The 144,179-nt window shown below is 38.8% G+C and overlaps 1 protein-coding gene across 8 annotated transcripts; it reads left to right on the top strand.

Annotated features, from left to right (window-relative positions):
* The first annotated feature begins 80,241 nt into the window (after positions 1-80,241).
* Far1 (fatty acyl-CoA reductase 1) lies at positions 80,242-138,432 on the top strand. Of its 8 annotated transcripts, none has more exons than XM_028875874.2 (14): positions 80,242-80,349; positions 92,618-92,669; positions 103,478-103,573; positions 105,896-106,089; positions 109,745-109,920; positions 116,062-116,241; positions 118,614-118,791; positions 119,689-119,733; positions 119,850-119,968; positions 120,502-120,569; positions 122,196-122,367; positions 129,869-129,998; positions 133,813-133,940; positions 135,604-138,432. In XM_028875874.2, exons 4-14 carry the CDS (start codon positions 105,901-105,903, stop codon positions 135,764-135,766), a joined length of 1,548 nt encoding a protein of 515 aa, XP_028731707.1. In that variant the 5' UTR covers positions 80,242-80,349; positions 92,618-92,669; positions 103,478-103,573; positions 105,896-105,900; the 3' UTR covers positions 135,767-138,432. The 8 variants fall into 8 exon arrangements, with proteins under 8 accessions (XP_028731707.1, XP_037067266.1, XP_028731706.1 ...); XM_037211358.1 differs by lacking the exon at positions 103,478-103,573 and adding an exon at positions 82,349-82,415 and having other exon boundaries at positions 80,246-80,349; XM_037211371.1 differs by lacking the exons at positions 103,478-103,573; positions 122,196-122,367 and adding an exon at positions 122,672-122,843.
* Positions 138,433-144,179: the final 5,747 nt, after the last annotated feature.

Raw genomic sequence — 144,179 nt, 5'->3', positions numbered from 1 at the left:
ATCCTGATTTGCAGGTAAAGAGTAACATTGGGCCTACTGTGGGCTTTTGAAAAACCTCAAAGCCAGCGACACACTTCCTCTAACAAGGCCACTCCTCCTAATCCTTCTCAATAGTGCCACACCCTGATAACTAAGCATTCAAATACTTGGGCCTATGGGGGCCATCCTTAAGAAAGCCACCATAACCACTAAGCTGTCTTTCCAGCCCTGCAACCCAAGACATTCTTGACCCTGAATTGCTTATCCTTCAGCCCATGTTGTAACATAAAATGTTATATTTCTTTTTCCACTTCAAAATTTTATTTTAAAAAGGGAAACCATTTTCACATTAAACTTTTAATTTGTTTCTTCTGTTTGATGTTAGAAACTGTAGCATCACTAGAAACATTTTCAAAATTTGTTTTATGCTGTGACTTGTAGATGAAATTCTAAACGGTCTTTTTAAATTAGAAACAAAGAGCCAAATGCGGAATTAAAAGCTCAGAGATCAAGCAGTAGCCAAGAGTTGAGACCACCTTCTTACCACTCGATGCTGTCCTTTTCCTGAGAGACCTTCTTCCTGTGTCCTGTCTTTTTATTGCCTTTCTGTTCTGCCTTCTCATTGGTTCTAAACCCAACCACATGATTTCCTCATCACTGCCTGTCTATACAGACCTCCAGGTCTCTATGGTTCATACTGAGATTAAAGGTTAGGGTTACTGCTTGGCTGTGTCCTTGAACACACAGAGACTCTACGTGCCATGTGATCGGATTAAGGGTGTGAGCCACCACTGCTGGACTTCTGTTAAATGGCTTGCTTTAGCTCTGATCCCCAGGCAACTTTATTTATTGACATACAAATAAAATCACATTTCAGCACAAATAAAATATCACCATAGTGTCTTTTTGTATACTAATGTAATATCAAACACATCAAATCAGTGTCTTCCTTTACAAATGTAACAGAGATCTTCATATTTCAGTCATAGAATGTAAGAGGATTTTTTTTTTAGTTTACCTCAATGTGTACATATTATTTTATTGGTAAAATTATTAAGGTCACTCCACGTAGTTAAAAGGGAGGTTTATTAGTGGCGTAACTTACAAATGAAGGGATAGGTAGGTTGCAGGGTCTGGGGAAGATATAGCGCAGTCCGATGGTGTTCTCTGGAGAACTCTGCTTGGTCTACCTCTATCGTCCAGGGTCCAGGAACCAAGAGAGGGCGGTGCATCCAGATCTTCAGGGCCCTCTCTTGTAGATGTAGCAGTTACCTAAGCCTCAGTGGGGGTTGGAACTTCCAGATCAAAGCTGGAATGGCTAGCCACTACATTATTTCTTTAAAATTTTCTTTTTTCATTTTTTTTTGAGTCAGGGTCTTGCTATGTAGCCTTGATTGGCTTGAAACTTAACTGCCTAGATCAAGAGACTGGCCTCAAATTTGTGTGCAATCCTCCTACCTTAGCCTCTCCAGTGATTGGATTATAGGCATGTGTTACCAGAGCTGGCCTATGTGTTGTTTCTATAGATTGGTTTCAGAAGTAAGTTTTGATATCATGGTCAGAGTGAATACTTTGGCTTATCTATAAGTTATAAATAATTGTTCATTTCTAACAGGCACCAACTCAAACAAATTAAACCAACTTTGGATCAGTAGTGTCAACTAGTTTCTGTCTTGGAACACTTAATTTATGTAAGGTCCAATTAATACAGGAGAAATATTTATAGTTACATTTAAGAAGATGGACAAGTATTCTTCATGTTCTGTTTATTTTGTAGAAAGGATGACTAAATTTTTCTTTGGAACTTCCTGGAAGCTCTTTGGTGGTCTTTGAATTAATAATAATCTTTTATCACTAAACAAGTATTATTCTTATTTCATAATGAAACTAGTGATTCAAGTATTCAGCCATAATAAGCATATACAAGATATTTTGTGACTCTGATTCCTTCTTGCTATAACAGGGGCATAGAAAATTATGCATTTGTATTTATAGTATTTATTAGGCAATGTATGTGTCTACAAAAGAAACTAATCTGCAAAATGTCATAGGCAACTGTAAACTCAGTTTTAGGCACTCAGTTTAAAGATTTTGTTGAAATCTTTAAACCAGCAGATGTTGTAAATTTATTTTTACATTGTTAGATTTATGTGTATGGTTGTTGCAGATTGAACCTAGGACCTTATATATGCTAAACAAGCACTCTACCATAGAGGTATGCATCTAGTCTTGTTGAATGTAGGTTTGTTTTTGTTTTATTGTTTTGAGACAGGCCTCAGGTAGCCCAGGCTGGCCTCAAATTCATTAGATATCCAAGGATAACTTCGAGCTCCTGATCTTCCTGTTTCTACCTCCCAGGTGTTGGGGTTATGGGCCTGATGCTTAAATTTGTGTGTGTGTGTGTGTGTGTGTGTGTGTGTGTGTGTGTGTGTGTGTGTGTGTAACATGAATCCTAAGTTTAAAAAAGCACACACAAGAGACAGAGAGAGAGAGAGAGAGAGAGAGAGAGAGAGAGAGAGAGAGAGAGAGAGAGAGAGAGAGAGAGAGGTGGAGGTCATAGGACAACTCTTGGGAGTCAATTCTCTCCTTCCACTGTGGGATCCAGGGATCAAAATCAAACCCTCAGGTTTGTGCAGAAAGCACTCTTACCTACTGACCCACCTCACAGGCCTTGCTAAACATTTTTAAAGAGGTTTTCATTTAATTGATTGTGTCTTTATTGGAGTAGTAGCTGAAAAGACGTTTAGTTGTGTTTGTATAAAACTCACCTGGTTACAAAGCCAATAGAAAACAACAGAATAAGCAATGAAGTTTATAGAAGACAGAGATCTCCAAGGGTCAGGAGTTCAAGAACAGCTTGGGCTGCACAGCAAGACCCTGTTTCAAATAAACAAAACAACAGCAGTGACAAATAGTAAGGCAATGTCATAGACAAAATTAAAGTATAGAAAGAAGAGAACAATGTAACTCAGGAAACATTAAGTTTGATTATGGGATTTATTTTATGAGGAGAGTCGGAGGGTGGCTCAGTGGCTCACTAGACTATACAAGAGCATTTAGATTGAGAAACATGAGTGTTAGGTCTTCAGACATCTGGGAGACTCCAACAATAAACCCATCTGGGACTGGATTCCTTTTAACTGGGAGATTTTTTTTTTTTTTTTGCAGCTTCAATCTCATTGCTTGTTATAGATCTGTTTAAATTACTTATCTTATATGCATGTAGAAAGTCATCTATTTCTTTTAGATTTTTCAATTTAATAGAACATGAATGTGTCCTAATGATTTTCTGAATTTCCTTGGTATTCACTGTAATGCCTCTTTTTCAGCTCTAATTTTATTAATTTGGGTCCTCTCTCTTTCTTTTGCTTAGTTTGGCTAAGGCTTTGCTGTTCTTATTAATCTTTTCAAAGAACCAACTCTTTGATTCTTTGTATTGTTTGTGGTTTTTAATTTCCACTCTATTAACTTCTGCCCTGATCTTAATAATTCTTTTCCATGGATGGTTTTGGATTTGACTTGTTTTTCTAAGACCCCAAGGCACATCAGTAAGTGAGTTATTTGAGAGCACCCTGACTTCTTAAATGCAGGCGCCTGTGGCTCTACACTTTCCTCTGAAGACTGCTTTCTTGGTACGCCATAGGTTTTAGAATGTTGTACTTTAATTTTCATTTAATTCTAAGGATATTTTTATTTCCTTGTTGACTTCTTCAATGATCCATTTGTCATTCAGTGGTGTATTATTCAGTCTCCCATAGTTCACATGTTCTGTAGTGTCTCTTGCTGTTGATTTCTACAGTTGGTGTTGGCTGTTAAATAAAGGAGAAGTGGATGTTAATGGGGAAAAGGGTAGGAGCAGAGTCTGACGACAGTCTCACTTACTTGCTGATATCAGTCTCGGCTCTCTTTGATTTTTCTTCCCCGGCTTCCAGATTCCTGTCACATCCCTGGGTGACCTTTTGCAGTCAGTGGGCAGTCTTTCAAGAGGTGACCTTGAATGCTGGCCCCACCCCAACTTTGTAAAGTTGGATCTCAGATACTGGTCCTGTTTTCATGAGTCAGGTTGCCAAAGCTGGCCTCAACTTTCCTGATGCCCTGTGCACCACTTAGAACATGAGTCTATTTTCCTCTAAAGCCTGGCTCTGACCAGATTTTTGCGTTATTGAATACTGTGCAGTTCCAAATCAAAGTTTCTCCCCCATAGCCCAGAGCTATTCTTCTGGCCAAGCTTCAGTGTATAATCTAATGATTCTCATGAGTGTGGTTCGTGGGAGTCTGTGGCTACTCACTCAGCAGAGATCTTCAAAACTTCACCTTGCTGCTGCTCCAGTCTCAGATGGACCAGTGTGCCTTTTTGAGCCAGTTCCAGGAAACTCCTTCTTTGCTGGAATGTGCTAGAATCAGCTCTCAGGCTCTTCACAGGATTTGAGAAGGTACAATCTATTTCGGCAGAGAAGGCGTGTGGTGTGGGGTGTGCAGCTGCGTCTCCTCACAACTCCCTTTCATTCTGCCCCTTTGTTCCCATCCCTGCTGTGTCTGGTTGAACAGTCTCACAAGTGATCACTGATTCCACTGTGGCTTCTTCATCAGCTCTTGAGTTACCTTCTTAAAATGTCGCTCTGTTTCTTTTGCAATCAATGGAACAGAAAGATTAACAACTCAAATTCCCCGCATGACTCAGAGGTCCTCTGCAACCTAATTCTACCTCTGTCTCGCAGGTTCAACCCTATGACTTGCCATCATATACCCGATGCCTTGTCACTGCAGTTTCACCTTTCTCTCGTCATCTTACTCTTATCCACTCCATATATTTGTATCAGATACAGCAAGCAGTGAGGTGGCAGGAACAAGAGGCCCTTCCTCAAAAAAAAAAAAAAAAAAAATTATAAGACGGGTGTGATGTTTAGTTTTGACACGGCCTAAAATTACCTGGTGTATTAGTTACCTTTTTTGTTGCTGTGATGAAATACCACAACCGAAACTGACTTATAGAAGATCGAGTTTATGTTGGCTCATGCTTCCAGAGGGAGAGTCCATAATGGCAGAGAAGTTATGATAGCAGGAGGCTGGAGCAGGAAGCTGGCTGATCATATCGACATCACACACAGAAAGCCAAGAGAGCAATCAGAAAAGTGAGGCAATGCTATAAATCCTCTAAGCCTGTTTTCAGTGATGTACTTCCTCCAGCGAGTTTCTACCTCCTAAATATTCCATAACTCCCAAACAGCACTACCAACTGGCTACCAAGTTCAGACACATGAGCCTGTGGGAGACAGTTCTCATTTCAACACACCTGTGAAAAGTCTCAATGAGTGATTGTCTAGGTCAGGTTATCTTAATTGTCTTACTGACGTGAAAGCAGGCAGCAGCACTCCTGGTTTGGGGGACCTGGACTATATAAGAGTAGAGAATGTTAGCTGAGTACTACGCATGCACACATTCATTTATCTCTGCTCTTGAATGTGATGTGACTAGATGCTTCAAGCTCCTGCCCTGACTTCCCTATAATGATGGACTGTAACCTGAAATTGTGAGCTAAAATAAACCCTTTCTTGATTTTTGTGAGCTAAAATAAACCATCACTTTTTGTCTGGGTATTCTATCACAGCAACAGAAAGGAACCCAGGGTAGCTGGTAAGATCAGGGGATAAAGGCACTTGCTGCATCAGCCCAATGGCCGGAGTTCAGTTCTTAGATACTATATAAGGTGGAAAGAAAGAATCAGCTCCACAGAGTTGTTCTCTGGCCATGGCCCATGTGTGCCCACTCAGTGTCCATGAACACACATATCACACACACAATAACAACAAATAAAATAAACATTCAATATATTTAAAAGAAACAAAAAACAATGTGGATAGCAAGAACTGACTCTTCAAAGTTGTCCTCTGACCTTCACACACCCTCTGTGGCATGTATATAACCACACTCACATGCAAAGTAAAAATGTTAAATATTTTATAAACCTGATGCTTGCTTATGGCTGAGCTTATCCTTTAGAAATAATGTCTTGTGAACCAGTATTACAACTTCTAAACTCTGGGGCTCCTGAGAGATATCCCTGGCAAAAAACACGTGTGGAATATTAGTTTAAGATGTGTCACATTTGTTTATGCTGTGGAATGTTTGTTTAATGATGCAAAGATGTGTTGCATTCTTTTATGTTGCATTTGTTTAACTCTGTGTTACTTTGCCTGCCTAAAACACCTGATTGGTCTACTAAAGAGCTGAATTGGTCAATAGCTAGGTAGAAGTATACAGGGCTGGAATGCAGAGAGAACAAGAGGAGAAATCTAGGGAAGAGAAGAGGAGGGAACAAGAAAGGGAGGAGAGGAATATACCAGGGCCAGCCACACAGCCAGCCATGGAATAAGAAGGAAAGCAAGATATATAGAATAAAGAAAGGTTAAAAAGTCCAGAGGCAAAATGTAGTTAAAGAGAAATGGGATAATTTGAGTTAGAAAAGCTGGCTAGAAACAAGCCAAACTAAGTCCGGGTATTCATAAGTAAGAATAAGTCTCCATGTATTTATTTGGTAGCTGGGTGGCAGGTTCCCCCAAAAGAAAGAAACAAACAAACAAACTACAATTGATCTCATTTCTTTCCTTTTAAAAATATGGCTACTAGGAAAAGTTAAACTACATACACAGCTTATATTATATCTCTACTAGACAGCACTGCTTTTCAATGTATGGGCCCATAGCTTTAGGGCTTACCTGAACTAAGACTCCAAGATAGGACAAGTCCGGTTCAAGGGTCTGCTACATGGTATTTGTGGATCCCACAGTTCCCTGCTTGGCACATTCTAAACACAAGAAAGTATGAGGGAGAAGGAGGGAGTGGAAGAGTAAGAGACTTGCGTAGTAGTGGTGGTGGTGGTGGTAGTAGTGGTGGTGGTGGTAGTAGTAGTTATGGGAGCAGCAGTAGGAGCAGCAGTAGGAACACCAGTGACAGCAGTCATAGCAGTAGCAGTAGGTGATGCTGTTGATATTACTCATCTCCATGAAGCCCTGAGTGAATTAAAGCCATTGCCATTCTGCTGACCTCACAGGTTGCAATATGGTTTGAGGGAAGTAAAATCTCCTTAAACTGTAAAAATCACTGCATATGTAGTGGCTGTCGTGGTCCTAATACTCATGATGACAGCTATCATATTTTGGCAGGCAATGCTGTAACTGGTTAACATAGCTACTCTGGTGGCCTGGCCCTAGGCTCCGCAGCCATTTTTATTGCATCAAAACTTAACACAGGGTCAGACACTAGGTGGCAGTAGAAGCCGCACTCCGTTCTGCCTTGGTCCCAGCTGCACAGTTGGCCCTGCACTGGAAAATGTGCAATGTCCCTGAGGGACACCCCTGATCCCCCCAGGACTCCTTGGGTTAAGAGCCTTTTGCACCTCAAGTTTGCTGCTAGGCACTGTGAAGAACACAGAAAGCTTCTAGGACACAGAACAGCTCTTCAGAGCTTTAGTGTGTTAAGCAACAATTACAGGAGGCCACTGTTTGGAACTGACTCTCACATCAGGCCCCAGCAGACCAGACTAAAGCAAAATGGAGTCATTACAGCTCAATACCACATACACAGAAAATGTAAGTAAATCAACCCTAAAACAGAATAGCTTCCTGGAAACAGATTCCAGTCTACCTAAGCTAATAAAAGGAAGTCCATTCTGCTTAACCCTTTCCTCCAAAGACGTAACTTCATATTAACCCATCAGTTTACTTTGCCCCTCCAGTTTTCTTGTCTCCATCTTGCAAAGTCCACTCTTTTAACATTGTCCAGTGAGCTTTTGTTCCATTTTGTAGAATTGAGGCAGCCCTGATTCACCATCCTTGAAGAAGTCATTCATATTATGATTAAATTTGCTGTAATTTTGTCATTTGGTGAATCTAAGAAAGGAGACTGGCTCTCAAAAAACAATCTAGAGAGGAAATCCCTGCTATGTTGGAGAGAGGGGTGGCAACTGTGGGCATTCTGAGAGGCCTACAGGGAAAAGAACAAGAGCTTCCTGTGACATGTGACATCTGAGCTGGATTTTCAGGAAGGAGGCCTTCTCTTGGAGAAAGCAGAAGACGTTCCTGGAAGAGGAGTGAGCAAGTGCAAAGAACACCCGGGACACCAGTGAAATGGAGGGGACATCTGGAAAGGAATGACAGGGGTGGGCATGGTAGGACAGGCCTGCATGGTGATGACATTCCTCCCTGGAACAGTGGCATCTCTGCTGAGAAACTAACAGTCTAGACAGGGAAGAGTAGATGGAAGTGGGAAGGTGCGGTAGCTAATCCTGGTGGTCAACTTGCTGGAATGAATTAAAACGCAAGCCACCTGGCATTCTCGTGAGGGACTTACCTTGATAAGTGAGGGCAGTGTCTTCTGGTGGCAGCCAGATAAAAGGTCACAGAAGGAGGAAACTGCTTTTATCTTGCCTGCCTTCACTCCTCTAGCAAGTCCATCATCCATCCCGTGGCTGTCACATTCCTTTGGTGATATTAGGAATTGCTTTGAGCTTCTGACATAGACTGAGACCAGCACTCTCCAGGAATCCTGTAGGACCAGATCCAGAGTGCTGAGACATCCAGCCTCATAGACTGAACTAATACAGGATTTCCAGCCTCCCCAGTGTGAGATGGCCATACTCCCAGGACCATATCATGTGATTCAATCTAATAAATTTCCCCTTTAACATATGTTCTCCTTCCTCACCTCTTTTCCCTAGATTTCTCCTCCTATTTATTTTCTCGGCATGCTAGACCTGCCTATTTCTCTCTCCTGCCTAGGTATTGGCTGTTCAGCTCTCTATTAGACCAATCAGGTGTTTTAGGCAGGCAAAGTAACACAGCTTTACAGGGTTAAACAAATGCAACATAAAAGAATATATGCATTTTTGTATCATTAAACAAATATTCCATAGCATAAATGAATGTAATACATCTTAAACTAATATTCTACAACATTTACCCCTTTTGTCTAAATAAAAATGAAAGGTTTTAACATCATAAAACTGTATACAACAAAACAGTTATCAAGTAAGAATTAAATCTAAAATATTCAGCCCATTTGTATTTAGCAAATTCAGAGAAAATATTCAATTATCTATTTTAGTGATTCCACAGTTTTATACCTAATTTACTTTCTATCATAACTAAGGAAACCTATAACTTTAACTAGTCTTTAACTCCATCAAAGATGTAATATTACCTAACAACAAAGACATCTGACTGCCTGGACAGTCATCCAAATTTCCTCTGCAATGTTGGGGCATCCAAATCTTGGGCCTACAGGCCTAGCATTTCTGACAGACTTTTCAGTGAAGCAGGATATTTGAAGGACTATCCCACCTTGTATTGGCAAAGTTCACCAGTCATTTTCCTATATATCCTGCAGAATATCTGGCAGACTCTTCTGTGAAGCAGGAATCTTGAAGGACTGTCCTGCCTTGTCTTGGCAAAGTTCAACAGTCTTTTTCTGGTGTCCTGCTTGTTCAGTCTGTACAGCATACTATCAGCAGTCAAGGCAAGAGCAGTTTCTTGCCCAAATGACTAGCCTTGACACATTGAAAGAAAACTCCATATGGAGTTTCTTCAATGCCCATCATTTTTTTGTGTGAAGTAAATTGGTGCTGCCAGGAGCAGATGTATCTCATTGTCATGAAAAACCTTAGGTTATTAAACATCTTAAATGCCCTATTCTGTATGTCTTCAGTGAGAAAATCTCAATCTGAGTTCATGAATACACACATTGTCATTACAATGAAACTGATACTCTATTGCCTAGCTAAGTTACATTTATTTATTTGTTTATTTAGTGTGGAGGAGCATGTTTACAACAATGTGGAGGTCCGAGGACAACTTTTGAGAGTTGGTTCTGTCCTTCCACAATGTGGGTTCTAGGGAGTGACCTCAGGTGGCCAGGCGTGGCAGTAGGCACCTTTACCTACTGAGCCATTTCACCAGACCCCTTTTTCCTCATTGAAAGTCTGGACTCTATGAGTTTTCAGTGTGTGTGGGTTCTCATAATGGGATGAATTTGACCCATGCAAGCTGAACTGAACCTTTAAATGGAGTAAGACTTAGCTCCACAGGTTGCTAGGCAGCATAATAGATCATTAGGTAAGTGGGCTTAAGAGTCAGACTGTCCCTGTAATCTTTGTTAGACCTCAGAAACTCTGTATGTGACTCCATGTGTGACACACATATATTGTGTTAAAAGATATAAGAAACCAAAAGATGTAGTTCTTTTTCTCAGTTCTGAGATGCATGTTCTTTCCCACAGCTTAGTATTTCTGAAATTGGGATGTTTTCCTCAACCCCATATGCTAAATAAAGTTAAGATGGTGATCTATGTTGTGTGCTTGCTGCTGTGACAAAGCCCCTGAGGGAAGGAACTGAAGGAGGAAGGGGTTTGTTGGAGCTCACAGTTTGAGGGTGCAGCCTGTCATGGTGGGGAAAGGCATGGTGGGGAGAATGGCTCCCTCTAGCTGTGGTGTCCACAGAAAGCAGAGAGTGAATGCCGGATCCAGGTCACTTTCTATGTTGTCCTTTTTATTCACGTGGGGCCCCAGCCCATGGAATGGCACTGGCCACATTCAGAGTAAGCATTTCTTCTTCAGCTAAATCTGTGGAAATACCCTCACAGCATACCCACAGGTGTCTCGTAGTATTGGCAACTCTGTACCTTGTTGTTAAGATTATATGATGACGCTACAGCTGTGGAAAATAGCATGGCAGTTCCTAGACTGGGCATAAGGTGAGAAAAAATTGATTACATCCTGATCCAGTCAAGTTAACAATAATGATTATCCATCACAGATGGAACTTATGTGTTCATTACGTAATAAAATTAATTTTCTATCATTACAGAAAAGAACACTAAACATAAAAAAGAAATGTTAGCATTAGTAAAACTTAAAAACATCTATTAACCAAGAGACCAGAAAGAAAATGGGCAGGTGCATAACACACTGAGAGAAAATATCCATAATATAGTCCCTTGTTATGGGGCTCCCTCCAGATCTGCTCCTGAAATTCTCAGGAATTTGGACTGCTAGAAGCTCAGCAGTTGCGTTTATGTCTACACACTGTTTAGCCAGAGGAAGCTGCTGGGGAATAAATGCCTCAGTTGTAAAGGCTTTGGGAAAATTTAAGTGTAGAGGTCACTGTTATCAACTGAATCTGTAGTTCAGTGTCAAATGCATTTGGAATAAAGCGTTGAAAACCATACATTTATCAAAGTTGTGAAGGAATTCACTATTTAACATTCAGGTAGAGGAGGGAGATGAGGGGAAGGTGAGCAGGAGAGGATAAGGAAAACCTGGTAATCTATGGGTGTGTGCGTAGAAGGGAAACAGGGGTTACAATAAAGTCCAAGAAAGACGTAATCAGATTTAGCAATGCTAAGATCACTGGGCTGTAAGGTAAGAACGATGTGATTGCACAACACGGGCAGAAAGCACATTGTAATCTGCCAACGAAGGGTAAGAGAGGAAGCACAGCAGGTGAAAGAGATGAGAGACATCAAGTGTGAGCAGAAGCACGGTAATGGTCTGCAACTGCTGCCGGGATTGGCAGACAAAATTTTACAAATTTAATGCGATGACTTTTACAAAAAAATTTATTTTATTTTTTAGTTATGTGTAGGTTTGTGTCCAGTGCCCATGGTGGCCAGAAGAGGGTATTAGACCCCCTAAATGGGGTTACAGGCAGTCATGAGCCCCCTGATGTGGATATTGGAAATCCAGCTCTGATCCTCTGCAAACTATTAGGAGCTCTTAATCTTTAAGATGTCTCTAGTCCCAAACTTTAGTTTGAGATAACATCCCACATATTATGGGCTAGCTTGAAACTGGCTGTGTAGCTGAGAATAACATTGAGCGTTGGCTCCTCCTGTCTCTACCCCTTGAGTGTTGGGATTACAGGTGTGAATCACCATACCCTATATATGTGGTGCTAGGAATTGAACCCTGGGGCTTCACAAATGCTAGGCAAGCACTCTATCAACTGAGCTACATCCCACCATTTATTGTTTTCTTTAAATATCTTTAAGCGAATTATTAGTACAAATTGTTTTTTCCTCTCTTACACAAAAGCAGCCTACTGGCCTTTCTTTTTGCCCTTAACTATAGATCCTGCACCTCTGCAGATTAGACCCCTTAGAGGAACACTGTTTCTAGTCCTTTGCTACTGTATAACTGTGCTTCACTGAATCATCTTGTACAGATGAGAACTCATCTAGCATGGTTGCATTTCTAGGGTAAAAAAATCTCACAGCAAATGTTTCTGTTATTCACTGATCTACTTTCCAAGTTTCTTTCTGTGTGTGTGCTTTTTTTTTATCTGTGTCTGAATTTTAATTGACACTGCAGTTGTTGTATAGTTCCATGCTTCTTCTCCTTCCTTATATGGTGCTAGAGATGGAACAAACCCTGAAGTTTGTGCAGGCTGGGGAAACACTCTATCACTGACCAATCCCTCAAGCCCCCTGGAGAAGTGAGTTTTCTGTATAAAGTAGTTTTGATCTTGACAGCCCCTGGCAAACTGCCTTCTATAGGGTCTGTACCACTTCACTCTCCAGTGAGGGTTTGAGGCAGGCGTTTTCACTTTAGCTTCCACGACATAAAATGCTGTAACATCTTGGAACCTTTTGGAGTCTCATAATTGACATGATTTTATTTTGTACTTACCTCATTATGAAAGCTGTTGAACATATTTTAAAAGGATTGAAGGTGATTCATATTTCTTTCATAGTGGAACCTGTGACCCAGAGTTTGGCCATTTCTGTCTTTGTCCATCTTATTACAGTGGTTACCTTCTCAATGTCTTAGAGCCTCTCCCCACCAGGGTTGTTAACTCTTCACTTATGATACTAATTGCAAATATTTTCCCAGGTATTTGTTAATTTTTGATTCTTGTGTATATCAATATTTGTGTGTACATTTATGAGTATGGAGCTAATGTTTATTTTACAATAAAAATAACAAGATGGAGGAAAGAATTAGAGCCCTTGTGGAGCTGTACTTGGCCATCTCCTACAGATAAAGTAAAATCACAATGCATGACAAAATGATGCTTTTTAAGTTGAGAGTTACAAGTATAGTGTGTCAAAATTTCCTAGTTTATTTTAGTATAATTTCAACATACGTGGATTATTTTTTTATTTTAAAAGGTTTATTTAGTTTACTTTTTACATATATGAATGTCTTGCCTGTATGTATATATATGCATGCCTGGTGCCTGCAGAAGTCAGAAGAGGGAGTTCCTGGAACTGGAATTAAACATGGTTGTGAGCTGCCCTATACATGCTGGGACTTGAACCTGGGTCCTCTGCAAGAGCAGCAAGTGCTCTTAACCACTGAGCCATCTCTATAGTCCAGCAAGACAGTTTTTTCAAGACATTTGGTGACTTAAAATTTCTAAGACTACTTGCAAAAAGTAAGTTTTAGTAACATATTTATATCCTTACATAGTCTTACTCAAAAACAAAAATGAACTTTAAAAAAAGGTGAATGGAAGTTCCATTTCCTGTTACAATCTTACTTCAGGTTACTGCTCATCTCCTTCTTTGCCTGCATCCTTTTCTTCCTTATTTTCCATGATCTCTTCTCCACGTTCAACAACTTCATCCCCTTTGTATTTGTAATGTATACATGTTTAACTGCTAACTAATTTATTATTGTTGTTGTTGTTATTAAATTAAAGCTCCAGTGCCACAACATTGAAAGGACCACGATGTTATCCTTTTGCCCAATCAATATGTTATCTACCATTACAAAAGTTTTTTCATGATCTGTTAACTCTCACAAAGCCTGATTAAACTTTGGCTTAGTGATGAGTTTTAAATTCTTCTTCTCCCATATTTGTTCTCCCATTCTTCTCAAGAAGTTGGAGAAAGAGAAGTTGAATAGGATGATGCCCAAGAATGGTCTTTCTCTCCATTTCAGTTGAAGCATCAAGTGTGTGTGTGTGCATATATTGGAAAATCTAATTCTTACTTTGCAAAAGAAGCAGTGGGAAAATATAAAGTGCTAATGTAAGCACTTGGATCCTATTTTGTATGGCATGAAATATACCTAGGTCAGGTAGCTCAACTGGATGCCCGTGAAGTTGAAACTTAAAAAAAAAAAATATTCTGGAAAAAGAATCTGGCTTTCTTCATTTATAGTAAGTATCATTTTTGATGGGTTTGAATTCCTTACAGTCTTCTGAATGTTTTCTAATCTTGATGCATTAAGATTGCCTGCAGTCATTCCCCACACCCTTACTTTTTTTTTGTACAGTGACCAATGTACAAGATTAGTAGAACCACACCTGTGTGTGTGTGTGTGTGTGTGTGTGTGTGTGTGTGTATGAGTATGCACTAGGAGGCCAGAGGTAAACTTTAGATATCTACTTCTATTGCTCTCTACCTTATTTTTTCAGACAGAGACTCTCAATGAATCCAGAACTCACCAATAGGAGTGCCTGGGTGGCCAGTGCATTCCAGGACCTGTCTACTGTACTCTAGATAGTTTTGTGTCAACTTGACACAAGCTAGAGGAAACCTCAATTGAGAGATGCCTGCATAAGATCCAGCTGTAAAACATTGCCTTAGTTAGTGATTGTTGTGAGAGGGCCTAGCCCAGTGTGGGTGATGCCGTCCCTGGACTAGTGGTCCTGGGTTCTATAAGAAAGAAGGCTGAGCAAGCCATGGGAACAAGTCAATAAGTAACACTGTTCCATGACCTCTGCATCAGCTCCCGCCTCTGGGTTCCTACCCTGCTTGAGTTCCTGTCCTGACTCCCTTCAGTGATGGACCACAATATAGAAGTATAAACCAAATAAACTCTTTCCTCCCCTACTTACTTTTGGTCATGGTGTCTCATCATTGCAGTATTAACCCTGACTAAGATACCTACCCTGCCCCATCCCAACACTAGGGTTATAGATGTTCACTACCACACTGGGCTTTTCCATGTGTGCTGGGGATATGAACTAATGTCTGTTGGGAATATTATTTTAAGATGTGTTACTTTTGTTTATGTTGCATTTGTTTAATTCTGTGAAGCTGTGTTGAATGACCAATAGTGAGGCAGGAGAAAAACAGGCAGGCCTGGCAGGCAGACAGAATATATAGAAATCTGGGAGAAGAAGGAATATACAGAGAAGGAGGAGGACATCACGGGGCAAACCCCCAGCTGCACAGTAAGCCACAGAGTGAGAAATAATGAAAGGTATTCAGAAATAGAGAAAAATAAAAGCCCAAAGGAAAAAGCTGGCTAGCAACAAGCCAAGTTAAGGCCGAGCATTTATAATTAAGAATAAGCCTCCGTGTGTGATTTATTTGGGTGCTGGGTAGCAGGCCCCCCAAGAGAGAAATGAGCCCCAAACAAACACCAACAGAGGTCCTCATGCTTGCATATCAAGCACTTTACCCACTGAGCCATCTCTCTAGTCCACAATTAACAACTTGTAACCAACTATCCTAACAATGACAACTATCCATAACCCACTGAATGACCAAAAACCTCTTGGGAATGTGGGTGTTGTGTTCTCATAATTACTTCCTGCTGTCTGGGGGTGAAGGCACCTTTAGGGGAATCCTGAAAAGAAAGATTTTGGGTTAATTGTCAAGTTCTGGGAGAGGTAGCTGTATCAGCAGCCAGTGCTCTTAACCTCTGAGCTATCTCTCCAGCCGCCCCCACCTTCATCTTTTATAATACCCTGTGTTAGTCACTGTTCTATTGTTGTGAAAAGATACTATGAGGCATCAAGGCAGCTCTTACAAGAGAAAGCATTTAATTGTGGGCTTGCTTACAGTTTCAGAGACTTATCATCATGGTGGGGAGCATCACAGAAGGCATGGTAGGCATGGTGCCAGAGAAGTAGTTGAGACCTACATCCTGATCTGCAGGCAGAAAGAGAGGAGAGAGAGAGAGAGAGAGAGAGAGAGAGAGAGAGAGAGAGAGAGAGAGAGAGAGAGAGAGAAACTGTGCTTTGCATGGACTTTTTGAAATCTCAAATCCCACCCCTAGTGATGCACTTCCCCCAAAAAGGCCATAGCTCCTAATCCTTCTCAAACAGTGCCACTCCCTAGTGACTAACCATTCAAATATATGAGCATTTGGGAACCATTCTAATCCAAACCACCACATTCCACTCCCTGGCCCCCATAATCTTGTATCTATATTGTAATGCAAAAATACCTTGAAAGTCCCTATTATCTATCATAGTCTTAATACTGTTTAAAAGTCAAAAGTTCAAAGTTTCTGATACTCATGGCAATCTCCTAACCATAACCCCTCTGTAAAATCAAAACCAAAAAGCAGATCACATGCTTCCAACATACAATGGCACAAAATAGACATTATCATTACAAAAGGGAAGAAAGGGAGCATGGTGAGGAAATCCTGGACCAAAGCAAGACTGAAAACCAACAGGGCAAACTTCAAATTCTGCACCTCCATGCCTGATGTCAAATGTTCTACAGATCTCCAACTCCTTTCAGATTTATTGCTTTCAACATACTTTACTCTCTTGTTCCACATCCTGATATTAGCACTTCTTGGCAGGTACCACATGACTCTAGTACCTCCAACATCTTGGTGTCTTCAATACAATGCAGGTTTCACCTTCTCAGCTTCACACAATGACCTCTCTGGGCCTCCATGCAGGGACTCCCCTGTTACACACAAGGCCTCAGCAGCTTTCCTTAGCTATGAAGAGAGATTATACCACCCCTTTCTTGTATCCTTGACTCCTCTAAAGCCAGAACCATGTGGCCCAATTGGCCGCATTCTGCTGCTTGATAGGGCTGGAACTTCGTCCCTCTTTCAATTACATTTGTATCGGCTTTCTGCCGTTGATGGTTTCCTTCACTGTTTAAACTTTCCTTTAACTCCTTTTCAGAACCTTGGAGCTTTGCTGGATGAGGCCACCACTCCCTTGATTTCATTTAGCATCAGGCTTTTCTTTAAACCCTTTATCCCCTAGAGCACTGGACTTCTCTCTATTACATTTCCAGGTGTTCCTTTCCCCCTCAAACCATACATTTTTTATTTCCCTTTGTCCTACTTTCTCCTTTATAGATCTGCATTAAGAGTGGCCACTAATAACCATGTGACACAATCAATACTAGGCTGTCTTGAAATCTTGTCTGATAACACTATTAATCCAAAACTCTTCAATTTAGCTTCATGCAGATTTTTAACACAAGGGTAAAAAGCAGCCACAAATTGTCATGAAAATGTTGTAAGAATTGTCTCTAAGACCCTTAACTAATAATATTCTTCCCTTCTGAAACTTCTTAAGCTGAGCCCCTACAGTTCACATCACTCTCAGCACTGTTTTCCATCTACTCGCTAAGATGGCTCATTAAGCCTTGCTTAGAAGGTGAAACTGTTTTTCTTATTCAACACCCCACTCTTCCATATCCCTCCAGCAAACAGCATGATCAGACCTACCACAGTTATGCACCATTCCCTCGTCCCAACTTCTGTCTTAGTCACTGTTTTATTGCTGTGAAGAGACACCGTGAGACTCCAAGTTAACTCTTACAAGAAAAAAAAAAAAAACCACATTTAATTGTAGACTTGCTTACAGTTTAAGAGGCTTAGTCCATTATTATCAAGGTTGGAAGCATGGTGGCAGGCATGGTGCTGGAGAAGTAGTTGAGAGCTACATTCTGAACCATGGCGGTGGAGAGAGAGAGACAGAGACAGAGAGAGTTAGAGAGATAGACAGAGACAGAGAAAGAAAGAGGGGGGGGACTAGCCCTCGCATGAGCTTTTTGAAACCTCAAAGCACACTCCCAGTGAAATATTTTCTTCAACAAGGCCACACCTCTGAATCCTTCTCAAATAGTGCCAATCCCTGATGACTAAACATTTAAATTATGAGCCTATGGGGACCATTCTCATTCAAGCCACCACATACCCTCTCTCTATTCCTTCCTCTGTCCCCATAAGGTCACCTCATTCCTACATTTCTTTTGTAATCTCAGTGATAATCTCTACAATAAATAGCACCCCTACTGTAAGATTTTCACATAAGATCTAGAATTGTATCTCTCCTTTCTTGAGTAGAATCTTGATTTTGATTGAGAACTACACTGTGAGTTACACTTTGATCTCGAAGAACTTCATCTAGAGCTGGAACAATACTGCTGCTTCTGACCTCAGTCTTTGTGAAGTATCTTAGTGATGCCTGAGATACTGTAGAAAGTCTTCCAAAGGTCAGGTGGCTTGTGGCTGTAATCTCTGTGCTTGGAAGGCTAAGGCAGGGAGATTCCGTGGGTCTGTGGCCATCCTGGATCACATAGTGAGTTCCAGGCCAGCCAGGTCTGCACAGTAAGACCTCCTCTAAAAATTTGTTTAGAAAGAATTTTCTGAAAAATTAAACTATGAATTCTAATTATTGAAACTTTGAAGCATGATTACTGAGATTTTTAAAAAAGGTTTTAAAAAGTATATATATATATGTGGTGTGTGTGTGTGTGTGTGTGTGTGTGTGTGTGTGTGTGTATGCAAGTACATAAAGGTGCCTACAGAGGCCAAAAGAGGGTATTGGATCCTCTGGAGCTAGAGTTACAGGTAGTTGTGAGCTGTTCAACATGGATGCTAGAAACTGTATTCTTACCTGTTAAAGCGTCTCTCCAGCTCTAAAACACTTCTCCAGTTTTAAACATTTCTTCAGAGGTTGTGGGTGTGCCATGGAATATATGTGGACATCAGAGGATGACTTGTGGGTGTCACTTCTCACCTTTAGCCTTGTGGGCCCTAGGGACTGAACTCAGGTCTTCATTCAGCCTTGGTGGCAAGTTTACCTTCTGGGCCATAGCTCCTATCCTACACCTGTTAGGAATTTTAATAAGGTAGGCTATCATCAGACTTTGTCACTCATTAACAAGAAAGCCCTTCTTCCAATTATTCTAGAAGATCTGGCTTTGAGAATGAGTTTGTAGGAGGCAGGTTCTCAGTGTTAGTACAACTCACAACTCAAGTTTCATCTTAAGTCTTAAGGTCTGTGACACATCAAATGCCCTTTGTCTTTTACATTGAACCATAAATATACATGTGGTTCAAATGTGACTGAGGAAGAATGGAGGAGAAGACAGTGTTTGAGAGTCCTCAGTGAGTGAGGGAGAATGAGAAACTAGGAGTATATAAGGTAATACAAATAGTAACCTTTAAAACAGTGTTCACAAAGCATCAAACCCTATTCTAAGTACTTCTAAAAATGTATTTCACCTTCATGTACATGATATAATGAAGTAAGTTATAATCTAAGCCACTGTATTTACCAAATGAGGAAATAAGGTGGAGAGAGGTGAAGTAACTCTCCCGTTGACAAGTCACCCTAGTTCACACAGTATGCAACAGGATAGAATGGAGGCCACAGGGCAACTTTAGCTCCAGAAGTCATGCTCTTAACCACCCTGCCATCTCACTTCCTACCAAATAGCATCCAGAGCTATGTGGCCCAGAAACTGCTTTGTCATGTCCAGGGCTTCCTGGCCTGCTGTTCCAGAGCCCTCTCACCACCCTGCAAAGGGAATCTAAAGGAGATCACTCCTGGCCTAGGCAAAGAATTGAATTGGAGGGTGGAGGAGCACTAGAACTTGTTTACATCACACAGAAAATAATAGCAAACAAATGGAAACAGGCTTGAGAGGAAGAAGCGCTTGGTATGGTGGGAAAGCTTTCAGGAGGAATCAGAGCAGTGGTTTTCTGGTCTCAGTGATCCTTTGTTCTCTCGCTCTCTTGGCATTGTCTTCAGGAACTCTGTGACAGTTATGATGTGGGAAGAATGTTGTGAGCTGAGTTTTGTGATGTAGCTCTTCAAATCTAGAGTTTTCTCTTTCTTTTTTTTTTAATTAAGATTTTTTTCATTCATTTTACACACCAATCAAAGATCCCCTTCTTCCCTCCTTCTGTCCCCCCAGCCTCCCCCTCCCAACCTACTCCTCACTCCCCCCCCCCACAAGAAGGCAAGGACCTCCCATGGGGAGGCACATCCAGCAGAAGCAAGTTCAAGCCCTTCCCCCTGCCTCAAGGCTGCATGAGGTGTCCCATCATAGGTAGTGGGCTCCCAAAGACCCCCTCATGCACCAGGGATGGATTCTAATCCTACCACCAGGGGTGCCCCCAAGCAGATCAAGCTACACAACTGTCTCACCATGCAGAGGGTCTAGTCCAGTCCCATGCAGGCTCCACGGAGGAGGCTTCATTTACTGATTTCAGAATGGAGCTTAAGAACCTCAGGGCTCACAGTCAGTTCTTTAGAGCCTTTAAAAGAACTCAATCCGGATTACTGAGATGTTTCAAATAACAGCAGGGTCTTTGTAATAAACTTGGTTTAGAGTTTGTTTGTTTGCTTTAAAATTTGTTTTGTTTCAAACCAGTTCTTCAGAACTGCAAGTCACAGAACTGCGTACTGTGTGAAACCTGATCATCACTTCCCCAACAACAACAACAACAAATGTCTGAGGCTTGCTCTGCAGCCTCATGAACATTTTACTTTTAAGTTTGGTCATTTTGATAATATCCATTTTCACTGAGGTGAGGAGGCATCTCCTAATGGTTTTAATTTGTATTTTTCTGATTAAAAGCATTGGCCATTAAAAAAAAAATACATGCACTGATCATTTATGTGTCTTCTTTTGACAAATGTATGTTCAGATTACACTAGCCAAGTTATGAGATCAATCAAGGTGTCCACTGCTGAGTGAATGGATAATGTTATATATTATGTTAAATTGTCATATATTATGTCAAATTGTCATACTGGACCACAAAAATATGCATAGATAAATATTTCCATTTTTATTAAGAGAAACTACTTTAGATGGCACATGTCACGGCAGTAGTTAACTCCAAGGAGCTGTTCTGAGACTTCCTGTATTCACTTTTTGTATTTATTGTTTTCTTGGATTTTGAAAATGAACATGAAAATTTTAAATAAGAAAATTAATTGTAACATCAACAATAGGTAATAAATAAAGCCAGTCTGCAGAATAAAGTTAAAGACACATGAATGTTCTTCCAGAAAATTCTGCCTTGGAGTCTGTTTCCCCTCATTGGATTTCTCTTAGTGTGGGCCCAGTCGGTCAAAGGTGGGAAGATACCTCTGCACTCTCTGTGTGTCTGCTTTCTCTTGTAATAGGCAATCATAGCAGGGTCACATCCATGTGTAACACCCGACTCTCTCTGATCTGTTTCTATATTGGAATCTTCATATTTTTATCATCAACTAGGCCTGGTTTTGGTTCTCCATGCCCAACACCATTAGTTACCCGAGGCAGAGCAAGCATTGGAGCCTGCTGCCCCCTCCACTGTACACTGTTCCATTCTCAGTCACATTTGCAGCTTCCTGCACCAGCATTGCCCCCAGTTCTGCAATTCTGCCATTTCTCTGATGCTCCCCCTCAATCTTCCTGGTCCCAGGTAGTTTACAATAATAAATCCCATTTTCAACTTTTAAAAAGCATGAGGCAGGGGCATATGTGCTCTTTAGTGTGCATGAGGAAGTCAGAGGACAGCCTGGTGTGTGGGTCCTTCGTGGCACCTCTTGTTGTTTTCCCAGTATAGACCAGGATAGCTGGCTCATGCGCTTCTAGGGATCCTCCTGTCTCTACCCCCTCTTGCACAGGAGTGCTGGGATTATACATGTGTGTTACCACATCTGACTTTGTATGGGTGCTGGGATCTGAACCCAGGTCCTCATGCTTGCACAGTAAATGCTTTATCTATGGAGCCATCTCCCCAGCCTCCATTCACATATTTATTTCTCACATCTCAGTAAATAAAGATCCTGAAGCTCCCCCACAGAGGTCCAGCAATTTTCCTTGTCTCTGCCTCAAAAGCAAATGAGTAACCAATTATGGCCCTCGTGGCAAAACATTATTTGCCTAACCTTTCTGCTGGGACTTCACTGCAGCTGCCAGGCCAGCATTATCCATGTGCCTGTGTTCAACTTTTTCTCGTCCTTGACTTAAGTGAGCTGAGGAGCTGGACCAGGCTCAGTTGTCTTTCCTTGGGAATTCTAAATAAGAGCCATCTGGACCCGACCAAGCAGTTGTCTGGAAGGGAAGATGGTTTCTGCTAGGCTGCTTCCCCAGACTTCTCTGAATTCCTAAGCCTATTGAGGTACCATTTACAAACATATTGGGGTTACTTGGTCGGTGCCACTTCATGTCATTTTTCTCCTTCTGAAGAGAAAAAAATTAGACTGTGGATTAATCAAGAAGCCTAGCTAACTAACATTAACTAACAATGCCACTTAAATTGAGATAAGTGAGCCCGTGTGTTATGGAGAATTAAATGGGGCAAGGTATAGAATTAACATGGCTTATCCTTGAGACTCTTTGGTAATTTTCTGAAGACTGAGAGCATCTTATACCCAGAAAATGTTTTTTCTTATGATGCAAAGATTGGGTTCTTACTATATCAAACACCCAGAACCTTTAATACATGGTTGAGACCATTAGGAAAGACAGAATGGGAAAGAAAAATGGGGCTCCAGTTCCACCACTTCTAGGCACAATCTCAAAGACTCTATTTCCTACTATATAGAAACTTGCACATCTGTGCTTATTGCTAATCTATTCACAATAGCTAGGAAATAGAGTTAGCCTAGCTGTCTATCAAGGATAATGAGAATGTGGTACATACACAAGGTAACATCATTTGTCTATAAAGAGAAGTTATTATGAAACTCTGAGGACAATGGGTAGAACTGGGCTGGTGAGATGGCTCCTGCTGCCAAGACTTAAGTTTAGTCTCTGGAACACAGTGGAAAGGGAATCAACACCTGAAAGTTGACCTCTGATCTCCCCCAAAACAAATAAATAAAAATAGAGGGAAAATGAGAAAGTGGTTGGAACTAGAAAAATATTATATTAAATGAGGCAACTCAGATCTGTAAACAAATGCACATGTTCTCTTCTCCTATGTGGATTCTAGCTTTTGATGATTAGATTTGTAGAGATCAGAAAGCTAGAAGAGACTCTGAGACAGGGAGGGGAAGAGGACTTAAGCAGGGAAGGGAATGTTAGAAGTATGGTAGTAGAAGTATGGAAGAAGTGGAGAGCAGGAGTGGGGAGTGTGAAACAGAACTAAGAATGTATGGAAAGCTTTATGGAAACCCACTATTTTGTAAGCTAATTAATTAGCAGGGAATCCATACCTGATACTGTGAACCTGCTCAAAAGCCCATGACTGTGGAGGTCTTAACACCTACGATAAATCTACTGCAGTTGTTTTGCTAAATGGACATGTTGTCCAACTGCCTTCTAAATATTTATATTTACACCCATAGATTAGTGCTGCTCTCAGTCTTGGTCAGAGAATTTTCTTTTTGCAGTAGAGAGCAGTCAGGGCAGGGACTCATATCTGGTCAAAGTGATGAGAATAAGAGCCTGAGGGCTCAGCCTAAATGGAACACATCCATATCCCCCCCTGCCTCCCAGGTCCGGAGACTCAGGGAGCAACATGAGAGATAAGGTGGGAAGAATGGGAGAGCTGGAGGAGGGGGAGGGGCTCTGTGCAACACTGTCTTCTGGACTTGCCACGGCAGCTATACCTTCGAACTCACAGCCACTGTAGTTACCCACACAAGACCCGCACAAGATTGAGCTGTCCACATTCCAGCCCCTAGCTGAGGAATTATTGGCAATTAATGGCTACTCAGAGAAGAGAGTCAGGTTTCTTCAAGAGTGTGAGCACTATTAAGTTGCTCATGATCTAGTAAATAACCCCATGCCCACACACATGCCAGCAACCGTTATTCAACTCAGCGGGTTATAGAAAAACCAAAACATGAAGATAAAGTAGGAGGGAAAGTGTCGGGGAGAAGGGAGTCTGAGGATTGGGAGAGGGAAAAGAGAGGAGACTATGAGTGGTGGTGGTGAATATGACAAAGTACATCATATATGTGCGTGGTCTTGTCGAATGAAAATACAGTTTTTGAAATATGGGAGGAGCAAAAATACAAATCATTGAGGAATCTGAATGGTCAAAAGTCAAGAAGGCCAATGGGAAAGAGGAGATATACTGGTTTAAGTGATAGAAATGAAAACTATCCAATGCAGTGAGTGCAGGGCAGAGTCTTGAGTGTGTGGGTTTGGGTATCTAAGGCAAAGGTTGCCATGACTGATGGGCACAACCAAGTTCTCTCTACAATGAGGTCTAAGGGTATGTGGTCCTACAGCCATTCATATGCTGACAAGGCCGGGTCTGGAGCTTATCCCTAGCAGTGGCCACGACAGACAACTATTTATCCAGGAGCCAATAAGCTCCAGAATCCTGATAGAGAGAGATAAGGAATCTGGGAAGAAAGACTGATAACACACTTATCACTGATCTTGGCATAAGATTTAATTTGACGCAAGAAAAATTAAATACAAATGTCTCATTGCTAGCACCTGCTCTGATAATTGAAATCTGCAGGTATTAATTCACCTGAGGCAACCTGGGTGTATCCTCACTAAAGTGCCTTTAGATAGCTAATGTTTTAACTAGATGAGCATCGACTGCTGGTGAACATTGCACATAGCTTGTGCAAAAGTTAATTTAATTAACTGAGAAGTTGAGGTTGCCTTCTGCCCCTTAAGTTTCCACAAAGCAAAGTCTGAAACAAGGTCTTGGGTGCAGAAGATAATCCTAGGAAACAGCAGTAAGAAAATGGAGTGAAATGAGCTGGTAATGAATATATGATTAAGCTAGACACATCATGGGCAAACATAGTTCAGTCTCTCTTGAGACATTCTAAGGAGCCATGTAAAGTGGGCCTGATAATTGCCCTTCTGAAGACTTCTCACCACCATCCCTGACCCTGACTCCAGGGACAATTCAGGTCATACTAGAGAAGTTAGGTATATATTTCTGTCACCGTTGGGTATGCATTTAGACACTGAATCAATTCCCTATTCTGAGCAGCAATTTTTGGTCTTGCTCTTAGTCCAATTAGCCAGTGTGCCTGGATTCCATGGGAGGTCTTCCGGCTTCTTTGATTACAAAGGAGACCCCTGGAGATTATTCTAGACTGTGGGTTTCTTTGTCTCGATCAGTCACCTATTCTTGTTCACTTCACATGTTCTATTATTTTGTTGAAATCTTTCATGTTCTGAAGAAGTGACTATTTAGATCCTTTGCCTATATTTTAATTGATTTTTTGTCTTTTTATGATTGAGTGGAAAGAATCCTTCATTCATTACAGAGTCTAGTCTCTTATCCAACATAAGTGGAGTTTCAAATTAATTTTTGTGTGTATGTGCATAGTTACCACAGCACCATTTGTTGAAAAGACCACTCTTTTCCAAGCAATTTGGCTTGGTGAAAATATATTCACTGGGAGCCAGAGAGATGGCTCAGCAGTTAAGAGCACTGGCTGCTCTTGCCAAGGATCCAAATTTGGTTTCCAGCACTCACATAGTGGCTTACAGCCTTCAGTAACCCCACTTCCAGGGGATCTAACACACTCTACTCAACTCTGAGGGCACCAGGCACTCATGTGGTGCACATACATATATGCAGGGAAAACATACACATTAAATAAGTCATAAATATTTTTAAGAAAATATATTGACTATCAGATGTGAGGGTTTACTTTTGGACTCTTTATTCCACTCCCCTGACCCATGCTTTCATACAGTGTCAATATTTATGCCACTATCACAAAATCTTTATGACCATAATTTTTAGTAAGTTTTAAAACTGCAAGGTTGGGGTTGGGATACAGCTTAGTGGTAGAGAGCTTGTCTAGCATGTACAAGGCCCCGAGTTCAGTACACAGGACTCAAAAGTTGGCAAGGCTGAGTTCTACAGATTTATTCTGTTAGTGATTGTTTTGAATGTACTATTTTGGATTCCCCACAGTCCCACAGTAAAATTTGGAGCTTAACTTTTCATTATAGCTTAACTTTGTAACTCACTTCATGAAGGCATAGAGCACAACATCTGGACATGAATGTTAGAAATTATACACTTGTTTGGTGTTTTTTTTTTTGGAGACAGGGTTTCTTTGTGTAGTCTGGGCTGTTCTAGAACTCACTCTGTAGATGAGACTGACCTTGAACTCAGAGATCTGCCTGCCTGTGCCTCCCAAATGCTTGGACTAAACCCATGTGCCATCACACTCGGCCATACACCTGTTTATAAATACTGTTAATGTGTATTGTGACACTATGGTGTTGTTATTCAGAGTATGATGCATGAAAACAACAATGGAAATTTCTAAATTTTTGAAACTCAGAAGTTTCAAATAATAACATTCAATAAACTATGTTCCCTAAAATAACTTTGTGGTCCAGGAGTGTGGAGTTCAGAGGACAATTAATCCTTGCCTTTTCACCTTCTTTAAGACAGTCTTCACAGACTCACATGCTTCTGGAGATTCACCTTTCTCCACCTCCATTTCCTGTGGGCAGTACGTGATTACAGATGCTTAAGCTACTATATCTTACTGTTGCATAGGTTCTGGTGACTTGAATTCAAGTCATCAGGCCCGAGTGGGAAGCACTTTTATGTATTAAGTCATCTCACCAACTGGATTTGATGTCCTTTCTCAACTCCTTTGTCAAAGACACTCCTTTGTCAAAGACACTCCTTTGTCAAAGTCCAGCCGAGGAGCTCTTACATGGGGTCTCCCCACACCATAAAAATGCCTGTGTGTTTATCCAATGTTCAATCAAAGTATAACACATATTATGGGAACTCCTTGTATATCCAATTCCTCTTCATTGTGAAACATCTTAAGTATCTGTACTAATCACTTTTATCTAACCCAGATAAAGTATTTCTTAATTGTGGAAAGGTGGCTCCCTTGCGTACTACTCAGGTTGTTTTTGCCAAGGTCATCCAAGTTACCACATTCACTGATCAATTTTCCTTTGCTTCATCTAAGCTCTATACTTCCTTAGACACAGTGATCTACCCACGTTGAGAACTCAGTGTTTGAGCTTCTCTGGGATTCTACTATCCGCATCTCCTACACTTGAGCACCTGACTTGTGATGTGTCCATTACTAGCCTTTCTCCACCACACCCGAAGGTCACACTCTGGGACATCCTTATCTTGCTTCTGGGTTTCACAACCTATAAATTCCTTCTCTAGACCTTTTATCTTAATTGCCCCATATATATATATTAACTTCAATCCAATCAAATTTAATCAAATTTGTGGACATACAACAAAATAATAAAAATATTTCCTCCTGTAAAATTTATAGTGTTACTTGCTACATGTAGACAGATCATCAGTACACTTGGAATTTATTTTATATGCAGTGTAAGTTAGAGATAAAATAATCTACATATTAGATATTGATATTTAATTGATCCATTTTAATTGACCACAGTGTTAGGGTTTCTATTGCTGTGACAAAATGCCATGATTAAAAAGCAAGTTGGGGAAGAAAGGGTTTATATAGCTTACACTTCAGCATTGCTGAACTCAAACAAGGCAGGATCCCAGAGACAGGAGCTGAGCAGAGGTCATGGAGAGGAGCTACTTACTGGCTTGCTTCCCATGGCTTGCTCAGTCCACCTTATAGAACCCAGGGCCAACAGGGATGGTACCACCCACCATGAGCTGGGCCCTCCCCTATTGATCACTAATTGAGAAAATGTCTTACAACTAGATTTCATGGAGGCATTTCCTCAGCTGAGACTCCTTCCTCTCTGATGATTTTAGTTTGTGTCAAGTTAACACACAAAACCAGCCAGTATGCTGCACAGTAAAACATTTTCATGTAAAGTATCCACATTGTGTGTGTGTGTGTGTGTGTGTGTGTGTGTGTGTGTGTGTGTGTCTGCTTGGGTCTTCTGTCCCACTCCTTTCATCTATTAGTCTGTTTTGTGATAGTTCAACACTAGTGTGAATTACTGTAGGCTTATAAAATGCTATGCTACCTTACAGAACAGAATTTTGTTTTCTGTATGTAATTTGTGATTTCACACTATTTTTTTTTATCTAAATTTAAATCATCTTGTCAATTTCTACAAGCATACATATATGTGCTGGCATTTTAATTACAATAGACTTAATTACATTTAGGAGAAAAGTGATACTTTAAAATGTTTATATTGCAATCTGTGCATAATTAGGATTTTTATTTGTTTTTGATGTACTGGGGATTAAATCTGGAACCTTGCACAACTGCTCTATCACTGACCTGTATCCTCAGCCCTGAATAATTGGGCCTTCATTTTAATTAACTTTTCTCAATGCTTTATGGTTTTTGACAGAATGCTCTTGTGTCCTTTTTGCTAGATTTATTCTAAGATATATTGTGGCTCTAATTTTTAAAAAATATGTGACATAAAATTTTGATTTTCTACTTGCTTGTTACTGGTTCATACAAATATTTCTAGATTGGGTATTCTAATATTTTGTTTAGGAGGTTTGCCCATATGTTCATGGATGAGAGTGACCTATAATTTTCTTCAATGTAATATCCTTAATTTTAAGATACTCTTTGATTTATGAATGACTTGAGACATTCCCCCTCTTTCCATATTGTGTAAATATTTGTGCAGGATTAGTATAATTTCTTTCCTTAAATATTTGGAATAATTCACTAGTGAAGTCATTTAGAAAGGTTTTAAACTATAGGTTCGATTTCGTTTATAGATACAACACTTTTCAGATTTCTAGACCTTCTGTTAAATACTTTTTACTATGAATCTGTCATGCTTACCTAAATTTCAAAAAATATTGGCAAGTCTGATAATCTCAGAATTTAGGAGGCTAAGTCAGGAGGATCTTGAGTTTGGGGCTAGCTGGGTCTATATAGCAAGACCCTCTCTGCTCACTTTTACACACACATACACAAATCAAAACTTGGAATACTGATGTTCATACTATCCTCTTAAGATCATTTTATTGTCTGCATTTTTATTCCCTGATATGAGTATTTTGTGCTTTCTTATATTGTTTGAAATCAGGAAAATCTTGGAAAAATTGTCTGAAATATCTGAAAGAAACAACTTTTGCCTTATATGGTTTCTCTGCACTGTAATTCGCATTGTGTTGTTGTTTGTATGTTTGTTTTATGAATTGCTTTTCTTGATGACTGAATTTCATTCATTCTCTGTGATGGTTGCTTAGCTCAGTATATCCAACCTTCCTTTTTCTCCAAAAGATGTATCTAAGACCACACATTTCCATCTAACCACCATTTTTTGGGTGAACATCACAATTTTAACATAAAATATTTCCCCTATCATTTCTTTTTTTAATGAAAATTATTACAAAATATTCAAATATACACAAAGAAATAAAGACTAGCAATAGAGTTTTAGCTCAATGATTATTTTCTTAGTGTGATCAAATTTGTAATTTTGAAAAATAACTATAGCTACAGTATAAAGACAAAAACAATTGTATTTGGTTTTGAGAAAGGATCTTACTGCGGAGACCAGGTTGGCCTTGATCTCAGAAATGTCTTCTACTTGCCTTGGACTTCTGAGTGTTGAGATTAAAGGCATGTGCTACCACTAAGCCCAACAAAAGCATTTATAACACCGTAGTGTATCTAGGTAAATCAGTTAACAAGAATGTGAGACTAAAGAACAGAGTCAGAGCTCAGGGCACCATTTGAGACTGGTGTTATGTTCAGCATTCCTTGGAGAAGCTTCTTATGTAGTGGGCAGTCGTTAATGCAGGAACATAACTGGCCAAAGTGATGAGAATAAGTGAGGCTGGATAAGTGGCCCTAAATGGGACAGCTATATCACGTCCTCCAAGGCTCAGGGAAATCATGGGAGAGGAAGCAGAGAGGATGTGAGAGCCAGAGGTTGGGGAGGTGTCCATACAGCGGAAGGATGTCTTTTGGACGTGACATGACAGACTTTCTGTGTCGGACCGTAAAGGTATTAATCATCTTTCTGCCACTGTGACAAGCTACCTGGCAAAAATCAACATAAAGAACAAGTTTATTCTGGCATGGTTCAGAGGTTTGCATTCATAGTCACCTGCTTTGGTGGCTTTTAGGCCTATGGTGAGACAGTATGTCATGGCAGATGTGTGTGGAGAAAAGTAGCTCACTTCACAGAAGCCAGGAAGCAAATAGAGAAGGATATGACCTACTTCCTCCAACCAGGCCCTATCTCCTCAAGTCATTAACACCTCCAAACAACACAGTAACTTACTAATTCGTAAACAGAATCTTCCACATTGTCCATCTTTCAAGGGCCCTGCCAATGGAGGTGAACCTTAGTTTGGAGGGCAGAGTTCACGTTCAGCTGGTCGGAATGGACCGTAGAGTTTTCCGGTGGACTCAAAGGAAGATAGACACAGAGAAGAAGAAGAAGGAGGAGTTTGGGAAGATTCAAGGGTTTTTGATGTGGGAAACATGGAGAGTAGGGTCCACTGATCATTCTTCTACTGTTCTTTGGATTTATCAGGTTTTTATCTCTATTTCTGACTTTCAAGTTTTTTTTTTAGTAATACTAGAACAATTGAGGTAAACACATTAGCCTAGTGAGAAGAAGTGGGTTCTGGGGGGCACTTTGGGAGTAGACTCCCCTGTTCTCTTGCTTCCTGGTTGTCACAGAGGTGAGCAGCCAACACCTTTCCCTCATGATGTCATGCCACGATATTCTGCCTCATCCTAGTCCCAAAGCTATTGTGGAATAATCTTCTTGTACTCTGTGGAGAAGTGTCCCTCTGACTGGTTTAATAAAAAGCTGAATGGCTAATAGCTAGACAGGATTTCCAGGCACATGGGATGCTGGGAAGAAGCCAAGAAATGCAGAGCAAGCAGGATGGCAATATGAAGATGAGGTAATAATGCCATGAGGCAGAAAGTAAATTAATAGAAATGGGTTAATTTACGTGATAAGAGCTCGTTAGAAATAGGCCTAAGCTATTGGCTGAGCTTTCATAATTAATGTCTCTGTGACATTACTGGGGAGCCAATGGTCCTGATAACGAAGTCCGATTACACAAAGCAATGGAACTGGTCAAGCATAAACTAAATCTCTGAAACCATGGACCTAAATCATTCTTCTCTTAAGTTCTTTGTCATGGGTATTTATCATACTGCCGACAAGCTAACTAGTACAATGGCAAAGGAAAAACACAGTGTAACAGAGAGAGAAACATTGCCCAAAAGGTGAGGAACCTGTAATATACAGTATATTGGTAAGTTGTCATGTGTTGTTTGAGCTTGCTCAGCTGATGTTCAGATCCAAAGGCCTTCCCAAGCATTACCAGCACTGAACCTGATCTTTTAACAGTGTTTTCCCTAGGGATTCAGGCTTGATGTTAATCTACCCATATTTGCCTCCAAGAGATATGGTGCAGTCTATTTGTTTGTTTGTCTTTTCTTTGTATCTGTTTTTACTCGTTTTAACACCTTACAGATCTGGTTTACACATTGGCCTAAGTAATTTGGGTCTGCCAAAGCCTCTTGTACTTTCCAAAGATCATGACCTAACTCAGAACTCACCAAAGCCGCTAAGGCTTCAGTCCAGTCCTGAGGTCCCTGATAAATCTACCTCTTTCTCAATTTCTGAAATAAAAAGAGTCTCATCTGGCCCAGTGAAATGGGCATCAACTATAACTTAAAAAATTATGTAATGCTCGCCATGGGCTCCACATTTTTGAATCTTGTTAAAGGATTGATCTGCATAGGGCTCTTTAGCACAGATTTAACTTTGGTTGAACTTTATTTGACTTTTGTTATTGTATCTCTATTTGTTCTTATATCTTGCTAATTTTGAGAAACAGCCATGCGGAATTTCAGTGTCATCTTCTCGTACACAAGGAAATACCCACTGGACACCCATCTTGGCCTTAGATGCATTTCCTACTATACTTAGTAGTGGCCATGCAAACTCTGTGGCAGCCTGATGCCACTCTCTGGTACCATGAAGGGAAAGGTAGTCATACCAGTATTTCCCATCACAGACTTCCCATCCAGGCTTTCTCCCTGGGTAGAGGACTCAGGTTTGGTTGTATGTCTCAGGGCCTGTTGTAGGGTCTATGGAACTGATGACATAATAAAAATGAACGTTATCTCAGAGAACAGAGGGAAAGATAGCCACATCAGGATCATACACCCCCAGTCCCTCAGATGCTCCACCCTCAGGCTGCTCAGCTTCGGTTTCTTGCTTTGCTACCCATAGTCAGGATTGTGTAGTCACTCTGCCCCAACTCATCTTTAGTTCTCCGTCCATGTTCAGGCACTAGTTACGTTGTGTGACTCTATTCCCGGGGAGACATGAATAAATGTCTACTCACTCCAGATAGGAAACCAACAGACCAAATTGTGGATACAACAAAAACCCAACTTGAGGAACCAATGTGTTTGTTGGGATTGTTTACAGGAATATGGGTAAGAGGCTACCTATAGGAGCAGAAATGACTTTCAGCTTGTATGAGGGTATCTCTCAGAAGTTCTTGCTGCTTATATATGCTTCAGGAGAAATGGATCTAATGAATGTGGTCAGTTTGGGGGACTTAGTGAAGCCTTTAAGTTGATAACTTCCTGTGCTTAATGAGCTTCTCTGCAGGATGGATACTCCCCTTAGAATATCCTGTTGTTTTATATCCTTTAGGAACATCCTATGTCTTAAGGTACTCCAAGATAGATGGTTTTATCTTAGAGTAAACTGCTACACAATATCCCCTCCCTTTGAATACCAACTATTGAAACAATAAATGCTCAAGAAACTGGAATTTCTCCAGGAATCTCACACTGGGAGAATGAAAGGTCTAGTGTCAACCAGTGGGGCAAACTTGTCTGCAGAAAGAAGTCACACACAGTCCTGACAATTGCTAGATCACCTTTCAAGAGAGACTAGAACCAAGAAAGTGAGGATGGGTGGGACCTCACTTTGAAAAGGACTACTTAGTAATTCATATCTTTTGCCTTCTATTTTGAACCTCATGCCAGGACCCTAAGGATGACTTGGGGACATCACTGAATCTCTTTGTTCCTATCCCCAATGTTTTCACCTTGAAGAAATGTGCATTTGTTGATTTTCACTATAAATTTATTTGTTTAATTGGTCTACTGAGGATGGGTGACTGAGACTACCTTGTTGGGGATGCCAGAGTCTACCGTCTGGCCATGGTTACCTGGTACCTCCAACAGGAACCTAAAAGCAATAGGCTCAGCAACTGTGCACAAGAACCTAAACCCATGAGCCAAAATAATGCTCCCCCCTTTACAACTTAATTACTTTTAATACTTCATTATGATGATGGAAAGCTCACAAATTTGCAAGGTCATAGGGCATGTATTAGACTCAACTTTAATAGATAATACTGGATTCTTTTCCAAAACCATTATACCAGTGTTATACTCTGCCCCCTAGCAATAGCATACTCTAACTGAAGAACATTTAACTTGATATTTCTATGATTCTGCTTGTTATTTGGTTTGTAAAAGATGTAACATTCCTATAAAGGAGACCTAGATTGTTTGGAGTCTGTGTGGGTTTAGGAATGCAGACTCTATTATCCAATAGTGCTGTGTGGGTCTTGCCTAAATTATTCAACTTCTCTTTACTTCAGTGTCTTAGTTAGGATTCTATTGCTGTGAGAAGACAATATGACTATGGCAACTCTTATAAGGAAAACATTTAATTGGGGGGCTCACTGATAGTTTCAAGGTTCAGTCCATTATCATCATGGCGGAGAGCATGGTGGCATGCAGGCAGATGTGGTACTGGAGAAATAGCTGAGCGTCCTACATCTCACAGGCAACAGGAAGTCAACTAAGACATTGGGTGGTATCCTGAGCACAGGTAAACCTCAAAGTCCCCTCCCACAGTGCCACATTTCCTCCAACAAGGCCATACCCACTCCAACAAAGAAAAACCTCCTAATAGTGTCACTTCCTATGAGATTATGGGGTTAATTACATGTAAACTACGACACTCAGTTTCCTTACAGTTTTTATGATTACATGAGCTCACATAAAAAAGCACTGTAATTATACCTAGTATATGGTTAATGCTTTACCTAATCATATCTAATAAAGTATGGCTGTGGTTAAGGTCATTATCATCATTTTATGAGAATGTATAATGAGAGATGAGAATGGTAAGACTAGCTCAAGATTTTGCTGACTTGAATATTATACCAAGGCTTCAACTTACCTTGGAGGAAGAATCCAGAATACCTGAACTCACAAATACTGAACTTAGACTGTCTCTGGGTTGAGTGAGAAAGCTGGATGTTTGCTTTCTTTGATGTGTGTATGTGTGTGTGTGTGTGTGTGTGTGTGTGTGTGTGCTTTCTTTGATGTGTGTGTGTGTGTGTGTGTGTGTGTGTGTGTGTGTGTGTGTGTTAGAGGCTAGAGGTCAACCTCAGATGTCATTCCTCAGAAAGCCATCCACCTTGTGTTTTGAATCAGGGTGTCCCATTGGCCTGGTGAGGCTGCCAGATGTGATTACCTAATTTGTTTCAGTATAATAAAAACTCAGGAGTCAGAAATTGAGATAAAGACCTGAAAAATTCAAGGAAAGTGGAGAAATTGGCTGACACTCTCTCCACATTTTTCCAGAATTACCAGCCCGGGAAATTCCCCAGAACTCTTCTCTCTTCTTTTCCTGTCCTCTCTAAATGCCCACCAAAGTCCGCCAAGAACTTTATGGCTAATCCTGGTCAGCCAATTTCTGGCTCATCCTTTGATTCAAAGTTGTTTTGTTGGCAAAACATTGCAACATTTCCCCCTTTTAGTCTAAATAAAGAGGGAAGGTTTTAACTCTCAAGAATGCAAAACAATATACAATAAGAACAATTATCAAGTAAGAAATACATTCACAATGTCCAATCCATCAATATTTGACAAATTCAGAGAAAATACTCTATTATCAATTTTATCTTGGTGAGTTCAAAATTTTGTACATAATTTACTTTTTCTATCAGAACTAAGAAAAACTATAACTAAAACTATTTAATCTTTAACCCCTTCAGAGACCTGAGAAGGATCTACTATTACCTGAGTAAACAGGAAGTGCAGAGCAAGCAACTTCCAAAACTAAGAAATGATAGAGACATATGGCTGCCTGGACAGTCACCCCAAGGTTCCTCTATAATGTTGGAGCATCCAACTTTGGCCTATAGACTTAGAATATGTGACAGACTTTTCTGTGAAACAGGAATTTTGAAGGACTCTCCTACCTTCACTTGGCAAAGTTTGGTGCTATCTTCTTTTGTGTCTTGCTTGTCCAGTTTGGACAGCACACTGTCAGCAGTCAAGACAAAGGCAGTTTCTTGCCCACATGGCTAGCTTTTCCTCATTGAAATCAAACTCCATGTGAAGGTTTTTTGATGCCTGTCATCATTTTTTGAAGTAAATTGGTGTTGCCAGTAGCAGATGTGTCTCACTGCCATGAAAAGTCTTAGATTATTAAAACATTAAAATATCATATTCTGTAGGTCTCTGAAGTGTTTGAAGACCATCTATTTAAAATATGTCTCTGATTGACCTTAAAAATATATAACATGACTATAAGTTTGATTATTATAGATGACTAATTACTAACCTGTATTTCTTTATTATCCTAAATAGTTTTCAAGGACTAGAACTTTAATTACATTTTAAAATGGTGCATAGGTATAAATCCTTAAACAAGAAATACAAATGTATAATACAGTTTAAGGATGCCACACATTCTTAAAGTATACAAGCTAATAGTCTTAAATTTGTATCAATATACAAAAATCCATACCAATGTAAAATATTTGAGACTAGTAGTTGCTTTTTTAGTTCGAAAGTAGCTATAATAATCTACCCTTTATCCTGTCATTTCTATATCTCCCTTTTTCTTTTCTGAATGAGATCCCTGAGTCTAATTTCCTTTGTGTAGTTTCCTCCCTGACTATGACCAGTAACAACTTGTTTATGGAGTAACCAACCCCATAAATGATGACAAACAACCATCAAATGACCAAAATCCACTCATTCTACCTCTTGGGAATGTAGGTCTCATGTTCTTAAAATTACTTCATGTTGTCTGGGGGTGACAGCATCTTTAGGGGACCCTGAAAATGGAGATAAAGATCAAGTTCTGGGAAAGCTAGCTATTGTCCAGTCTTGGTATAATGGGAGAGTACAAGGCTTATCTGAAGTCCTGACTGGAGTAGTTAGTCTATGGGGCTGGACCATCTTAGCTAACTGCTTTGAAGTTTTTTAGAGCAGCTTAGAGCCCAAAGCTGATCTTTGAATGGTGTTTGTCAGCTTAGTGGTGTTACCACAATCCAGGTTGATTCATTGTTGTGGGGATTCAACATCCTTTTGGAGACTACAGGCTCACTGTTAGGAATGGTCATGGTTCACTGTAGGACACTTAAACATTTTAAATGTCATAAGTAGCAGATTTCAGAGAGGATAAAGGACCACAGTCTATTAAATACACCCAGGGTACACAAATTTAGTTTCTAGTTACCTGCTTCAGATTCAAGCCCAAAATCATGTATAGGAAGCTAGATGAAGCCGATTTCTAGAATCAGTTAGTACTTTATATGAACATTAATCTCATGACAGAAAGTATATATATCTTATAAATTTTGAGATAATATTTATACCTTAAGAAAAGTTTTAAAGAATCAAAATAAAACCAAAGAATTATGAGATTAGTGGCAATAGAATAGCCCCTAATTTTGTTTTTTCTTCTGTCCCATACCAGGTGGCTCTTCTGACTTGAGACAGAGATTTGGGGATTTCCTTTAACAAGCATGCTTGGGTATAGATAAGGAGAAAGCCGCACCCCAACTCCAAAGCCAGCTTTGATTTTCAGTTGAATTGGGACTACAAAAAGACCATTTATCTTCTATGTCTGTAGAGAACAGCAGAAACAAACATTTGCAAAGTATTATGAGACTTTATTCTATTGGAAGTGTGTTACACTATTAGGCCAATTTACTCTTTTGCTTGGGGGCATTTTATCTGGATGATTTGTCCTTCTTCAGATGTCTCATTTGTCTAGTAGTCATCAGATTCTTCAGTTGGACGCTTTTATTTTCCTGGAAAGACAAAAATGAAACCCTGTCCCAAACTTAACTTTGGGGAGTTTGTCTTTTTGCCAGGTTGAATTGCCACACTATTTGATGAACTATTGCCTCTCCTAATCAAGAGGTCACTCTTGTTCAAATCTAATCTTCATCAATTTTGATGGTATCCATAGCTTTTCTTCTTCTGTAGAAACAAAAGCAAAGTCTCTTCCCCAACATAACACATATCCTGGTTTCCCTTTTGGTGCCATACATCCTTAAAGTATACAGGCTAATTTACTTTTGTTCATTGGTATTTTTTTCTATTATCCAATATCTCTTCACAGCTGTTGTTCCTTTCTCATTAGCATTTAAAAATTTAAAGTAAATAAAGCATTGTGTAATCTATTTCTAGTTTGATTAGATCTTTCTATAACTGCTTGCCCTGTAGGATTGTGTGATATACTTGCAATATGCTTTATGTTGTAATATGTGAAAACTATTTCATTTTACTAGAGACATATGCTGGAGCATTGTCAGTCTTAATTTGCACAAGTATTCACATAATGGCCATAACTTCTAATAAATGTGTGATTACAGAATCAGCCTTTACAAAACTCAAAGTAGTTGCCCATTGAAATCCTGAATATATATCTAAGGTATGGTACACATACTTTAATTTTCCAAGCTCTGTAAAATGAAACACATACATTTGCCAAATTTCATTTCTTGGAGTAACCTTTAAGCTACTTCCTACAGGTAGTTATTTTGGTTATACAAAGAACAAGTAGGATATTTTCTTATAATTTCTTTGGCTTATTGCCAAGTGATAGAAAAATCCTCCTTCAAACCCTTGCTATTAGCACAGTGTTTTTTATGAACCTCAGAGGCTTTGAGCATATTTTCAACCAACAGCTGATCAATTTCATCATTACCTAGGGCTAGATGGCCTGATAGACCCATATAGCATCTGATATATGCTATATACAAGGAATGATTTCTATTTCTAATTATTTCTTATAATAAAATAAATAACAAAGTTAATTTTGAATCATCTGGAATAAGTTCAGCTGTTTCAATAGGTAAAACAATTCTTTCTGCATATTGAGAGTCAGTAACTATATTAAGAGGGTCTGGAAAACCTAATAATAGCATGGGAATAGCATATAATTCTGACTTTTGAACAGAATCATAAGGGCTTTAAGTCATTTTACTTAAATCTCTTGACTTATAAACTGCCTTTCCTGGTTTATTTGCATCAGTATAGAATATAGGGTTCCAGAAATTGGTGTTCTTCGCACAATGTGAGGAAGAATCCAACTAGTTCTCTTTATAAACTGAAGTCTCTTGCTTTTGAGATATTTGTTGCTAATCTCTCCCAGAAAAATCTCCCTGCAAGCTCTTTGCCAATGTTCATTTTCTGTCCATAATGAACAAATTTCAGCATTGGTAAAAGATCCTGCAATTTCTGCTGAGTCTATTCCTGTTAATTGTCAAAGTCTAAATTTTCCTTTCAGAATCAATTCAAAAACCTTTTCTACTTAGGTCTTTAATTTTTTTCTCTGTTTGTGTGGCAAAATATCCATTCTAAAATATTATCTTCTCTCTGCATAAGAATTCCTGTAGGAGAATGAGTAGAGGGTAGTAATACCAGGATACAATCAAGCTCTGGACCACATGTGCATCCTGTAGTTTCTTTTCTACCAAAGCCAATTCTCTCTCAGACTCAGCTGGTAATTTTCTTGGACTATTTATGTCCTTATCACCTTGTAAGGTTCAAAATAAATTAACTTAGTTCTTGAGTTGTCAATCCAATTGTGGGCTGTAGCCAGTTAGTAGCTCCCAGCTGTTTTTGAAAATCATTAAGAGTTTGTAACCATTCTCTCTTGATTTTTAGCTAGTAAGGTATCATCTATTAGTAGTAAATTATAGATTGTGGAAACTATTTACGAATTATTTCCAATAGATGTTTTATAAAATATTGTCACAGGGTGGGACTGTTTAACATCCCTTATTGAAGAACTTTCAACTGATCCCTTTTAAAAGGCTGGTAATTATAAGTAAGCACTGTGAAGGCAAATTTTTCTTTATTCTGTTGTTGTATAGGTACAGTAAATAAGCAGTCATTTAAATCAATAACTACGATAGAACATCCTTTAGTTAATAGAGAAGGCAAAGAAATTCCAGGCTGCAAAGAGCCCATTGGCTAATTATGGCTCTTAAATCTGTTGACATTCTCCATTTTCCAGATTTCTTTTAAATGACAAGTACTGATTGATTCTTCATTATGTTGAGCATTTAGCTGCTTCTGTACCAGCTGTTCTAATGCCTGTAATTTTTCTGATGTCAAAGGCCATTGTTCCACCCAGATAGGTTTGTCAGGTAACTGTTTTAAAGATAGGGCTGTTGGTACCTTTGAAAGATCATCAGGTGTTGTGCCCTGCTTATGTACAACCTGAACAGTCTGTGGCTGTTCTTGATAATACCTTTTAATATTTCTCTCAGAAGCATTCTTTATTTTATGGTTTGTTTCTGAGATTGGATGAATGTTAATATGTGTTTTCCATTGTTGCAACAAATCACATCCCCATAAATTTATTGCTATGTTAGCTACATATGGTTTTAATGTTTCTATCTGTTCTTCTAGACCTATACAGTTGACCCATCCTGCACTTTGTTTTATTTGAGATAAAGTTCCAGTCCCTAGAAGCTGAACATTTACCACCTGAAGAGGCCAATTTAGATACCCAGATTTTGGTAAATTATTGTTACATCTGCCTCTTTGTCTATCAAACCCTTAGTTTCAATGCCATTTATTTGTATTTTTAGCTTTTGTCTCTGATCATTTATAGCAGTTTAACAAAATACTGGTTTCTGGTCTCCCAAACTTTTTGTTGTATCTATAGAAGTTGTTCTGTCTTTGGTCAAATTCAGAGCAGTGTGGTTTTCAACAACAGGTATTAAATCTTTTAATTGTTCGTTTGATGAGTTTCTCCAAAGCTGACAGGGAATGATTGAGCCAAATTTGCCTTGCCTACAATCCCTTTTTGGATGACCTTGCTTACCACAATTAAAACATCTGACATTCTGATTTTTCTTAAAATTTCTAGAAATTACTTCTACTATTAAAGTAGCATTATAAGCATGAGATCCACTATCAGCTGTATTTCTAATCTGTTCATTTATTGGTACTGATCTTACCTTTAAAAACCTACTCACCCTTTTGGATTCTGAATTAGCATTTTCAAAAGCCAAAGATTAAATTAATATTTGTCTAACTTCTGGATATGATACCATTCTATTTACAGCTGAAGTCAACCTTAGTAAAAATTCAGTGAAGGCTTCTTTTGGGCCTTGTATAATTTTAGTAATTGACTCTGCCCTCTTTCCTGATTCTTAGCATTCAAAGCTGCTATACAAAATAACATCAAAATGTTATCATCAAATCTAGTCTGTCTTTGCACATCAGCATCCTGGCCCTCACTGAGAAGCTGGTCTTTGGAAATTTCTATGATTCTAGCCCTATCTCATTGTTCTATGACCTCAGCTTCCTCTTTCCACCATGTTTTCCATTATAACTGAGGACCAGATTTCAATATTGTTGTAACCAAATCTTTCAAGGCTTATGGAGTAATCCTGTTCCGAGTTGTCCATGAAATTAATATCTGCTTCACAAAGAGTGAATGCATACCATATGAAATGACTGCTTCTTTAAGTTTCTTCAAATATAACATTTCTACAGGATCCCAATTAACTTCTGCATAGCCTGAGGGTTGCCTGTCATCTGGTTATCATTCTTGTATGGTAAATAGATAAATTAAGGTTGGTTTTCTAATAACCTTAGGCCGCTTCTCATCAGTATCATAATGCAATGGTGCGGTAGGTGGTAGGTTCTGCTCTAAATTCTTCTGTGTCTGAATATTTTTCTTATTTTCATTAGTAGGTTTTCTTAAGGCTTGTATCTTATCAGTAATAAGTCTCTCTAAAGCTTGTATTTTATCATTAGTAAATTCTTTCACAGCTATGTTTTATTAGTCAAATTTTTTAATAAGTTTTTCTAAGGCTTGTATCTTATTAGTGAGTAGTAAGTCTTTCTAAAGCTAATATCTTACCAATAGTAAGTTATCTAAGGCTTGTGTCTTACTAATAGTATGTTTTTCTAAGGCTCACATCTTAACAGTCAAATTATTATATTTGGCAATTTATCAAACCACTTTTTAAAGGATAAAATGTGAGTTACCAAACTGATAATAATTATGAGGACATTATGCCAATCCCAGCTAAGTTGTTTATACTCTTGTTTATTTTTTCCTTTTGCAAGCCATTCATAGAAGCACTGAACAGGGTCGTAACTCCCTGCATTGTGATATTCCCGATTTTTAATATGGGAAAGATTCTCTACTCCCCCTTTAAAAAAAAAAAAAAAACTAATTCCCCATTTAAAAATTCCCAAGCATCTTACCACATCTGATGACAATGACAGCATAGGAAGAGATGCACAGGGGTGAGGTGGGGAGCAAGCTGTCACCTGTAGTGGCTACACGGTGTGCATGTGTGGGAAGTGGAGTGCTCAGGCAGCCAGACTAGCTTTATGGGCATTGAGGTCACAGTGGGCTGCTGTTATGCTACATAGGCCTGGCTGAGGGCACCTGCAACTGCTTGCGTGTTGGGTGTGTGGCAGGGTTCCCCAGCTGTGCTAATTGTACACTTGGGCTGGAGGACAATGTGGCTGCTCACCTGCTAGGCAGGGAGGGGCATGAGCTGTCTGAAGAGCTAATGTAAGGAAACCAGTAGGAAAAATCCACGCAGCTGGGATGCAGCATGAGACAGGGCCCCTGTCTGCTAGCAGAGGTGTGATGGCTGACTGGGAGTGTACTCCATTGGCTATTGCTGCATTTCAAGGCTGGGCACAGCCGGGTCCCTGAGTTGTTGGCTGTGGTGGCAGCAGCAATAAGAACCCAAGCCCTGAGCAGGTTTCACGGTGGATGAGCTGAAGTGGATTGGCAGTCTGGGGAGGGAGGCCTACATGGCAGGAAGTCAGCGTATGGCCAGCAGTGGGGTGACTAACCCCAGCAGTGTTTTGTATCCAGGGGTGGGCAGCAGCTGAAGGTTGCTGTAGATAGACTGACTGTAACGGAAAAACCCAGGACACAGAAAAACAGGTGCGGAGGGCTTGTGAAAAAGGAGACAAAGCCAGCCACTGTAGCAGTGGTGGTGGTATGGAGGGTTCACAGCCTTGGCATGGTTTAATAATGCCACATGCTGGGTATCATATGAGGCTGCCAGATGTAATAATCACCTGATTTGTTTCAGTACAATAAAAACTCAAGAGTCAGAAATTGAGATAAAGACCTGAAAAATCCAAGGAAAGTGAAGTGATTGGCTGACCTTCTCCAAAATTTTTCCCAAACCACCAGCCCTGGAAATTCTCTGGAACTTCTCCTTTTTCCCTTCCTGTCCTCTCTAGCCACTATCCTAAGTCCTCCAAGAACTTTATGGCTAATTCTCATCAGTCAATTGCTGACTCTGTCCTTTGATTCAAGGTTGCTTTATTGGCACAGTGGATTGTCTATACAGGCAATTCTTTTACAACAGCCGGGAACTCCTTGATTTGGTGAGGCTAACTAGCCCACAAGCCTCAGGGATCCTCCTGTTTCTGTATCCTGGGATTACAACCATGAGCCACAACACCTGGCTTTTTTACTCGGGTTCTGGGAATTGAACTCAGGTCCTCATGCTTGTTCAGCAATCCCTTTATTGACTAAGCTATCTTCCCAGTCCCTCTTTAAATGAACTAAAGTCTAAATGGTGTGTTCATCCATAAGAGTGGAGGAATAAATTTCTTTCACCTAGATCCAGAAAGGATCCACTTGGCTTCCACTTGACCCAAGTCTTCTTAAAGAGACTAGCAGATTAATAAAGAGGTATTTTTTTGATTGATTGGTGTATGCTAAATGATGTCTTAAAAATTTAGCATTGGTTTTATTTTTTCATTGCATAGCAGTTTTGCATGTGAAGGTCCATTCTCAGTCCATTTTACTGAAATATGGAGAAGTAATTTTCCCAAGGTTACTTACCCATTTTGGTGTGAAGTTTAACCTTAAACCAAGGCCAACTCCTCTCAGAACCTTCATCTTAATTATTCCCTGATAGTGTTTCACTTGCTCCCTGTGGTAGTTTGAATGTAATTGGCCCCCATAGGTTCGTAGAGAATGACACTACTGGCTTAGCTGGAGTGGGTGTGGCCTTGTTGGGGGAAGTGTGTCACTGTGGAGGTGGGCTTTAAGGTCTCATGTATACTCAAGCCATGCCTTGTGGTTCAGTTTACTTCCTGTTGCCTTTGTATCAAGATGTAGAACTCTCAGCTCCAGCACCGTATCTGCCTGCACACTGTCATGTCCCACCATGATAATAATGGACTAAATCTCTGAAACTGTAAGCCACCCCCTGCTGTGGGATGATTTGTATGTCCTGTGGGAGCCCTTCTTGGGTTCCTTGTGGCGTTACCCAGCAGGTCCGTATAGAGGATGATTAGGACCATGGGCCTGAGTGCAGGTGTTTGAGATGGTCTGCACTTGGCTGTGCTGGGGGATGGTCTGTATGTCAAGTTGTTCTGATTGGTTAATAAATAAAACCTGATCGGCCGTGGCTAGGCAGGAAAGATAGGCGGGACTAGCAGAGAGGAGAAATAAAAGGACAAAGGCAGAAAGAGACGCTGCTGCAGCCGCCGCAATGACCAGAGAGGCTGCAGCTGCCGCCATGACCAGCAGTATGTGAAGACGCTGATAAGCCACCAGCCACGTGGCGAGGTATAGATTTGTAGAAATGGATTACTTTAAGATAAAAGGAAATGGTTAATTTAAGATAAAAGAACAGTTAGCAAGAAGCCTGCCACGGCCATACAGTTTGAAAGCAAAATAAGTCTCTGTGTTTACTTGGTTGGGTCTGAGCGGCTGTGGGACTGGCGGGTGGCAGAGATTTGTCCTGACTGTGGGAAAGGCAGAAAAACTCTCCAGCTACAAATGGCGCCCAACGTGGGGCTAAAGAAAAAAAGGGCTAAAGAAAAAAAAGGAAGAAAAAAAAGGGGACTAAAGAAAAAGGACAAATGAACAGGGATAAAGGCCGGTGTTATGAAAAAAAAAAATACTAAAGACAAAGTCCCTTAACCAAGAGGCGCTCCAATAAAGTTGGATTTAAAAAGGTTTAAGGAGGCAATAGTATCTTATGGCATGCATTCCCCATATGTAAAGCAAATGTTAAACTCTTGGTCAACATATAATAGGATAATACCACAGGACTGGCGGGACCTTGCACAAGGTGTTCTGGAACCCAGCCAGAGACTTCAATTTCTGACTTGGTTTAAGGAGGAGGCTAAAAATATAGAAAAACAATGGAGGGATAAAGGAATACAAGTTTGCCAGGATCAGCTTATGGGAGAAGGTCAATATGCTTCAGCACAAACACAATGTTTATATGATGGCCAAACCCTAATTTTATGTCGAACGGCAGCCTTGAATGCATGGGACAGAGTTGAGGAACCAGGAAAAAAATCTGAGTCATTTACAAAGGTGAGGCAAGGCCCAAAAGAGTCTTTTACAGATTTTTTACAAAGACTGGCTTCAGCAGTAAAGAGAATGGTCTCGGATTCAGAAGCTGGTAAGGCAATAATTGAATCTTTGGCCTTTGAGAATGTGAATGCAGCATGCAAAAGAATAATCAGGCCATTAAGGGCAAGATCTGCACCTATGGAAGATTGGATTAGAGAAACAATTAATGTTGAGGTTGATGAGCATGATGATACGTGGGTAGGAGAAGTAATTTCAAAAGGTCTGAGGAATGTTAGATGTTTTGGATGTGGAAAGCAAGGACATTTGAAAAGGGACTGTAGACAGGTCATTCCCAGAAACAATGTTTATTCAAGGAACAAGGGCAACAGAATGCCCCTTCCTTCTGGAGTATGCAGAAGGTGTGGTAAGGGAAAACACTGGACCAACCAATGTAGATCAACAAAGGACAGACAGGGTAATCCTTTGCCACAGTCTTCGGGAAACTCCCAGAGGGGCCTCGCGCAGGCCCCCAGTGCAAATCCAGTTCAAACCTTTCCTGCAGCCATAGAGGAAATGCCTGCTCTGGAGAGCGATTAAATAACCAAATTCCTATTGGAATAAATCATGCTGGTCAGGTTGATGAAGCAGAGAGAATAGAAAATTCAGGAGAAAACATAAAGAAAATTTTTTGGCAAACTTCTATTAATGAACAAAGACCAAAATTAATGATAAAAATAAATGATGTTTTGTTGTCTGGTCTGGTAGACACAGGTGCGGACGTTACCATAATTGCACCAGAATTTTGGCATCCAACTTGGCCTCTTCAGGAGGTAAATGTTCAACTGTTAGGAATTGGGACATTATCTCAGGTGAAACAGAGTGCAAGATGGCTCGAATGTATAGGTCCAGAAGGACAGAGAGGAAAATTAAAACCATATGTGGCTAACATAACTATGAACCTGTGGGGTCGAGACTTGTTGCAACAATGGGATACTCAGATTAACATCCCTCCAATCTCAGAAACAAATCATAACCTAACACCTGCACTCAGGCCCATGGTCCTAATCATCCTCTATATGGACCTGCTGGGTAACGCCACAAGGAACCCAAGAAGGGCTCCCACAGGACATACAAATCATCCCACAGCACTTCCCCTTTTCTTTTTTTTTAAAAAGGAAGGTTTTAACTTTTATACATCTCCAAAGCCAGCTTGGTATATTTGGGAATTTGGGCGTAGCTTCTCTTAACTACTTCCTGCTGGAGGGGGGCGCTGTATCTTATGGGGACGCAAAGAATATTTAAGGATCATGGAGTAGTCCGTGAGGCTGTATCGTCTGAGCCAGTTGCCTTGAAACGATTCTGGATGTCGGATCATCTGGGCCATGGTGTCATCGGAGACCTTTCAGGTGGTCTTGGCTGGTCAAACCTGATGTATCTTAATCTGGAACAAATCCATAGCCTCTGGATGTTAAATGTTTTCCTTTATAAAAGTTGCCACGGTCATAGTGTCTCTTCACAGCAATAGAAACCCTAAGACACTCCCATCCACTACAAGCAACCACAAATTACTCATTTTTGACCTTTAAAAATGTTTTCTCTGCCTTTATACATAGTCATATCGATAAACACACACTTGGACGCAATACCCTTAGAGACTAGAAAGGGGCTTTGGATCCCCTGGACCTGAAATTCAGGTGCTTGTGAGCTACCTAATATGGATGCTGGGAACTTACTCATGTCCTCTGGAAGAGCAGTACATGCTTTTAACCACTGAACAATCACTCCAGCCCCCATTATTGATATTTTTTAAGCTCTTTCTTTGGCAAATCTGAGTTAAATAGTTATTTCAATAATGTAATTTATACTTTTCTGATTAGTTGGGAGGTTCAGTCTCTTTTCACATCTTTGTGGGCTATTTATAGGCTTTTAGGAGTTATTTGTTTATATCATTCTTGTAAATGATATTTTTGCTAGAAATAAGTTTTATATATTGATGCAATCAATTTGTACTCTCTCTCTCTCTCTCTCTCTCTCTCTCTCTCTCTCTCTCTCTCTCTGTGTGTGTGTGTGTGTGTGTGTTTAAATTATCCCTCAATGTAGCTTAGGTTGGCCTTACTTACACTTTCCATCTTCCTACCTCAGCCTCCTGAGTGCAGGGACTACAGGTATTTGCCATGAGGTCCAGATTTTATTTTATTTTTGCAGTAAAATTCACATTGCACAAATGTCACTCTTAGCTATTTTAAAGAATACAATTCATGGATTTTAATAGTTTTACAATGAAACCATAATTTTTCTCCAGGATATTTTTTCCACCCAAATAAGAAATACTATATTTATTAAGCATCCTCTCCACACTCTCCCATCCCATCTCAGTCCTGGGCAAGCACTAATCTGCTTATGTACCTATGTATTTGCCTGCACAAGGCATTTCCGATGAGCCATTGATTCTGCTTCTTGGAGTCTTCATTTTTTTCTATGAATGCTCCTGTATATATATGTAAAGTAGTAATAATATGTGTATTCATTTCTCCTACTAATCTGTTTTATTCTCAAAAACTAAGAACATTCAGGAATGTTTTCCCTCTGTGAGTTTGTTAAAGTCAATAACTGAAAGTCTGACACTCAGAAACTGTGCATTAAAAAAGAACAAAGCTGGAAGAAGTAAACTGATAACAGAAAAAGAGACACAGCAGCATAGAGATGGGGGGGGGTGTTCTTGAGCTTCTGCCACTGTGGATTTTAGAGCTGCTTGTTTGAAAAACGATTCATTTTATTTTATAAATTGTGTGTGTATGTGTGCCTGCTTGTGCATATGTGATCATATCTATGTGTAGATATGTGAATCTATGAGTGCAGTGTCTATAGAGTACAAAAGAGGGAATCAGATGTCCTGGAGGTAGAATTACAGGTTCTTGTGAACCACCTGGTATGGATTCTGGGAATGATATTCAAATCTGCTAGAGCAATATGTACTCCTAAAAAAATGTATTTTTATGTGTATGGGTGCTATGTCTACATGTCTGTGCCCGTGTATGCCTGGTACCCAAGGAGAAGATGTCAGATACCCTGAAACTGGAGTTACAGCCACTTGTGAGCCACCCTATGGGTGCAAGTAATTGAACCCAGGTCCACTCGAAAAACAGCCAGTGCTCTTAACCACTGAGCCATCTCTCTAGGCTCTCAATATACACTCGTAATTGCTGGGACAGCTCCCTGGCCCCTAGAATTGCTTTTGATTATGCTTGAACTGTGTGTTAAGAAGTGGGGGAAGTTCACTTTCAGGAAACTAAACTAAGAACTGACCAAGCATTTCTGCATAATCTAGTCTAGTCTAGTCTGAACTGCACCAGGCTGGCCTTGAACTCCTACTGCCTCAGCCTTCCAAGTGCTGTACTGCCAACCTGTGCCACCACACTTACATTTACTGGACACTCATTGTTTATGTCAGCTTTTTCTTAGAGCATTTTTGATGTGGGAAGGGAAGGGCTCATAATGTAGCTGTTTACTTTCTCAGTTAATATTTTAGCTTGGTGTGGCTCAGAGGAACAGCTCAATAGGGCCCTCACATGTAACTCACATACCATAAAGTTCACCCTTTAAAAAGGTGGTGGTGAGTATAGTCATAAACTTGTACAACCACCATTATTGCTGTACATCAGTGTGCTCTGAGCTGAACAGCTGTCACCCTCTGAGAGGCTGTGACCACTTGCAAGAGACCCCAACATCAGGGAGAATGTTGACATTCTCTCATAGAAGGAAAGGACAGACAGGGTCACTGAACTCTCACCTGAGGTTCCAGCCTGCAGATTTTCCTACCTGCAGATCCCAGGATTTGTATGTAATCCTGCCTTAATTTCCCACAGTGTAGCCTCATAGTGTGTGGCCTGGTGTTCTTGGGAGGTGCCTGGGTGTGCAAACTGTGAAAGATTAGTGGAAGATGGAACTTCATCTGTGAAGCTATGGGGAAGTCATCCATGGGAGGGTGACACTTTGTAGCCATGCAGGCTGCTTTAGGGCCTCCCATGCTCCTGTAAGTAACCCCTCATCTGTATTGTGTAAGTAAATTCCATACGTTCATTGTTACTTCAAGTTGGATTTTAATGGATTTATACCAACACCTGTAAGTGGAGGCTTCTTTCTGTCCTGCTCTGTTCCACAGATGCTTGTAAATAATCACTCAGAGGCTTGATATTAATTAAAAACAGTTTGGCCTATTGCTCAGGCTTATTACTAAGTAGCTCTTAAAACTTAAATTAATTCGTTTCTATTAATCTATGTTTTTTCCACGTGTCTCGTGGCTTTACCTATGCTCTAATACATCTTGCTCCAGTGGCTGGCTGGCTGGCATCTCTTCACTCCACCCTTTTTCTTCCCCACATCTCTGCTTAAATTTCCTGCCTGACTCTTATCCTGCCTTGCCATAGGCCCAAGCAGCTTTATTTATTAACCAATGGGAGCAACACATATTCACAGTGTACAAAAAGACATCACACATAAAACACTCACATGGTGGCTCACAGTTGTCTGTAATTCCAGTTCTAGGGGATTCAAAACTTTCTTCTGTTTTCCCTGGACACCAGGCTTGCACATGGTGCACAGATATACATGCAGACAAAACACTCATACACATAAAATAAAATAATTTAAAGATGTATTTGCTTCAACAAAATTTTATTCTTTTCACAATTGTTTTTGGTATCCTTAGACTCATTATTCTACATATATTTTGGTACCACTTGCTGGTTTCTGCAAAAGAAGAGTAGCTGATATTCTGATGGGAAGTGCACTCACTATGTTGAATATGTAGACTAATTTGAGGAGCTATACCATCTAAGTACTATTACATCTCCCAATCTTTAAACCCAAGACATTATTTGGCTAGAGCTTTACTTTCCATTGAATTCTTTGTTTGTTTTGTTCATTGTTTTTCAAGACAGGGTCTTAGTATGTAGTTTGATGGTTCTGGAACTCACTATGTGACCAGCCTGGCCTCAAACTCATAGAGACCCCCTGCCTCTGCCTCCAAGTGCTGGAATTAAAGTTGTGTGCCGCTATGCCTGGATCTATTGAAGTTTTTTTTTTTCTCTCTTCAGTTATGTGTAATTCCTTAAGCATAAATTACACACTGATATCATGTGGCACCGCACTACCTCAACTATAATTCATTATACTGAAAAGAGGCATTAGACTCATTCATCTCATGTTCTGGCAGTTGATCAATGGCATGTGAGTTCTTCACTGTGCACACTTCTCTATGAGTACAGGGGAGATCATTCAAAAAATTGATAATTTTACATGAATTAAGGTTCATGGAGTAAAAAAAAGAAGTAAGATTAAAGTACACACATATATACGATGGATAAAACTAGAGGATATAATACTGCCTAAATAAGCTACTCAAGTAAATGCATGTGTGGTGTGACATCCTTTATATGTGGAATATGAAGAATCAATATCATGGAGCATGCAAGTAGAGTGTTAGTTATCAAATACTGAGAAGGATATAACATGTTACAGGGAGAGAATTTGTAACTGAGTACGATATGGATGTCTAAGGTGATGAACAACAAGCTAATCTGATATGACCATTATACAATGCGTTTATGTATACAAAGTTCATATTGAACCCCATAAATATATATAATCATATAAAAATGAAAAACTTTAAAAATTCATCTTTTATTCAATCCCCTTTTCAAAAGATATCATTCAATGAAGAAGAAAATAGAGTTAAGGTACTTGGAGAAGGAAATCCTGTTACAAATATATGTCTATGAAATTTCATTCCAAGGTGGCATAGATTTAATGAAAATATGATATATTTTAACATTGGTAATTGATGCAAAATTCTTTACCAAAAATGTCCTAGAAATTATGCATTTTAAAGGCTAAATTTGACATGAATTATACCTCAATAAGGTTGTTAAAAATAAAAGAATAAATATATGAAGTAATTCTTAGGAAATTAATTGTCAGTAAATCTTCCTTGAATTTTGACAACATATGCTTATGCAGATGAAAAATTATATAGACAAGAAATTTGATGCCATCTAAAGGAAATAAGATATGTAAGAATGGACAAATATGGATTCTTTTTCTTTTTTCTTTTTTTCTTTCCTTCTTTCCTTCTTTCTTCCTTCCTTCCTTTCTTTCTTTCTTTATTTCTTTTTGTTTTTTTAAGACAGGGTTTCTCTGTGTAGTTTTTGCACCTTTCCTGGAACTCACTTTGTAGACCAGGCTGGCCTCGAACTCACAGAGATCCGCCTGCCTCTGCCTCCTGAGTGCTGGGATTAAAGGCGTGTGTCACCACTGCCCGGCTGAATTATTTTTCATAATTTATATAAAACATACTTGCATAAGGAAGCAGTGATAACACTGTAATGTTGGTAATGCATGGATACTTGAAATAAATGTCAAGAGCACTCAGTAGGATGGAGTGATTAGAAATGCTGTCTTCATTAAATGTTATCACATGAAGGGGGATAATGTCTCTTAACAGATATAGAATCCCTGAAAATATTTCATACAGATCTGAAAGAAAATAATAGATGATTTTTAAGGAATGAAATAAAACAACACATGTAAGTAGATAACAAGCTGTGAGTCGGGTCAGTGGTGGTGTATTTGCTTGGCAAGTGGATGTCTGTTTTTTAGTTTTTCTTTCCTTCTCCTCCTTTTCTTTCTCTTCTCCTCCTCCTCTTCTTCCTCTTTCTCCTTCTCATTTTCTTCCTCCTCCTCCTCTTCTTCTTATACAAAACCTGCATTTTATTCTTAAGAGATGAAGAAAAACAAAAAAGAAAGAACCTGTTTTTTTTCTTCCTCCCTCCCTCCCTCCCTCCCTTCCTTTCTCTCTCTCTCTCTCTCTCTCTCTCTCTCTCTCTCTCTCTCTCTCTCTCTCTCTCTCTTTCTTCTTTTTAAGATGGATTTAGGAACTGTTCAGCCCTGTACCAGACATCATTGTCAGGCTGCCAGGAGTTTCCCACCCTCAACTAGCTGCCTAGAACAATCTTCTTGCAATTATCTTTGAAAAGGCCAGGTACATATTCCTGGAAGCCAACAGAGTGCTTCATTCCCAAGAGGCCTGGGCAGCCATTCCTCAAGGCTTCACAGAACAGTCCCAGCCCTGGCACCTAGCTGACATTACCTCAGCAGGACTGTGCTGTGGCCTGCAGGCCAGGGGACCAACCAAAAAGAAGGTGCCCTAGTGCGTTCAGCTTACTGCTTCTCTTTGAGGTTGAATTTACAGTCCTCAGCACTGAACAGTTGAGGATGCTGAGCCCACAGAACCCTAGTGACACACTGGCTGGGTGTTGTGGAGGTTTGAGGTATGAGGTAAAGTGATCAATCGGTCCCCCCTTTTTTTTTAATTCAGCAACTGAGAATTACAAGGGTTTCTATTGTTTATTTGTTTCTTTTCTTTTTTTAATGGGATGAAATGTTTCTTCAAAGAATTTCTTTTGTAGTTACAATGTGTACTGAGGAAGATAGCATTTATGTGTTTTGTTGGTTTTTGTTTTCTTGTAACTTTGCAAAAGTATACAGGCCATTGGTCAGCAGAACACTGGAACTCTGACCATGGTAACCGTGGTCAGACTGGACAGCACTGTTTAAAGGATTTTCTTTCTTTCTTTCTTTCTTTCTTTCTTTCTTTCTTTCTTTCTTTCTTTCTTTCTTTCTTTCTTCCTTCCTTCCTTCCTTCCTTCCTTCCTTCCTTCCATTCTTTCTTTCTAAAAAATTCTGTGTGGATATTTTCTGAAGTTTAGTAATTTTTATCCAGATTTTAGATTCTTAGAATAATTTTTTTCTTTTGTTCCTCTTATTAAATAAGAAACACAGAGCCAAATGCAGAGTTAAAAGCCCAAGAGGTCAGAGCAGTAGCTAAGAGCCGAGACTAAAACTACCTTCTTATCACCCACTGCCGCTGCCATCCTTCCCCTGAGAAAGAGACCTACTTCCTATGTGTCTGTCTTTTTATTGACTTTCTGTTCTGCCTTCTCATTGGTTGTAAACCCAACCACATGACCTCCTCATTACTGTCTGTCTATACAGACCTCCAGGTCTCTATGCTTGGTATTGAGATTTAAGGCATATGTCTCCAAGCTGACTTGTCCTTGAACACACAGACTCTGCTTGCCATATGATCAGATTAAAGGTGTGCGCCACAACCGCCCAGTTTCTGCTATAGCTTGCTATTAGCTCTGAACCCCAGGCAACTTTATTTATTAACATACAAATAAAATCACATTTCAGCACAAATAGAATATCACCATAGATCCTCTTAGTTTTGTTCAGGGATTCTTGCAGTCATTGGATACATCTGCAGAATTAGGGCTTCCACAACCACTTCCAAGATGTTCATCTTGCTTAGTAGGCTCCACACTTACATTTTGTGGATGATTTCTGATCTTTTTTGTTATGTTATGTAGGTGTGCAGTTGTTTTTAAATTGTTAAAATATGGCTTCTGAGTCTCGATGGAGAATCTTTGGAGACTGAAGAAGGGAACAGGTGTCCTCTGTGCTGGGGAAGGTCCCACTGCATGTTGCTACCTCCCTTTTGCTGCATTCCCTCCTTCATGAGGCAACTGCACCCAGATCAGAAGTAGCCTGAGCCTGCTGAACTTGGGAAGGTTGGAGGGGTGCGGGACCACTGCACCACAGAGTCCTTTCCACTGAAGTTTTCTAATAATGTTTTTCTTTTTCCTAACTATTTTACTCTGGGTGTTGTTACAGACATATTTTCATTGTTCTATTTTCAGACCATCCATTACTGGCATTTGGAAATATAATTGGCATTTGTGTACTTAGCTAGTATCTAGCAACCTTGACAAATTAATTAATTTGTTTTAGTGTTTTTTAAATGCATTGCTTGGGATTTTCTACATAGATTATTATATTGTTAGCAGAGCTAGTTTTTTTCTTCTTGTTAATCCATATGTTACATATTTCTTTCTTGCTTATTTGTTTGGATTATACTTTCCAGGAGAATGTTGAGTATTAAGTTGCAGAAGTCACCGATTTATTATCTTTGTTTGGAATGTAAAAGGACATTGTCAAGTCTTTCATTAAATATGATATTCATTGTAGTTTTCTTAAATGCATCCTTTATTACATTCATAGAACGTTTTTAAATTCCTAGTTTATTGAGTGCTTTTATCAGAAATACTGAGATGATTATAATTTCTTACATCAATGATTTATTTCATTGCTTCATTTTGTTATGTTAAACAAACCTTGAATTCATATAATAAATCCTACTTTCCAATAGAATATCATTCTTCTGTGAACTACTGGATTTGCATTAAATACCAACAACATACAGTTAAGACATAGTTGAAGATTTCTGTTACTACTCTTGTGAATAGCATTGGTCTAGAACAGTGGCTATCAACTTTCCTAACACTTTGACCCTTTAATACAGTTCCTCATGTTGTGGTGACCCCAACCATAAAATTATTTTCATTGCTACTTCATAACTATAATTTTGCTACTGTTATGAATCATAATGTGAATATCTGATATACAAAATATTTGATATGCCACTCTCAAGGGATTTGGACCTGCATCTTGAGAACCACTGGTCTATAGCTTTTATTTTTGTGATAACTTCATCTAGTTTTAATATCAGGTTAATACCAACTTCCTAGAACAAGTTAAGAAGTCTTTACTTCCCTGTAGCTTTTCAAATATTTGGAAAGAATTTAAGGAATATTACTAAAGTCTTGAAAATGAAAGATTCTGCTTTTTGCTGAGTAATTCCAGTCATCTAGAAATTTCTTTGTGTATACAAAAGTGTTGTGAGGTATGATGACCAAGCCAAATCCTAGTTCTCAGAAGGCTGAGGCATGGCATTTTGAGTTCCAAGCTTGCTTAGGCCACAAAATGAGGGTCTGTCTCAAAAAACAAAAAAAAAATATTATACACAAACATAAGTTCTCATAAAAAAGGTGCTACATATTTAAGAGACACAAATCAAGCAAGAATCTGGGGAGATGGTTTTGTGGGTAAAGGTGCTTGCTATGTAATTATAAGGACCTGAGTTCAGATGCTCAGCACCCACAGAAGGAGTAGAGTATGCCTGTGCACATCTGTGACCTCCAGAATTACAGATGTGAGGGTGGAGACAAGAGGACGGCTAGGGCTTGCTAACTTAGCTGAAAATGGTGACCTTCATGGTCAGTTAGAGACCCTGCCTAAATGCACAGGTAAGAGCAGCAGAGGCAGACTCCTCACATCCTCTAGCCTACTCACATACACATATGTGTACACAAATACACTACACACACACACACACACACACACACACACACACTTCTTACATTCTTTCTCATGTGTGCATGTTCCAAATTCTACCTCAGATAAAGTTTACTACTTAGTGATAACTTATTAAGTTATATCACAATTTATTCTCTTTGTTTGTTTTTTTGTTTTTTGAGACAGGATTTCTCTGTGTAGTTTTGGTGCCTGTCCTGGATCTCACTCTGTAGACCAGGCTGGCCTTGAACTCACAGAGATCCCCCTGGCTCTGCCTCCTGAGTGCTGGGATTAAAGGTGTGTGCCACCGCTGCCCCACAATTTATTCTTATCATAATTATTGTGTCTGCAACTATGGAAGTATAGCACATTCTTAGAATATTATTGAAGAAATGAAATATTTTAATATGAAAACAGTCAAAATACTATCACCATTAACATAAAACTATTTGGTAGACACTGTCTGAGATCTCCAAATCATAGCTGTTATATTCCATATTTAAATGTATTTATTGTTTTCCATTAATTTTAAACCTTATTTTGTCTTCACTTAAACCTCGTGGATATTATTCAGAGCTATTCCTGTTCTAAGCCTTTGGATTGCTGTGACTCTTGACTTACTGAATGCTTAGGGATATGAATATGCTTCCTTTAGATGTGAGTGGCTTGTATTGTATTTTTTAGCCTAGATAATGCTCTGTTTTTGTTTTGAATTGTCTTTTTTTCTGGCCTTAAATATTACTGGGAAAGAAGCTTATAATCCAATTTCCTCCTACTTTTTTTTTTGCTTGCTTGCATGCGTGCGTGCGTGTGTGTAAAGAGAGAGTCTCATTCTGTATCTCAGGCTGACCTTGAAATCATGGCAATCCTCCTCCATCAACATCCCAGGTTCTGGGGTAACAGACATGTACTACTGTACCTGGTTTCTCTTCTTAATGACTTTTTGTTTGTTTGTAGATGCCTGAAGAATATTCTTTCATCCTTAAAATTTACCTTAATTTTGTCTCATCTACACTCATTTTTTCTGGATTAAGACTGACTCTTTAATTTTCAGTTTTAACACCTTTTAACCCATTTTTCTCATCTTTTTGTTGTTGTTATTAGGTTTGTTTTTTCAACAAAATACTTACTATTATGTTCAATGTTTGTCCTCTGTGGTGACTAACTTCAAATTGCTTCAGCTCTGTATTAATTCTGGTCACTATAATGATTAACCAGGCTTTTGTTCATGTTGCAAATCTTATTTCAAGGCTGGGGATGTAGCTCAATTGGTAGACTGTTTGCCTAGCATGCACAAACCCCTATGTATTAGCTACTTTTCTATTGCTGTAGTGAAACACCATGACAAAGGCAACTTACAGAAGGAAGGGTCCATTTGGGCTTATGATTCCAGAGGCATAAAAATCCATCCTGGTGGGAAGTGGCAGGCATGGCAGCAGGCATGGTGCTGGAGTGCAAGCTGAGAGCTCACATCTTGAGCCTCAAGCACACAGCAGAGAGAAAACTGGAAAGGGTGGCAGACTTTAAACTCTTAAAGGTCCCCTCCACTGTTGTGCTTCCTTCACTAAGGCCACACTTTTTAAGACTCCCCAAACAGTATTACCCCTGGGGACCAAGTATTCAAATGTCCCATACTATGGGAGGTATTTCTCAAGTCACTGCATCCTGGGTTCCATTACCTCATAAACTATGCCTGTACATAACCTCCTGCATTCAGAAGGCTGAGATGAGTAAAGAATAACCATGAGTTTGAGACCAGCCTGGGCTGTATAGGGAGTTCTAGGCTAGCCTGTGCTGCAGAGTAAGACCCTGTCTCAAATAATCAAACAAAAAACAAAAAGAAGTAAGGAAAGATAGATAGAAAAGCAAGCAAGGAAGGAAGGAGGGAGGAAGGGAGGGAGGGAGGCAGGGGGAAGGAGAGGGAGGGAGGGGGAGGAAGGGGGAGGGAGGGAAGAAACTCTTCAGTTGTACTATCCTGTTCTTGTTTCACAATTTATTAGAAGACAGTGTTACTTTGTTCCTCTAATTTTTCCCTTAACTTCACTTTCTCTCTTTACTTATATACTGATGTTTTATCTGGTATTTGAGATCTTGCTTTGTTAAATCACTATAACTCAATTTTCTTTTTGCAAAAAAAGCATCCATGTGCATTTTACTCTGTTCTTCAATACTTACTATGCATAGTATTTTATAGACTTAACTGGGTTTACTTTAAACACTCCATAGTTCTCCAAATGTGTACCACTTAAGTATGGTGTGGAGAAAAAACATTTAATACATTTTAAAATAAACTTTTAATATCTCTATCATGTGTTTGATTCTTATTTTAGTTAGGCCTTCTATAGCTGTGAAGAGATACCATGACCATGGCAATTCCTATAAGGAAAACATTTAATTGGGGTGGCTTGCAGTTTCAGAGGTTCAGTCCATTATCATCATGGTGGGGAACATTGCAGCATGCAGGCAGACATGGTGCTGGCTACGTCTTGGTCAGAAGGCAACAGGAAATGGACTCAGTATCACACTGAGTGACACTTGAGCAAGAGACCTCAAAGGCTGCCCCCTCAATGACACTTCCTTCAACAAGACCACACCTCCTCATAGTGCCATTTTCTTTCAAACCACCATAATTTTATCAGGATGGTTTGGGCTATGAATAATAAAAAAAAATTGTTTTTTAAATAGTGAAGACAGGCTTGGAAGATTAGATTGCAGATGTAGTCAGTTTCAAGGCTGACTGAGCAGTTTACCTCTATCACCAAGAACCTGGGCTCTTCTCATCATCCTACCCTTTCATACTTTAGGTTGAAGAATCAAGACCAGTGCACCTGAGCCAAGCTGCTACAATATCTGCTGGCTATTTATCAGTCTGGCCAGAGGACCATAACGCCCTGCTTCATGCAGGTGTTTTGAGAAGAAGACTCTAAAGAAACGAAAGCTATTTTGAGAATAGTGGAACTCCAGGACATCCAAGAGTCAATGCCCTCTGTATCCCAACTCCAGGGTTCTTAGTTTGGTGGCACAGCATATTCCATGTGGCAGTTGGCTATGGCTTTACTGCCCGAGAAGCAGCGCTGACTTCACTCTACTCAGCGATTACTTGTTTCCATTTCACTTGGCTCTCAGTGAACCAGTAATCTAATAAATCACTGAGCTCTTCCTGGGCGGTGAGGTGGGGGGGGGGAGTGTTGTCAATAGCATTGACTTGTCCCAATTGCTGCTGATAAAGCAGGCTTTACCATTTGAAAAATAAAGTCAAGCCCATAGGCAGCAAGGACAAGACAAGAAGGACTTTGTCCTTTTTTAGCCCTCACTTTTGAAGGAGGGAGTGTCTTCAGAATATTCCTTTTTACAGCTGCATACTCCAGATCTCTCCTTTCATGTTGCCGGAATTTGACCATAAGTCACTGGTAAAGAAAAACTGGACTGTCATGAATCCTTGATGACAGGAATTTCAATTGAGTGCAACTTTGCCTCCCAGGGGAATTTTACAGTATCTGGCAACGCCTTTGGACAAGCAAACTTGTCAGTAGCTAAGGCATTTACTGGCATGTAATGGGATCGTTTCCTAGAGCTCCAGAAGCAACATGGCCCTATTGATGTCATTTTAGACTTGGCCACAAGAACTATAAAATATTAACAGTGTATTGTTTTAGGTCACTAAGCTCCTGTTAATTTGTGGCAGCAGAAATAGACCATCCAGGCACAGACCAACACTGAAAGATGCATACACTACTTGAATAACAGAAGGGCATGAGGAATGAGAACTGGACCCAAACAGAGGTCAGACCTAGCTGGGCATCGCTATGATTCAGACACCTGTTTTCATTCAAAAATTCACATTAGAACTTGCTCTCCTGTGCAATGACATTAAAAGGTGAGAGTATCAGAAAGTAATGAGCCTGCGACGGCTGCTCCACCAATGTGCAGATGGGGATCAGTGTTTCAGAAAAGGCATGGTGACTAGGTTTTGGTCCCCTTTACAATGTGTACCATGTGAGGACACAGAAACAAGGTGCCAAATGTGTTAACCAAATACAATACCCTCTTGATCTCAGGCTTCTTAATTCATCAAACAGTGAGAAATAGTTACATTATTTATAAATTACCCCATCTTGGGTATTTTGTTAACAGAATCGTGAAGATACTAAGATAAGCTCTAATATAAGAGTTATTACCAGGCTGGGCAGTGGTGGCACACTCCTATAATCCCAGCACTCAGGAGGCAGAGGCAGGTGGATCTCTGTGAGTTCAAGGCCAGCCTGGTCTACAGAGCTAGTCCAGGACAGGCTCCAAAGCTACAGAAAAACCCTCTCTCGAAAAACAAACAAACAAACAAACAAAAAAAAAAAAAAGAGTTACTACCATTTTCATATGAGATAGGAACGAGATTTTTAAAAAAACATATCCTTTTTTTATGCAGGGCCTTTTTGTCTACATGTATGTCTCTGTGTATTACATGCATGACTGGTGTTCATGTTACATGAAGATGGTGTCAGATCCCCTAGAACTAGGCAGTTGTGAGCTGCCATATGGGTACCAAGAATTGGATCTCCATCATTTGCAAGAGCAGCCAGTGCTCTTAACTGCTGAGTCCTTTCTCCAGCCCCAGGAATCTGGCATTTTTAGGGAATTTGTTACACATGTTACACATGTGTTGCATTTGGATATATATATATATATAGTTACTGGGCGAGTGGTGGTGGCGCACGCCTTTAATCCCAGCACTCGGGAGGCAGAGGCAGGTGGATCTCTATGAGTTCGAGGCCAGTCTGGTCTACTGAGTGAGATCCAGGAAAGGCGCAAAGCTACACAGAGAAACCCTGTCTCGGAAAAATATATATATTAGTCAGAGTTCACTGAAGGAAACAAAACCAACAGAACGAATGTGTCTATTTCTGTCTTAATGAACTGGCCCACACAGTTGTAGGGGCTAGCAAGTCTGACGTCTTTAGTGTGTACTGTCTGGCTGGAAAATCAGGTAAGAACTACCATGTAATCTTAAGCCTGAACTTTGCAGGCTAGCAGGCTGAAATGTGAGCAGGCTTTCTAAATTGTACTCTTGAAGAAGATTGCTTCAGAAACTGTCTCTTTTGGTCTACAGCTGAATGGGAAAAGTCCTTAGACATTCAGAAGGACAACTTGCTTCACTAGATATTAATCATGAATGGTCACTATCATCCGTTCGAGTTGGCACACTGTTACAGTGAACATTTAGCTCATTAATTATGGACAAATCTTTAAATATGTTCATCAACTTATTTTACTAGTGTCTAGGGCATGCTCCTTAACTTAGAGCCCGTGCACTGCTGAAGTGAACAGTACCACTTCTCTTCTCTTGTGGGAGTCACTTCTCTCTCTCCACTTTGTGAGTCCTGGGGATCAAATTCACATCATCAGGCTTAGCAGCAAGTGCCTTTCTTCATGGAGTCATCTCCCTGGCCCACCAGCTGTGTATTTTATGGGACTGAACTAATTAATTAAAGGGGTGCGGTAAACCATATTTTAAAAGCAAATTTAGACTCTGAGGGGACTTCACAAGGGAATCTCTAGGACAATGGAACTGTTCTGCATGATATGTTTGTCAAATTCAGATATGCACAGTATCACAAGTGGTGAACTTTTCTGCATGTAGTTTTTAAAGAAACAAGCTAGAATGCCTAAGGCTCCCAGGATGCACTTCAAACAGTGACAAATGAGTCTATTTATTACAAATATATGCAATATCCTCCATAGAGAAGATGGGGGGAGTGGGGAAGGAGACATCTGAGTAACTTTGGGGAACCATTTTAATTGAATATTTCTAAGCTAAAGACATTTAAAAAAAAGTTTTTATGGATACTGTCATTCACATGGGATAGCAAATCTGTACTTGGAGCCAAGTTTCTGTCAGAGTGAGTTCTAAGTTTATTGCTGTGGAATGGCTAGAATAACCCTGTGTGCAATGTTAGAGCCATGCATACACATATACACATGCATTTGCTAGCTCTGTGCACTGACTGAGTAGGTCCATCAAAGGGAATATTCAGCACTCAAACCTTACTTACTAAATACATTTCTGCAATGAGAAGCCACAGGATGCTGGGTGGCGGTGGCACACGCCTTTAATCCCAGCACTCGGGAGGCAGAGGCAGGCAAGATCTCTGTGAGTTCGAGGCCAGCCTGGTCTCCAAAGCGAGTTCCAGGAAAGACGCAAAGCTACACAGAGAAACCCTGTCTTGAAAAAACAAAATAAAAGAGAGAGAGAGAGAGAGAGAGAGAGAAGAGAGAGAGAGAGAGAGAGAGAGAGAGAAGCCACAGGAACTGGCTCAGAAGAGCTCTCAATGGCAAACTCTAGAATAATCCTAGTGCCCAAATATTTAAGGATAATGTTGTTTTAAACCAAATAATAAATACACATTGTATAAGAATATTGATTAAACAAAGGATGGAATGAATAAACTTAGATATGTAAGGAAATGGATCAGCAATTCCTCCCAGAAAATCTACAATCGTATTTGTAGATATTCCATACTCTAGGAAGCAGCACTTACTTTCTCTCCCTTTGAGCTTTTGCTGGGCATTGTGACTTGCTTCCAAAGAACAGATTGTGGGGAGAAAAAAATGGTGTCACAGTGGAAAAACCAAGCAAACCCCACCCTAACCAGGAGGTGAGGTTAGCACTGTCAGTGTCAAGTCAGTGATGGGCAGAGTCTCTCTAACAGAGGTGATGGACAGAGTCTCTCTCTAACAGAGGTGATGGACAGAGTCACTCTCTAACAGAGGTGATGGACAGAGTCTCTCTAACAGAGGTGATGGACAGAGTCTTTCTAACAGAGGTGATGGACAGAGTCGCTCTCTATCAGAGGTGATGGACAGAGTCTCTCTAACAGAGGTGATGGGCAGAGTCTCTCTAACAGAGGTGATGGACAGAGTCTCTCTAACAGAGGTGATGGGCAGTGTCTCTCTAACAGAGGTGATGGACAGAGTCTCTCTAACAGAGGTGATGGACAGAGTCTCTCTAACAGAGGTGATGGACAGAGTCGCTCTCTAACAGAGGTGATGGACAGAGTCTCTCTAACAGAGGTGATGGACAGAGTCTCTCTAACAGAGGTGATGGACAGAGTCGCTCTCTATCAGAGGTGATGGACAGAGTCTCTCTAACAGAGGTGATGGACAGAGTCTCTCTAACAGAGGTGATGGACAGAGTCTTTCTAACAGAGGTGATGGACAGAGTCGCTCTCTATCAGAGGTGATGGACAGAGTCTCTCTCTAACAGAGGTGATGGACAGAGTCTTTCTAACAGAGGTGATGGACAGAGTCTCTCTAACAGAGGTGATGGACAGAGTCGCTCTGTAACAGAGGTGATGGACAGAGTCGCTCTCTAACAGAGGTGATGGACAGAGTCTCTCTAACAGAGGTGATGGACAGAGTCGCTCTCTAACAGAGGTGATGGACAGAGTCTCTCTAACAGAGGTGATGGACAGAGTCTCTCTAACAGAGGTGATGGACAGAGTCTCTCTAACAGAGGTGATGGACAGAGTCTCTCTAACAGAGGTGATGGACAGAGTCTCTCTAACAGAGGTGATGGACAGAGTCTCTCTAACAGAGGTGATGGACAGAGTCTCTCTAACAGAGGTGATGGACAGAGTCTCTCTAACAGAGGTGATGGACAGAGTCGCTCTCTAACAGAGGTGATGGGCAGAGTCTCTCTAACAGAGGTGATGGACAGAGTCTCTCTAACAGAGGTGATGGACAGAGTTGCTCTCTAACAGAGGTGAGGGCAACGTACACTCAAAACTCATCACAACAGTATAATTACGAGGAAAATATGTGAAAAAGACAAACTGAAGGATATTCTACAAAACAATACACCCCAAACTATCAAAATCATAAAAGACTGTCAAAAGAGAAACTGTCAAAAACTGGAGGAGATTATGAAGACACAGTGACTTAAACACACATGAGATTGTGGGCTGGCTTCTTAATCAGAAAAAGGATGTTAGTGGAGAAACTGACAAAATCTAGACCAAGTAAGCTAACGTTAATTTCTTATGATTTGTGTGTGTGCACACCTGTGCACATGTGTGGGTGCACAGGTGTGCAAAATGCTTGTTGAGGCCAGAGTATGACCTCGGGTGTTATTTCTCAGGTGTCATCCACCTGTTTTGTGAGACAGAGTATTGCAGTGATCTGGAGCTTGCTAAATACACTAGCATGGCTAAGCCCTGAACCCCAGAGATCTGCTTGTTTCCACCTCACCAGCCCTGGGATTAGGAGCATGTGACATCTGGCTTTTTTTTTTTTTACATGGGTTCTGGTGATCAAACCCAAGTCCTCAGCTGAGTTACCTTCCTTGCCCTAATTCCTTAGTTTTGATAACTGACCATCAGTCACAATGGTGACTGTGCGGTGTGTAAACTTAAAGGAAACTGGGTAAAAAGTATATGGTGACTCAATGGTTTACTTTTGAGAATTTGTAGTTGATTTAAACTTATCCCAAAAGTAATTTAAAAATTTAAACATGCTCAGAAAAGCAATCTTGGACTGTGTCATATAAGAAAAATATTTTTATATGGATCACGGGTACTCCCCCCAAGCCTCATTTTTAGATGACTGAAAAATGCCTGCAGTCGAATTTTCCCTATCAGAAGTAATTCCCAATTTTCCCAGGAACCTCTGGAATTTAGCTTTTAAGGGAACATACTGGGAATAGGATGTCCTTGAAGGGGCACATGAGCATCCTCTTCCTGGGAAGAGATACTCTCTAGTTGTAAATCAAATCAGCCAGCATTTGGACCAGTTGTACCAAATCTCAATAGTTGAGCTATTGCATCTTTCACTGAGAACTGGTTTATGCTAGGGTCCAAAGTCAACCTGCCAGTCCAACACTCAAATGAGATGTGCATCCCTAATCCTCATCCCCTTCACCTTTGTCCTTCCCCACTGTACCCTGGTCCTTTGGTCCTCTTGACCACAAAGACCTCTGGCAACACCATGCTTGCTAGAGACAATAAAGCTGACTTCTGATACCTGGGCACCTCTATTACTTTTTAAAATAACTTGACTATCTTTTCCCATTTTTAAAAGGACATTTCCGCTGGGCGTTGGTGGCACACACCTTTAATCCCAGCACTTGGGAGGCAGAGCCAGGCGGATCTCTGTGAGTTCGAGGCCAGCCTGGGCTACCAAGTGAGCTCCAGGAAAGGCACAAAGCTACACAGAGAAACCCTGTCTCGAAAAACCAAAACCCCAAAAAAAAAAGACATTTCTTTTCCCTTTGATGTTTTTATTAAATAAAATCCATGGCATATTCTCAAAATCATAAGAAAATAAAGCACAACACCGACTCCAGAATCTCACTTTGACCAGTTCTTCAGCATGTTAACAGAAGCCTCCATCCCGTATGACTAAGTGTTCTTCAACCTCTGTTCCCTTTCCTGACCTTTCCCTGATCGGTTAGGGAGTGGAACCCAAATTGCTACTTTTCTTTTCAATGTGAAACAAGAAGTATACATTGTGTTTGTTTTTCAACTCTTAGGTCCCTCCCTTTTCTAACTTTATTTTTATTCTGACTTTGTCTTGAGTTTCAAGTGCCTCTGGCCAACAGGACTCTGACCTGGTTAATGGTCAATTCCTTTCATAACAATTGTCATCGGGAACTTTCCCACACAAAGCATAAGTCCTCTGCTGACAGCTGCAGTGTTTACAGCCAGAATAAGAGCTAAGGCTGATGAATGCATCCTCTTCCCTCTTTAAGCCCTTCCGGTGGATTCTATGGTAAGTATGCACTTTCACTTTAAAGAGATGGACTGTCCACATGACCGAATGTTGATTAGGAAAGACACGCTTAGACTAATGAAGATTTGATTTTTTTTTTCTATTTCTCTTCCTGGACTGGGTAGAGGGAGGAGGATTCCTTCCTTTTACATTGTACAGGACAGGTTATCCCCCCACCTTACAAAGTGGGGGATATTTGGAAGTGGCTATCTCTGCCAGGGCCTCAGCTCCGTTTTCTTTTCCATTTTGGTCCTTTTCTGGTTTTGCTCAAGATAAGAGAGATGAGGGAGAAACTAAACCAGAGGTGCTGGAGAGATGGCTCAGCAATTAAGAACACTGATGCTCTTGAAGAAGAATTGGGTTTGGTTCCCAGTACCTACATGGTAGCTCACAAACATCTATAACTCCAATTTCAGGTCATCTGATGCCTCCTTCTGGCTTCTGCAGGCACTAGGCATGTACATGGTGTGTATATATACATATAGGCAAACACTCAACACATTCTCTCCCTCTCTCTCTCTCTCTCTATATATATATATATATATATATATATATATATATATAATATATGTATATATATATAATATATATATATATATATATAAAATCTTAAATAAAGAAAGGCAGAGAGGAAAGCAAAGGAACATACTGCTGAGTCTATAGTATTATTCCACAGTGCCCTTTATCATACTTACCTCACACCTCCTAACTTCTGTATTCCCACTATGGTCCAAAATGGAGATGCAGCTCGTTTGGTATAGCGCTTTTCCTATCTTGCCCTAGTCATGTCTCCAGCACTCCCACAAGCTAGGTGTTGCCAGTTGCATGACTGTAATCCTAGTACCTGGGAGAGATTGCAGAAGGGTCAAGAGTTCACAGTCAGCAACATCTACATAGTGAGCTTGAGGTCAAACTGTGACACATAAAACTTTGCCCCCCCCAAACATAACAGTAATAAAAGAGAAAAAGAAAGAAAGAATGAATGACAGGAAGGAAGGGAGGGAGGGAGAAAAGGGTGGCTAGACCAGATTTCCTTAGCTAAGATTGTATGGAAAGGGAGGTGAGGAAGGGACACTCACCCCAAGACTTCTGGCCCAAATCTGACAACCCCTAGCTATTGCCTTCCTGTTTTTCTGCAGCACTTTTTTATATTTTATTTTATTTTTATGTGCATTTATGTTTTTGCCATGGGTGTCAGGGTTCCCTGAAACTGGAGTTACAGACAGGTGTGAGCTGCCATGTGGGTGCTGGGAATTGACCTCGGGTCCTCTGGAAGAAGAGTCAGCGCTCTTAACCCCTGAGTCATCTCTCCAGCCTCTGTAGCACTTTCTTTTACATTCTTTGCCTCGCTCACTTCATGTCTTGTTGTTCAGCCCCACTCCACCAATTCACGCCTGTCCTGTTTTCTCTTCCACAAATGCTTGACCCTGGATGAATCTCACTGTCACCGTTAGGGAGGGAGCACATGGCACTGAAAGAGAATGAGGGAAGACATGGCTCTGACCCCTTGAGCTATAATTCTGTCACTCACCTTGATAATCCTAAAAATAGGCAGGCACTGCTTTCTCTTGATGCACGCTTTCTGGTTTGGGTTTTCTTAGACAGGGTCTCACTGTATAGACTAGGCTGGTTTTGAACTTACAGAGATCTGCCTGTCTCTACCCCTCTGAGTGCTGGAATTGAAGGCACAACCTACCATGTCTGGATTTTTTTTTTTTTTTTTTTTTTGGTTTTTCGAGACAGGGTTTCTCTGCGTAGTTTTGCGCCTTTCCTGGAGCTCACTTGGTAGCCTAGGCTGGCCTCGAACTCACAGAGATCCGCCTGCCTCTGCCTCCCGAGTGCTGGGATTAAAGGCGTGCGCCACCACTGCCCGGCCCATGTCTGGATTTGATCCATGTTTTACTTGTAAATTATCTACAAGCTCTTATTCATTCCATCTTTTTAATATATTCCAAAATGAAGATGGTTAATAGGCAAAGTTCAAGGAGAAGATAAGCCTGAATGTTTAAATTCAGAAGTTGGCAGAATTTATTTGAGATATATATTGAATGACATTGCCAGTGCTATAATTTAGATATTGCTCTCCTCTTTTTCTCTAGGGTCACCTCCCATCCTTGTTCTAAGTATTGAACTCAGGGACTTCTGTTTACTTGGCAAACATTCTCTCACTGACCTACAGCCCCAGCATTCCTATATTCTGAATCTTGAATACCTGTCAAATGTCTCTGTGTTAAAAGACTTGATCCAGGGCCAGTGAGATGGCTCTGCTGATAAAATCCTGTGCCATGTAATCCTGACAACCTGAGTTTGATCCTTGGATCCCACAGTAAAGTAGAACCATCTCCTAAAACTTGTCTTTTGACTTATGCATGTGCCTGTGGCATGCATGTGCTCAAGTGCTGCACCACTGAGCTATATTTTAGGCTACCTTTATTAAAAATTAATATTTCAGGTATTTTGCATAACTAGTGTCAGTTAAAGCTCAATTTCATTTCCACTTAAAGATGAATATTTTTATAAAAATACATAAATCATAAAGTTTAATAGCTTCCTTCCCACACATGACCTGGAATACTAGACTTTTTACTTAGAGAGGTTCAGAGATATAGAAGTCCAATAGCTGAATTCTGTGTAATGCATGTCTTAAGTTTTGCTGCAGACTGCCAAATTGCTCTGCAAAGTACAAGTTACTTTGCAAAGTGCAATATGCTACTTTGCAAGCAGTTTATGAAAGAGTTCCTGTTTCATCACATTCTTCCTGAAACCTCATATGACCTGTTTTTACTGGTGTCTTCTCCCCTCAGGAACCAGGTTCTTACTTTAACTATTAGATGAGAAACTCCACACTGACCATACTACAAAGCTTTGACCCCTTTGGCCTCTTGAGAATAAGCTGTAGAAGTTTCACTAATTGACCAATAATAAAGTATGCATCTAAACACTTTTTTCCTGAACCATAGTAGATGTTTTAACCGCATGAAGTTAAGACACTTTCTCTGAGACACTATTAAGCTCTAATATACTAGCACTGTACCTGACATGCAATAGAAATAAGCTTTCGATAAATATTTGCTGAATGCCATATCACCTAGCAGAAATACAACTTAACGTCCCTCTTATTCCCACCTCTTTTCCCCTTCTCTTACACATTGAACCAGGTCTTATCCGTTCTCCCTCTCTTGTCTTTACTATCCCTGGCCTCCTGGCATTCCCACTACCACTGTTGCCAAATCATTCATGGCCATCTAAATCTCTATCTTTGGGGTTCCCACATTCCACTCCATGTCTTTTTCTTTTCTTTCAGTCCAACCTCTATATGGCCACTAAAGTTATCTTCCTGGAGTTCAAGGAAGTCCTATTTATTTAAAACATATCAACTGTGTGTGACCCACTTGGTTTTTCATAGTCTTGTTTCAGCTGATTTTTTCCCCAAATCCATCTCTTAATCCATCTTCCCATCAAACATTCTTGTCCTCTGTCTCAACCCTGAGGGAACCAGGCTATTCATCATCTTTTAATTTTCTGGCTACTCCTTCCATTTTATGTAACAATCTACATGTTCAGCTTCTGCCTGGAAAATACTCCGCTGACAATGTGCTTACTCACCCTTTGACATTCAGGTCAAATATTAGTTAATCCCTCCCCAAAACCTTCCTTCCTTGAGTCCCTTACACCGTCCTCCTCCAGGTTCCCACTGTGTTTCCTATCGACTCTTTTCCTGGTACTTACATTTTACTGTATTTGTCTTCTGCTATTGACCAAGCTATTCGATAAGAATACAGTGCAAGCTATTTGTAATTTTAATTTTTCTAATAGTTCCGTTAAAAAGGTGAAAATAATTCAACATTTTTACTTAATTAACATTTTTACTTACTTACTTTACTTATTTCACTTTCAATTTTGTGTAAGACTTTTTCTGTATATTGAAAACACAACCCAATCTGGACCAGCCTCAATTAAAGTGCTTAGTAGTTCCCATATTTGACAAGTAGTGTGAGTTTCAGGGGAAAGTGTATCTTGGTCACTTTTGTATTCCTAGGTGCTGGCATTGCAACAAATGCTGAGTGCTTCTTAAGTGAATATATGAACAATGATAAAAGCAGCTAGTGTTGGTTGATTTCTATGGGAAACACACTGTGATAAGGAATATAAATGTTTATTCCTTTCCCTATCAGCATATGATTGGCTGATATTCAATGGTTACTAAATAGCTGTTAGGTAATTAGCTAGTTTAGAACAAGTCATTTATATTCTCCTACCACCAAATTGTTTATTTGTGAAATGAGGTAAAGAATGGGCACAGTAACTCAGAGACCAGTTCTGAACCAGTATGGCTGTAACTAAATGTAGATCCCTGAAAGCAGTCATCAGGACAACAGGTGGAGAAGGTGCCTTCGGGGCCAATGCTGTGTGGTTGACAGGTAAATGTTTTAGAGCTGGACACAAGTGGGCAGAATTCATGACTCAGTTATTGTTCTTGGGGGAATTGGGTTAAATTCCTCTATATTCTGTGCCCTTGTCAGTAAATGGAATTGGTAATACTCACGTTGTTGTGAGGCTTAAAGAATAGCACCAATTTGTTACCTGGAATATTACAGAAAATGAAAGATACCTGACATACTACAGAAAATAGAAGACAACTGACATACTACAAAAGCTAGAAGATAGACATTATTATTGGTGTTTGGGAGTTATTTTAACTCCCTCTCCATAATTTAACAAACACCTTAGCCTGTCAGGTGCCAGAAATTGCTTGTCAGTGATATAAGATTTTAAGTTTCACAGTACCCTGTGAGGAGGCACCATTAAAATCTTCTCCATTTTAGCTTCAGGAAACTGAGGCAGAGGTTGGTTGAACAACTTGCTTGCTCCGGATCACACAGGCAATAAGAAGAGAGCCATGATTCTATATCAGGTGTCAAGTACTCAAACCAGGACCCATATTCAATGTGCTCCATTTTCTCACGCCAATCCTGCCAGTTTCAGAAGGCTGTGTTATAGAGAAACTGTACTCAGGACAATAAGAGATTACAAATGAGTCAAATGTGTTTTATTTCCTTAAACAGCAGCCATACCTTTGTAGACACATTTTTTAAACACATGGGTGTGGTTGGCTTCTTGAAGTTTTTCCAACTTAGAGCCCTTATCTGCAAATATGCCCAAGAGGGAGCTTTACCTCACAGGCTCAAAGGTGTGCCTGTAAAACTCTAGTCACTCAGGCTCTGTTCTCAAAAGGAACACTATCCAAAGAAGGGAAACAGGCAGGTCAGAGCCTGTGCTATTCCTTTGACGCACTGTGATTTTAGAATAAAGATGACAAACTGGCGATTCTCATCTTTGGGCATCTGGGGCAGCTCCATTCTGGCTCAGATATAAAGGTAATAAGTCCCCAAGAAAGAAAGAAAAGAAACGACAAGAAAAAGAAAACATTTCCCAGGTCTCAAGGTACTACTGTTCTATTGCTGCTGTGCCAAGAGGAGATCCAAATCATGACAGTCACACACACAAAACAAGGCTCAGGTGACCAGATGTGCAAAGAAACTGGCCAACAAGATGACATCATTTCATAATGGTGATTGGAAAATTGAGAACAGATAGTATCTGAAGAAACAGTACAAGCACTGTGCATAGACAGGTGTGGCAATATATGCTTGTTCATCTCAGCACTTGAGATACTGGAGCAGGATTGTAAGGTAAATTCTAGCCTGGGCTACACAGTGAGACCCTGTCTCAAAAAACAACCATAAATAGCAGCAGCAGCAGCAGCAGCAGCAGCAGCAACAACAACAACAAAACACTGTTTTGTTTTTTGTTTTTTTTCTTTCTCAAGGCCTATGAGCTATGTAACACTAATAGATCTTTATCAACAATTGAGGTTTAGTACAGGACTTCTCAAACTTGTGACTGTTTTTCACCCAAGAAAATTTGTACACAACTCTGGGAACATAAGTATATAAAATAGGTTATAAATCAAACATATGTTAATAATAAATCATATATTTCTTTTGAAACAATTCTTTGGTGTACAGACATAATTGTACCATTTGTTACAGACAAAAGCAAATTTACACTCTAATGCCACTAAGGAGATGGACATATTGGTTTATTTTTACATGAAGAATTAAAGCTTGGATATTTGATACTACAGCATGCAGAGTATCTTTAACACTGTTTGGGGTTGACTGACATCTGTATAACCGTCAATGCTGAGAACACCACAATACATAAATACGTTCTACAGAATATTTAGGGTCATCCCTGGATTGTTGGAAATCCTGCCCTAATCCCAAGCCAAAAATTCATTTAATGGTTCTTCGTGAAATTCAAACAACTTAAAAAATTTTGAAATCAAATATTTTAACAAAATACAAAGATATACTAATTTAATACATGATAAAGAACCATGGTATGAAAATCTCAGGGCTTCATCTTCCACAGTTAAACTAGCATGTTGCTATAAGAGCAGAAAGCTCTGTGTGTTTAGTAAAAACTTCAATTCATAATACACAATAGTCTTGAATCTGAGCTGGTATTTCAGGCAGGGTTCTCTGGCCTTGCGGGTTGTGATGGCATATGCAGTGCAAAGTGTGTGTGTGTGTGTGTGTGTGTGTGTGTGTGTGTGTGTGTGTGTGTGTGTGTGTTCAAACCAAGGCTTCAGTGAAGTCATGAGACACAACACAGGTGAGCACTACTAGAAACCTTGGTTTCATGGCTTTGATTTTGAATTAATTTCTGGTTGTTTCTCATTCAGAAATGTTTTACTGTTGCCTGAGTTTCTGTGACCCCTCACATTCAGCTATGTGACTCTTCCATACCGAGTTGTGAATGAGAACTCCTGGAAAGAAGCTATATCTGCAGGGACTGATTGCTTACAACTGCAACAGTGTGGCAAGATTAGAGTAGAGCAGGTCTAGATAATTATAACTTATCTTGAGGAGTTTTAGCCTCCTCCCACCAGCAGCCATTCCTTGCCCATCTCTGTGTCAGAACTAACATCTTGTGGCTAATAGACAAAAACTGTTTGGAGTCTATGAACTTAGCACATTACTAGATTGCACCAATCTCAAAGCTAAGGACGTCATCAGATAGCATCTTGAGCCTATTGAAAAGCTTCCCCTTCTTAATGTACCTACCTCTCTGATATATTCACCAATGGGTTTTAAACTAGCCTTGACTGATGATTTTCTTCCATAAAACTATAAACCTTCATGAAACTGCTTCCATGTTGGAACATGGAATCTAGAGTAATCAAAATCTGTGTTTCTGAGCCAAGGTCACTCAAAATGCCCCAGCATCAATTATCTCTTATTCCTTTTAAGATGACAGCTGTGTTATTTGTGCACACAGGGTCATAACTCACAGTTTAAGGACCCAGGAGCTAGAGGGGACAGCTGAGAACCATCAACGAGGGTTCCAAAGAGCCAGGAACCTAGCAGCTCCATGTTGGCTCCACTCAGTATGCTTTCAGATGAAAACCAAATGCCTTCAGATGAAAACCAAACGTCTTTTACAAGTCTCAGAAACACCCAACGCAGATAATGGGGAATGAGGAAATGAAACCTAGGGGATCTGTGTATACTCAAACTGGTGGTTGGTAGACTAGAGAATCGTTAGAAAACTGATGGCGTGTTTTTTTTTTTTTTTTTGTTGTTTAGTGTTTTCACTACCAGCCTTTAAATACTTTTCAAAGAAAAGGATGGGGATGTAATTGAGTGGTAGAGTATTTGCCTACATGACGCAAGGCCCTGGGTTTGTTCATCAGCAACACACACACACACACACACACACACACACACACACACACACACTAAAGTAGACCAATTCTGGGTGTCATGATTGGGTACTGGATAAAGGAGCACTCACTAAATGAGCTGCAGAGGATAACTGCTGTCAATAGAATAGTTTACCTTAGTCCACCTTAGCACACTACTGCAACTTCAGTTTTGACAAACAAACCATTGTTTCCCTAATGTAGAACAGCTGCCTTTGAGGAAACTGTGTAGCTAAAGCATGATGGAAAGAATTATGAATCTTAAGACTTTTATGAGGGACATAAGAATGTAACGAACACACACACACACACACACACACACACACACACACACACACACACACACTGGTTCAATCTCGTCACAGAAGAGATACATGGAGCATAGTAACACCATTATGCTATTTACCATTAAATGAACTTGAATGTCAACCCCATTTCTGCCACCTAACAGCTGTGCAACTTTGGGCATGTTATTTGTCTCACTGAGTCTCACTGAGTCTTACTTTCTTGTAAGGAATTCAAATGAAAATTTTTGTAGAGCTGCTGGGGAGAACAGAGTAAAGACCTCATTAGAACCATGTTTAATAAGACATTGACAGAAAAATGTATCATGAGCTGGAAAATGACACATGCCATGAAAAAAGTGTTTCCTCAGGTCAGGGATAGTATAAAATTGTTTGATTTGATTTTTGCTTGCCTTCCTTCCTTCCTTCCTTCCTTCCTTCCTTCCTTCCTTCCTTCCTTCCTTCCTTCCTTCCTTCCTGCCTTCCTTCCTTCCTCCTCCCTCCCTCCTTCCTTTCTTTCTTCCTTCTTTCCTTTCATGTGTGTTTGGTATACAGGATCTCTCATCTGTGGGCACACACTGGTGTGTTTGTGTGTGTGGTGGAGGAGGTGTCTTCCTTGATTGCTCTCCATTTTATTTATTGAGGAAAGTTGTCTTTGCTATCTGAATTTCTCACATTCTGGCTAATGCAGCTACATAGTTTGTTCTAGGGATCCTTTGCTTCTGCCTCCCCAGTCCTGAGAGAACAGGTTGCTGCCATGCCTGTTTGGCTATTTTTTTTTTTTTTAAATACAGACAAATAAACAATTTAGCTAAAGTTTTTCTCTGTGTGCTCAGACCCAAGTAAACACACAGAGGCTTATATTAACTAAAACTGCTTGGCCATTAGCTCAGGCCTGCCACTGATTAGCTCTTACATTTAAACTGACCCATAATTCTTATTTATGTTTAGCCATGTGGCTTGGTATCTTTTCTCAGTTCTGCCTTCACATCTTGCTTCCTCTGTGTCTGGCTGGACTCCTGACTCAGCCTTCCTCTTCCCAGAATTCTCCTTGTCTGCTTTTCCCAGCTATACTATACTTCCTGCCTGGCTACTGGTCAATCAGCATTTTATTTATCAACCAAATCAGAGCAACACACATTCACAGCATACAGAAAGACATCCCCAGCAAAACAACAACAAAACAAACCCCTCAAATAAGGGTTCTGGGGATCAAACTCCAGTTTTCACACTTGCACAGAAAGCTCTTTATCCACTGAGCCACCTCTCCATCCCCTTTTTCTATTTCTAAAAAAGTTATGGAATTCTCAAGTTTTCTTAAGCAACAGTAAGTACATTCATGAGTAGAATATTTTGTCCTTGTGTATTGTCATAGTCAATATATGGTACCTGTCTTTAGGATATAAAGCATAGTACCACATTATTTGGCTTGGTGTAATTTATCTTCTTTTATAGAATACTGGTTTTCTGTACACTTGTTTCATATTTGAATAAAACTGCAATGTAGCTGAATCTCATATAGCACCCTTATTTTCAGGGATATTATTTAGTAAAGATGAGCAAGGAAGTTGTTCCCCCCTTTTGTGTATGTATGTGTTTGCTGTTCATGCATGTGTGGGGATAGACATCAGGGTGCAGGTGAGCACATATTCATGTACAGATGTGTGTGGAGGCCTGAGGTGGATGTTGGAAATCTTCCTGATTGCTCTTCCACATTATTCTTTGAGGTGGGGTATTTCAACCAAACTCAGAGCTCACTGGTTGGGCTAGTCTAGCTAGCTTGCTCTGACGGTCCCTTTTCCACTGTCTGAGGTCACAATTGCAAGTGAACTGCCAAGTGTACTCAGCATTCATGTGGGTTCTGGGGACCCAAACTCTAGTCCTCTTGGATTGGTAAGTGCTTTAACTGCTAAGTCATGTCCCAATGCTGGATGATTTTGTGTGTGTGTGTGTGTGTGTGTGTGTGTGTGTGTGTGTGTGTGTGTGTGGTGTGTGCATGTGTGTGGTGTGTGCACATGTGAATGAAGGTGCACTTGTGTGTGGAGGCATGAGGTCAATAGCAGGTGTCATCTTCGATGGCTCCTCTACCTGTCTTTTGGGGACACTGTCTCTCATTACATCTGGAGCTCATTGATTAGCCTAGGCTTGGCCAGTCAGTGAATTCTCCTGAATCACCTGTCTTCACAGCCCCATCCCCCAGGACTGCAGATGCTCCCCGGTGTGCCTGGCCTCCTATGTGAGTGCTGAGATCTGAACGTAGGTCCTCATAATTGTGCAGCAGGCACTCTGCCAACTGAGCCGTCTCCCAGCCCAATTATATTTTTTGGTGTTTATTGTTAACTAGATTTCCATTATAGCAACAAACACCCGAGATAACCAGCTTAAAAGGAGGGAACATTTGTTTTGGCACAACGTTTTGGAGGTTTCAGGCCACCGTCAAACGGACACAAGCCTTTTGGACACATTCCTTCTGCCTGTGGCAAGATAGTATACCATGACAGGGAGCATGTGGTGAAGCAAATGACCTCATGATGGATGAGAAGCAGAAAAGAGAGGTAAAGAAGGCAGTGCCCTAATGGCCTCTGAAAGCACACTTCTGGTGACCTGCGACCTCCCACAAGGTCCCACCTCTTCAAAGTTGTACTGCTTTTCAAAGGTATCAAGCTGAGGGACAACCCAGGTCCAAACTATCACAAGTTTATTACATTTTCTGGGCCCAAATTCCCCATTGTCTTTTGTGAAAGCTAGTGAACCACTCATTTTTTTGTAGCTAGCAGATTCACTTGAGTTCAGAATGATGGTGAATTATAGGGCATTCCGGCCACACAACATATCTCAGCCATGGCACTGCACCATCCTTGAATCTGAATAGTTTACTCCTGAAAACTCTTCACTCATCTATGGGAAAGTCTGCTACAGGCACATGTGTTAGATATGCACACATTTGAACCAGAAGCTATTGCTAAGATTTACTTTTATTTTTTATATGTATGAGCGTTTGCTTGGCAGTATGTCTGTGCAGCACACAAGTGCCTGGTGTCCGAGGAGACCAGCAGAGTGTGTCCCTACACATGGAGTTACAGACATCCATGAGCCACCATGTTGATGGGGCCACCAGAATCCAGGCCTCTGTAAAGAGCAGCAGGTGCTCCTAACCACTGAGCCCTTTAGCCTCTAAAGCTGTCGTTAAATCATAATGTAGTCATAATTCCATTGTCCTGTTCAGAACTAAGTGTGTACTTTTGTAATTATGTACAGCTATCCCTTACAGGTATTTTTGTGTTAAAAAGTTGTGAAGAATATATTTCCTAGAGATAGTGCCTGAACGAATACATGCAGTACGCTGCCAAACCTGAGTAGTGACCAGCTTAGCTCCACAGCTTTTGAGAAGATACTTCCAAATGCCACATGTCACATGTTAGGTTAACCTCTGTGCATTCCTTCAGTCTACTTAATATTGGAATTGTCTCATTACAGTCATGCTCTGTGGGAGAGACTGCCACATTGAACTTTATATGCCCAGTTTAGTGATAGGCAGTTTAAATAAAGGCATTTATCAAAAATAAACACATTACTAAATGAATAAACATGAATATTATAATCTTTATCTTATTCTGGTATACTTTCAGATCTATTATTCAGTACAGAGGGTCTCTCTCTCTCTCTCTCTCTCTCTCTCTCTCTCTCTCTCTCTCTGTGTGTGTGTGTGTGTGTGTGTGTGTAGACCGGCTTTTACTATGTTGCTCTGGCTGCCCTCTAACTGAATTCTTAAGCGCAAGTGCTCCTCCTCCCTTTGCCTCTCAAGTAGTTAGGACTGATGGGGATGTGGTTCAGTGGCAGAGCACCCGCCCGACATGCCCAAAGTCCTGGAATTGATCCGCAGCACTGCATCGAACATAGTAGAAGGCATCAAATCTGATGGTAAGCTGCTACTAGCCACCCAGTGATCTGTGACCTTCTTTAGAAATGACTGGTTGGGACTAGACTGTAAATTCCTCGAGGTTAGACGCCATGGGATTCAAGTCCATTTCCTGAACTAGGGGCTTAGGTCTGCCACCAAGCGAGCAACTCAGTAAGTGTTCAGATTTCCCACCAGGTGCAGCACCATGAGTAGTTTCATGCTACCGTAACTGCAGGATCTCCACGACTGGGGTCACGGCAGGATAGCAAAGAGGAGTCTCAGTGAGGGTCAGGATTGATGGTGTAGCAGATGCCAGAGGCCTTGAACCAGACCAAGGACTCATTGCAATGAATGTTTGCAAGTAGAGCCACGTGGGCAGGGCGCTCCACTGTGTGACACACCACAGCTCCCAGTGCCACTATGATGAACAAAGATGTGATGGACAGGCGGGAAAGAGGGTGAGGTGGCACACACATGACAGCAGAGCTGAAGACAGCTGTGACAGCTATGAGAGAACGCTTCAGTCGATGGAGGAGCAGGCCGTTGCCCAGAGGGGTTGGCAGTTTTTTTTTTTTATTTTAATTTTTTAAATTTTTGTATTATTATTTCCTGTGGAGGGATCATAAGGGTGGAGGGTAGATATGGAAGGACAGGAAAATGAGTGGGGTTGGGATACATGATATGAAATTCCGAAAGAATCAATAAAATTATATTTAAAAAAACAGGCTAAGGATATGTACATTTAATGAGATCTACACAGCTGTATCCAACTTTGTTGTTTTTTTTTTTTTAAAGAACAACTGATACAAATGAAAGCTTTATATGCTGTGTGGGACCTTGCCAACATTTTTTTCTTTTGTCCCCCAGCTACTGACTCCTAAACCCAAATGACGTCTGTTTGAAATGAGTAATGACAGGCTTTTGGAGATCCCGCCTTCCACTCTCTGTACAAAGGTCTCAGTACAAGTATGGTTTAATGCTGACCTCTTAGGGTTGTTCAGACTTAAGATGACATTTGAAAAATTGCTGTCTGGACAATCTTGCTAATTAAAATCTGCATATATACTTGTTTGCTCTGATAAAATAAGTATATTTTGATATTATATATAAGCTAACATTGTATATGATCTGTTTGTAATAACAAGCCCTGTTTCCTAATTTTGTAAGGGATTTGAAAATTTGATTGCCAAGGCTATAGACTTATTCTGTTAAACCAAAGATTCAAAATTTTGCTTTAGAAGTAGCTTCTATATGCTTTTATGGCACGATACTAATCGTTGCTGGTTCTATAAGGTACTTCTTAAGCTATGCAAGCCTTTTTAAAGATTGACAGGTACCTAATATTTGTAAATCTGTATGCAATCACTTACTTTTCAAAACAGATTTACTGTTGTGCTTTTATAAAACCTTATAGTTAACTATTTTTCTTTATGTGATAGTTTTTTTTTTTTCTCACAAAGCTTTATCGCTAAGCTGTTAGCATTCTACAGAGGCACAGCTTCTTACAAAGGCATCCGAACAAGATTTGTGGGGTGAAGCCTCTGGCTGGCTATAGCATTGTGAGTACTTTAATGGTACCAACTGGGATGGGCAACACAACAAGCCCCCCAGACCCCCAAGGGAAATCACCTGGCACCATCCAGTCTACCCTGAAAGCTCTAACTAGTGTGTGCTATTCACAGGACAAGCAGAATGGACTCCAGGTATGCCTCATCTTAAATCCACTTCTACCTCAGTTATTTACATTGAACCTAAAGATTTTTTGGCACTAACTCCTTGACATGTGTTACTTCCTCCCATCTTTCCCCTAAGAGTGATCAAATCATATCAACCAAGATGATTTTTCCCCCTAGCACCCTGGGCAATGGAGAACAAACCACCAGATGGTAAATCAGCAATGTCTTCAGAGAATATTGCTCAGAGATAAGTTTTTAGAACTAAAATGAAGTCATACTGGACATAGTAGTAGGTACCTATAATCTCAGCAAGCATGAAGCTGGAATAGGAGGATTTTAAGTTTGAGAACAGGTTAGGCCTTATGGCTCCAGCCCTGTCTCAAACTAACAAGATGGAGTTGCCTGTGCCAGCCCTTCCAAAAGTAACTAAAAGCCAAGAGGTTATGAAAAACACTTCTTATGCAGAGCTATCTGGCACTAAATGTGTTCTAACCTTGGTCCCTACTTGAATTTTATTATATTCGTTTCAGACACATTCTACCTTCCTTGAGGTTTTAAAACAAAAAAGTGGGGGAACTTTAATAGATCTTGAAGAAATGAAGCTGTTCTAAAGAGACACTTGTGTTTCTCAATCAGACTACTGAAACAATGGACCCCATAGAAATGGGAATATCCCTAAAAATCTGATGCTGGGGAAAAAGAGGCCAGCCAGAAAGGAAACTAGTCTTCTAGAGATTTCACACAGTTTTAACAATGTGTCAGACCAAGTTACAGGATGAGACTGAAGCCCAGACAAGGATGGGCCAATGGAGGGTGAGATCAAACATCAACTGAGACAGCTTAGATGTGCATATCCTTGGTTCTCTATTTAAACTTCAATCTCACCTCAGGACACTGAAGACAGACTGGGGGGTTCCCTGGGTTTCTCTCTCTCTTTCTCTCCCCCCCCCCATGTGGCCAAGTTGAATACATCTCTTTCTTTTGCTCTACCTTATTAATGGCTCTTAATTGGCTTGAGGATGAATGGCTCAACCTGGCTTGGAGAACCCAACCAAGTTCAATACTATGTTGCCTATGTTTACCACCCACCCGTATGTGCGGGTGCTCATGGAGGCCAGAGGCTGGTATTGCTGGCAGGTGGTTGTGAACTGCCCACTGTAGGGCCCTGGGAACTGAACTCGCGTTTTCTGGAAAAGCAGTACATGCTTTTAAACCACGAAGCCTTCTCTCTAACCCGAGTTTGTAGTGTTCAAATGACAGCCAAATTCTGGTGTTGATTATGAAGTGATTACCAGGATCTTGTTATTTCAAAAACTGTACATCAAGTGCACAGTCCCACGAATCTTCACACACCTGGGTAACCACCACCTGATCAAGAAAAATCAGGATCCCAGTTGGCACACCAAGTTTCCTGGCACCCTAGCCCTCCGTGCACGCCCACCCCCTCCAAGGCCATAGTACTGAAACTTCTCTCGCTGTCCCTACATCTTGCACGGGATTGTCTTGGAGGAGGGACGACTAGGGGGACAGTCTCGTGGAGTGGATGAGACCCTGGCTCCTATCCTCCCTACGGGGCCCTCCAGGAGGTCTACACAGCGATGGCTCCGCATTCTGAGGAGCCAAGCTGGCAGTTGAGGTAGCCAGACCCATCTGGGACGCGCCAGGGTCCACGTTGGCAGCACCCAAGCACGCCGCAATGGCTGCCGGGCGGGCTCTCGTTCCCGCCGCTTGCCCCGCACCTTTCAGGCCGGCCGGACTCCCGCGCCAAGGCAGTCGGGCGTGGCTCGGGGCGCGACCCTCCGAGATGCGGGTGGCCGGGGGCGGCGCTGCTGAGCCGGGATGTGCGGCGCGCTTCCATTGGCTGTGCTTTCCCCCACCACGCTGCCCAGCCGCCCACCTCCCGGCCTCTCTCCGCTCCCCCATTGGCCGTCCCACCCGAGCTGGGGGAGGCGGGGGGGGGGGGAGAACCTGGTTTGGGGGTGGGAGGCTGAAGAAGAGTGGAAGGTGAGCGGTTCTCCCGGGAAGGGTGTGCGCGAGAGCCAATCAGGAGCAGCCGTGGAAAAGAGGCGCCGCGCCAGCCAATCAGACCCCGAGGCGCGGTCGGGACCCGTGACGCCAGAGCGGCCACAGCCAATGAGCGCACCGCTGTCTGTCCGCTCTTCAGCCGCCGGTCGGGGGCGGTGAAAAGCGAGTGAGGAGAGCGCGACGGCGGCGTAGCCATCGCTGAGGGGAGAGCGAGGCCCGAGCTTCCGCGTCGAGGTGAGAAGCACGGGCTCCGTCGCAGGCTCGGCCGCGGCCCCTCCGCGCCCGCTCGGCCACCGTTGTGCGGGAGTCCCCGGTCCAGGCTGCACTGAGGTGGGGCCTGCCCGCCGCCCCGCCCCCGCCCCACTGCGGCCGCCCGGAGGCTGGGGCGCTGCCTCTGCCGGGACGGTCCCTGCGCGGCGTGGCCGGGCCGCCGCCCTCCCGACAGCCGGGGCCGCGGCGAGGGAGCGGAGAGGGCCCTGGCCTGCAGCCCCGGGAGGCAGGGGCGGCCGCCTGCGGGGAGAGGCCGCGCAGAGGCGGCCACGGTGGGGCGCGGAGTTAACGGAGGAGGGTGGCGGCCTTGAATTGAGAAAATTCCGGGTCTGAGGAGGAAGAAAGTGATGCTCGGGAGAGGGCGTCCATTAAGAGGCCCCTGGTCCGGAGTGGGATTGGCTCCTAGGAAGTAGGCATCGGTGGGGTTGCGGGGAGAGCGGCTGAGAGATGGGGAACTGGTTTGGGGTTTGAAGGTTAAGGTCTCTGGACCAATGGGGACAGGGCATGTGGAGTGTAAGACGGTACACAGAAACCGGAAGGTGGCCGAGGAGTGAGAGATGGTAGGTTAGGGGTGAATGGAGGATGTTTGAATAGAGGGTGTTGTTTGGCTTCTTGGAAAGTACACAAGGAGCAGTCAAGGTGGATTTCTGTGTGTTTGCTCAAGGGTGGGGATCTTTTGTGAATAGTGGAGTGACTACTGAGTTGAGGGAGCGAGTCCTTCAAGATGACAGTCCTTTCACTCAATACTTCGGAAGGGCCAAACATAGCTTTGCTACCGAGACTGATCTTTGTCGTGTCCTCCGGACGATCTGATTGTTTTGCCACACCTCACACAAATTTACCTCTCAGAAGTAATGAGTATTAAGTATTATTTGTTTTTGATTGGGGCATTACTTAATTTTTATATTAAAAAAGAAAAGTGCTGAGAACAACATTCAAAGATTCAGTTATCTTGTAACAACATTCAAAGATTCAGTTATCTTGTTGGGTATGTGTAGTTTGGCATAAAAATGGTCCAAGGTCTCTTAACAGAAGCAGAAGTGAGGATTAATGTGTAAATATAGTTGTGTAGTCCTGAATGAGCAATCTTTTTTAATATAGTAGAATTTGTATTGTGTTTGTTGGGTAATTGCTTTCATTTTTGAGAAGAGTTTTGTAGTTAAACAAAAAATTCTTTTCATTTGAGAAAGACATTAATATATGTGTGTTACTGCCTTCCTCTTTGAAGCTTTTATGGCTTTTATTTGTAGGGTGCAGGTAGAGTTAGGAGGCAGACAGGAGGGGACCACATTTCCAGTGGGTTTAAATGGGAGGGATAATTTCTGCTTGAGAATAAGACAAAAGGCCTGTGAAGAATTAACAGTGTTAAGGGCAAAATCCAAGAGAGCAGTTGTATAGATGTTTACTTGTTCACCAGAATTTTAGGACATAGAAAGTATTTGTGGGTAACACATTCACTGTAATCACCTTCTGTCCTTATTATAACCTAGCGCCCAAGTGCCAAGTTACCTCTAAGCAGAGAAGCAGTTCAAGTAAAGTTAAGCTGGGCAAGTTTTTTGGAAAAGGTGAATTTTGAATCATTTGCACAAGGAGTTGGTTTATGGTTTATTAGTAGACACAAGAATGATTACAGTCCAGTAGTTTGTATGAGGTAAAAGCAACTGTGGACCAAAAAAACTCACAAATGAAGATGGTTTTTAAGGCAAATTACAGATAAATCTGAATGAATGATTATGTATGTGGTCATCAGCTAAGCCTCTTCTTGATGCTTGATTAATAAATAGTGGTTCCTTATGATGGTTTGGCAGGAAACACAACAGTTGAACTGAAGATAGACAGTAACATACAGTGCCCCCAAATATTTTTTTTTGATAGTTAGAAATAGCAAAAATTTTTAGTTGGTACTTTGTGCCAGAAACTGTTTTGAGCTTTTCAAGTATCATCTTTTGATTGTGTTTTATAGGTGAGGGAGGCGTTCAGACAGAAGATCACAATATCTATTACATGGCAAGTCAGGGCTGACAGAATCAGTAAGTAAATGTTAATTGAGCATTTGCTTGATGCCAGGCACTGGTAAATGCTGGAGATTCATAACTTACCAGAAAATCCAAAGGTCAGACCTGAGCCTGTTATAGAAGAGACTTGTTATAAAGGAAGTCAGTAAAGAAGGAAAAAGATTGCTTGGAAAGATTTTGTAGATACTAAGGAGTATGCTGTTTAGAGAAACCTAGAGACTCAGAAGAACAATGACTAAAAAGAAACCACTGAGGTAAATAAGGAAAAAGAAATGTGAATGTAATCTCAAGATTGCTGAAGTGAATTGTGATATGGGCTGACAATCATGTTTAGTGGTGGGTACTTAATTTAAATATTTGATTTGCTCACATTTAGGGGAAAAACCATAGCCAGACCCCTTGTAATGTTTTAATCTTTGACTAAAAAAGACCTGAGTGTTTTAAAAATGCTTGTACTTTTTAAAATTTTCCAAATAAAAATGAGCATTGTTATTTTTTTCATTAAGGGATGACAACCATTCAACAGAAACAGGGCAATAGGGAATATATAGATCTAAGCGTGGGGTGAGAGCAGAGATGGTCTTATTTAATATCTGCTCCATGTGAGCTATCTTGGAAGGCCTGTTCTCATTTGGAATTGACTGATTTGTTGTGAATTGAAACACTACATCCTAAAAGATGGCATTTGCTTAATCTGGAGGATTAGGATATTAAAGCACCTTGAGTCATAGAGATAGGGACCTGGCTTTCCTGAACATTTATTTTCTTAAAGTTTAAGAAAAAAACTCAAGGTTAAAAGAAAACAATGAACCACTTATAGAATTGGGTCATTTTAACTTTTTTTTAATCCACCTTGACTGCTCCTTGTGTACTTTGCAAGAAGCCATCCTTCCTTCTTCTTATACATCGTTTCTGTTTTAATCTCTTTGGTGGGTTTGATATGAACTTAAGAGTTTCAGTTCAGTAAACAGTATAAAAGTGCTGCATTATGTTTAACTGATCTACTTAAACAGTTAAAAATTCACTATTGGGACTTGGGAGATGGTTCATTCAGTAACATATCTGCTGTTCAAGCATGAAGATCTTAGTTTGGATTTCCAGCACCCACAGAAGAACTGGCATAACACACCAGTAATCTTAGCACTGGGAGAGGGAGAAATAAACTTGCATTTGGCCTGTAGAGATTATGGAATAAGTGTACTGTGATTTCTGTTTCACCTAGACACTGTATTATGTTCCTTAATTAAAGGATCACAATTACTTTTGTTTTCTTATGTGCATGCTGCATTTTATAAATGAGAATGAAACTCAGAGAATTTAGTGACAGAACTAGGACATAGTCTTTACTTTGGTGGGGCAAAATGTCATGTACCTGTAATTGCAGCACTTGGGAGGCAGAGGCAGGAGGATTCTGAGTTTGAAACCAGCCTGGGTTACATAGCACGGTCCTGTCTGAGAAAACAAACAAACCCCCAAACCTATTCAGACAGATGACTTATTTATATCTGTAATTGAAAAAAGCATCATATAGCTCCCAGTATTAAATAGCTATTTGATACCTTAAAAGATAGGTCTCAGTCCCCTTCCCCACTTTCTTTGAGATAGGATCTAATTTCAAGTCCTGTTTGGCTTGGGATCCTCTAGGTAGAACTCACAGTGATAATCTGCTTTTGCTTCTTGAGTGCTGAGACTAAAGGTGTATCTACCATGCTATTTGTGCCCTGTGAAAATAAATAAATAGTAGTGAGTTTATTACATTTTCCTGTTTTAGAGATGCATGTTTCAACATTTCAGTATTTTTGAAAAGACAATATAATGTTGGGAATGGATACTGTGTCTTAAAGTCAGATATGCCCAAGAATTGAGAAAGTATGATAGATGCATACAGTTTTTAATGTGTAATGGTTTTAGAATTTGTGTTCATTTTCTTCCTAGCCTCTTCTCATTTGTCATTTATTTACTTTTCCTTTAAATTATTGCTCATTTTTTTAGTTAATACGATATAGAAAATGTTTCATAATGTAGAAAATTCACATTGAACTGTGAATTAGCAGGTTTGAGTTTTAATTTTGACTGTTAATGATTTCATGTTTAACTGTAGGCAAGTCACTTCCCCTCTCTGGGCTTTAGTTTCCTCATTTGTCACTGGTGGCAGGGAGAAGAACCTTAAAACCTGTTGCCTTTTTCCTTGTTTTCCCTTTTTACCTTCCTTTCTTCCCTCCTGTCATTTTTGTCATGGATGGGGATATGGCTGTGTTCTTAATTATATTCTTTTTTGTTATCTTACATATACTGAGATAGGCTATCTTAGACAGCAGATACTCATTAAATTGTTAGTAATCAATGGATGTTGTCTCTTATTTGAGCTAATAAAACATTAGTAAAGTGTGTGTGTGTGTGTGTGTGTGTGTGTGTGTGTGTGTGTATTAAAGCTGTTGAAAATCTAGCACTGTAGTTTAGTGGCAGAAAAAGTACTTAGCATGCCTGCAATGCCCAGAGTTCAGTCTCCAGACCCCAAATAACAACACTAAAAGTGTTGAAGTTAGCCAGATCTCAGAACTTGGGAGACAGAGACAGGTGGATCTCTGTGAGTTGGAGACCAGCCTGGTCTACATTGTGAGTTCCAGGACAGCCAGAGCTATATAGTGAGACCCTGTCTTGAAAAAAAAAAATGGGATGAAGTTTCATTGGAAGATACTTTTGCCTAAATAATTGTTTAGCAAAATGAAATCTGCTCTGTTTTTAACAAATGTACAAAGGAGAAAACTCATGGACCTGTCTTTAAGAAGCTTTTGGTTAGTTACTCACCAGTTTTCAAAGTTACAAATTCTGGTCCATATTGCTTCTTAGCTTGTACCTCCATCCACTTTCCCACAACTTTGAAGCAAATTAAAGAACTAAAAATACTGCCACACAGCCTAACAGTAAACATGTTAATTGAAGTGGACTGGCATTTTTTTTCATATGAATATATTTTGAAACTTCTGTTTTCTGCTATATTGTGCAAGAGAAAGCAGATAGAGTAAGGTGTCCTGGGGCAGGTAGAATGTTAGGAGGGAGACTGAATATGTGTACTGGAAACACTGTAGTAATGCTGGACTGTGCATTACAAACAGGTAGTGAATTGAACTATTTCAAAATGAAGTAGAATTTAGATATGTTGAGAGAGAAGGGATAAGTAGGTAATATGGTGAAGGAACTTACACATATGTATGCACATAGATGGAAAAATCTAACTTTGGCTTCACAGAATAATTGTATATTAATCTCTATCTCTCTTTTTAGACCTATATAAGATATGGGCACAATGAGGATCTTGCATCAGTTCTTGGGGAAAAAAAATCATTTGTTGTACAAAAAAATTAAGGCACAGTGTTTTGTGAATGTATCCTTGTCCCTGGTGGGTTATTTGGCACATTCTCATTAAAAAGTGCTGGTATCTTATAAATATTATATGCCAACATGTAATAATCAATGTACTTTGGCTAAGTGTGGGTGTGTGCCATTGCTTTTAGATATAAATCACTTGGAGACTTTAAATGTCTCTTTTGTATACATACACATGTGTTAACCATTTGAGAAACTTAAGATTTTGAAATATATAGTTTATTGTATTTCATGGAATTCTTAGAAGTGTGGGCATAGAGAATTGTAAGATAGCTTTGAATTGGGAGAATTTATACCATGCATCTTATGAAGTATTCTAAGAATAACTTTTATTTCCTAGAATGCAGAAGTTCTTTAGGTTTATAAACCTGAGCATCTTCATAAAGATTTGTTTTGTCTCCTTAGAAGAAAACACTGCGTTTAGCTTTTGGTATAACTTTATTGGTTTCTTAAAACTTTGAAAGCTAGGCTGCAGCTCATTAGGCCCCAGCATACTCTCGGATCTTAGTAAAAAAAATCCTTTGAGGTCTTTGGGTCCTGGCTTAATATCCCCTGCCCCTTTGTGCACTGTTAGAGATTGAACCCAGGGCTTTGTCCCCTGAACTATAGTCCTAGCTAATAATTCATTTTTTTTAACGTATAGGCAGAAAAGATATTTTGAAAACTCAACTCTGTTCTATTTTTTTGTTATGCTTACCTATAACGTGTAAGTGATTTGATAGGGATTACATTATGAAACTTACTATGCAAATACTTGCTTAAAAAGAAGACCAACTGGATTCTTCATTGTATTCTTGGGAGAAAGGGAGCCATAGCCAGGTGTTTTTTGGTTTTTTGTATTTGTTTTCAAGACAGGGTTCCTTTGTGTAGCTCTGGCTGTCCTGGATCTCACTCTGTAGACCAGACTGACCTCGAACTCACAGAGATCCACCTGCCTCTGCCTCCTGAGTGCTGGGATTAAAGGTGTGTGACTCTACCACCACCTGGCTCATAGCCACATTTTTGTCTCACTGTTTTTTTGATATTGGGTCTTAACATAGGCTGTGCTACTTGACTATCAGTCCTTCTGCTTTAGCCTTCACAGTGCTGGTAGTACAGGTAAATGCCACCATGTTCCCCCATAAGCAGTTTAATGTAGAAGTAACTATAAAAGACCTCAGAATAGGTGTATAGTGTTTTATATACATGATGTATTGCTTGAATGAACAGAAGGTGGAACATAGTAAAATGCATGAATACCTTTTAATTTTTTTGCAGCAGAAGAAAGTTCTTTAGCTTACCTTGCCCTTTAACAACAAGGTCTGTGGAGAAAAAGAAAAACCTGTTATTTTGAAGCTCACATGTGGGTTGAAATAGCTCTACAAGTAATATAGGGTTTGTGGCCCATAGGATTGATTGTCAGTAAAACCCTGAGGCCCATAATCACACATCATCCCCTTAGTTTGAAGAATGGTTTTTAACATTAAGTTTCTTAGAAACATGTGACTTTTAAAAACCTGTGGATTGCATTTAAAATATAGGTCATAATATGTGGTTATTAGCATAAGCAGAATTCTCAGGAGAGAAGCAGGTAAATTAGCTGATAGTGAGACATTTGATAGACTGAAGATGGTAAATAGTAGGTGAATTGCTTTAAAATGATAACCTTGGTGACCTTTTGGAGTTAATAATTCTCTAAGTAGCAAATATAAGACTAGGAAACAGTTTATTTCAGTGTAGTTAGAAATACAGACTTGGTGAGCTAGAGGATGATAAGTGATCTGGCCTCTCAGTTAATTGAACAAGAAACCAGAGATGTTAATTAACTTCCCAAGCAAGGTTGTGGTGGTCCCAATAGTATAGCAATTGATTACTCTGAATCTTGTTAAATCTTTTATGCTTTTTAAAATTTTGGCTAGAGCCAGGAAGATGGCTTAACAGGTTTGTTTGTTGTACAAGATGTGACCAGAGTTTGATCCCTCAAGCTCATGTAAAAAGCCATCTGTAATCTTGAGTACTTCTAAAGCAGTCAGTGGCAGACACAGGCAGATATTTAGGAACAGTACAGTTCTGTGAGAACTGACTCTAGAAAGTTGTCCCCTGAACTCCACACATGGGCCATGACATGTGTGTACTCACATTCATACACACACTTTTTTTTCCCCCGAGACAGGGTTTCTCTGTGTAGCTTTGTGCCTTTCCTGGAACTCACTTGGTAGCCCAGGCTGGCTTCGAACTCACAGAGATCCACCTGGCTCTGCCTTCTGAGTGCTAGGATTAAAGGCATGCGCTGCTGCCACCGCCGCCGCCGCCGCCGCCCGCCGCCACCACCACCACCACCACCGTCTTGGCTGTCTTTTCATTATGGGTCTCAGTATACAGAGAACAGTATGTTTTAGCTCTATAACAGATAATTTGACCACAAAATCCCTGAGTTTTGTATTCTCTCCTTTTTTCCCCTGCCATTCTTAGTATTGGAATTGTTACAAGGCTTATGTAGGATAGCCTGCCAGGTACCTAATTCAGTTCAACAGCCGAAAACATACTGGAAACCCAGAAAGTCACTAGACATTACTACCCTTGTGACTTTTATATACTTCTTGGCCAGTCCTTGCCTGATAGCTTTTAGTTTCATGATATATCTTAAAAGATACTGATTTTAGAGAAGAGATTACAGGATTTAGTTCCTTAAAGACATTAATGAAAGTATTCCTTCTCATTCAAAAGTAGAGACCAGTAGGATTATTGACATCCAAGTGCAGATGTTATCACCACTTACACAGCAGGTCCTGATTCTGAATTCTTTACCACTTTTACTTGCTGTGGCCAGAGGGAAGACCTACCTCCTCCTCCACATTCATGTCCCCATAATCTGAAAGGACTCATAACAGTGCCTCTGAAGCTTTTAAATTTAAACTTTCTAGTGGAATAATAACTGCTACCAAGATACAAGCATATTTTGAGGGAGATTTTCATTGGGAAGATGGGGAGCTCCTAATTGAATTCCAAAAATTGAAGTCTTGATTAGTTAGAAAATCAATGATGAATTGTAGGAGTTTAATAATAACTACAACTAAATTGGTAACAAATCTAAACTAATGGTGATTTTTTTTTCAATTAGAAAACAAGATTGATAATAAAAAAACCATGACTAGGTAAAGAAAGCACGATTTAACTGGCAATAGTATCTCTTAAAAATTACTATTATAACTTCTGAGTATCAAATGTGGTAGCATTACTAGTTGCAGTAACCAGACTTAGTATTTGAATACAGGTACAAGTCCTTCATCTATTTTGATGATGTTCATTTTTTTTTGCAATTTTTGGTAACTAGTTTAACATTTTATTCATATGTAGCCTTATGGATCAAAGGACAATTATGCTTTCTTTCTTAAGTGATTTGTATTTAGAGGTTTGTCCCATTTTTTTAGAGAAGTATTACTTAGATGGCTGATCTGATGATCACAAGCTCTTATTGAGCATTGTTTCCCTGGGTGTACTGGGAAATTTGTGAAGGGCCAGACTTGAAGTTCCCTTAGTTTCTTTACTTCTGGACATCTTGTAGTCTTTGTAATGCTAATATACTGTCACTAATCTGATTGGGTATAGTTTACAGTTTCCCAAACCTCTTTCCCAAAAAAACTATTTTTTAGGTTTAACCTTAAACACAGATTTAGAAGCCTTTTGAAGAAAGTAATATAAGAGAAGTATAGTGTATCCCTGAGGCAATTTCCTGCTTTAAGGATTACATAGAAGTCATTCGATGTGATAATCATAATGAGTCATAACTATGTGCAGTTATGAATGTGTTTGCAGAATAGCTAATTTTGTCACCTTGTTTTGAAAGTTTAACTTTGTGAATAGAGAGTTTAGTAAACTTTAATTAGACTGTACAAGATACATGATTATTAATTTGACTCAGTTTTGGGTCATGTAGTCTGCAGGTAACAATTAGGGTTAAAGTGTGCATTTTCCCTTAACATCAATTTAAGCTCAGTATTTTAAAAAATATTAATCATGAAATATATTGTGGACAATATTCAACCTTCATGACTTTTTAAGCAAAAGAGGATATTTTAATTTCCTTTGCAGTCTTAGCAAGGTTTGAAAACTTGATCTTTGGTAACACAAAGTATTAGTATACCTTGTGTATCAAACGCTGTTTTATTTCTCCTAGGCTAAAAATATTAAGATAAGAATTTCTTAATAGGGAATTTTTTTTATTAAGGTAAGGAATAAATGCAGCCCAGTCATTTGTCTGTAAAGTAGTTTATCTAAAATAAAATTACATGCGACTGACTTAATGGGCAAGTTTCTTTGAAGGATTCTCTCTTTCTGAAATGGAATTGAATGTGTTTTTCCAAGTGTTAAAAATGATTCACACTTCCCTACCCATTTAGTGACTAAATTCATTGTTAGGACTGTATGCATTTTTTATTTTGGACATTTCTTTCTATTTCCTTTTTTTTTTTTTTAACCATACTATGTATAACCAGGAACACAGCCTTTTTCTGTAGGCTTTATAGTAATTACCAGTATAGGCCTTAAACTTACAAACAGGAACAAAAAAAATGGATAATATTAAAAAATGTGCAATTTCTTGTAATTTTAGTGCCATAGAATTGATACTTCCTTTCTGATGTAGTGTAAGTTAATTCTTTTATTCTTGAGACAGGGTTTCAGCATCTAAAATTTCTCAGGATAATAAGAACCTAGAAGCATTCTAGTTCTTGTGGAAGTGCTGTGCTTATAGAAAGGCATCTGTGTACAAAATGGCCACGTAGTAGCCCAAGAACTCATTTCTTGGACCGATGAGATTCCTCACTACCGAGTACCTTAGACATTAGGGATGTAGAATACAGATATTGCTATAACAGTGCCCATGTAGGCAAACAGAGTGGCTATTATGTCTACTTCAATGGATGCTTACAACAGAGTTGGACACTAGCATCTTTTATTGGAAAAAGAAATGTTATCCAAGATGCTAGAGCTATTCTTTTGTCTGTGGAAAACTGCCTGATAAGCTTTAATTTTTGAGAAAAGAACTCACTGTTCTTTGCTGTATGAACATAGTTTGTACATTTTGAGTTTGCATTTTGGTTGTTTGTTATGTATAGCTTACTTTCATAAGAATTTATACTTTCTTAATGAAAAGACTATATATAGATTGCATTCACAATGTACATTTGTTTCAAAACATGTATATAATAAATTATACAATTTTGTTATTAGTAAGTTTATAATAAGTAATTTATCTTTTGTAGTTGCTAACTAGACTTTTGTCTTGCAATGTGCCTTCAGATGAGAGTCTGGAAGATGTATGCAAAGACTCCCTTTTAGTCTTACTGAAGTGAATTGTTTTGTTTTGGCTAAAAGGTTATCAACCCCAAATGTGGTAATCTGATAGTCTAGTTAAAGTTCGTAGTTAATTTGGAAATGGCATTATTCAATAAGTTTGATGACGTGGTGTGTGTGTGTGTGTGTGTGTGTGTGTGTGTGTGTGTGTGTGTGTGTATGTGTGTATGTGTTGTGACTATAAACGCCTTTAATCCTAGCACTCGGGAGGCAGAGGCAGGTGGATCTTTGTGAGTTGAGGCCAGCCTGGTTTACAGAGCGAGATGGTGCAAAGCTACACAGAGAAACCCTGTCTCAAAAAGGCAAAAAAAAAAAAAAAAAAAAAAAAAAAAAAATTGAAAGTGTGAAGACCATGGGACCACACTTTTAAAATTTGTGCTGGCTAAATAATATGTGGTAAGGGGACTCAGGGAGGGAGATGGCTCAGTCGGTGAAGTACTTGTCACTCAAGCCCGAGGACCTGAATTTGATCTCCAGAACCCACAAAAAGCCAGGTGTTGTGTACTTGTTATCCCAACACTGGACAGGTAGAGATGGGCTTATCCTTGGGGCCCACTGGGTACACAGCCTAGCCTACTCATTGAGTTCCAGGCTAATGTGAGATTGTCCCAAAAAGCAAAGTGTGTGGTTCCTTAGGAATGGCACCTGAGGTTGAACTCTGACCTCCACTTACGTGGGTGCTTGTACATGCACAGACACCAGTTATTTGGTAAATAAAAACTACAGGAGGTCACTGTAATGAGGTTCCTATAATAGTCCCTAACATACCCTGAATAAATAAAAATGGAGTCATTCGTGTAAAAGTTGTTTATCACTAAGCTGAAGCTCTCAGTTATTTTTGACTTCCTGGGATATTAGGATTATAACAACAACAGTGAAACCTCCTATATGGGCTAGTTTCATTTGGTATGATAATAAAGTTCCCTCTTCCTTAATCCAAAAAAGATAACCTTCAAAAAATCTGATATTAACCAATTAGTTATTTTTCTGTTCTAAACCTGTCTCTACTTCACGAGGAAGATGAGCTGGCTATAATTGTGGTCTACCTTTTGTTTTGTTTCTTCTTTCTTTAGCCTTTTTGTCTATTTGTTTTGGTATATAAAACCAACCTTTTTAAGCCAGACATGGTGGTGTATGCTTATAATCTTAGCATTTAGGAGATGGAGGCAGGAGGATCTTGAATGCAAAGCCTATCTGGCTTACATAGCAAGACTGTTTCAATGCAGAGAGGCGGGGGGGCAGAGACAGACAGAGACAAAGAGACAGACAAAGAGAGACAGAAAAGAAAAAGCAAAGAACAAGAAAACCCCCTAGCAATTTCCAAATTCCTTAGAATTCTTGTCTTATGGAATGAAGTGTTTTTTGATTATAGAATAGAAAATTAAATCAATTAGGGTCTATTGAACTGTATGTTGCAATGCACTGGGGCCCATGTTATCACTGAAAAGCAAAAACAAATTGTTAAACTAAGTTGTTCTAATTTTGTCCTTTGACAGATTTGGTGACTGAGGAAGGGAACCCAGAGACTCCTTGAACAACGAAGGCAAGGTACTATTGGCCCCATTGAGAATTGAGTCCTTATCTTCTTATAGAACCTACAAGGGTTTCCAGATAAACCCCTCTTGGCTAGACTCTGTTCTTTTTGCATTGAGCCTAGGATTGTTTTGGTTTGGGGGTTACCACACTTAGTTTGCTTTGTGAGTGCTTGACATGGCTTACAGTGACAGTCACATCCCCAGGAAAGAAGAGTTTGTGGCCATGCTGTACTCAGTGTAGACTGTGCATCCTACACAAGATCTCGTTCACCTGCTAACCTAGCTACATCTGCATCCCTTAAGCTATAGCTTTAAAGGTAGTGTGACTCTTGCTCTCAGAATTTAAAGACATAATTCATCTTCATCTCTTTCCTTGCACATTGAACTGCAAAGAACCTTAGCCAAGTTGGGTGAGGGGATCCCACAGCCACAGTCACAACTTGAGGGCACAATTCTAGCATTCAGAAACCATTAGAATACTTGCTATCCTGAGATAGTGTTTGTGTCTTGAGTTTGGGCTGTCTTCAAGTCACTTGTCAATAGAAAGTTACACTGTGGTGACTTCAAGACTGTCAGAAAAGGTGAGAGAGCTTCTGCCTGGACATTAGAATCCTGGTTGTGAGTACATTGACAGCTTTGTGAGCAATCTAACTAGCCTGAGGTTACTGTGCTATAAAAGAGCCCAGGCTACCTTTTTGAGAAAGGCTGTGACACTCTTAAGTTCAAGAACCTGAGCTGTTCACCTGCAGTTGCTTTGTAGAACCTTTTTTAAATTCCTGACTTGAAGAAACTGTGAGAGAATTAGTGGTTGTTATAAATCACATTGTTAAATAGTAATATAAAACCAGAACATACTTTTTCTGAATGTGTTGCTATGTACTGAGATTTGGTGACATATAGATGTGCTATCAGTAAGCACATGTACCCCAGTGGTGTATTCTGTGTTCCTAACATTTACCTTCTTTTGCTCTTTCAACTTTGGTATGTAAAACTTTTTTTTCTATTCTTTCCTATGCTTATTTGCAAAACTACTCCAACTGTTAAATTTTTATAACTGCAGCTGTCTTCCTGTATATTGGGAACAGTGCATATTTTATCATGACATGAAGCTTAGGCGTCATCTGTAGAAGGCCTTTTGCTCAGGATCTTAATTGTGAGCACTATGTTTGACTTTTTATCAGTTTCTTAGGGTGATGGTTACCAAGTTTTCACACAGTTGGCTCTTTATTTCATTGGAAATTTGTCATGGTTCTGGAGGCTGAGAGTGTGAAATAAGTGTGGGCAGAGTCGTGCCTGGCTTGATGCTATATAACTCTAGTCATTGACCTTGTTACATGGTATTTCCTGTGTTAGTAGAGCGTTCCTAGACTGCAGTTTTGAACTGTGGTGCTTTCCTCACTCATGCTTCATTTTTCCAAATGCTTGTGAAATACTAGATTTTTAATTTTAAATATTGTTTAGAACAGGGCTTGGCAAACCATGGCCTGCATGTGATGGCTTTCTGGTTTTTCTCCCCCCCCCCCCCCCCAGAAAAAAAAGAGTGAGAAAATATGAATGAGAGTAGAAATATTTTCTTCTTTGTCCATTTGTTTACCCAACTGTCTCTCTAGTGGGCTTTGACTGTGTTTGTATATTAAATGGCATAGAGCAGCCAGTTTTAAGTTTGTTTTTTTTTTTATTTAAGTTTTATTGCAATATAGTCCTGGCATTTTGTTTATTCTCTATATCTGCTTACTCCATGTTACATTACTGTAATGAATAACTGAAACTGAATAATTTCATAAAGAAGACTTTATTTAGCTCAGTGTTAGAGGCTCAAGGGACTGCATCTGGTGATGTCTCCTTGTTGGCATAGTCCCAAGGATATTATATGACAAGAGACAGGAAATTTGTGTGTATCTGAATCCTCTGCCCTCCTCCCCATGAAGCCATCAGTATTCAGTCAAGGGGGGGTCCATTCAATGACCTCATTACCACTCAAAGACTCTACCTCTAAGCATAATAGTTGGATTAGATTTCTACTCTCTTAATAATTCACAGTGGAGATTAAACTACAGCATAAGTTTTGGTGGGATGGCAATTTCAAACACAGCAGCCACTTTGTGCTATAATATGAGTTGGAAAGTTGTTTCTGTGTAGCTAGAGTTTTCTCTCCAGCTCCCGCAGTCCCATAGCCCACTTATAAAATAATCACTCAGATGCTTATATTATTTAAACTGTTTGACCTAATGGCTCAGGCTTCTTGCTATTAATCTATAAGTTGCCATGTGGCTTGTGGCTTACTGGTACCTTATATCTCGCTTTTCATGGTGGGCGGCTGGCAGCGTCTCTCTGCCTCAGCCTTCCACTTCCCAGAATTCTCCTCTCTCTTTGTCCTGCCTATACTTCCTGCCTGGCTACTGGCCATTCAGTATTTTATTTATTAACCAATCAGAACAACACATTTAACATATAGAACACCCCACAGCAGTTCCTGAGCAGTGGCACACACAACTGGAAATATTTACTTTTTAGCCTTTTATAGAAACCTTTGCTGACCCATGGTTTAGAACATTTTGGATTTCTTTCTCTTAGGGGATATTTGAAACTGTTTTTCATTTAGTTTTTTTTTTTTTTTTTAGATTTAATTAGTTAATTTAATGGTGTGTGTGTGTGTGTGTGTGTGTGTGTGTGTGTGTGGTGTATGTGCACCTAAGTGCTAGTGCCTCCTGAGGCCAAAGACATTTGGGCCACTGGAGCTTACAGGGGTTTGTGAAATGTCCATTGTGAGTGCGGGAACCCATCTTGGATCTTATGCAAGAGCAGTGTGTTCTCTTAACTACTGAACCATCTCTCCAGCTTTCATCTTACTTTTTATGTCATACAACTTAAGGAATGTTGAAAGATCATTTAGCTTAATTATCTGCCTGCCTGTCTGCTGCTGGCAAGAGATCTTCCAGCTGAGGTATAGAAAAATGAACTAAGCAAATTAAAGAATTAATGACAAACCAGCATTGTATATGCTATGTTAAACACAAGAATTATACCTGATTGGGAGTTTAAAAATGAAGATTTGGTGTTACTGGCCTGTAATCCCAGTAATCCCAGCTGCTTGGAAGGTTGAGGCTTGAGTATTACAAATTTAAAGCCTGTCTGGACAACTTAATGAGAACCTGTCTTAAAAAAGAAAGATAAAAAGAGGGGTGAGTGTTAGACCCTAGTTAACCTGTGAGTCCCATCTGCCCGAGGACCAGGTAACTTCCTGGGATTCCAGGAGTTGTACAACAACAGTAACAACAAAGCCTATGAGTTTTGTCTATAAAAGCCCTGTCAACACATGTCTTGGGGCCACTCAGATGGAAAGTTTTCAGGAGTGGTCTTGATCAAATTCCATCTTGGTCAGTATATAAAGTTTTAATAAAAAGCTTGCTTTAATTTGATCAAAATGGTGGAACTGGTTTTTCTTTGGAGAATCTCAGGATTAACATGAGGATATAGAACCCTTTCCTATATATTCAAGGTTCTTGGTTCATACCCTAGGATTGTGTGTGTGTGCATATAGACACATGCGTGCGTGTGTGCGCACCCCCCCACCCAAATGAGACATAACCACAGAGAGACAGAGACAGAGAAGAGAGTGCGAAAATACAGATGAGAATAGAAATACTTTCTTGTCCATTTGTTCACCTAACTGTCTCTACCAGTGGGCTTAAGGAATGTGCTTGTATATTAAATGCACAGCAGAGCCAGTTTTAATAGAAAAGTAAATAGAACCTATTTGAGGTATAGCTGTAGGAGATGGAAGTTGATAGAAAGCAGGGTTGAGTGCTTAGGCATCTATTTTGAGACTTTCAGATTCAGTGCTTAGTTTCTCTAAATTTGTACAAGGGAAAAACATAGAGGTGGGTCCTTTGTCAAATGAAGCAGGATACATGTAGGTCAAGGCAGTCTAGACCGACTGCAATAATGTATTTGGTAGTGCTTTATGAATTTGGTAACACCATGAAGAAAATGAGTCAGAAACTAGAAGTGGGTTCGGTCCCAGTATCAGCAAAATTATCCTGAGTTGGGTGGGTTTCATATTCAGAGTTCATGTATAGTCATCTGCTTTTTGAACATGTTTTTTCATTTAATAAAGAAATGGAACAAATTTATTAGTAAAGATTATAATTTTTCACCACAGCACTTGGTTTTTTTTTCTTAAAACATTTTTTTCTTATATTTTTCAAAATTTTTATAAATATAATTGAAAATCAATTTTTAGTTGTTGAACAGAAGATAGTATAAAGTGGAGAGTTGATGTGAAAAATTATGATTTCTAATTTCTGTTTTCATACTTTTTTTGACAAAAACATTTATAAAATACATAACCTGTGCACATAAAACTGTATGAAAGGGTAGTGAAAAGTTAATCCCCTGCATCCCTTCTCCATAGTTACACATACCTTTCTTCAGCAGTAACCAGCATTACCAAATTTTTGGCTCTTCTGCCAGAAATAATCCATAAGAATATTTAAGAAATTCCTTTTCCAGAAATGTGGCATCACAGTATATTGCATTTTGGAAGTCACTTGTTTGTACTTCCTGTTTTACTAGGTAATACTATTTCCTTCTTGAGTCTCTGAGGAAGTTGAGATTAGATAGTTGTAGTAACAACTTTCTTTAAGAAATTCAGAAAAAAAAACTCACTAGGGAGGTGTAAAGTGTATAAGTTTGAAAGACATTATAAGATAGTTTTCTATCATCTGTTGGTGATACAAGATAGGATAGAAAGTGAATTAGGTACACTTTGGACTTACCAAAATAGGATAGATAATAGAATATTTTCTCTGAATTTGTCAGTGCAAATGGACTAGACATTGTTGATGTATTTATTGCTTGTATATATTGTATATAGTTATTGTACTTATTGTATATAGTTTTTCTTATTAGTTATAACTTTTTAATTTTTTTTATTAGACAAAAAAGGGGAAATGTGGTGATACTTTATTTGTGCTTTGATAAAAAAAGCTTGCCTGGAGATCACAGGGAAAAGGCTAGCCATTTTTAGTAAACAAGAAGTCAGGCAGTCATGCCTTTAATTCCTTAGCAGACAGGATCTCTGTGTGTTCAAGGCCACACTAGGGAACAGAGCTAAGTGTGGTGACACATGCCTTTAATCCCAGTATCAACCATAGAGACCTGGAGGTCTGTACAGATGGAAAGTGACAGAGTTGTGTAGGAAGAGGAAGTGAAGTAGCTGGGCTAAGATAGCCAATGAGAGGGCAGAACAGAAAGGCATTAAAGGTGTGGTAGACAGGAAGTAACTTGCATTTGGAAGCTGCAGAGTTGATGAGGTAAGGTTGGCTAGTGGCTTTCTCAGCTCTCTCTAAGGCTTTAACCCAAATTTCTGGCTCCGTGTTGCTTAACAGTTGATATACTAAGTAATAAAATTTAAGTGTAAGGTTTTGGGCTCTTCATGAAATCAGGCCTTGTAAAGCTGTGCTTGTCTTTCTCCTTAGCATAGTGCCTAAGTGGCACCCAGCCTGCAGACTGAAGTTCTTGAGTTCCTGAGTTGGGCACAGTACTGTGTTTGCAATTAGCATGCTTTAAGTACTGTTATTTCAAAAGAGGTCTAGACCAGTGGTTCTCAACCTTCCTAAGGCTGCGACCCTTTAATACAGTTCCTCATGTTGTGATGACTCCCAACCATAACATTATTTTTGTTGCTACTTCATAACTGTAATTTTGCTAGTGTTATGACTCATAATATCAATATCTGATATGTAGGATATCTGATATACATCCCCTGTGAAAGGATCATTTGACCCCCAGAGGGTTCACAACCCACAGGTTGAGAACCATTGGTCTAGATAGTCTCAGGCTGCTTATATTAGAATCAAGTTAAATTTGGAGGGCATCCTGTAGGACTACTTAGGAGTGATAGTGTGGCTTAGGAACGACATAGGAAAAACTGTCTAAAAAACCTGAAGTCTAAGCAGAAGTTTACAAGTACAGCTTTGTCAGTGAGTAATCATAAAGTGAACTCACTCATGTAGTCACACTTGGGCCAAGGAAGTAGAAGGAATTAGATCCTCACAGTCTGCTTTGTGCCCCTTCCTCCTCCCTGAGGTAAACACTATCTTGACTTCTGGGGTGTGTGTGTGTGTGTGTGTGTGTGTGTGTGTGTGTGTGTGTGTGTGTGTGTGTGTAATATAATCACACAGACTGTATTATTTTTTCATCTGTATTTTTGGCTAATATTTGAGAGCTCTTGCAACTACATTGCTATATAGAATATATATAACATGTTGCTGTAATTACATTTTACTACCAATGAGTATTTGAGGCTTTTAAAAGATAATATTTATTAACTCTTAGTGCCCATGTATGTTTACAAATGTTCCTAAATACTGCCAGGAAGCTTTCCAAAGTGATCACTCAGTTTTACTGTATAAGTACTACTATGGTTTATCTCCATTTCTGTGTTTAAAAGTTTCAGAATAGTGGGGTTGAAGGGGCTACATGTATGTATTGTATCTACTAGAGCAGTCTGAGAGTAGGACCAGAACTATTACGAGTGTTTGAGGGCTTGTTAATTGTTGTCAGCTGGTAAGTGAATAGCTATGGTTTGTTTCTTTGAACCTTCAAATACTTGATAAAAGTCTGGTTTTGCTAAAAAATCATTAATTTCTTTCCTCAAACTAAGAAGTGAGTATATGCATATGTGGACTGCAGTATTCAACCAATAAATTAGTAGTTTTTAATCTTTAGTAATATTTTTTTTCTGAGGCTTAACAGTTACACTACAAATTTAATGATTATTTAAAAACTTGTTTATTAGTTCAAAAGTATGTAGTGTGGGTACTCAGTTTTGCCTGAATCATTAAATGGCTTAATTTGCTTGAAAAATTTTTCACGTATTTTCATTTATTTTGCCAGTAATCTCTATTCACTGGATTCTGTCTTTGCCGAACAGAATCCTGCTGACCATGTTGGTTGCTGGTGAATGAGCTATGTCAGTAACACAAACTGTGGCTTGTGCCTTTCTACACTGTCAGAAGTGTGTTGAAAGTGAAGTTTTCAAGCTGTGTAAATTTTATCAGCTTAACTTCACCAATATTCCTGGTTTCACTTGAAATTTCGACTCTTACAGTTGTTAAATTATTTGTTACAGTTTGATGTTAATCACTAGTACAACCCTAAAATTGCACATTACACTTCAAATAATATTTAGATTACAGACTGTTGTAAAAGGTTAAAGAATATAAAGGAGCCAAAGAAGTGTAGATTAAATACAGGTGGCCAGTATTTGGCCCACGAATCAATTGATATAAAGGTGAAAGTCTGAATAGTGTCAGTGTGAGCATTGTTAACGACAGGAGGATGGTGCTGAGCTGAGTACAAGTTTGTTGCCTGGTGATCTGGGCAGAGGCTGGAGGATGCATGATTATTCTTGAGAAAGTCATGGATTGGTGTGCCATGCTGCAGTCTATGTCTCTTGTTTTTGGTTTGATTCATTTCTGTTCAACATTTGCTGGTCATTTACTTATACAGAGAAATTGTTTTTCTTGCTCTAGTGTATCTTGGTAAGTTTAATGTACCTGCTTACTCCTGATATATGGTGGTGGTTGTTCATTTGTATAAATATTGTACTGAGTTATTCACCTTTACATTGGTATCTAAATTGAGAAGCTTGGGGCAAGGTACAGCGAAGAAGCTGTGGCTGGACAGTTTATTCATAGCCCTAACTTGCAGTTTTTCAAAGGCATTTAAGTCCAACTCATTTTCAAAATTTAGTGATCCATGTGGGTTTCCTTGATTACATGTAAAAATGTGTTTGAATTTATTACACATGTTGTTCAAGATCTTAGAAATTCTTGTACCTTGATCTGTTTTCCTCCGCTGTCCTGGGGTTTTTGTTACTCGTATTCTCGTGAATGAGTTTATCTGGGTAAAGTCTTTAAGTAGGTCATGTTTGGTGGGACAGGAAAATAAATCTACTGATGTTAGGTATAGGCTTACTTATTGACCAAGTATGATGTATTTTCATTAAAATTGATTATGACAATAATTAAATTGGTGATTTTTTAACTCCAGTTCTGAGTTTGACAATAGATTTCTTTGTATTTTCCTCCCTGTGGTTGGCTACATTTGAAAATGGCCCTCAGGGAGATGTTGGTAAAGTGAAGTTGCCTGAATCAATTAACAGATTTTTAAGTTGCTGCACTTTGGCCTGTCAGCTTTATATGTGGAATGATTTGAAGTTTTAAAGGATTCTTCATATATAGAATTCACTTTATTTTACACCCATCTCTTTATAAAGCAGGTTCTTGTCTGTCTACTATATGCACCCAGTAAATGGCAGGATACCCTGACATGAAGAAGGGTATGTTTTTCCTTCTGTAGTTGAGTTGTGCACCTTAGAACTGAATAGGACCTTTAAGATAATCTACTCCAGCCCTTCCATTTCCTCTGAACTTCTGGTGTTATGTGCTCAGTTATTTCCATGATTGATGTGTTTATCTTTCTGAAAGGTATGTAGAATTTTTTTATGCTTTCTGTAACTGTGGAATTTAGTTAAAAGATACTGGCTCAGATTAGATTCTGCTCATACATGTGTGCTTAGTGAACTTAGGGGAAAACAAAACAAAACAAAAAACTGTACTGGAAACTTATGGGAAATAATATCAGAAGGTATTACTTAGTCCAGGACCCCAGCCCATGGGATAGTGTCATCCATATGCAAGGTGGATCTTCTTTTTCTTGCTTAAAGCTCTCTGGAAATATCCTACAGGCTCACTTAGATGAGTGCTTCATTAATGCCTTTGTTTTTTAATTCAGTAAAGTTGAAAATTGAAATTAACCATTACAACATTGTATTCAAAGTTTTAATTTAATGTTTTGTTTTTTTTTTTTTTAAAGTTTCATCACAGAGCAAGGGCAATTCTATTTTTTAAGTGATAAATTTTTGTGCTTTTGTTCTTACTGGAAAATCCTAAGAGTTTAAAAAGTTAAAAAATGAGAGAGGACTCTTAATTTTAATCACCTAATCAAGTTTCCAAACTATTAACATATTACCCTTCCATTAATACTAGGATATTTGTTAAGTGAATACAGTTAAAAGAAGTTTATTTTGTGTGTAAGTTGATATCCTACTCATTCTCTAATTCTCCATTTGTGGTCAGTTTAGGCTCTGTTTACCCATAAGACCTTCATGTTCTACAAATAAAAACAGGTTCAGATTAGTAGTAGCTTTAGCTTAAGTGGCAGAGTCTGGATTTGAATTATTAGTTAAGAATATATCTTAACTAGCATTGTGGTATGGGTATGTTTATCTTAATGCAATTTTAAATGAAAATCCTCTTTTTTTTAAACAGCTGTTGGAAAATACTTTTGGCAAGTAAACCTGAGTGAATTCCTTGAAAGCAGTGGTATTAATTGGTACTCTGCACTTTGTTAGACTTTTAACTTGTTTTTGCCAATGTTTTGAATCAGAAAATACTTGGAGAAACTTCTAGTTGCTAGGTGTCTTCACCCTTTCCAGGAGGGAAGGATAATCCTGTGGGGTTCTCAGGAGGGCAGTGCTGTAGCTGCTTGCTATATGATGGTAGGAGCTTGTTAAACTTATTCACTAATTGATTCTTTGTTGGTTAGTTCTTGGGTTTTCTATCTTTATGTGAATTGCCAATTTCCAAACGTGGTATATCTTTGTTACTTTTTCAGAGTAATTATTTTGTAGTTGCAATTTTTTTGTTGTTGTTGGTTTTTGTTTTGTTTTGTTTTTGTTTTTCGAGACAGAGTTTCTCTGTGTAGCTTTGGAGCCTGCCCTGGAACTTGCTTTGTAGACCAGGCTGGATTGGAACTCACAGAGATCCGCCTGGCTTTGCCTCCTGAGTACTGGGATTAAAGGCATGCGCTACCACCACCTGGCTAGATGCAATATTTTTAAACCTTTACTGGATTTGTTTTTTGATAACTTCCTACATGTGGAAAGGGCAGTCTTATTATTGTAATTCCTTATCTCCTTTTTACCCCTATTAATTCTCTTTCAGTTTTTTTTTTTTTTTTTTTTTTTTTTAAAGATCCATAGAGTTTGACTAGGATTATCTGTGACTGGATATGGTTTTATCCATCAGCACTTGGTGGGTTTCTTAGTGGGGTATACAACTGAAGACAATACTGCCCCTTCCCCAGAATCCATTAGTAGCCAGTGATTCAGCAGGGAGAAATAGAGCCCTGCGGACTCCTTCCTGGTCTATGATTGACTGTTGATAGGTCCCATCTTGTTTAGACTTATTGTAGATAGTCAAAGCTATTGTGACAGGCTGTACCATGCCTAGAAGACAATATTTCAGCAATCCTTCTTCCTGTCTTCCAGTTCTTACATTCTTTTCACCCCTTTTCCTTGAAGTTTCCTGGGCCTTAGAAGGCGTGGTATAAATGTCCTAAGCACTTAGCCGACACTCTCAGTACCTTGAGCAGCCATTGGTCTTTACATTCCTTACTGTACATTGCAAAGAGAAGTTTCTTTGAATCTTAAAATAGCATTTGTCTAGATATAAATATAGATATTTAGAGAATAGCTTGGTGCTGTAGTAATTTACCAAAACAACAGTAAGTAGAAAGTGTCCCCTTTAGGGCCTAAGACTTCTCTCTGTAGCCATGGGGTTTGGGATCAGGTTACAGTACCAGATGTGAATCTGTTGTGGAGTAGGCCTCAAATACAGTAAGAGAACAGTTGGTTACTCCCATAATAGTCATGCACCATTGCATGGGTGAGCACATCTTGCATGGCAGGTTGGTATTGCAGATTGTAGGGATCATGGCTGAGTAAGACCGTTGATGCCTTTACTCCTCCAGCAGACTGCATAGTACCTTCAGGCACAGTGAAAGCTTACTAGCAGGGAGGAAGCTTCCAACCTGTTCCACCTTGATTCTCTGCACTTTGCAACCAAGGTATGTGATGTTTTCTGCAATAGGGTCTTAATAAGTATTTCTGTTGGGCAACCAACATGAGTGGCAAAGAGCCTGTATTGTTTGGGAGGCCTCCTCGACCAGTACCTCATTGGGGATTTTGTTAAGTTACGTTTGGCTTTAAAGGTCATCATTATGTAGATGCAGTATTCTTATAAATGGTTTGAATGATATTTATAAATGGCTTGGAGGGTATTTATAAAACTTCAGTGTCTTCTTGATGTTTTCATTATTCTATTTTGTAGTTGGGTTGTGAAGGACTAGGCATTTGGTTTTGGTAGCTGATTTTGATTTTGGAGATATCTTTTTTCTAAGAATTTTTCCTGAGATGGGATTGCTGGTTGAGAGCTTCCTGGAATATATATTAAGGGCCAGGAGCAGACAGATAGGCCAATGCCTTAAAATCTGTACTGGACACAAAATGCTGTATAGACTTTTTTTTTCTTTTCTTTTCTTCTGTTGGCTGTTTTTGTTTCCTTTCTGCAGATCTGCTTTTTCCACCTCCTTAAGGATGTTTGGTGCACCCTGAAACTTAGCCTATTTCAGTTTTGCCCCAAGCACCCAATTGGATGCTCCCCTAAGTATATACAAATTTTAAGACTGGAGCCAATATTTATTTAGGAAATGAGACTGCCAGGAACGATTCTGCTGATCTGTGTGCATGCTTTCTGATTACCTTGATGACTTCATATTCTAATCTGGCTTCTTGATCCTAAGTTTTTCTCCTGGGTTTTAGTGGGAAGATGTTAAATACAGCTCTGACCTCCTTAGAGTACTTTTCTTCTTCTGCCATGGCCTCTCTGTCAATTCATTGTTACCTGTTCTTCTGCTTTATTCTTCTCCCCTTATTTTGCTTATTCATGAAGTTTTTTTGTTTCTAGATATTAAAAAATGTTTTTAGTTGAAATAGAAATGACACCACTTCCTCCATTTCCTTCCTCCAGCCTCTCCCAGCTACCCTCTCTTGAATTCCTCCCATGCCACACAACTCTCAATTTGATAGCCTTTTTTTCTTTGATTGTATGTTACATAAAGTCATATATGTATGTATGTGTATGCAAAATAAATGTAACCTGTTAAGTCCATTTTTTTTTTTTTTTTTTTTTTTTTTTTGCTGATTTATATATATATGGTTTCAAGGCTGAGTAGCCGGCATTGGACAGCCAGTAAGGGAGAGGCTACTTCTTCCAGCAATTAAGAAGTTGCCTGTAGTTCTTTATCTCGGAGTGAGATCTCTAAATTTTCCCCTTCTCACATTATTTTGTCCATTGATATTTCTAGGAGAGACTATTTCATGGCTGATTTACTGGTATTCTGGTTCTTAAAATCTTTTCATTCCCTTTCAGTGATGTTCCTTGAGCCATAGATGCAGGAGCTGTGTGATGTAAATGTTATCTGTTGGGCTTGGCTCCCCATAATTGGATCTCTGCATTGTATACAGTTGTTTTCTGCAATGCTCTCCATTTTCTGTAAAGAGTAGCTTTTTTGAGGAGTAGTTGCCACACTTGTCTAGGAAAGGTGATTTACACTTTCAGATTTTTACAGAATAATTATAGATTATGAGAACCTTGAACATAAACACATCTATTAGAATTTCCAGCTTAAATGAGACTTTAGCATTGAAGCTTTTTTTTCTCTAATTGCATTTGCATGCCCTCAGGCATGTTTTAATATTTCATTCTATGCATATGGATTTCTAAATAACAGAGAGGCTGGATTTCAATATATTGTAGTCTTGGTGGTAACATATTTCACAGATCTTCCTGTACTCATTCCATTCATCCCCTACCGTTTTCTTGTATATTTTTCCACCCCCTCTCTCTTTTGTTGTTGTTGTTGCTTATTGTCATGAATGTGTAGAAGAAAGGATTCGATGTTACCTCTTCCTATTTAAGTGATTGATGACAGGTGACTGGCACCTGGCAGTGTTATTCAAGCTTAGCGATTTGAGTCTGCTGACCTCCATTCAGAGTTATAAATTTCTTTGGGAAGAGAAAACCATCATTTGGTTGTATTCAAGGTTTCACAGAGGTTGAATGAATATTTGAGTTCTGAATGTAATGTTTTAGAGATCTTTTAAATACAACTGTACTAAAGAAACTTGGGGCCTGAAAAGGTGAGTGACTTGTCTGTGGTGATCCAGGAAAGAACAAAGTCTTGAGGAGCTGCAGTCTTCTCTTATCAATATTCAATTTTGATTTTTGCCAGTCTTTTAAAATATTTATGTGGAAACTGAGAGGTTTTTAAATAAGGTTGAACATACATTCATAAACTAATGTGTATGTTGTCATGTTTCTCTCATAGTCAAAATGGTTTCAATCCCAGAATACTATGAAGGCAAGAATATCCTCCTTACAGGAGCTACTGGTTTCTTAGGGAAGGTGCTTCTGGAAAAGTTGCTGAGATCTTGTCCTAAGGTGAATTCAGTCTATGTTTTGGTGAGGCAGAAAGCTGGACAGACACCACAAGAGCGCGTTGAAGAAATCCTTAGTGGCAAGGTAAGTGTAGAGGATGATAATTTAGAAGGGGACAAAAGTATATGCTTGTGTATGAATTTTGTGAAGCATCATTAGCTTAGTGTATTGTTTCAGTATCTCCACTGCTCCCCTCCCCCAAAAAAACCCTGGGGAAAAATTGCTAAGTTCCTGCAGTGTGGTAGTGAACTAGAATCAGGAAATGAAAAAAGCTTTCTTTTATGCTAGATCAAATTTTTTATAAGGTTAAACTACTATTATGATTGATATTTCAAGTATGCTCTTAGAATAGTTGAGATGGGTTATTTGTAGCTATCAGCTAGTTTAGTCTTCAGATAACAATAATTAGTTTCTGAAGTACCTACTACCATGCTGTGAGACTATGTTTTAATGTACTTTATAAGTACTAGAATTAGTCCTCATAATAGTAATGGTAGCAGGATCACATTTCCCATTTGGCAGAAGACAGTGGAATCATATAAAGTGTTAACCATTTTGAACCTTTAGAAAAATATTACTAACAAAAACTGGAAATTAGCAAAAAGTAAAACTATTTCAGAATCATAAACTAGTGAATTCCCCCAAAAGGAATAAATTTATATGACATTATAGATAGTAAAGGAATCTGACTGCAGGCATAGTTCAGAAAGGATTTTCACTTACTTATTTAAGCATGAGAATGATACTTGTTTGTATACTTAAATTCTGGGGTTTTTTGTTATTGTTTGTTTTTGCTGTTGCTTTTGTTTTTTTGAGACAGGGTCTCTGTGTAGCCCTTGCTGTCTTGGAACTCATAGATTGTAATTAAAAAAAAAAAAGGCATTAAAAGAAAAACCATATCTAGCAAACCCCTCCACAATTACCAGCCAGATTTTTCACTGTGAATGACCTTCATAGGAGTTTATGGTACTTCTTTGATTGGAACATATTGTCCTGTCATAATATTTCTAAGACCATACGCATCAGGTACTCTTAATTATGTTGCTTTTTTTTTTTTTTTTTTTTCCAAAGCCCGAGATGTAAGTTCCTTTCTCAGAAGTTTAGAAACTATCTTTATACTTTTCAGGTTTTCCAGTTAGTCTATAGTAGTCTCCCTTAGCTGTTACCTCTCCTTTTATTCTTTGCTTCCTTTAAGACTCAGGAGAAAGGAGTCATTAAGAGGCTAGGAGACCACTAGGCTTGCTCTGAGTAAAAACACCTTATGTGTGTTTTGTTGCTTTCTTGGCCCTTTACTTTTATTAGTGTTGGCATTTTACTATGAAGTGCTTGTGACTACTGTGTTTAGTCCCTGTCCCGGTAGTCCTCCTTCCTAGTGAAAGGTTCTCTTTCAGTTTTAAGAAGAGATAGTATAAAGGTATCAAGAGGAGATTAGAAGGAACATTATTGAAGTTGATGCCACCAGTGAGGTATTTATGTAATAATGTCTTAACTGGTAATGAAAGGAGATAATTTATGTTAAAATTTCATTGAACTGTTATGATTTAACCTATACCTAAAGTGTTTTATCCCAAAATATTTGAAAAGGAAACTGAAATATGTTTTTTTTCTTTCTTGTGCTTCTAGTTCCCACCTAATACATATTCCTGGTTCCCAAATGTATAGCATTACTAGTAAATAAATAAAAATGAATGCTTTTTGTGTCAAACCATTCATGTGTTATTCGTGTGAAACTAGTGGAAAGTTTTGTTTTTATTCTTTTTTGGTTTTTTGAAACAGGGTTTCCCTGTGTAGATCTGGTTGTCTCAGAACTCACTCTGTAGTTCAGGCTGGCTTGAACTCATAGAGATCTGCCTACCTCTGCCTCTTGAGTGCTGGGATTAAAGGTGGGCACCACCACCACTCACATTAGTAGGAAGTTTTAAAGCACACTGATTTTGAAACTGAAATAAAGAGCATAGATAGAATATATATACCAAAGGGGCCTGTTAACGTAAGCATTTTCACCCTTTAGCATAATTAACATTTTGGGCTGGATAGTATTTTGTTACAAAGTACTGCTGCATTATTGGGTGATCAACAGCAGTCCTGGCCTTTGTAAATTAGGCCCCAGTTGTAACAAGTATTTCCAGATATCACCAAATGTTTCCTGAGGACCAGAATTGCCTCAGGTTGAGAACCACTGATTTATGGGAATGCCTCAAGGAAAAGAAACTTGATTGGATAGTGTGGATTCAATTAAAATTAGAATAGTTGATTATGGACTGTGGATATAAATACATAACTCAGTCAGTGGTAGAGTACTTGCCTGGAATATGTGAAGAGGCCCTGGGTTCCATCCTCAGCACCCTCCCCAACAAAAAAGGGCAATAGTTGGCCATAAAGTAAGTTTTAAAAGATTCAAAAAGTATCAGTATACTTAAAGTAGGAAGTAATGGGCATACTGTTGGGTTTCAATAACTGGAGAAGATGATATTGAAAAAAGAGATAATGGCTGATAAAGAAGATTTAACCATTGAAGCAGCATGAACTTGTCCTAGGTATAGATTGAGATGTTAAAAAGTACTTGTCTCCCTCACCTAGGCTCCTCTTTCACTGCTTACCTCTTAAATGTTGATATTCTAAAAGTACCTATCATAATCCTTGATCTGGTTTTATTAGGTCCGGTGAAGTAGTTGTACAGCACCCTCTGTTTTTTTGTCAGTTGAATGGTTGTTCTTTAAATTAGATTTGGAAGTAGTTTGTATAGTTTGGATTTGGGGTGCTTACTGCTGTTCCTGTCCGTTCCACTCTCAGGACTTCCTTCAGTTATTACTGTGTGTGGTCAGTAAAATCTATATTGGTTCTTTCTCTCCCTTTCTAAACTCCAGTCCCACAAAACTAAACCTTTATTAGACTTCTCTTCTAGGATATAATGATAGTAATATGTAGTCAACATTCCGAAGTCTGACTTTGAATCTTCAACGTTCTTTATTTTCAGTGTTTCTAATCTAATGACTTTACTCACTTAACAGATATTTGAGATTGTATCTTTCAGGTTCTCTATCTAGGGTTTAGCAGAGTAGCTGAAGTCCTTGCCCTCCTAGAATAGCATTTATCTACCCCATCCCCCACCCCCAAAAAATTCCAAAACAAGTCCAGTTGAGGTTTCTTTCTAAAATGTACGTTTTTTTTCATCCTGTGCAGGAATGATATTCTGCTTTGAAATTTCAGGGTCTTCTCCCTCTCACTTTTGTCCCATCACTCACCCATGTGCCTACATGTTCTGTTGATTCTTCAGGTCTCTGATTCGATGTCATTTCCTCTAAGAACTTTCTGCAACTCTTAACTCCAGGGGATACCACATCTTCTGGCCTCTGTTGGCACTGCACTCCGGTGTATAGACACATACACATATAATTAAACAGTTTTTAAAACCTTTTAAAAGAGTCAAGCAATTAACTGGCAGTGTTGGAGGGCGAGAATATCATTGTCCAGATGTCTGTTTTTTCTTAAACCTGTTTTGAGGCATAAGGCAATCTGAGTAGCCAGCATGGACAGTTAATGTTTGTGCTGCTGACTGCCATCTCTGTTTTCTAGAAGCACGTCTTGAACACTCTGAGTCTCAACTCTATGAGCAATCTTCTATGCCCCATGAAATTTAAAATTTTAAAGTTGGCTGTCCTTGGTGGGGAAATGGTTTGTAATAGCTTTTGGGAAGTAGAAAACACTATCCTAGAATAAATATCTTCCCATTTGATAGCTTTTTGACAGGTTGAGAGATGAAAATCCAGATTTTAAAGAGAAAATTATAGCAATCAACAGTGAACTCACCCAACCTAAACTCGCTCTCAGTGAAGAAGATAAGGAGGTCATTATAGATTCTACCAATATCATATTCCACTGTGCAGCTACTGTAAGATTTAATGAAAATTTAAGGTAAGTACAGATACTTATTAACATTTGAATTTCATACTTACAAATTCCACCTTTTAGTGAAGTTGTTTTGAAAGTGATAGGAAACTGAATTTCAGTGTCCTATGGAAGTTAGTAAGATTCTTTCATTTTTATAATCATTTTGCAAATAAAAGACAGCTAGTATATGCTGATTAGAAAACCTTGCCATGATGTTATAAAATAGGACAGAGGCAAGCAATGGACTGGAAGAAAGCAGAGTGTACTTGGGTAAGAAGCAGGAATAATTACTCAGCTGTGTTGTCTACCTTTTCATAAAGTGTTGTCAGAATTGTCTACCCCAGCAGCTGTTTGCTTCCAGTCTTCACTATGTATTCCAGAACAGTAATCAAAATTAAGCTCAAGTTTTACATACTAAGATAGAAATAACTTTCATGTTATAGTCACCTTGTTTATATTTCAAAAACTCTGCTTTGATAGCATTGTTAAGAGACAGGGTCAAGTGAGAAATAAAGTTTAATTTTAAACCTAATTTGAACTTCAGGATACATCCTGCTTCTAGAAAAAAAAAAAACAACTAATGTTCTAAGTAATTAGTATTTTAAAAATAAAATGAGGGGCTCGAGAGATGGCTCAGTGGTTAAGAGTACTGGTTGCTTTTCCAAAGGACCTGGGTTGATTTCCAGCACTCACATGATGGCTCACAGCCATCTGTAACTCATTGCAGGGGATTGGCTGACGTCTTCTAGCCTCTATTGACACCAGGCACATATGTGGTGCACAGATGTATATACAGGCAAAACATCCATACACATGAACTAAAAAATAAATCTTGTTTTTGTTTTTTCGAGACAAGGTTTCTCTGTGTAGTTTTTGGTGCCTGTCCTGGATCTTGCTCTGTAGACCATGCTGGCCTCAAACTCACAGAGATCCGCCTGGCTCTGTCTCCCGAGTGCTGGGATTAAAGGTGTGTGCCACTGCCGCCCGGCCATAAATAAATCTTCTTAAAAAATAGATGTATATTACATTTCAAATAATGACATTTAATTAATAACACTTATTTTTGATGGTGTGTCTAAAAGACAGTTTTATGTTAGTAGTCTTATACTAGTTTAAATGATTTTTTTTTTGTTTGTTTTTTTTTTGTTTTTTTTTTTTTTTTTTTTTTTTTTTTTTTTTTTTAAGATCATTTTATGTTAATAGTCTTATACTAGTTTAAATGATAAAGCATTTGTTTTTAGGTTTCAAAACTATTGTGAACCCCTTTAAAATGTTCAAAAGGTTAACTCTGACTACAAATGATTTTGTCAGTAGCCTCCATATTTTTCAAACATAGGAGTGTAAGAAAATTCCTTTATATAATTAACTTAAAAAATTTCATATATGTATACTGTATTTACATCATTTCCCCCTTGTTCTCCTCTCCCTAGCCCTTCCTCTATTATCCCTTCTGCCTCTCAAATTCATAGCCTCATTTTTTATGTATACATGTATATACATACACATATATATGAATAAATACATAAACACAACTTGCCAAGTCCATTTAGTGTTGCTCATATTGTGTGTTTTAAGGATTTACTAGTTGGTATTGGATAACCAGTTAGGGAACTCATTCCTGGGAAAGACCAATTCCCTCTCTTTCTCAGCTGTCATGGTAAGACTCAGATTTCCCTTGTGTTGGCAGGTTACCTGGTGTTGTCATTGTTCGGTTTTGTTTAGGCAGCCATATTACTGAGATTTCATGGGTGCAGCTTTCTTCTCATAGCAGACCTCCCAGGCCTCTCTTAGAATTTCTTTGCCCCTCTTTTGTGATGTTCCCTGAGCAGGAGTTAATCAGAGATGTATCAGTTGGGGCTAAGCACTGAAAATTCTTTTTTTTTTTTCTTTTAAACATTTAAGCTTTTCCCTTGCATGTATATTTGCATACAGATCTAACATTGTACTTTAATATTTTCAAGATCATGAATTTACTGTTTGATTTTTATTTTAATCAAGCTGTAGTAGCTTAGGCTAACCTTAATATTATGCTTCTTCTGCTTCAGCCTCCCAAATGCTGGGATTATAGTCATATACTACTTTGCTTGTCTATTACTGATTTTTAGTGGATGCTTTATTTTTCCTTAGAATTCATTACTATAAAATGGCTAGTCTGTAAAGTTTCCCCTTGTAGTTCATGCTTTCATTATTTTCTTTAAAATCAAAAGAAAGCATTTGTACAGTTACATGATATTTAGTGTGTTTTCAGGGGCTGGTGCATAATACAAATTGTGGTATAGTTCTCATTGACTTAAAGGGGGAAACTAGGTGCATTTAAAGGTGAATTTTATTAACAGAAAACATTAATTAGGGTAAAACACATCAAAGTGACCTTTACTGGCAGGACCACAGTATATTACTTTTGTACTCTCCTTGGATTAAGAAGACTACCATTAATGCTAAAGATATTTTTTCATTATTATAATTTCTTAAACTAGAGAGACCATATTGGAAAGCCTAGATGATTTATTGTTTTTCTCCCTTTGTTAAGTCATGAATGTTCACTGCCCTAGCCCTGTCACCACACCATAACTATCTCTATGAGGTACATCCAATGGATGTTGACATCTAAATATTGGTAGAACATTAGACTTGAGCCAGATATTCAGAAAAACTGGAAATAGCCTATAATAGCCACCTAGGGGAAAACTACTTAAAACTAACCATCACCATCCTTTAAGCCACATATATCACATGATATAAAATTGTTACTTCTGAGGGGATGTAGGAGGAGGAGACTCATCATAACACTGTGCCTAGTGCCTTGGGGAGAAACCAAGGTAAACTTGATGTGGACCCTTTCATAAAGTTCCGGAACATATGCTAACTATGTTGATAAAGGACTAAATGTAGGTAGTACTGAATGGCATATGTTGAGAGTTGAGGAGCGAAGCTCATTAATTTTTGGTCATGTTTCTCAAATATTGAAGTGGGGAGAAATTGACAGGAATAAAGGGGTGAGGAAGGAGAAGGGGAATAAGTAGTTGTGTAAGTAGTTGGTCACAGGGTCTTGTAGTCACTAGGTAGGACAGTATCAGCTGTGTAGAGAGGATTATCAAGAGGCCAGAGGCCATCATGAGGTCAAAAACAGTCAGAAGAGAGGGAAGAATAAACAGATTGTTTGGGGAAAGCACATGAGATTTCAGGAATGGAGCAGTTCTAGATGATGAGGCCCCAGGTAAAGAGTATGGAGTCGGTTTTTCAAAAGGAGTGAAGTATAGATTAAGATAAAGGAATGATGAAGTCTAAGTGTATTAGTCTTAGACTTTAAGAATGTAATATGATTAGAAAAAAGCTAGGAATGGCCTGTGATGAATCCTGGTGCTTGTGTGGGCACTTTGTGTTGATGGCTTTTTTTCTAGTTCTGGCTCGCTCTCGTGCTGTGAACTTTTTGTAAGTGTTCCTGTAGGGAAATCTGCCTTTAATAAAAGTATTATTTGCCTCTTTTCACCTCTAAAGAAAACTACAGTAACTGGAAAACATGTTTTAAAATGTAGATTTCTTGATTGTACTTGTTCCTGTGTCTTAAGATATATTTATGATTTCATAAAGCAAAACATGAGAACTTAATTTCTGTTTACTTACTTTCTGGTCTATCATGTAAGGGACTCAGCCTGAAGTTCAACAAAATAGAAACTAGTATTTCTATTGAGTGAGGTTAAAACTAACCTGGCAGATACTAAATTAACTTACATTGTTTTAATATGGCTTCAGGTTTGGGCTCTCAGATACAAATAGAGTAGAGAGACTCAAGGCACAGGAGTGTGCCTCCTGATTTATTCCTCATTTCAGTGACCTAGAAACTCTTGTCACCATCCTCAGGACAGTGCAACAGAATATCCCTTGTGTCTCTTCTCTAAAACATCACTCTCCTTATCCCCATTGTTTTGTAAATGAGAAAGAAAATAATGCATTCTCTATTGCTCTAGTGAGTAGTATCCTCCCTGTGAAAGGTTTTTTTGTTAGATTTCCATTTGAACAGATGTTTTCTCCTTAGTTGAGATTTGGGAAGATCATAAGACCCCCACCTTAGTTTCATTAAAAAAAATTTTTTTTTTTGTCCATAGGATCTCGGGTACAATTAGAAGACAAAATAAAGCCTTAAGAGATCTTTATTTATTTATTTAGCTTTTTCCTTTTATGAGTTACACCTTGTTTCTAGTGACCCAGAACTTTTTGTCCTGTCCTCGGGAGCTTGTAATAAAATATTCTCGGTATACCTCTTCCTGAACAATATCCACCTTGTCCCCATTGTTTTTAGACAGATAGATATCAAAGTATTGCTATACAGTCAAGTAGACTGAATTCTGTCTGTGACATATTTTTTCTTAAACACTGACAATGTGAGCATTTTGCAAAATGCTCAAAGTCATTTTCATTTTTATAAAAATATTTCCCCCCATGATTTAATGTTACATGTTTGTAATTCCAGAATTCAAGAGGTGGAGTTAGGAGGATCATAAAACAAGGTCATACTAGGCAACATAGGAAGTTCCAGGCCAGCCCTGGGCCACATGACCCTGTCTTTAAAATGTTCCTTGGATCTATGTTTGAGCATACTTTTTTTTTACATAATTATGAATATTAATTTAATAATTTTACCTTTTAAGTTTAGCATAGTAATAATTTGCATGCTTCTATTGTTTTTCATAGTTATACTTTTAGTGACTACCTGATATTCTGTAATGTTGATATGTAACAATTTGTGTAGTTTTCACTTGCTATAAAAATTGTAGTTTTTGAAAAATTAGGCTTTGGATGAGTTTTTGCTCTGAAAATTAGATTACTAGATTAATAAATGCATAATTTCTGTAATTACTGGTACTTTGTCCTAGTTTATTTTAGGTTAGTTGTATTAATTTGTAGTTATAACAAGAATGTAATACTCTGCCAGTTTTACCACTTAATAATGTTGAGTGTCCCCCTTCCCCTACTTATTTATTTATGTATTTATTTGTCTATCTATCTATCTGTCTATCTATCTATCTATCTATCTATCTATCTATCTTATTTGAGATTGGATGTGTCACTGGTTTGGGACTCACTGTGTATATATATTATGTATAATATATGTTGAATGGCTAATGTGAACTAATTAATGTGTGTATAACCTCATATAACTTTTCTTGTATTGAGAACACTTTAAAAATCAATGATTTTCAGTAGTCTGATGCTGTGGAATGTCGTTCTGTATGCTGTAAATGTGTGTTGCTCTGATTGGTTGATAAATAAAGCTGTTTGGCCAATGGTGAGGCAGAATAAGGTTAGGTGGGACTTTCTAACTAGAGAGAGGGGGAGGAGAAAGGCAAAGCTGAGGAGACGCTGCTAGCCACTGCCAGAAGAAGCAAGATGTAAAGTACCGGTAAACCACAAGCCATATGGCAAAGTATAGATTTATAGAAATGGGTTAATTTAAGATGTAAGTGAGAAGCCTGAGCCATTAGGCCACATAGTTTGAAAATAATATAAGCCTCTGTGTGTTTATTTGGGTCTGAGTGGCTGTAGGACCAGGCGGGACACAGGAAAACCTTCCGATACAGTCTGGTATATTATTAAGTCCAGTTACCACATTGTACAGTAGACCTCTTGATGGACTGTAGACAAATTGCTAAGCATTTCTTATTAATAGAAAACACAGAGCCAGATATAGGGGTGAAAACCTGAGAGAGATCAGAGGAATAGGAACAGGCACATGCTAACCTAACCTTACTAACTCTGCAGCTTCCAAAAAGCGAGATACTTTCTGTCTACCCACGCCTAATACACCTTGCTCTTCTGCCATCTGATTTGCTTTTAGCTGACAAGGAGGCCATACCCTCGTCTGAGCCTAGCCTGATTCCACAGCTTTGTTCATAATCCTGTTTTACATCACAGTGTGTGCTTTGTTTTTCAAATCCTATATTGGAGTTTATTTTATAATCAGAAAATTCATACATAGTTGGTAAAAATGAATGTTCTTCATACTGAAATAACATACACTAACTCAAAGCTAAAGGAGAAATTGCAAATTAACTGAAAAATGTTTCTTTCTCTGTACTTACCTAATGAAATTCAGATTTGGTTTTTAAATAGGTTAAAGAAAAAAAATATAGATTTCTAAGTTTTCATTGTATCTTTCTTTTACAGAGATGCTGTTCAGTTAAATGTGATTGCTACACGACAGCTAATTCTCCTTGCACAGCAAATGAAGAATCTGGAAGTGTTCATGCATGTGTCAACAGCATATGCCTACTGCAATCGAAAGCATATTGATGAAGTAGTTTATCCTCCCCCTGTAGATCCCAAGAAGCTGATTGATTCTTTAGAGTATGTTTGAATTTATACACATTGCTTTTAATCCTAAGAATTTAGATCCAAATTTATCTTTTTTCCCCTCAGTGCTATGCACATACATGTGCGTGCATGTATTTATCTCTTCTTATATTAAACAATTGACTCCTTATCTTCTGCCCTATTGTACAGGTTTATGTCTGTTGATGAGATCAATATAGAGTTTTCCTTTTGGGTCAGGTAATTATTGGAGGAAGGCCTCTGAATAATTTATCCATGTGCTAGAAGCTTTGTTTTTTAGATAGTCATTTCTAGCTCCTATGGAGACCAGAGACCAATGGCTGCTTAACCACAAGGTTCTAATTCACTAAAGGACCCCCTCCCCTGCAATATACAATACATATAGAGAGGCCTTTCTTTTTAAGAGAATCAGAGGAATCCTAGTCCTTTAATTCATACTCCTAATGTTACCATCTTTCTAAGGACAAGGAATCCCATCAGCAGTTGTTATAGGAAGTGTTTGTATTTGGTGGATGTAGAGGATTATGTGAAATGTGTATAACACAACTTAGCCTTTACTTGCCTTTTGGTCTGGCTTTCTTACCATATGAGCTCTTTTCTTTTTTTTGGACTACAATTATAGAAGCATTCCAACAACCATTACATCTTTACATATTTGTTTGTTTTCAAAAAGTGTCTCTGTGGGCTTTTTTCATATAGTTTTTGTTTTTCCTTGGTCCCATCTTTCCTCACAGATAATTTCATTTACTTTTGATTCCCACCATCCCTTGATTTTTCCTGAAATAAGCACACATAACCTTTTAAGAAAGGCTTTTCATGATGAGGAAATAGATTGTAAGAAAATCAATACCATAGATGACTGAGGCATTTCTTGTGAAAATTACCCACTTTTGATTTATGACTCAGTTTCACAGATTTCCTAAATATATACTTCATTTCCTCACAGGTCAATAAAAGTGTTTATGATTCTGGAGAAAAGAGAAGTTAATGAAGCTTATTACTTTTTGGCTTCTTAGTTTTGGCTTATGCAGGCATCTAAGGAAATGAGAAGCGCTTGTAACTTAAATCTTTTTTCTCCTTTCCTAGCTTTCAAAGGAATCTGTCTAGTAAATGATTTGTGAGCTTACTGTATAAACTCAGTAGAAATAAGGTTTACTGGCCTGAGTCTTCCTTCAGGGTTTTTGTTTTTTTTAGGCGGGGCAGGGCACTTATTTTCCCATCTATCAACTACCCATCCTCTCTAGTTTTCAAAACTCAATTTCCATTGTAGTTTTTTTTCAAACTGGATAGCTATTTGCCTATAGTTTAATGTTCTTACTCTTCTACATACACAAAGTACTTCCTTCCATACGTGGGAGCAATTTAATCTTCCCTAGTTATTATTATGGGTATCATCAGATTGTGACATGCAGAATCTAATTGAATTCTTAGTCAACATAAAGGACAAGTTTCTGGAAACAGAAACATAATACCTTAGAGAAAAATGAGGAAAGACCACTGACGTTACTTATTTGGTCTGGTCCTTTTGCAGGTGATTTTCAGAGATGCTGAGATCATTAAAGAGATGACTGAATTGTAGATTCTTAATTGAATTTTCATAACATGCTTCAATATTTTTATTAATCCTAGTGTTTATATATCTCACTTGAGGTTATACAATTCCAGTGGTTCATCTTAAATATTTAAATTATTAGACCTTTTATATTAACTGTAAATATATGTAAACAGCAAAGTATGTATTTAACCTGTTACTCTCTTAGATGGTAATACACATATATGTAATTTCTAATGAAACATTTGAGACCTGATATATTTTGGAATTTATTTGGAAAGGAACTCTATTGTAAATACTATGTGATAGTGAATTACTTCATTTTGGTTTTTAAAAGTATCCTCAATCAAAGACACACAAAATATTGAATGTTTAAGCTGAATGATACTTTCTGAATACCCTTAATTGGTTTAGGTTAGTTAAGTTTGCTGTCTAACATATAATTTATGAAAGGACCTTTGGTTCTTATTTGAATAGGAGTTGCAGATAGTGGACCTATGATGCATATTTAAAGACACTACCTTTTTTTCCCCTTTAGTAGAAGTTACTGTGAAAGACAGATGTGGTGGCACCTGGCTTTAATCGCAGCACTTGAGAGGCAGAGGCAGGTGAATTTCTGAGTTCAATGTGAGCCTGGTCTACAGAGCAAGTTTCAGGACAGCCAGGGCTACACAGAGAAACCCTGCCTTGAAAAAAGAAACAAGAAAAGTGAAGGGTTATTGTGAAACTGTTTAAATCAGAGCAACAGATAGGGTTGTGCAAAGTTCAATTAAGTAGGTTTTTAATCTATGATAAAATGTTTGTAATTTTTTAATGTAATTTGTTTGTTTGCCAGATGGATGGATGATGGCCTAGTAAATGATATTACACCAAAATTGATAGGCGACAGACCTAATACATACATATACACCAAGGCATTGGCAGAGTATGTTGTACAACAAGAAGGAGCAAAGCTAAATGTTGCCATTGTAAGGCCATCAATTGTTGGTGCCAGTTGGAAAGAACCTTTTCCAGTAAGCTCTTTAAAATTGTTAAATAATTGGGATTTAGAGTTTTAAGTTATAAATGTATAGAGTGAAGATGTGATTTAAGAGCTGTGTTATGTGCTGAATATGCTTTACCATGGCAGAGCTGATGAGCATAAGAAGTATATTACACTTTTATCTCTAAGGTGCTTCTGAGTATATGGGATGTAAATTAACAGTTTTAAATTCTAATTGAAAATCAGATCAAAAGTTCTGACACTGTGTCTTCAGTAAAGGAGACCATGATTTCATCTGTTTTCATTGCCAAATGTGAGTCATGTGTAAAGTGTATCTTTCCATGTGTAGATTACAAAGCTGAGAAAAGTACAAGAGATTTCTTTGGTAACTTGCTACTAACATAAACAGGGAAACAAGGTGTTAGGATACTTTTTAAATCCTCAGAATAAGAGAAGGCAGAAACAAAAGCCAAAAAGTAAGCTGATTCAGGAAAAACAAAACAAAACAAAAAAACCCAAGGTCTGTATAAATAGCAGTAAGTGATAGCCTGCCCTTTTGTTTTGATAATTACTCTCTTGTCTTCTGATTTACTTACTAAATTTGAGGAACACGTATCATTTTCTCTTAATTAAGATATTGCATTAATAGTATAAAATCAAAGGTGAACAGGCTTAATTTAGGAAAAGCTGTGGAAAGTATACACTGCTTTTTTCCCTTTGCAGAGATTTAGCAGAGCTGGGTAATATTTTAAAAATACTTTTGAGACACTTTTGGGAACTAAGACCAGTATTCCTCAAGGAATGTAGATCTTTCTTAGACTTTGGGAAAAAACTACAAAATGTGTTTGGAGTTAGCACTTTCAAATAATAAATTTACTTCAATGTTAGTTTTAACCTCTTCTTTTTTTCCTTCAATTCTTGGCGTTAGGGATGGATTGATAACTTTAATGGACCAAGTGGTCTCTTCATTGCGGTAAATAAACTTTTTGATTTACTTCTTTTATAAAAATTCCTGTATCTTTGTACATATGTGTATGTATACATGTTTTGGCTATGTATCTTAAGTTGTTGTTTTTAATTTCAAAAAAGGCAGGGAAAGGAATTCTTCGAACAATGCGTGCCTCCAACAATGCCCTTGCAGATCTTGTTCCTGTAGATGTAGTTGTCAACACGAGCCTTGCTGCAGCCTGGTATTCTGGAGTTAATAGGTATATGAGGCAACACTGTTGCTTATTAACTCTGTAGTGACTGAGAGGGAAAAGGAGCTTCTGATGTTAATCCCTTAGTCCTGACTGTGGTAAAGTGTCCTATTAGGATATAGGAAATACCACTGTCCTAAGACACTGTCTGTACAGTGGAGGCAATAACATATGGAACCATCAGTGGTAATAAATAAATAATGTATTTACAGAGATTACAGGTTTGTTAGGAACTAAAAGTGTGTGTGTGTGGAAGGGGTGTGGGGATGGTCCCTGAACAATGATTTAAGCCAAACTAAAACAGTACAAACTTAACCATGGCACACTAGCTCAGCTGTAATAATTTCTGAGCATCCTTTTATGGTAATAGTAGTATTTGTAACCAAAGCCTAAACATTTAAGAAATAATCCGTTCAGGGTCCTTTTAGTATGATATGGAAAAGGTATTCCACATCATCATGTCTTCCTACTTTGATAGTACATAATACTTAGACACTTTGACTTCCTCTTACATTTCTTTGCTTTCATCTTTGTCTTTGCAGACCAAGAAACATCATGGTGTATAATTGCACAACAGGCAGCACTAATCCTTTCCACTGGGGGGAAGTTGGTATGATTTTATCTCTGATTTTGAATGTTAGAACATAAAGCATTCACTGAGTTTTTAATGAGCCATTAGGGCCACTGAGTTACAAAGTTATTCTTATTTTAGTTGCTGTGTGAGAATAGCTACCTGTCCTGCCTTGTGGTCTACCTTTAACATTTTACAATAGAATATATGTCCCCACTCATCTAGTGGGTCCCCAGCTGTTCTCTTGTCTTCTGCAACACCCTCATAGACTACCTGTGGTTTGGGGACAGTTCTTTTTTTCTAACTAATTAGTACACTCAGGCCTATGTTGCCTGTCTGTGGGTAATATTATTTACACCTGTAAGAGTAGGTATATCAATTGGTCCCCAGAGTTTTAAATGAAGGAGTTAGGAAGTAGGATACATTTTGACAGAATACATTCTGCTAAAGTCAAAGGTATATAGCAAGTAGTAACATTTATTTGTTAACCAGCTCTAAAATAGGCTAGTATAACTTGAAGACTATTGAAAACAAACTCATTTTAAATTGAGTCATATAAATAAATATTTATGGCATTGCTTTTTATAATACATCTATTTTATTTCTAAGTGAATTTTTACTATTCTACATAATTTTGTTTTTAAAGTAAATTGATTGTGGGGGTCAGTCTAGCCCTTTCCTCACCCATTCACAAAGCCAAGCACTCTGCCACTGCATTCCTAGTTCTTATTTCTGTTTTGCTTTATTTTTTTCAGATAAAGTCTCACTATGGGGCTCAGACTGGCCTGGAACTTGCAGTATAGTCCAGGCTGGCGTCCAGCTATCTGTCCTTCTGCCTCAGCCTCCCAAGTGCTGGAATTACAGTCATGCACCACCACACCTAGCTACCTTAAAGTAATCTTACTTGACATTTGTACTAGGGTTTTTCTGTGGCATTTGTATTTAAATTTCAAGATTGACTATTGGAGTATACAAGAAAAAAACTCTAGAGTGACTTCACAATATTTAAAGTCATGACCCTTCAGGGATATTGAAGCATGTTAAGTGAGTGAGGTTTTTATAGACTTTTGTTGTGCCGTACAGTTTTGTGAAAAATCAAATCCAACATTATTCTTCAATGAATACCTCGTTATACATTTCATTTAAAATATTAACATAGAAGAGACCAAGTTTGATTGTGTTGATGTTGAATAACCTAAATAAACTACACCAGATGTTAATTTTGGGTTGTTTTAAGCTTGTATTATGTATGTTAATTTGAGTAACTAAATCATTCATAAGCAAAGGATGATGGTTTTCTTTTTCTTTTTAAAGTAAGTACAGTAATAAGAATCTGGAAAGAGGAACAGAAAGAAAGAAGCTATCTGAGAGGTGAAATATAGTGACATTATAAACTGATCTAGGTAAAACATTAACAAGATTTTCAGAGTGAATTTTAGTAAAAATTCATTCATTTAATTAAAATACTGGCAGTTTTTAAACCCCTTGGAATCAGGAATCTAATGCCCATTTCTCTTAGCTATGGAGAGTAGAAAAGTTTGTTTTTTAAATGAATGAACTCTGAATCTTTGGTAAAATATTTTGCATTGTAAAAACATGATTTTTTTTTTCAAAACTTCATTACATGGTTATTATCAAAGCTGTTACACAACTTTTCTTCCTCAGAATACCATGTAATTTCCACTTTCAAGAGGAATCCTCTCGAACAGGCCTTCAGACGGCCCAATGTAAATCTAACCTCCAATCACCTTTTATATCATTACTGGATTGCTGTAAGCCATAAGGCCCCAGCATTCCTGTATGATATCTACCTCAGGATGACTGGAAGAAGCCCAAGGTAATGGTGACTAGCTCTGTCTTATCTGTTCCTCTGACTGTTAAACAACCCGTGCTTAACACTGAAATGCTATTAACTCTGTATCTGTTCGTGCTTACGATAAGGCTTAATGGCCTTTTGTGAATGAGAAGACTCTTGAATTTAAGACTGTCAGAAAAGCAAAGGTAGTGCTGTAAGTCACTCTATTTGTTCCAAAGTTTGGGTGATTAATTACTGTCATATGTTGAATTCTAGGTCTAACTTTAGTTGCTTTTCTGAATAACAAATAATATTCAGAATGCTTTAACGCTTATTTTTCCTACAGGACATTATCTAAATCATTACTTCAAGATGAATCCTTTAAACCAAGTATTAAGGCACCCTTATGTTAAGTTCTATTCCAACAACCTAATGATCCATTATTGGAAGGGTGTCAGACATACAATGCCTGCATTATTGCTCGATCTTGCACTCAGGTTGACAGGTCAGAAACCGTGGTAAGAAGATTAGCAGTAATACACTGTGTATTGGTAAGGTGGCGGAAGCTTGCTGGAGAGACACCATGTCGCTAGCATGAGCTTACCTTTAGAATTACTAACCTGATTAAGCACAATCACAATCAAGATGCCAGAACATTTCCTAGAAATTGGAGATGTTTGGACACCAAGAATGGATCTCATCTTATGGGGTCATTGATTCTCCAAACTCCCATAATAATAGGAAATGTCCTACCTCAGGATTGTCATTGTTATTATAAGCTGAAATTGAATCCCTTTCCTCTCTCCCATAAAAACCTAGGGTTGAGTTTTTACAAGAGATTCAGGGTAAAGTATTTTGCTTTAAATTAGATGGTTCAGTTTCATATGAAAAATATAGGATGCTTCTAGAAAATTACTTGAAATAGCTACCTATTCAGCTTATAATATTGTAATTACAGTTTTTGACTAATGTTCTAGTTTTTAAAAGTTGAAAAACAGAAAACTTGCTATTTTCTCATAGTTGTAATATCCTTTCTTTCTCCTTTCCTTTTTTTCATTGAAACCCTACAAATAAAGTTTTCCTACTGTTTTTACCACATAGTGAAATATACTATAAAATGTTTATTTTTTTTTTAAACTACATTGGCACCTTTAATTGGCAAATTCAGGATTTGAGTATTTATGTACAAAGAAGATGATTCCAGGACTTTCATCAGCTGCTGGAAAAATAAAAGTGAGGTATTTGCCAATTACAGTATCTCAGGATCTGAGTTAAACATAGGAAATTTTGGTAGATTGGATAGTTCAGGATGTTTCTAACTATATATTCACTATTGAACTAGCGGGGAATGTTGAATAGAAAACTTATAGAACAAACATGTCAACTTTGCTAGAATGACTTGCAAATGGTTTAGTTATGTTGGCATTTTTTCATAGCTAAAAATCAGCTGAAATTAATGATTGATGGTAGTGCATATTTATATTAGTAAAGTTGCTATAAATTAGGGCAGAAAAGACAAAACTGGTTCTAAAAAGTAAAATAGATTTAACATATATTAACTTACAAAGAGAATGGGCTAATTTGCATTAATTAAAAGTTAATTTTTATTAACTCTTTGAGAATTTCATACAAGAAGTCAATATATTTTGACCATATTCACCCCCAACTTTCTATACCCACCCTACTCCTCCTGACTTTATATTCTTTTTTAAAAATAATCCACTGAGTTCAGTTTATGCTCTCTATGTGTAACATGGGTGTGGGACCATCCACTGGAGCATGTTGACCCTACCCAGGGCCACTTGCCTGCAGAAAACTGACTCTCCCTCCACTGACTGCTGTTAACTATCAGTTGCTTCTCAGCTGGGGGTAGGAACATATCAGATTCTCCCCCATCCCTGTTAGAATATTGACTATCTTGTGTAGGTCTGGTGAAGGTAATCACAGCTGGGAGCTCAATATACTTAAAAATAATTATAATAAAAGGAAAATAATATCCATGGTTGCTAAGCAGTACAAAGAAGATCATGCAGTATAGCAAGTCATTTTAGATATAGTGATTAAAATAGTCATTATTTCATTATCTTGTGTTGTTCTTTTTTTTCTTGGGATCAGGAATTTGCAGAGGAATCAGCTTGTGTGGTTTTAGTTTAAGAGTTTTCATGTGATCAGATGGATCTAGAAGAGCTGAAGTCTGATGGGGGAATGTGGGGCTGGGTTAGCTAGGGAATAGGTATTACTGTCCCTGTCTCATCAGGATTACACTTTGTATGATCTTCTCAAGGCCTAGTGGTTGCCTCTAAGAATTAACTTTTTTTACATGATAGCGGAAGTGGTAGAGCAAGTAAATTGGAAGCTAGAAATCCTGCATTATAATTTTAGCCTTGTTTCTTCATTGCTCTCATGTAGCCCAGGCTGGCCTCAGATTGAAATCCAGGATCATAGGCAAATGCCACCAGGCCTGGCTTGCTTCTTTCATTTGGTCACAAGCAAGTCACAGTCCTCTTAGATGTAAGGAAAGGGGGTAGTCTGGAGAGCAGTCAGACTCTGGAAACGAGCAAGTGAGATGAATGGCTTTCAGCCATTTTTGGAAAGTACAGTCTGTCACAGTTAACCTTCTGGCCAAGAGAATTCATATTCTTCTACCTTGAACAATGCAGTAATTCTTTCCTCTACAGATTCCTATGGTATCAGCTGGAGGTCAGGGTTTGGCCACTTAAATCTAATCCAGTTGCAAATAAGATTGTTTAGAAATATTGCAGATGACAGTCCTCATATGAAAACCATGAAACAAAGCAAGTTAGCAGCTGCCCATATACTCTACATATGTGTAGAGAAGCATAAGATAATGGCTTCAGACAGTGTTGTCAGAAAAGGCACACAGCAAACACTGTTCTATAACAGTTCTCAATTGCAATCCAGGTAAATGTTGACAGCTAGACTCATTTCTACATTCTGAGAATTCTCCATTCTTTTTTTCCATAAAAAAATGACCTATGTAAGATTCCTGCCCATAAAAAGTTAGACTCCAGGACAGTGGTCAGGAAACATTTCTAATAAAAAGCCATCTTGTAAACGTTTAGGCCTTGTAAGCATAAGCAGTTGTTTCTGTTACTACCAGTTTGCTCTGCTGTTAAAAGAAGAAAAGAAGTCATAGACAGTTTATAAATAATGAACATGATTGTTTCAATAAAACTTTATTCACAAAACAGTAATAGAATGGATTTGGTGTGTGGGCTCTTGTTTACTGACTTGTGTTACAGAGACATTTTCATTGGTATACTCTCCCTTTTTATATAAACTCGTGGCTTTAATAATTAGGAGTTTTCACTTTGTCTTTTCTGAAGATAATCGGATCAGAGCATATTCACAAATCTCTTTGAGACAAGCCCTTCTTGGCTCTCATTAGGTTGCTGTGGAACAGTAAAATAGATACTAAATCTTTGCCCCTTACAAACTGCCATCCAAACAGAGAATGTGATATGTGTCTTTACAATCTGGAGAGATTTGTTTGTTTGCTTGTTTGGTCTTTCTGTCTGAAAGATTGCATGTTGTATAAGGTCGTTCTAAAATCTTAAAGAATCTTATATCTCTCTTGGATTTGATTTATGCTCAGAAACTGTTTCCAATTTGTTTTCATTTATTAAATAATTGATGTGATACAACCTAGAATTTCTGAGTTCCAGATAAAAATACCACTTTTTGAACATTTAATCTGTTACTATTCAGGCTTGGTAATAGCCTAACAGTAGGTTAGCATCTGTCTCCCACTGCCCTGTCAAGTCTATTGCTGCTTCTTACTCCTAAGAGATGGCCTACAGTCTTCCTTTTAATACATTCTTAGTACACTGGTTAACTGGTGATTGCAAGGGTAGCTAGCATCAGTGGAGTGGTCCACTCAGCTTTCAGTGCAAGAATATTGAGAATTCCCAGCTTTCCATGTGATTATCCCAGCTTGCTGTGTGCAGTGGTTTTTCTGTGCAGTGAACTATGCCGAATGCTTTTTCAGCTCTGGAGGCACTGCAGCTGTGCTTCTCTGCCTAGCACTGTTCTGCCATTATGAGCCTGTGGCTCAGGACTTAAATACTAGCACGTGTGTGCATGAGTGACAAGCATGCACTGCCATAAGAAATTACTTTTTAAAGAATTCCTGACTAGCCTTTTACGTTTTCTTCAAATTTCATTCAAACAGTTCACTTTCTAAGATCAGCTTTGTCTTTATTCAAAAGATCTTGACAAGATTAAATTTTAAGAATATAGGTTTGGTTTTTGTTATCCTCCATGTTACTGTAGCTTCAAGCTGTATAAAGTGTCCTTTAATTTTCTTTTCATGACCCTTTCAGATTTTAGCAAATTATCTCAAAGGTCATAATAGAGACTTCCACCTAATTGTGAAATATTGCAAACCCCAGCTTTGTATTATTGCCAGTACTAAGACGTGTTACTCTGTTGAATGACAAGTCACCATGTAACTATAGTGTCTTAAAGCAAGTTATTTTGTTTATGTGTCACAGTTTCTGTGAGTAAGGATTTCTAGAGAGTTTGGATGAGTGGCTTTTGTTGGAGTAAGTCTTTAAGCTGTGGTCAGACAGAGACCAGGGCATATGCACTAGAGAGAGTCATTAAGGGAGAGGAAGGGTGCAGAGCAGCCAGGCAGCTTTCTCTCTTCGTGTAGACTCAGACTCTTCATGTGTTGTCTGCACTTGGTCTGGTTTGAGCTTCCTTGCAGCATGACAGCCTCAGGGGTCATTGGACAGCATGCAAGGTGACTGAAGTCTTCAGGGGTGAGTATGCAATGAGCAAGGCAGACTACTCTTAGCTTCGTTCTTACCTAGCCTCTGAAGTCAGAACCTCATTCTAATGGTTACAGATGTCTTCTCCTTATGATGAGAAGTTAGTCTAGGGAAAAGTGTAAATTGCCTTGTAGGATGGAAGGAATAGTCTTACCTGTATCAAAACAGGAATAACCTGAGATCTCTGTAAGTGTGTAATATAAAAGCAACAAGGAGTAGGGTATGGTGCTGCGGACTGTAATTTGAGCACTCAGGAAGCTGAAGCAGGAGGATTTCCACAAGTTTGAGGCCAGCTTGGGCTACATAGTTCCATAGGCCAGCATAGAATGATTGAAACTCTGTCTTAAAAAAACAAAATTAAGTAAATACGTAAATAAAAGCAACAAGGTATATAAAAGTTAGGTGATGTACACATTAACTAAAGTGTCACAATTTATTCTTCAGATATTTGCCTAGCCAAGAATAAGTGAACATTATGCTGCACCTTCTATAGACCCTAATATAATACATTAAACTAATGTTGTTCAGTTTATGGAATCCAGTTTACTCATTTATATGATTTTGAGTGTCAGCTAGATAGAAATCTGACTTGCTGTATATTTTGAAATAACTGTTCTGTTTCTTAATATGTGGATTCTTGGTTAAAGGGGAGACCAGGGTACATGTAAAATCATCATAAATTACTGTACATTTAACATTACATCATTGTTACAAGTGCTTCATGTTTTTCATTGTTCAGTTTAACTTCTCTGAACCTGACATTTTTTTCATCTGAGTGATTCTTACTGGGGACATTTGACGATATTTGGAGTTCATCATCACAATGGGGGCGGGATGTGCTTCCTCTCAGTTCCCAGTATGCTAAGGCCATGGGTACTGCCAAGTATCTTAGTACATGGATACTTTTATTTGTGATAACTAAGGTTGAGATCTGGCCTTATTGTAAATTGTGATTAATTGTATTTTAGAAATTGTCATAGTAAAGAATAAATACATCCTTAGCAGGTACCAGACAGTATTAGTCATAATTCACTATGACATGTTGAACCAGAGTGATGGTGCAGTTTTAAGTGTACTTTAGCTTCCTGATACTATTGTCTGTACATTTCTCATGTATATGAATTTTCAACTCTTCCCACCCTTTCCCTCTGTTTTTGCTTGTTTGTTTGTTTTGGAAACAGGGTTGAGTTGTAAACCACTCTTATTTCCACATTCATGGCAGTTCTCCAGCCTCACCCTCCCAAGTGTGGGATTACAAGCTACCATCCCTGGCCTCTCTTTCTCTCTCTCTCTCTCTTTTTTAATAAGAATTATTTTTTGAATGGCTGAATCAGAGTTGATTTTAGGGCAGCTATCATCACTTGAATGAATCTACATGAGATTAGGCAAGAATCAACAGTTAAGGAGTCAGAAAGAAAAAAATGTTTTAGTAAAATACTCATTGGAAAACGATGTGAACTATGCATGTTTGGGATGAACTTAATGTATATTATACTACCTATGATACTGTTGTATATTTAAAGAGAATTTTTTTAAAAAAAATCTGGTTCATTAAAGCAACTTTCCCTAAGTTTTATCTATATGGTTTATTTCTAGATATAGCTTTGAATGTTTGATAATTCTTTTCATGTTTAATGAATTTATTTTGAAATTCTTTAGCAAATGAAATAGTTTTTTTTTTACATTATCTATATTGCCTCATTTCCTTCAAGTATTTTATTCAGGTTTTCTTTCTAAATGTATTGAATATTATCACAGTTTCTTGGCTAATGATACTGCTTTTATTTTCTTCATTTCTCATATTCTGATTTTCTACCAAGTCTCCCATTTGTAAAGCCTCTAATTTGAGGTCTTTCTAAATTTCATACACTTTTAGCTAGTCCTCGTTGTGGGAATGTAAATGAAATTCTTATATTTCTTCATGAATTATTTTTCCGGTTTTGGTGTATATTTGATTCAGAAAGCTCTTTCTTAATTACTGCTGGATTAGTGCTTTGATATCAATAACTTATGCAAGTGATAATAAATAAAATGTCAGATAAGATTAAGGTTCCTTACCCTTTAAAAAGAAACAAAGTATTATACTATCTGTTTCTCGATTAAGGTTCCTTACCCTTTAAAAAGAAACAAAGTATTATACTATCTTGTTTCTCTAAGGAAGGGCATGGGTGAGGTCTGAGGAGTTGAGTATTTAAAAAAGTCCTTGGCATCAGTCATTGATTTCAAGCACATCCAGATAATCAGAAGTGGTGCCAATCATTGTTGAAAAAAAGTTCTTGTATTTTTCTACTAGAGTTAACTAAATGGCAAAGGAATATTTCTGTATATCTGCTTCAGAGATGCTCAAGTGCTGGGATTATAACATAGTTGTAGAATCTGTGTTAAGGATTCTTGCTAAGTACAGTTTAGCTGAAAAGCAAAGGGAGACTAAATTGAATCATTTTGCCTAGTGTGGTACATAGAAAATTTGAATTTAAACTTTATTATTGCATATCCTTTGAGAATTAATTCTGTGTTAGCAGAACTTTGTGCTAGTGATACTAAATTTCTTTTGCTGCTACTTCTAATTTGTTTTTCCATTTTGGATTTATAAATTATTCTCCCAAGATGCAGAAATATTCTGATTCTTTGCTGGTTTGGTACACTTATGAATTACAGTTGGGAATGAGTGGTTGGGACCCCTGGTGATAATGGGATGTTTTACCTAGTCTGTATATTATATGAATCTCTTGATTTTTCTTGAAATACAGGATGATGAAAACAATCACTCGTCTTCACAAAGCCATGGTATTTCTTGAGTATTTCACAAGTAACTCTTGGGTTTGGAATACTGATAATGTCAATATGTTAATGAACCAACTAAACCCCGAAGATAAAAAGGCAAGTATTTTCTGTTTTGGGTTAGAAAATGTGATCAGTAAGCAGCCTGAAACCTAGGCATTTCCCACAACCATCACATAAGAACATGGATCTAATTATACTTTCTCAGTATTTCAATCCTTTTTTTTTTTTTTTGGAGCTGAGGATCAACCCAGGGCCTTGTGCTTGCTAGGCAAGCGCCCTACCACTGAGCTAAATCCCCAACACTTCAGTATTTCAATCTTAATTATTTATATTTGCTTTATCTTAGAACTGATAAAGTATTTGGGAATATCAAAGGCTTTCCAAAGTACAATTGAGTTGTTAATCCTTTCTTCCTACATGGTTGAGTTCAAAGAGAACTTTAACATCTTTATGGGTTTTATGTTCAGAATACCTTGTTTTCTCTGAATTTTTTTGTGGTGGGGGCTCCAATTGCTTTTTTATATTGTATGCTCTTTGTCACACTCTGCTTGTTTGAAAGTTAAACTGTGTTCCTTCTCAAGTTAACTCAGATTTTTGGTTTTTTGGTTTTTGAAGCAGTGTCTCATTGTGTAGCTCTAGCTGTCCTGGATGGAACTCACTATGTAGACTAGGCTGTCCTTAAACTCACAGATCCACCTGCCTCTGCCTCCTGAGTACTAGATTAAAGGCCTGGGCCACTACTGCCCATATACCTCATATATTTTAGCATGTATATGTGTCTTAAATACATGTAGTTACCTCCTTTTACAGTATAGCAGTGTTAGGACTGAACCTAGGGCTTTAGTCTCAGTAGCTTCCTCCTTATGGTAATTAGAACCTTAACATAGCTGTGATAATACCTCCAGCTCTCCAGCTATATGTGTTTACATATTACTGTAGTTCTCCAGTTCAAGCCCCATAGTTAGAAGACAATTGCTCCATCTGTTTTCATTCTTGGAGCTTCTCTATATTACCATTTTCTTTCTGTCTGATGTGTTACCTAGAACACAGAATATAGCTTAGTTAGGAGACTGATCGTAGTGAATTTTCAGCTTTTGATTGTCAGTCTTCATTCACTTATTACTAGTAGAAATGTGTGATGTGTCTGTCTTCAACTTTATATTCAACTAGTCTGCATCCTTATCTTTTAGGTGTGTCTCTTATAAGCAACCTAGAGTTGTTGTTACAGTCTGATAATTACTGACCCTTTTTGGAGAATTTAATCTGAACCATAACCTGATAATTTTGGAATTGCTTGCTGTTCTAAGGAAACAGACCCTTGTATATGCTAGGCAGGTGCTGTATTTCTGAGCTACATCCGAACCTTAATTTTAGATTTAAATTCCTTAGGGCTTCATTTTATTACAACTATCTTTTTTTTTTTTTTTTTTTGTTTTTCAAGTTTCTCTGTTACTTTGCCCTTTTTGCTCACTGTAGTATCTGGTCGATACAGAGTCTTACTGTCTGTTAGCCCCAAGTTGGCTTTAAATATTTAATGTCTTTTCTTTCTCTTTGCCTTTTTAGTATCTTGATACAGTCTACTGTCCCAAGTTGCTTAATTAAGCATCCTCCACTATACCTCTTTAGGTTGTTTGTTACAGTTTTAGTTTTCCCACCTACTTTAGTTGTATATAAATCACATTCTTTTTCAGTTGTTTTAGTACCTTGCTCTAGAGAGTACAGCATCTATTTTTAAGCCTAACATAAATGGATACTTTTACCTTTTTTGGATAATTAAGGACCAACACCTCTATTCTGCTGTTACAGGTCATTTGTTACTGGAGTTTATCTTAGTCTGTTTTATGCTGGTATAGGAGAATAAAAGACAGGGGTAATTTATAATGAACAAAAATTAATTCATAGTTCTGGCATCTGAGCAGGGACTGACATCTGATAAATGCCTTCTTGTGTTATCTCATGGTGGAAGTGCAAGAGAGAGCAGGAGATAGAACTCACAACATGACCTTCTTTTATAGTTGGCATTAATTCATCCATGAGGGTAGAAGGCTCATGATATAATCATCTCCTATTAGTCCCTCCCTCCCAAAACTTCTGTTAAGGATCACCCTTCTATATACTTCAAAGGGGATACAAATAAAATTAGTGCAGTCTATGCAATAAATACTCATGTAATTTGTCAGGATAATCATTCGTCTGTTGCCCTTCCTTTCTCCCACCGTCAGGCATCCACTGAGATTTATGTGGACAGTCTGGAATCTGGAGTCATTCTACTCCAGTCTTAAAGAATACACTTTAGTTCGTGGCACGCTTTATACATGAGCAAACATTCTGTGAGTCAGCATTACAATGAGCTCCAGAAAAAATACAAAAAAAAAAAAAAAAAAAAAAAAAAAAAAAAAAAAAAAAAAAAAAAAAAGAATACACTTTAGTATAATTCTGTATCATGGATGATAACTCATCACTCCAGTTTTTATTCTTACGGAAATATCTTTAGTTTTCAACTATCTTTACACTGGTGTAGATTGTTACATTAGCAATCCATTAAACACTTGTAAAAAATGGTCTTTTGGCTTCTACTGCATCTGTTGAAAGTAGTTAACAGCAGTCAAGTAGTTGTTTTGTAGGTAATGTATCTGGGCTTCTTTCTGACTTAGTCTCAGATGCCTAAATGTGTATTTATATATGATGGATGTGGTTTTTAAATCTGTGTTTGGTGTTTCATCATTTTTGCAGGCAACATGTTCTTAGGTACTGCTTCTGTTCTTTTCTCCTGTGGGACTTGAGTCACGTGCGTGCACGCGCGCGCATGTGTGTGTCACACCCACATACCCCTCATAACAGCTTCTTTATGAAATCAAATCTCTATGCTGGTACCGTGGTACTATATTTTCACTGTAGTGATTTATTTATAATATTTTCCCTTCTAGAACTTGTTTTGGGGTGATGGTTTATAGTGAATAATCTTGTCGTTTCACAAAAATACTTAACTCTGTTTAATCAAGAATACTGAACAGTTAATAGCCCTCTTATTTTGCCACAGTAGCAGTTATAATAAGTCTTCTAGGTTTATCTACACTTTTCATCCAATGACAGAGTAACTGTTACTAAAGTCCTAAGCCATCATTCATGGCTAGGTTTTGCTTTTTATTATTTATTTATGTAGTGGTGGTTGCTTGAGACAGGGTCTCATTGTGTAGCACAGTGTCTTAGTCACTGTTCTATTGCTGTGAAGAGGTACTGCTTGACACCATGACCAAGGCAACTCTTATAAAAGAAAGCATTTAATTGGGATCTTGCTCACAGCCTCAGAGGGTTAGTCCATTGTCATCATGGTGGGAACATGATGTTATGCAGACAGGCTCTGATGAAGATCCTGATTCTTAGGCAGAGAGGTAGAGCGCCTAGGCTTGGTATGGGCTTTTGAAACCTCAAAGGCTACCTCAGTGACACTCTTCATTCAACAAGGCCACACTTCCTAATCCTTTCAAAGAATTCCATTCCCTGGTGACTAAGCATTCAAATATATCAGCCTATGGAGGCCATTCTCATTCAAACCACCACACAGCAACTGGCTTCAAACTGGTGACCCTCCTGTTTACTGTGTGCTGGCATAATAGTATGTGCCATCATGCGCTACTTGATTTTTCTTGATGTCAAAAATATTCTCTAGGACAATTAATTTATATGCTGTAGAAAATATACTGGGGAGGTTGAGATGAAAAGAAACTTGAAATGTATGTCAACTCCTATGTAAAGTAGTGGAGAACACATATATGTTGACAGTAGAAAAGGTAATACTATATTGAAGTGTTTTATAGTCTTTTCATTTGAGATCATACTTCAAATAAACTGAATTTTTTGACTAATTACAAAAAAATTAGCAAAGCAATAACTTTTTTTCTTACCATAGACCTTTAATATTGATGTACGGCAGTTACATTGGGCAGAATATATAGAGAACTACTGCATGGGGACTAAAAAATATGTATTGAATGAAGAGATGTCTGGCCTCCCTGCAGCTAGAAAGCATCTGAACAAGTAAGTTTGACATGGGCTTGGTGCACAATATCTCTTCCTTATGAAATATTCTACAGTTTGCTTTGGTGAAATAGAATTCTGAATAAAAATGATGTATTATATTTAATAATAATGCTTACCTTTGAGTTTGTAGTTATATGGTATTTATTTAAGATTATTGAAGGACTGGAGAGGTAGTTCCCTCGTTAAGAGCACTAGCTGCTTTTCTAGGGGTCCAGAGTTTTGATTCCCAGATTGCATGGTAGATCACAGCTATCACTCCAGTTCTGGAGGATCCCACCCAAACATACATGCAGGCAAAATACCCATACACATAAATAAATAAAGATTATAAAAACTTGCTGTCTTTATTTATGTGTATTTCTGAGTATGAAGTATTTGCTTCCCTTAAATTTCTATTGAAAAAGTAAAAGTATTAGCAGAAAATGAGAATATTATTTGAATCAGAAGTTACTTATATAGTTTTTTATTTTTTAAACTTACCGCACAGAGTAATGGTGTTCCTAGCCTCTTAATAGAAGTAGTACATGCTGTTTTAAAATGTAATAAACTCAGAAAACAGAGAAGTCAGAATCAGTTGTAGTCCCATCACTCAGAGATTTAAGTACTACTGAGGGTTATCTCATTGTAGTATTTTTGTGTGTGTGTTTTCTAAGACTCATACTATTCACTTGCCAAGGTCATAGCACTATGGAGCTTTAAAAATACCAGTTTTATTGATCAGAAAACAAATTTGCAAGATCATATTTTACTAATTGTAAGGAAACTATAACATAGGTGTTTTGGGTACTTGTTTAAAGCCGCTGTCTCTATTTCTGCACCTTCATTGCTGTATTAGTCATGGCTTGGACTGCATCATAAAGTTACTGGAATTTATAATAGTATCTATCTGAAGGATTAAATTTCTTCATACAACCATCAAAAGCCATAAAAAAAAATGTTGAGAAACATGCGCAAGGTAACATGCTTACAGATCTTTGTGAGCAGAAAGGTTATTACTCTTAGATGAGGACTTGTCAGTTGGCTTTTAGGTTTTGGGACTGTTAGCTATTGGCACCATTTTTATATAAGACAGAAGCTCAGACATGTATCTGTTTTACTTTCAGTTTGCTCGCTTCCTTCCTCCCTCCCTCCCTCCCTCCCTCCCTCCCTCCCTCCCTGTCTTCCTTTGTTCTTTTCTCCGCCCTCCCTTCCCACGTTTTCTTCACCCTTCTTTCTTTATTTCTGACAGTTTTATTCTGTAGCCCAGGCTGATCTCAAACTTAGGATTTTCCTGCTCAGATTCAACCTCTCAAGTGCTAGGATCACAGGTATGAGGCCACCATGCTTGACTTAACCTATAGTTTGTTGATGGCTACCACAGAAATGGGCACACAGGGCTGCTCAGTTTAATTGTTGCTTACTAAGTCCAGGAACACGGATATGAAAAGACTGCTATACTCCCTATTGCTAGAGTAATGCATTGGTGTGCTACTGTTCAGGTGCAGGGAGATAGGTTTGAATTGTTCTAACTTGAACTTAATAACTTTTATTTTAGTTTTTAAATTTGAAAGTTAAAAAATTGCTTAGAAGTTGGTTTTAAATTACAGTTATTAATTAGCTGCTATCCAAAATTAATTTTATTCTAGAAAATATTTAGTGTGTCTCTTGATTTGTTTTTCAGGTTGCGGAATATACGTTATGGTTTCAATACTATCCTTGTGATTCTTATCTGGCGCATTTTTATTGCAAGATCACAAATGGCAAGAAACATCTGGTACTTTGTGGTTAGTCTGTGTTACAAATTTCTGTCATACTTCCGAGCATCCAGCACTATGAGATACTGAAGACCAAGAATTTAGCATTAGAACATCTATGCATATGGTGATCTAAATGCACAAAATGTAAAATGTACCTAAGTCATCTCACCTTTTGTTAAGACATTAAACCATCTTAAGTTGGAGCGTGGAGTAAATTATGGTCCATTTTATGTAACATTTTAATGTTTATGCTCAAAACCTAGTGAACACACTGTGGTATGCCAGCTCAGATCTGCAATAGCCACTCAAACTATGACTTACATTTTGATCCTTGGAATGCAGAGGGTAGGAAGAGGGCAGAAGTGGGGCTATGGGAACATTGACCAGTATAACTGTGCAGTTCTGGAACATACTAATTAAAACATGCCTTAACATGCAGTCCTAATTTCAGTGCAATGGGAAGTGTACAGACAGGAGGCCTAGTTAGATTAGTTGAGTATTTGATTTGATTCTTCATTGTTGGATTTCTTTTTTTTAATCAGATGAGATGTGGGTTTTAGTTTTGTTAAGAACACAGCCATGTATTTTTGCTTCCTATAAGTTAAAGGTGGTATCAGATGTAAAGACATGTTCTAATTTTCTTTCTGATTAAATGTGTGTTGCATTTCATTTTCCTGCAAGTAATCAGTTGCTCTTATGATCAAAAGGCCAAATATTATTCTGTAGACACTGATGGATCTAAGTAAATTTGAGAATCCATGTCAGTATATGCTCTGTGCATTTGAAGCAAAGTGAAAACATGGACAGTAAAACTGTGTTAGTATCAGAAGAATAGTACAACAATTTTCTAGTCTACATTTTGATCAGATGGAACTCTGGTGAGATGTATTTTCATTTTGAAGAGGATTTCTTGAGACTTGATTGGAGATGGGATTAGGGAAAGATTCATCATACATGTTCTCTCTATTCCTTTATAACTTTTCTCACAGGATTCACCCCGTCTGAACATGCATTATTATGAAGGAATGTAGTTGCAGCTTTTAACATAAAGAAAATATCCTCATGTGTTTATCAACACATACTGATTTTGACCTTGAAAGCTGAATTCCTTAAAAATAAGTAATGCATAAGTATGTGTATAAAATTAAATAAAGGATTTTACCATGTAAAGTAGCAAACTTTTGAATGAGTATCAAGTCATCATTTCTTTGCATGTTGTTTTAGCTTTAGAAAGACATGCGTTATAGAAACAATAGCAAGAAAATTGATGTATATTTATCGATACATTACAGTTCCCTTTAAATCTTACTAGTTTGTTACTATTTTATCATATTTTCTTTAATGGCTTGTTCAGATCAAGTTGTACTACATTTAAATCATCAGCAGTGTATCTTGAAAGTGCTTAAAGGGGTCAGTTCACAGTACAAGAAATTAAATGTAACTTTACGTTTTAATTTTTTTGTCAATGAAATACAGTGTAAAAGTTTATTTTGCTATTGTGGAAAAACAAAATGTAAAGGAAACCAACTTTTTCCATGCAGGTGTATAGTCTTGAAGAGGAAAAAAATGCTTCTGTTTTGAAGCCAGAGTTTGTGTAGTAAAACTTTTAAACATTATTTTAAAAGAAATATGTATGTAAATATCTATGTATTCTTTGGAATGATACTGAAGTCTCTGGTCTAGGACCATGCCTTTTGTAAGGTATGAGAGACCATGATAGTGTGTGAAAACCATGCCTTTTGTAAGGTATGAGAGACCATGATAGTGTGTGAAATGGAATAAATGATGCCTTTGATTAAGGTGGCCCATATAATATACATTGAGTACTCCATGTCTCCAAGTACATTTCCATGATGTAATGAAAACACACTAACCTTTGTATGATTTTTATACATCTGCCAAATATACCTAGAATCTGGTGAGTTGTCTTTGGGTCTCAGAAAAGAATCAGGTGCAATGTGGGCAGGTCTGTAAAGTGAATCGGACATGTGTCTTCTGTTTTATTGCTTGTGTAATCTAATTTAAAGAAATGCTAACTAGGGCCATGCTGAGGTTACAAATTAATTTTATGTGTTTAGAATTCTGTTGACAAAAGGTAATGAGTAAATGGCATTCATCCTGGAATTTACAATTTTAAAATTAGTATGGAGGTAAAATGTGAGATTGTCAGTCCTCACCAAGTATGCTTTGGATTCAAGTCATATTTAAAGAGTTTAGAAATGTATTCTGTTTGTAATTTGCTAGACAGAGTTTTTAGTTCTGATTATATTTTTCATACAGATTATTCAATAGGACAACCTGTAAAATAAATTGATTTCATTCAACTCATTTGACAAAACTGTACTCTAAACCATTTAGGGTTTTCCCCTTATCTTTTCTTCTCTGAACTCTGGCATACATATTTGTACACTGTAATGTCATTGTAACCATTTAATTAATTGCCTTGGCAACGCTAATGTATCTTAAAGCTTAGTGCAGATAAGCATGACCAGGTTGTATGTTGTTTGGCTTGAGGGTGACATAGAATAAGCGTTCCTCCAGTCTGCCAGATGATGCTTGGAAGCGGGAGGGGACTCTTCCTTCTCCCCTTTGTGTTTGTCTGTAGGAACTGATTGGAAAACTTTGTTTTGTGTTTTGTTTGTTTGTTGTTTTAAGTGTAAACTGATAATCTTTTATAAGAAGTCAATAGAAGCATTGGGTGCCTTTGTTTGTAAACCAAAAAGTAATAAATGAATCCCTATATTTCTATTCTAGCATCTATTGTATTTTTACATTGTGGGAATCATCCAGAGTTAACGTGGCTAAGTAGTTCTGAGCATTTTATCTTCCATAGGTGTCCTCATTCATTCATACCATCTTTTTATTTATGTCTGAGTTGTTCACACAGTACTTTAGAGGAAGCATATAGGCAGAATAAACACTTAGTTTAAAGTATTTTTATAGAATAGTTAATGAGGCAGTTTTTTTTTTTTTTAAATATAAACAGAACCAGGAGACCACCAGCATGTTTCTAGGGTAAATGACATCGTGTTAGTTTATAGATTCTTCACTAGTAATTGATCTGACTTCATTTAAAGGATTTCATTTTCATAGAGATTGAGTGAACCACTTGGGGGAGGCTGAGAGTGCATCAGGATGGGGTTGGAGTGTAAATGGCTTTGTAAGCATGTCTTTCTAGGCCAACTTCCAGCTCTGCCTTGAAACTGTTTGCACTGACTTGTTCTGGTTTGAAAAAAACATTCTAACTTTGCATGAGAAGCTTAGAGAAAAGGGTATGAGTTTGTCTGTTTAAATATATATGAAATATTTTCTTAATAAAGAAAATTTGAGCAACATGGTTTGATGTGCTCCTTTTGCAAGTTGATAAGTTCAAAATGCAAATACTTAGAAAAACTCTTAAGTGGTATACAAGTTTAATGAGGAAGAAAACTCTCATTCTGTGTGCTTATGCTGGGCTGAAAATCATGTACTATAAGATCTATGAAGATTGTTTCCAAATTCATTATATAAACATTCTATTGAAATATTCTCAATATATTTGTCATAAGATAAATATGCTAATGACTTTGGCATAGGAATATAGTTTCATATGAATAAGCCTTTTTAAAAAGGAAACATGCATGTAAACAGACAAATGAGGCTAGTTTTATTTGAAATAGTCATCCATGGAGGCCATACATTTTAATTTGTCAGTGTTTAGTTTGATATTTAATACTCTATTTGCTTTATATTATGTCTTTCCAGGTTCCTATTTTTCAGTGTGGTTCTTGGTTTCATGAGAGCAGATCCAGCCTGCATGTTTGACATTGTAAAGACACCACCTGACACTTTTTGAGTACTTAGTGTTTATTAGGCATAACTTTAAGCATTTCCATATGATGCTCTGTTTATGCCTTACAACAAGCCCTCTGTTAAAGGCACCTCTATTGTCCCTGTTTTAGTGGGATAACCGAGACATATGTCAGATAATACTATCAGTGGCAGAGCCAGGACTTGAACACATTCTAGCTCTGAAGCCCACAGTTTCATTCAATATAACTATAGCAGACCCTCCATATCTATATTTCTGGAGTCAACTGAAAATAATTTTAAATTACTTACAAACATCTCTTCCCTAAATGATATCGTATAGCTTTGGTCTTGTGCCTTCAGTTACCTGGGTATGTTTCTCAGGTTATATAAACCTATATGTACTTAAACCTAGATGGTTAATCTATTCTATACTTAGGGCATGTAGTATATACTGTTAAACATGTGGCCTGCCATTTGAAATGATCTGTGCTACACAACTATTTACATAGCATTTATATCATTATTAGGTATAAATAATCTAGAAGCACTTTTATGTGTACAGGCTGTGCAAACACTGTACAACTTGTATAAAGGACTCAGGCATCCAGAGATTTTGGATTTGAAACTGATTCACTTTTCAGAGAAAGTTCCTTGCAGGTTGTACTTAATGTTCATTTCTTATTCCTAAAACTCTGCGTTCATTTATTCAACAAATACTGAATACCTATTATGCTTAGGTATTGTTTCATATGACAAGTATCTTTATCGCCAAATGATAAGCTTCAAAGTAACCCAGTCTTGAATGTGACACACTATCTTCCCTTAAGAGCTTTTTGATTTGATAAAAGCAAGTTATACCACAGATAAGGGTAAAATAAAGCTGAGAGGAGAGAGCACTCACTGCTTTAAGAAAAATCTCATAATAAGATGTTTGGGTTGTGATTTGAACACCTAGCAGGAGGAGGGTGGTGAAGAGAGGTTTCCAGACCTTTGGAAGTGTGTCTGGAAAGAATGTAAACCACAAGGAATTTTTTTTTTTTAATGCTAAAAGACAAGATAGTCAGGTTGAAGTTTGCGGGAGAGGGTAAATGGAAGGCCTTTGCACACTCGAAACTCACTGTTGTGAAATGCCTATCAAAAACTCAAACACTGCAAGATTTTCCTGGCCCACACATACAAAAAATACAGCTTGAAATAAATAAAATTGTTTAAGAGAGAAAGCATTGAGGTGGTGTCACTATATTTTTGAGAGTATATAAACCACATGTGTTGAAACAAGCCTTGCTGTCAGCTTTCTCTGATTCTCATGATGTAGTCTCCAAGTAGCATGGATATCTCATAGGAACACAGAAATGCGTTTGAGTCAGGAGCCCTGGGGTTAAGCAATCTGTTTTTTTTTTTTGTTTTTTTGTTTTTTTTGTTTTTTGTTTTTTGAGACAGGGTTTCTCTGTGTAGCTTTGTGCCTTTCCTGGAACTCACTTGGTAGCCCAGGCTGGCCTCGAACTCACAGAGATCCACCTGCCTCTGCCTCCCGAGTGCTGGGATTAAAGGTGTGCGCCACCACCGCCCGGCTAGCAGTCTGTTTTTAAGAAGCCCCCTCACCTCCACACCCCATGTAACGCTGATGTCTCCTAAAGCTGGAGAGAATTGTTGGAGTCAGTCCTGGTGAGGCCCCGTGTTATAGGTTAGGCCACTGGGATTTCAAGAGAAGGTCAAGAGAAATCAAGATGATAGGATGTGGACATACATAAAGGTCTGAAGTGGCCTGAGCAGAAGGAGGCCAAAATTCTAGATGCTTTTGCCATATGGGGGGATGGGGTAAGCTAGCTTGTGTTCCACTCTTTCATAGTTTCTTTGTTCTGTCATGAGCGTGAATTGTTTTTAAACCAAAACAAAGTTCTGTTTTAAGTTACAGATGAAGGCACAACAGGAAAAAAAAATCGACCAAGGTGAAAATGTGTTTTTACTCCATTAAAGGGCCAGGGTCTATTCATTCTGGATTGTTAGCTTGAGGAAGCTCGGCTGGCTCACAAATAGGAATGATTTACAGCAGCTTGTCTGGGTCTTCTGTTTTCATTTTTTTCCTAATTATTCCCGTAAAACCAGGTTGTGACTCAGCCTGTCTGGGGTCGTCTTGCCAGCTTTCAGTAGTGCCTGTCTCAAGCCAGTCACAGACCTCAGCTAGCTTTGTATTCCAGTGATAATGCCATGTTGACATTCTTATTTGTTAGTTAGTGAACTTTGAGTTTGTAGAATGGACCAGCCCAGAGGTGCTTGCTCTATTGCTGTGGACTAAGAAGGGATTTCTGGTCCTTAAAGCTGTGTTCTAGAACCCCATGCCATGGTAGCCTCTCACCACCATAGCATGACACAGCCAGTTGAAAGTATTGATAATCTAGTCTTTGTTGAGGAAATCTGAAATAAGGATTCTTTTTGTCTTGCCTTCTAAGAAAAACAGGAAGTTGTTTTTTTTTTTTAAACATACCCCATTTACATGGGAAAATACCTGTTCGTGTTTCCTCTCTTTCAGCAGGCAGACTTGCCTTTTAACTGATGAATTAAGCTGTCCTTTTAGCAGTCTTTGGATTAAATGTCTTATGTACAAGATTTTACAGAGGATTGAGAGGATATTATAAGCTCATGCCGATAACCTTTGTTTTTTTATCAAGACCTGTTAATAATCAGGTGGCCCAATTTAGAAACTCCACAGTTCTAGTTTCACTCTTTTGCTGTAATGTTCTGACAAAAAACAATTTAGGGGAAGGAAGGATTTATCTGGCTTGTACTTTCAGGTCATATCCATCACTGAGGGAAGTCAAGGCAGGATTTTGAAGTAGAAACCATGGAGGAACACTGCTTCTTCATTTCCTCATAAGCCTATTCTTAGCTAGCTTTCTTCTATAGCCCAAGACCACATTACTGATGTACAAGTAAAACACTGTCCACCTTGCTTAGATGTCCACCCAACATCACTCCTCAATTTTCTCTTTCCATAGTTGTAGTATTACTTGAACTCAAACCATGTTAGCAGTTCCTTCTTACCTTGAATGACAGAGACCCTTCCTACAAGTACATTGTTTAAATCCATGTTCTTGTTAGTTTGACAGACCTCCAGATTCTAGGTCATCACAGAACAAATAAGATGATTTCATGAGGAAACACTACTACTTGCATCCAGAAATCCTGCTCAACATTGAAATATGTTAATACAGTTTCATAAAGGCATTCTCACAACCACCCCTTAAGAAAAATGGAGGGGTTTCTTGTGTCAGAAAAGAAAATAGTCTCCATCAATAACAAGTACAAGGGGAAATATGGACATGGAGGTTTTTTAAAGCTTCACTGCGGGACATTTTTCTCAAGCCTAGGCATATGGTACACCTAGCTGTATCTCTGAGGGCTGTTCATTGCCTGTTTGCCAGCCCTGGTCCCCTTGCTGCTCTGCCCCTTGCTGCATATTACTTGGTTAGCCCTCCATCTGGTTTGTGTTCCCACCTCACACTTGATAGTTTCCTTACTGTCTTGACTCACAAGAACATCTGGCATCTATCTCCCAGTGCCCTGTGCTGATTCCCCTTCTAAGAGATGAGATAAACTCAGACAAATGACAGATTGATGGTTTAGGATATAACCACAAGGTTAGATTGCTGACTTGCTGACTTGAGTCTAGCTGTCAATCTGTAAATTCTTTTCCTTTTTTTAAGTAACTCAACAAATAAGAGTTGCTATCAGGAAAAAAAAAAAAAGGTTATGCTTATTGAATTTCTTTTAAGTTGGTTTCTCTGACCTTACATTCTTCACCATATTGCTAGGGTTCTTGAACAATTGAGTCATAGAAACTCCCATCTTAAAATGCCATCCCCCCTTGAATAAGAGCCTGCAAACCACACCATTCTTTGCCGCTATTCTCCCAAACCAAAGCTCCATAGCTGACAAGTGACCACCCCATGGCTGACAAGGATACCACTTTGAACCTGGCTGTTCTCTAGCCCCTAGAGCTAAAGAGAAGTCCAAGAGTCAGAATGTTCTACACCCTCTTGGTGATTCTGATGATGAGCCAGCAGTTTGGTGCTTTTCAGCAGGATCATGCTGCAAGGAAGTGTCTGGGCCCCAACTCAGGGTATCCTAGAAATGGGACCTGGGATTAGTATTAATAACAAGGGTTGTGCCTGGGGAGACCAAGAACCACCCAAATCTTTTTGAAGAGTTGCCCTTTACCTATTGGTGAAATTATTATGGCCACGCCACATAGTTAAAAGGGAGGGTTATTTTGTGGAGTAACTTACAAGTGAAGGGATTGGTTATAGGGTCTGGGAAAGGTGTAGCACAGTCCGGTGGTGTTCTCTGGAGATTTCTGCTCAGTCTACCTCTATTGTCCAGGGTCCAGGAACCAAGAGAGCTGGCGCATCCGGATCCCGGGTCTTCAGGGTCCTCTCTCAGCCCTGCCTTGTAGGCGTGACAGTTACTGAAGCCTCAGTGGGGGTTGGAACTTCCAGATCAAAGCTGGAATGCCTACCCACTACACTTACCACACTGGGGTGGGGGTGGGGGTGGGGGTTGTGTTGTTTATATTCCAAGTGCAGACCACAGCAATGTGCATAATTGTGGTGGTTTGGCATTTTCCAGGAAATCCCTTTGACCCTTTTCAGTAAGAAGTGCAATTGTTTGTAAATGAACAAGCTGCATTGTGTCTTAGTGACTACAGAAT

Source organism: Peromyscus leucopus, chromosome 1, assembly GCF_004664715.2.
Source record: "Peromyscus leucopus breed LL Stock chromosome 1, UCI_PerLeu_2.1, whole genome shotgun sequence".
Taxonomy (NCBI): Eukaryota; Metazoa; Chordata; class Mammalia; order Rodentia; family Cricetidae; genus Peromyscus; species Peromyscus leucopus.
Note: the sequence above shows the minus strand (reverse complement) of the source record. Positions and strands in the feature narration are given on the sequence as shown.

What these genes read in the sequence shown, in the direction of transcription:
- Far1 (XM_037211371.1), top strand. Translation starts at nt 105,901, where the DNA reads ATGGTTTCAATCCCAGAATACTATGAAGGCAAGAATATCCTCCTTACA. An exon ending in AAGCTGATTGATTCTTTAGA is followed by an intron (nt 116,242 to 118,613) that starts GTATGTTTGAAT and finishes TTTGTTTGCCAG; the next exon opens with ATGGATGGATGATGGCCTAG. An exon ending in CAAGTGGTCTCTTCATTGCG is followed by an intron (nt 119,734 to 119,849) that starts GTAAATAAACTT and finishes ATTTCAAAAAAG; the next exon opens with GCAGGGAAAGGAATTCTTCG.